This window comes from Megalopta genalis, unplaced genomic scaffold, assembly GCF_051020955.1.
Source record: "Megalopta genalis isolate 19385.01 unplaced genomic scaffold, iyMegGena1_principal scaffold0165, whole genome shotgun sequence".
Taxonomy (NCBI): Eukaryota; Metazoa; Arthropoda; class Insecta; order Hymenoptera; family Halictidae; genus Megalopta; species Megalopta genalis.
The window spans coordinates 158,867-303,045 of record NW_027476234.1 but is presented as its reverse complement, the minus strand read 5'-3'; the positions used below and the strand labels follow the sequence as shown (position 1 = coordinate 303,045).

Below are 144,179 nucleotides of genomic sequence, written 5' to 3'. Positions count from 1 at the left end.
AATCCCTACTTCTTTCGTTTTAGATGGTTTATAACTTGCAACACAATCTTCTATAAGTTTTCTATGTTCAGGAACCGCAATGTGTGATAAATTTACATTGTCAACTATAGCCTCGACATTGACATTAAATATTTCCGGCAAATCTATTTTTTTAATAAAAATTTCTCCTCCTTTCGTATTTAGTTCTACGGAATCTAAAAATTCTGTACCGATTATTAAACTATGGGACGACAAGGTATTGGGTAGAACGTGTATATTTATTCGATATGTTATCTGATCTATTGCAATAGTTGTTGAAAATTCACCTAATGTGTGGTTGCTCTCTGCTCCGACACCACAATATTGCAAAATCTTATTATTCAATCTAGGAGCACCAATTTTAACATAATAATCCGCTCGCACCAAATTCAGTTCGCTTCCAGAATCTATTAACGCTGTCAACTTACAATTTCCAACTTGCACCTCTTTAACTCGCTTCTTTCTCGACGCTTCAGACACACTTGTGTCCTCTTTCTTTCGTCGGGCAGTTTGCAGCCGTATGGTATCGGTTTCCACACAAAAAACATCGCCGTAATTCTTGCCGTGCCACTTGCTGTGATTCACCTTGTGACGATGTTCCATGGACGGTCGTCTTCTTCTTCTCCTCAGGTCGCCTGTTTTTCGTTCTTGATTTTTCCTTCATGTCTTCGTAAATTTCGAATGTTTCTTTCAACTCACGTATATTTCTAGCACCGTACAATATCGTTTTGTTTGTTTCGAAATCCTGAACTCCGTCAATAATATACTTAATAACTGTTGAGACTTCCATGTCTGCTTGCTTCGCAATCTCCAACATTTGATAAATGTATTCTTGATACGACTCGTTCGATCTTTTAATATTACGTGACAACTCTTTATGTATCTCGTACGTATCTGCAGTTTTACCAAATTCGGACTCCAATGCTCGCTTCATCTCGACCCATTTGCGACAACATTTTTCACAGTCGACGAACAATCTCGCCGATGCACGCAATAACCGCTTCGCATAAACAACATTTTGTACTTCACTCCATTCACATAGCTCTAGCAAACTCTTCGCTAAATATACGCATGGACTCCTCAACATCCCTGAATGTTAACGCCTGCATCCGTCGCACGCATCGTCTCACATCGCTTCCTTCTTCTTCGTCTTCACTGCCATCAATATCATCTTCCTCTTCGGCATGTTCGATTTGCAACATTATGGCTGCTTTAAGCCGATCTTGTAGTTGCTTTTTATTTCCCGACGTCCTCAGCTTGCTACTCTTCAATTCTTCCTTTAAACCGGTTAACTTCATTGTTAGAATTTCCTCTAATTTGTCAGCAGATAGGCTTGCTTGTGATACTTCGACAACGGTATCGTTTCCTTCAGACATCTTAAAAGGCTTTTCAATGCACAACACAACAACTAAAGTTCAACTCTCAACTCCTACAGTCACAATATCATTGTTATCATTCAACGCTACCTTTTCCTCAAATCCCGGCTGAGCCCTCAAAATTATGTAGAAATTGTCTAATATTTAAACAATATAGAATCTGTATCGATTAGGAAAGGACTAAACGTGGTGAAGACAGAAAATATCGCGTACCGTACCTTCAACTAGGATTACAACTACTTCACTTAATTTTACAACTTGCAACACTCCTCACTCGACGACTCTCGTACACTCTCTGTCCACTCCAAACACGCTCCTCCGACACAATGCCTGCCTTTTCTAAAAACGTGCCAATCGCATCCGCCGGCTCTCCGTCGCCAAGGGATTTTTTTCATCTGACCCGGCCTTCACCAAAGTTTCTCTTCTATTGCCTACCATAAATACAAAGACTTAAAACTACGGTCTCCTATGCCTAACACTCCTCCTCGTCCTAAACGTACCCACTAAATTACGATACTACAATAGTATAGAATTGTATAAAATAGTACAGAATTCGTTAAAAATCATTAAAATATCTTACAGTATATATCATCATTTACCCGCCGGAGCGGGAGGCGGTCGAGTGCTTCGAGCTCCAGGCCCGGGGATTAGCGCTCGCCAGATGGCATGCGGAGCTTTGCTCCCATGCCTCCGAGCGCGTCCCCGGGGCTCTCCTGCCGCACTTCACCTCGTGGCGGGAGAGGCGGTTTGGCAGGCTCTCCTACCGTGCGGCGCAGGTATTCACCGGGCATGGCTGCTTCGGTGTCTACCTGTGTCGCATCGGTCGGGAAGCGACGACGGTGTGCCACCACTGTGGCGCGGAGGAGGACTCGGCGCAGGTGTGCCCCGCCTTTTCAGTGCTGCGCCGAGTCCTAAGTAGGGAAGTTGGTCGCGACCTCGCTCTCTCCAGGTTAGTTGGGGCCATGCTGGAGAGCCCGACAAAATGGGCGGCAGCCATAGCCTTCTGCGAACAGGTAATGTTGCAGAAGGAGGCTGCCGAGCGGGGTCGCCGCGAGCGGGGGGTGCGGCGTGTGCGCCCACGCCTAGAGCCCCCCCCCCCCGAGCAGCTGATAATAGGCGGGCGGCGGGTGTACCAGATCATGCTGGTTTAATTACCCGCCGCCCGCCAACCGAGGATGTCCTATCAGGAGTGGGGGCGACGACAACTTGTCGTCGCCCCCGACGGCCGCCGGTGCGGCCGTCGTGACGAGGCGGTGTGGGGTGCGGTCCCCCGCACCGCCGAATCAAGATGATTTATGGGGGGAGGATTAATCTCCCCCCGGGACGCGGCCGGCCACCGCCGTTCCATCCTGGTGGTCGGCCAGGCGAGGGGGAGCCGCGGTTGTGTTCTTTGAGAGTTCCCGTGGCTCCCCCGCTACTCGCCAGCGCCCTAGGCCGCCGTGGGGGTTTTAGCGGGTCGAACCCCGCACTACCCCCGCCCCGCCCTTCGGGCGGGACGGGGGTGTCTGACCAGCAGATTTCCCCCACGTTAAACAAAAAAAAAAAGTATTATAAACATGAATAAATACCAATTCAAGCTACGAGATCTTTTATTACTGAGGACAATAGTAACACTATTGCAGATATGGACAAATATCGATTGAAAATAGAAACTTCTGTGGCGGCTACCTCCAGACCCGCCAGCAGAGGGCTCTTCTTCCCGCTAGTAACCAAGCCGCCTCGATCCCTATATATACAGAGACTTCGTCCTACCCCCACGTCTAAGGCAAGGGCACGCTAGGATAGCCTTACTGATGAGTCCTCTAGCGGGCCCCGGACGAAACGTCTCCCCTCTCCTTTTCTCGACCAAACACACACAACGACCGTCGCCAAACTTCTTTATTAAATAATTTAATCATATCGCTAAAATGTCGCAAGTTAATAAATATTATAAATAATATCACATTATTATACATATTTTTAGCACACGTACTGCCGAATCAGCTACGACATTGTTACAAATATAAATAAGTAAAAATGAAAACTAGACAATTCATTATTAAACAATTAAATCAAGTGTCTACAACGTTGCAAATTAATTTGCTATTCAGCTGACGAGCTAAATGAACCAATTCGTAGGAAACGCGTCAGAAGATCGTTCCCGGATCAACGATTCCAAGAAAATTAAGTTTCAAACGAAAATGTCCGATGGATGCCGCGGTCGAGCGCGGAAATTCAAAAGCTGCCGGCGATGAGATTCGAATTCAAACCACTGGCAGAGAGCAGTTTACATATTTAATGGCGTGTGATTAAAGAAACCGCGCACAGTGAAAATAAATGCGTAAAGCTTCCGGAAACTCGACGGTTCCCGTGGGATGGCGGCTGATTAGGCGAACAGCGTTGCTCGGCACTGCGTCGGAACTCTCGTACAACGTAATGGCGGTTAATATCTCTATCGATTGGAATTGAAAACGGCGAAATTTCTGATATCCGAGATCGCCGACGAGCATTTGTATAAATTCGTTATTAAAATGAAAATACTCCGGGCCGCCGTTTCGGTTTTACGTTCTCGCTCCGCCATGACCGGGAAGGTTCAAAGGATGATATTTCAGCTGCGCGAGAAATGAACTCGCGAGCTGCGGTCTCCGTTGCATTTTTTCGACAAACTGCAAAATTTTTTTTTGAAATTTTTGACGGCAAAAGTTATGTATATACACAAAAAATTGTGTAACAATATGATTATATACAAATTATGTTTCATTGTTAAAATATTTTATATTTTTTAAAAAGTCCGGAATGGGGATTGCGACAGGTTGCATGAATAAAAAGAAAGAAAAACATTTTTTTTTATTGTGTAAAAAATAAAAGACCGAGTAAGTAATACATAGTTACTATAAGCTCTACATTACATATTTATGTATGGTATTTAATTATAATATAAAATCCGAACCAAAAATGTCATGCTTCAAATATGATAATTTTGTCATGTTCAACTTATTATTATACGATTATAATATTGTTGCAAAGTACACAATTTCTCTCGCGTCGCGGCATTTTATTTACAATAAAGGATATTAACTATAACACAATTCGATACAATAACAATTCAGATCTTTTAGAAGTAGGATGTTGAGTTGTCCTTTCAGAATCCTTGTCGTAGACAGCGAGCGGTGCCATGGCGAACAACGCTGTCATTGTTTTTGCTCTTCTATAGAAGCACGTTCGTTAATAGAACGATCTTCCATTTAATGGGCAAAAATGTCGGATTACGGAAGCAGGTGAAGTCGTATTTTTAAGTTAAAAAGCAAACCGGTCGCCGAAGCGCGCACAAAGTTTTTGTAATCTCGTTGTTCTTCCAGCGAGAGCGAGGGGGGGGGGAGACTTAACGCCGTGTTTTCTTTCGATCTTGATCCTGATTTATCTGAACTTTGACGCTCCCATTTGTCCTTCTTTACGCCGCCAACACGCGGTTGCGGCTTCTTAAGCCGGTGGTCGCGTTTCCGGCGTTGTCGTCCACGGTTACCATGTCGTGCGATCGATCTTCATTCAGCTGCAGTTGGTCAGGGGCTTCGGTAATTAATTCGCTGAATCCGGTCGCTACTTGCTTCCATTTCAGCAGGTCAGCTGGCTGCAATGGTAGACGATCGATCAATCCCCGGGAAAATCTATGTAATTTAGACCACGATTTGTTCTCCTTCGATTCGAGGAATCAGTCTTGCGAGCCCGTTAAATCGTGAGCGTTTCTACAACCCGACAAAGTATAATCCTCCCGGTCTCGAATATTAATTAACAAGAGCCCGGACTGATCGAATTCGGCAGCGATAAATGAAAATAGAATCTGCCCGACCTACATCCGTTCATTAACTTGCCCCGGAGAGCAACGCTCTGGGCCAGATGACATCAGCGAAAGAAATAGATCTGTTTCGTACAGTTTTGGTATGAAATCCCGAGATTTCCATTCGGATTTCACCGTTGGGCAATTTTTGTCTTTGGCTCTTTAACGACAAGAGAAAATTCAGTAGGAAATTCGTTAGGAATTTTGCTAGAAAAAATAACTTGGTTGTATTTTACGTACAAATATCTAACAATTTTAATATGTTTTAGAATCTTCGGTATTAAGTACACCAGAAAATTGACTAGGAATATCACTAGAAAAAATTATTTGTTATGTTCAGATTTATGTATTTTATGTATAATTTTCCATCGATGTTTCCGTATTTTTTAAATTTTCGATATAAAGTTCTGTAGAAAAATCATGAGAAACTAACTAGGAGATATACTAAGAAATTTACTACATATGATTACTAGGTCTATTAAGATTTATGTATTTTATGTATAAATTTCCATCAATGCTTAATCAGTTGAAAATCTTTGACGGATGATTTTTCTAGAAACTTCACTGGGAAAGTCACTAGAAAACTCGCTAGTAAATTCGCTAAGAAAAATTACATTTTTATACAGATTTTTATATGTAATTTTTATATTTAAATGTCCATTAATGTCGATATATTTTAAAATCGTAATAATACTGACGCGATAAATGTTTTTATTTAATAGTAATATCTTGAATATTAGTAATTGTATGCAAGAGAACATTTGTGTATGTTTTATGCAAATTTCAGCTGAATGCTCACACATGTTATTAGACCAACTGGACTAACTCACTAACTGGACAATTCACTAAAAGGTACCGATCGAAAAGATATAGCGATGTTTTTGGAACCTCGTGTAGCACCTAGTCTGGAGTGATTAATGGATTCAGGTTGGTTACCTCGCTAGCGGACGACGAAAATAAGAAATTCCATTAACACTTAACCTGAATCGACCAAGCAGGGCTCCTGGGTTAAAAGAACAGATTCTTATAAAAAAGAGGATCCAGTAAAAGGGTTTCTTACTGGCTTAATTTAAAATGGCCTCTAGAAAGTCATACTGATAATAATAGAAGAATCTTCTGCAGTACCAAGACTGGAGTGATTAATGATGTTATACATAACCTAAACTCATTCACTAGAAATTTAGAAATAACAAAGACATTATTTATAGAAGAAGGCTATATACAAACTAAGATTTGTACATCTCACTAGAAGGAAAAGGTCACTAGAATGTGAGTAGAATAATCCTAATTCTAACCTAAACTCATTCAATAAAAATTTAGAAATAACGAAGAAATTATTTATAGAAGAGAGTTATATACTAAAGAACTAGATACAAATTAAGGTTTGTATATCTTACTAGAAGATAAAGGCCATTAGAAACTTAGCAGAAAGTCATATCATAGTAAATATTTGGAACCCTACAGGCATGCCAAAATTAAACTATTGAAGCCCTAGGAGAAGCAGTGTAAAATTAAAGAATAACACAATCTGAAAATTTAGCTCAACCCCATCTGGGGGTAAGATAATTTCGAAGCAACGTGTAACCTCCGTGGCCGTATTTCTGGGATTCTACGTCATCTGCTAGTTAAGTGAGTCAAAACTCAAATATTAAAGCCGTAGGGGGCTATTATAATGTGCTAGAATTAGGAAATAGCCCGAACAGAGTCGGTGGTACCGCGATCCAAATATTAAATCCTTAGTGGGACTATTGTATCGCAGAATTAGAGGATTCCGCAAGTGCAGAATTTACATGAAAAGGAAGATGATATAAAGCAATCTTTAACCTTTATGGTTATATTTCTGGGATACTACCTCGTTCGCTGGTCAGGTACCATACCCCAAATGTTAAGCCCTTGGGGAGACCATTATATCATAGAAGTAGAGTATTCCACAAGTGCAGAATTTATACTAAAAGGAAGATAATTTGAAGCAACCTTTAACCTTTACGGTTATATTTCTGGGATTCTAGATCGTTTGTGCTAGAGAGGGCTATTAAACCTGAAATATTAAATTCCCAGGGACGATATTATATCATAGAATTATTTATAGCTCAAATCGGGAGAAAATTATTTAAAGCAATCTAATCTGGATTCATAAATATAGGGAACAAAACTCTAATGTGGTAATGCAGTATCAATGGTACCAATATACGCACTGCCAAATTCTAGGATGTTAAAACCTAGAGTAATAAAATTTAGGATGACAAAGTCTATGCCCCTTAAAGCTAGTGTACCGACGCATTGAAACTAAGATCTAGGGGTGTTAAAGCTTAAGCTAGTATTCTAGAGTATTCTTTGGAAGTATATGTTTTCCTGGGGATTCACAAAAGAGAGACCCAAAATGTGGGATGTCACCTCATCTAAGGCCCCTAAATCTGGGATGCTACCATCTAGGGTCCCTAAAACTGGAATGTCACTATCCAGGATCCCTAAAAATGAGATGTTACCGTCTAGGATGCTTAAAAACTGGGATGATATCGTCTAGGGTCTTTAAAACTGAGCTACCACCATCTACGGCCCCTAGATCTATGTTACTATGATGCAATGTTCAACAATCTATGTTACTATAATCTAGTGTTCCAAAATCTATGTTGCTATGATCTACTGTTCCATAATCTATGTTACTATGATCTAGTGCTCCAAAATCTATGTTGCTATAATCTAGTGTTCTGTAATCCATGTTACTATGATCTAGTATTCCAAAATCTATGTTACTATGATCCAGTGTTCCAAAATATATGTAACTATAGTCTAGTGTTCTGTAATCCATGTTACTATGATCAAGTATTCCAAAATCTATGTTAGTATGATTCAGTGTTCCAAAATCTATGTTACTATAATCAAGTGTTCCAAAAATGTTGCTATGATCTAGTGTTCCGTAATCTATGTTATTATGATCTAGTGTTCCAAAATCTATGTTGCTATGATCTAGTGTTCCGAAATCTATGTTACCATGATCTAGTGCTCCTAAATCTATGTTATTATGATCTAGTATTCTGTAATCCATGTTACTATGATCCAGTGTTCCAAAATCTATGTTACCATGATTTAGGCTCCCTAAATCAACGTTACTGTGGTCTAGTGTCCCAGAATCTATCACACCGTGATCTGCAACATCAAAACCTGCGATTGTGAAGTCTGAGGTACCAAAATCCATCATTCTTAAACAACGTGGCGCGAAAACGATCTATTCGCGCACAGGATTAGTCCAGGATTGAAGAGTGAGACAGTCGGGGGGAATTTCGGGTTGTGTCAAAGGCAGATAGTCGGATAGGGGAACGTTTAAGCTTTGCGGTCATAGAACAGGAATGGGTGAGGTTAAGTCCCGGGGCTTACCGTTAAAGTGAAAAAGACAGAGCAGCGCTATCGGAAGCAGCGAACCGCGTAGTTCCGATCTCTCGGTCGGGGGTGTCTTGGTAAATCAAGAAGCTTGCCCAGCAGCTCTCCGTGACGGCCGCCGACGTCCTGCCGTATTAAGCCCAGGGCGTCCCTCACAATCACATCGGCGGTCACCCCCGGATTGTCAGCTGGTCGATGCGAAATTACCATTTAATCACCGCTCTTACGATTCTTGGCCCCCCGCCGGTAGTTATAGTCGTGCGGGGACGGATGGCGTCGGATTTATGGTAACCATTGGCCTGCGCTGCGTGCGCTACTTTCCTAGTTGATCGTGCTAAACGCTATTGAGGTTAGGTTAGTGGAACTTATCCGTTGTCGATGGTGATGATGTTCCGAGCTAATAAGGGGAACTTTGACTTTGGAACGACTCGATATACAATTGCGACCGTTAGTGCAACATGGCGGATGGTTGGGTTATGGTGCCAATGTCTAGTTATTTTTTGGTGATTTAACTAGTAGCGTTAGTTTTTGATTGTTCTGTTTAGAACGTTTTTGTAAATGCCTGTAGAAAATTGTATTTATGCAATTGTTTCGATGTAACATTGTTCTTTGAAATTGTTATTGCTATAGAATTGTTTGAAAAGCTGTTAAAGAACGCTTTGGAGGTTAGGTGTGTGACACTTGTCCGTTCTTGATGATTTTGTAAGTCAATAAGGGAAATTTGACTTTGGAACTATTCGATATTCAGTTTTCTGACGACTGCTGACTCAATTGGGACCGTTTGTGCAACATGGCGGACAGTTAGGTTATGGTGCCAATGTCTAGTTATTTTTTGGAGATTTAATTAGTAGTGTTTCAATATGGAATTATTTTTTAACTTTGTTGTTGCTGTAGGATTATTTAAACAATGGTTAAAGTGGAGAACTTTCTACATGAAAATAAGAAATGCTGAAATATTATTGCTTAAAGCGATTTTTCAAATAAAATTGTTTTGTAGGCAGAAATGAAATGTAAAATCTGAAAAACTTGGTTTTTGTTCGATTTAAAGGGTGCAATTTTTTCTGAGCAGATATAATGTAGGAGAATTTGCAAAAAAACAATCGAAAGGAAGGTACACCATGCGTCGAATTGGAAATTATTGGGTCTCAGCGTTCATTGATTCGAGTTTATAAATGACAAAAACGAGGAAATGCTACTTTATTTATGGAAGTCGATATTTATATTGCAGATAGGGACAGGCAGCGTAAAACGATTAATTAGCTGCGACGGAAATTGATGACTTACGTTAACAAATAACGGTACAAATGTGCGAAAGTTTCTGTGAACGACTGCTGTTCGTTTACTTTCCTCGACCAGTGCTATCAACAAATTAAAAAACCAAATTCCCAATCCTGTCCAGTTCGAGGACTGGATGCTTTCGTGATGAATATGGAGTGCCAGAAATAAGTAAATTGACAAATTAGTAAATTAAGAAGTTGAATAAACAAAATCAGGAATGATGAAATAAATAAATTAGGAAGTCAAAGATATGTGAAATAAGGGAGATAGGACATGACAGAATAAACGAAATAAGAGATGGCAAAATAAATAAATAAATGAAGAGAAACAAGAAATTGGTGGAAACCAGAATGAACAATTGAAGAAACACATAAATTAACAAATTACAAGCATTGAATAAACAAAGTCTGGAATGAGGATACAAAACAATTCAGAAATTGATGAAATGATGAATTAAATAAATTAAGAAATAATGGCAAAAAAAATTAAATGATTCACAAACTGACGAAAACAAAAATTAACCTATTAAGAAATGAAAAACTGGAGAAACGACGTGATAAATGAAGCAACGAAGAAACAAACAAATTAAGGAATACGGAAATTAACTGAAATTACTATAATACTTTCTGAAGCAACATTGAGAATGGCGTTTGAAAAATGTCGCAAAATCGATCTCGGGTGCGTGAATTTGATTCAAAAGTACCAATGCAGCGTCGGACCCTATTTTAATTACTCTTCGTTAGCATGGAGCTTGCAAGGATTTTTTCCAAAAGCGGTGCGCATCAAAGAACACGTCGAAGTACGAAAATGAAATTTTACAAACTGTCTGACACAGCGTGACCCCTTTTAATTATCGGGCACCGTTTCGAATCAACGATTGAGCAACATGGCGGAATTATTGCTTAACTCAGCGTTCGTCGTTTACTTGTTCATTTCATCAGCGTGCGCGTGCAATCGAAAAGAATGCGTTGTTATCCTCGCGAACGACCGAATTAAAAACACGTTAACACTTTTCCGGCAACCTCGCGTTGTTCCGCGTTCCCGTCAACTTTGATTCGCCATTCAGTTAAATGCGCAGACTTGCAGCAATGAATTTCTTTAGTCGTTGCGAATTCATTCGATTCAAATCTTGTTAAACAAAATATAAAAACGAAGATTTGTATATGTCTTTATATATTTATATTATATATTTTATATTTTATACTTTTTTATATTATAAATTTTATATTTTATACTTTTTTATATTATATATTTTATATTTTATACTTTTTTATATTATATATTTTATATTTTATACGTTTTTATATTATACATTTCATATTTTATACTTTTTTATATTATACGCTTTGATAATAAACGCAGGCCATTTTCTATCGAATCGAATTTCTATCAAAAGGTGAAAAATTCATTTCGACAAAGTGAAATGTTGCAGAAGAAAATTAGGGGAGGGGTGCATATATTATTTAAATTATGCATATTGACTGTGTGTGTATTGACTGTATTTTATTATACTTTATAATAATATTATCGATAAGAATTCTCGAAACATTTTTCTCAAAAATATATGTACATATACGATTTAACAAATGCAATAAAATTAATATTTTTCCTTAAACATGTATTTGCAACCAGTGCAAGTGAAATAATGTGTACGCGTGTACATACAGGGTGCTCCATATAAAAGAAACCTTAAACTTATCTCCTTCATTCTATTTTTTTACCATAATAGTATGACCATTAAAGCATCTTTAGTTATATTGTTTTTCATTAGCATGAAGCGTATATTGGATAAAATTTAATGTTCCAGAAATATTTCTTACATGGCAGCTAGGAAGGTTAATAGAATGGTCTGTTTTAGGTGCGACAATAATAATATTATTCTTGTGAATAATGAACTACATTCTTCTGAGAAATATATGTGAAATTATTAAGAATAATATTGTTAGTATTAGCAATATTGGAATATATAAATAAAGAAATAGAAACAAATACTAAAAATTGCTAATTAGAAAATGAAATTGAAAGTAACAAATAGGACAAAAAATACCGTAATTAGCATAATATTATGAAAAATAACTTATACGTGCCATTAAAATTAATAATATTAGAAAATGAAAATACCAAATGGAAACTAGACATAAATATTGCCTATTAAAAAATAAAAATGAACGTAGCAAGTGATAAACAAAAATATAAATTGCTACCTAGAAAATAGAAATGAAAAATATCAAATGATAATTAAAACAAAAGATTGTTAATTTGAAAGTAAAAATAAAAGTATGAAGCAGTAAATAAAATAAGAACAAAATAAAAAGTGACTAATTAGAAAATAAAAATGAAAGTAATAACTAGAAGCTGAAATGAAAAATTGCTGAACAGAGTATAAAAATCGAAACTAATAGTAAATACCAAATTGAAAAATTACCAAATGAAAAAATAAAAATTGAAATAACAAATACAACATAATATACAAAACTGTCTACCAGAAAATAGAAATGAAAGTTCTGAGTAAAAACTGAAATTAAAAATTGCCAAATAGATTATAGAAATTAAAACTCCGAGTGGAAGCTTACATAAAAAATTGCCAAACAGATAGCAGAAATTGAAATGCCAAATATTATAGAAAATGAAAGTAAAAATTGTCAATTAGAAAATATAAAAATGAAAGTACTGATTTGGAAACTGAAATTAAAAATTGTCAAATAGAATACAGACATTAAAACATCTAGTGGAATCTAACATGAAAAATTGCCAAATAGATACTACAAATTAAAATACCAAATAAGAAATAAAAGTAAAAATTGCCAATTAAAAAATAAAAATGGAAGTACTGGTGCGTGTGTGTGTAGAAACGGAAATTAAATATTGCCAAATAAAATATAAAAATGGAAACTGATAAATTACAGTAACACGAACTGAAATGAAAAAATGCCGAATGGAAAATAGAAATAAAAACTTTCGTTAGTATTTGCACAAAGTAGAGAACTGATTCTGAGAATTGTCAACTAAAAAATATAAATGAGAGCACCAAAGGTGAACAGAGAATATGACTCAAGATATGAAACGAAATAACAATTGCCAATTAGGGAGGAAAATTGAAAGTAGAGAAGGTAGGAAATAAAAATGGCGGACTTAGCATAAAATAATAATCTGTCTGTTCTGACCCACAACTTTTTTGCTATTTCATTAACATTGGATAGCGAAATCTAAACTTCTATTTTAAAAAATTGGAGTTTGAATAGTTTTCTAATTGTGGTTTAAGATGGAGACCTAACTTCCGGTTACTTTAGAATTTACCAAATCTAGCTTAAACCCTAGAAAACGCCATTTATATTTTCTAGTCGGATCTTCCTTCGGATACTTAATTTTGAAAATAAATTACAAAAGGACTGTGGAAAATGCCTCCCTCTCTTTAAGAATTATTTAAACATGTTTAAATGTTCGTAATATTGTAAAACAGTGTATCGTCGTAATCAGGAGAATCTGTAGAATTATTCTACGCAAATATCATGCGTGTGGCATTCACGGTTAAAGAAAAATGAAAAATTTTCAATTAAGAAGCTAAAAGAAGTTGTAGTCGACAGTTTGACGTTTCGTTTTAAAATGAATTTTTATAATCTAAAACAAATTTTAGATTATAATGATTTCTAAATTTGTGGTAAAATCGTAAAAATCGTTACGTACGCTCCTTGAGGAAGATTATGGTCTCCCTGACCGACTGCAGCGATTTCTTCGATATTATATCGTCGTCTGCGTCCTGTCTGCCAAGAAACATATCAGAAACTGAATTTCACAAAATTACAAAATTTTTTGATTTTTGATAGCCAAACATTACAATGACCTTTGAAAAAATATGTGTAAATATGCACAAAATAGCGATGATCTTCCATACTTGGAAGAAAATGATCTCGAAAGAAAAGAAGAACATCAATCGTAATATTCTTAGCTCTGAACTAAAGAAAGTTGGCACATATTTTTGATATCAGCAAAAATACGAAAATATTTTATTATACAGGGTAAAATAAAATAAACTAACTAAAATAACGAAATATTTAATTTCTCACTGATTTTAACCAAATAAATCGTACAACAATAAACCTAAATACATTTGACGATTTCTTTGAGTTTTATTAATTAGTCTATTTGGACATAAATACAAGTGATATTTGTTAGAATTTTATAAAATAACAAGAAATCCAGTAAAATCGAATGTAGTACTTCAGAACAGTCAATAATTTCATTCAACCGATCACAATAAATTTCATCGGGGAGCACATAATTATAAAATTCCAATGAAACTAATACAATAAATTTCATTAAAGTCCGCGTGTCCGCGATCAAATGAGGAACCCGGCGGAAGCTGAGAACCGGGTAGATCCGTGGCCATAAATAACGCAAAATAATATTCAGCCGGGTTAATTAAAAATAATATTTCATTGTGGACGCGGTGCGCGGCGCGGATCTCCATTATCCTCCGCCATTTTTAAAAACGCGATAGGACCGACCGACTCGTTTCCATTCCGAATTCCGTCAGGTAGTTTATTAAAAAGAAAAAATGAAACGCATAAAACAACGGAAAGAAATCAAAGCGTTCGGGCTAAGAAAAAACAATCAAGAGCGTGTTCGTGTCACGTTCGCTTTAACTGATTCATGCTAGCGATAATTAAACGCAAGCTCGGCCGCGTCGGCCGACTTGTTAGTCCCGAGATAATTATTGTTCGGCAGGCAATTATAATTCTTACTTTACTGTGTTGCCGGGCGTGTGATCGCCGATCTTAATGATCCTAATTGCACCGATAACCTTTCGCAGCGTGTTGATTTTGTAATTAAATCCGCGCAGATCGACGAGCTAGTCGCGAGCCATTTTTATCCGCTGATAAAACCGGAATACATTTATGAAATGTTACAGAATTATTTCTTCATTTATGAGGTTCTTGAGAATTAATTTATGAGAATTCGTGGATCGTATCGAGCAAAAATTTTAATAAAATAAATGATAGTACGTAATATGTAGTAAGAAGATTATGTTAGCAAACAAACTAATTTATTCAATAGATTTTAAACAATTTTAGATCAGTCTTCCATTTTAAACAATTTTAAATTAGCCTTTGATCACAAACAATATTAAATCAGTTTTCCATTTTAAGGAATTTTAAATTAGCCTTTGATCATAAACAATTTTAAGTCAGTCTGCGATTTTAGACAATTTTAAATCAGTCTTCAATTTTAAACGATTTTACACATTTTGTAGTCAAAATTTAAACATCCATTTTTTTTTATTTTGTACATCAATTAAGAATAAAATATTAATGGTGCTTTATTTAGAATTTGTAGTCTTTTTTGTGAAAATCATATTGTTCTAGTTAAGGGATAAAGGTGTGAAAGTGAACAATTCACGGAGTAAAAAAGTCCATTTCTGATCTAGGGACTTCGGTGATGTTCTATTTGATATATAGGAATTTTTATGATATTCTATTAAACATATAGGAACTTTGATGATGCATTGTTTGTGATCGAGTGATTTCTATTATTTTCTGTATGAGGACTAGAGACTTTGATTCTTCTTCATTTGTAATTTAGGGGCTTCCATGATATGATTACAATGTTCTATTTGACATGTAGGGACTTTGATGATGCCTTGTTTTCGGTCTAGAAATTTTTGTTATTTTCTGTTTGAGGACTTTGATTTTGTTTTATGTCGTGCCGAGGATATTAAAAGTTCTTCGATTCAACAATAACAAATTTGTTGTTGAATGTTTATCCTGCACTTGTCGCCGGCCGATTTACCTTTGGGCGACTGTTTCAAGGATCCGTGGTTGGCGGTGTTGGTCGGTTTTACAAATCGAATGGTTGTGAATCGTCTCTATCGTCTCTATCGTCTCTGCGTCTCAGTGGTCTCTACCGTCTGGTGGTTTTCTACCGTCTCGTCATGCTGCGTCGGAGTATCGTCCCTTTATCGCCTCGCGGAATGTCTCGATAAGGCCCCGTTTGGGGGAAACGTCATTCCCATTCGCCGATTGACTTGAGGGAGGAGAATTTTCTCGTCCGATCCCCTCTTCGGCGGAGGACGCGAGCCCACCCTCAAGTCAATGGTGGGAAACCCCCAAAACGTGCCGAAAACGGCTGACAATTCCGGAGCGAGACGTTACCCCGAAACAGCATGACGACGTGGGCCCGAACGGCCCGATAAGGCTTTATGGCCCTTGGCCTGGCGACGGTCCCGAAGGCCTTATGGCCCTTGGCCTGGCGACGGTCCCGAAGGCTTTATGGCCCTTGGCCTGGCGACGGTCCCGAAGGCTTTATGGCCCTTGGCCTGGCGACGGTCCCGAAGGCTCAAGGGGGCGACCGCTTTCTCGAAACCGTACATGCTCCCCCCGTTGAACTATACACAAGTAGTTCAAAATCACATAGAAAGGAACATAACATAACATAGGCGTAAATTAAAACGAAAAATTCGAAAATCGATATACAATGATGCAAACGAAGAAAATACGAAACATTCTTAAAACGCGTAAAACTAATGACTATAAATGCGCATAATATGTTACTACTACGGGTCACATCGTGACATGAGTCGAGGTCTGTCATAAAACTGACCTACTAGGACGGCAAACATACAAATAACACTGATAACAAACGAAACGCTGTACAAACGAAAGATCAAAGATTAAAATTAAGATTTTTCGGGTTCGATCGGTAAAGGTGCGAGGTGTCGAATGTTGCGCTTGTACGCGCCGTTAGCTGTGCGCACAGTTACCGCGCGTATTACGTCGTCCTTGCCTGGGTGAATTTCGACGACCCTTCCAAGAGTCCATTGTAGCGGTGGCAAGTTGTCGTCCCTTAACACGACAATCGTCCCTTCCTTGATGTAATGCGAGCCCCTTGTCCATTTTGCTCGTACATTTAGGTGGTTAATATATTCCTTGTGCCACCGGCTCCAAAAGTCCTGTTTAATCTTTTGGATGTGTTGCCAGGTGGACAGCCGATTGGTAACTGTTTTGGTGAAATCGGCTTCTGGTACGCTCGTCATTATACCGCCAATTAAAAAATGACCGGGAGTCAGGGCGGATAGGTCATTAGGGTCAGAAGAAAGGGGTGTCAAGGGACGTGAATTTAGGACTGCCTCGATTTCGGTTGTAAAGGTCGCAAACTGCTCAAATGTAAATAACTCGTCGCCGACAACACGACGTAGGTGATGTTTGAATGATTTCACCACTGCCTCCCACAATCCCCCGAAATGAGGAGACAGTGGAGGCATGAAGTGCCACGTGATCTTTCTTTCTACGACATATTGACGGATTTCTTCTTGTTCGCTTAAAGATCGAAGTAAATCCACCATTTCATTATTCGCACCGACAAAATTCGTTCCGTTGTCCGAGTAAATGTTCCGACAAATGCCGCGCCGTGCAATAAAACGTTTCAATGCTGCCAAAAAGGCTTCCGAGCTCATGTCGCTGACGACTTCCAAATGCACGGCCTTTGTCGCGAAGCAGACGAAGACGGTAACATAAATTTTAACACGGTTACGGTTGCGGTATCGTCGCTCCTTTATATAAAAGGGACCGCAACAATCGACTCCGACATTCGTGAATGGTCGGGATTCTAAAACTCTAGCGGCAGGTAGGTTCCCCATGACATAATTAGTCATCGGAGGATTGCATCGAAAACATTTTACACATTGGCGGATGATTTTTCGTGTTATGTTTTTCCCATCGATGGGCCAATACAATTGACGAACGAGGTACAGAGTCGCTGTCAAACCCGAATGATGATTTTGCACGTGAGATTCGCGAATGATGAGATCGGTAACGTGACTACTTCTTGGGAGGAGAATCGGATGCATTTGTTCAAACGGTAAATTTGAATTTTGCAAACGACCTCCAACACGTAAAATGCCTCTTTCGTCGATAAATGGGGATAATGGCAGCAACTTGCTCTTTGAATTTAATTGTTTATCTGTCTTTAAATCGCGCAATTCTTGAGCGAACGATTGTTGCTGAGTAAATAAAATAATTTTTTCTTTCGCGCGTTGCAATTCCTTGACAGAAAGGTGTCCGGTAACTCGGGGTTTTGATATGAAGCGTAGACAATAAGCGATGACTCTGGTTAAACGACGGATACACGAATATTTATCGATAATTTCCCAAGGTTCTACGATTGTGGAGACTAGACACGTGAGTTTTCGTAGCTCCGGTAAAACTTCTGGAATTTCGAAATGCGAATTTGGCCAAAATGTTTCGTCTAACTTCAGCCACGAGGGCCCATAACGCCAGAGACTGCTTGCCATGAAATTTTTAACGCTGCACCCACGTGAAAGCAAATCGGCAGGATTATCGATCGATCGAATATGTCGCCATGCCTTAATATCAGTGCTTTCCTGAATATCTGTAACCCGGTTTGCGACGAAAGTCTTTAATGTATTCGGAGACCGTTGTAGCCAATGAAGAACAATTGTAGAGTCCGTCCACAATACGGTAGAGTGGATCTCCTTTCTGATTATTTGTTTAACATTGGTAAACAGTTCGGCAAGTAATTTAGCTCCGCATAACTCTAATCGCGCTAAACTAATGGTTTTTAGCGGAGCTACGCGGGATTTGGCACAAATCAAATGAACTGCAATGTTTCCAGACATGGATATAGTGCGTAAATAAATGTTGGCTCCGTATGCGCGCTCACTGGCGTCGCAAAAACCATGGATTTCGATTCGTTTGACCTCGTGTTGTGAAATGTGCCGTGCAAAAGCGAAATCCTTCAATAACCTTAATTGCGCTTGGTAATTAGACCATTCGGTTTGGATGTCGGCAGGTAAGGATTCGTCCCAATCTAGCCGCAGTTGCCACAGACGTTGCATGAGTATTTTCGCGCTTACTGTTACGGGTCCAAGGAGCCCTAACGGATCAAATATTTTTGCAATAGTTGAAAGGATTGTTCGTTTGGTATGCGTTTGTCTGTTATCGATAGATACGGTATATCTAATTGAATCGTCGCGTGGACTCCAGATCACGCCGAGGGTCTTAACGGATTCATCGCCGAAATATTTCGGATGAATTTGATCTTCCGATAGCCCTGATAACAAATTTGGGTCGTTTGATACCCATTGTCGAATATTGAGTCCCCCCTTTTTTAGCAAATTAATAATACCGTTACGTAATTTAAGGGCTTCGCGGAATGTTGCAGCACCGGTCAAAAGATCATCAACGTAAATGTCCCTTTTAACGACCTCGGATGCCGCGGGATAATTGTCCGATTCGTCGTTTGCCAATTGGTGTAAAGACCGGATTGCCAAATATGGGGCTGAAGCTACACCGAAAGTGACCGTCTTAAGCTCGTAGGTCGAAATTTCGTTTTTGTCGTTCCGCCAAAGAATCCGTTGATACGGACGATCTTCGGGACGAATGAGAAATTGACGATACATCTTTTCAATATCGCCGGTTAGCACGTATGCATGACTTCGAAATCTTAACAACAAAGAGAAGAGGTCATCCTGAATCGTCGGACCAACTTCGAGCGCATCATTCAAGGAGATGCCGGTGTCCGATTTAGCCGACGCATCGAACACAACTCGACATTTCGTCGTCGAGCTGGTGGGTTTGATGACGGCGTGATGCGGTAGATAAAAACCGAAAGAATTGTCGGGTGATTCTATTTGTGTCATGTGACCTAACGTGATGTATTCGTTTCTAATCGCGGTGTATTCTGTCTTTAGATCGGGACTTCGAGAGAGTCTGCGTTCTAAAGACATAAATCGGTTTAATGCTTGTGTTCGGGATTCGCCGATGTCTCGCTTCTTCTGATTGAACGGAAGCGCGACAACGTATCTCCCGGAATGTTCGCGTGCAACGGTACGGATAAAATGAGACTCTACTTCATTTTCACTTGCCGACAAGTGGTGTTGTTGTGGTCCCACTTCGATTTCCCAAAACTTCCTAAGATCGAAGTCAACCGTGCTAAGGAAAGTTTGTGGGTTTCCGAAAGAAACAGTGGGGGCGCTCCCCCCGATGACCCATCCGAACTGGGTTTTTTGTAAAATCAAATCTGGTTTTCCCTTCGATTGAATCTGCAGTTGACCAATACTGAAACTAGCTAATGTTGGTCCTGTTCCAATCAACATATCTACAAGGGAAGGCTTGTGAAAATGTGGATCCGCGAGAACAATATTCGGAGGAACTTGTAGTTTATTGCGATTTATTTGGCGGTCTGGCGTGTGTCCTGCGATACGCGGTATGACAAAAAAATCGAGAGTCCGGGAAAATTGATTTAATCGGGAGACAACCTTGACCTTTACAATCCGATTCGCAACTGTTTGAAGCTCATTCAACGCATCGATATTCACCATTTGTATGTGAGTGGGCAATCTTAATTTTGCTGCAAACTCTTCAGTTATTAAATTCGCGTTCGAACATGTGTCTAATAGCGCGCGACATTCGATAGGTTTTTGTTGGTGGTCTAATGCGCGTACGACTGCAGTCGTTAACAGTCCGTGGGTAGCCCCGTCTGTCATTAGCGTCTGATGAATTTCGAATTTGGTCGGAATATCGATGTGGTTGGATTGACGTCATTCTTGGTCATTTAATTGTGGATCCGATCGAGCGTTGATCTTCTCCAAAGGTGCGTGCGCATGTTTATGCAATCGCGAATTGTGTTTTAAGTTGCAAAATTGGCATTTCCGTAATTTGCATTTTTCCGCTGAATGATTGGGCAACAGGCAGTTTAGGCATAATTTCGCATGTTTCACGGCTTCGATACGCTTTTCTACATTCATGTCTAGAAAATGAGGACATTGATACGTGCGATGCCCTTCATTTTTACAAAAAGAGCAGGGCCATACTCGCGCCTGAGTTGCAAGAGCGATCCGGCGTTGAAATTTCGGTGACGAAGGAGGTGAATTTCGCGATCGCGTTTGTCGAATATACTGATTTTCACGTTTGTTTGCAGGGCGAGACGACATATTTATAGACGGTTTGTTCATACATGCGATCGATGCATAATCCTGCGATTGGTGGGAGGCATTATGCAAATGTTTAAATATATCGTTCACTTTCGGAACTTCTGTGTCGATTAACGTATGCTCCCACGCCTTTCGCGTTTCGTCTCCCATACGAGAAATGACAATGCTGGTTAAGATATCATTCGCTATATCTTCCCATGTTCTGCCTAAGGCTTCCAACGATCGAATATGAAGTTGCATATGCCGAACTAATTCTCGAATCGCGTCAGAAGAGTCATTTTTCATAAATGGGGTTTCCCGTAATAACGTCGCATGACGCAGAACTAATACGCGTTGGTTGTTGTATATTTCCGTTAAATGATTCCATACCACGTCGTAATTTTCTTCGCTTATTGTAAATGCTTCTATCGATTCCTTGGCCTCCCCGGTTAACGACAAAGTGAGATACGTTAATTTTTGAATCTTACTCAGACCCTTGTCTGAATCGATCATCGATAAAAATGCGTCGCGGAAAGTTACCCATTTCTCTATTCTTCCGTCGAATTTTGGTAGGTTGATATTTGGTAGATTCACCGAAATTTTATTCGCGGTTATTTTAGGTTCGTATAAATTAACATTTTCATCATTACCGTTAGGTTTGATTGACAGCGACTCTTGGAGCTCGAGAGCTGCCGCAAGAGCTTCGTCGTACGCGTTACTTATTTCTTCGCGCTCTAATTCTACGACATCATAGTCTTCGGTTAAAATACCCAATTCGTCTTGGTTGTCGTTAAATTTTTGAAAAAGAGATCGGATTCGAGTTATTCGTTCTTGTAATTTAATACTTTCTCTTTTCGATTCTGTAAATGACTCGACAAATTTACTTAATGAAGTAATTTGAGCCTTAAAGTAACTTCGATTCTGTTTAATTACACGACTTTGTCTTTCAACGGCCTTGTCGGTCTTCTCGATATGTGCCATTTTTATTCCGAAATTCGAGACAGGGGAACGAACGGATTAATAGGAAATTTAATTGGCGTGAAAATTACAACGAGCCTACCTTCGCCGATGCCGTCGTCCACGGAGTTGTCCCTGGTCACGATAATGCAGGAACGTCTCTGGAGCTTCGGAGGTTGACTGCTGTTCGCCTTCGTTGAATTTCCAAGGAATGTCTCGTGTATGTGGTTGAACCGACACTAGACTTGCACTCCAATTACGCCACTGGATCCGGCTCGAAGGACCATGTTTTATGTCGTGCCGAGGATATTAAAAGTTCTTCGATTCAACAATAACAAATTTGTTGTTGAATGTTTATCCTGCACTTGTCGCCGGCCGATTTACCTTTGGGCGACTGTTTCAAGGATCCGTGGTTGGCAGTGTTGGTCGGTTTTACAAATCGAATGGTTGTGAATCGTCTCTATCGTCTCTATCGTCTCTGCGTCTCAGTGGTCTCTACCGTCTGGTGGTTTTCTACCGTCTCGTCATGCTGCGTCGGAGTATCGTCCCTTTATCGCCTCGCGGAATGTCTCGATAAGGCCCCGTTTGGGGGAAACGTCATTCCCATTCGCCGATTGACTTGAGGGAGGAGAATTTTCTCGTCCGATCCCCTCTTCGGCGGAGGACGCGAGCCCACCCTCAAGTCAATGGTGGGAAACCCCCAAAACGTGCCGAAAACGGCTGACAATTCCGGAGCGAGACGTTACCCCGAAACAGCATGACGACGTGGGCCCGAACGGCCCGATAAGGCTTTATGGCCCTTGGCCTGGCGACGGTCCCGAAGGCCTTATGGCCCTTGGCCTGGCGACGGTCCCGAAGGCTTTATGGCCCTTGGCCTGGCGACGGTCCCGAAGGCTTTATGGCCCTTGGCCTGGCGACGGTCCCGAAGGCTCAAGGGGGCGACCGCTTTCTCGAAACCGTACAGATTTTGCTCCATTTGTGATCTAGGGACTTTAAAGATATTCCGTTGGATGATACATAGATTTTTACGCTAATTTTCTTTAGATTTAGAGACTTTGATGATATTTCGTTTGCATACTAGAGACTTTTTTATATACCGTTTAAAAAGCATAATTATAGCTGTAATCTAGGGACTTTCATGATGTTCCCTTTGAATATGGGAAATCTTGTCTGCGATCTAGGAATTTACATTATTTTCTGTATGAGAGATCTAGACACTTTGATGATGTTCAATTTAAGGTATAGGGATTATTATAATATCTATATTTGAGATGCAATGATTTCGATGATTCTTGCTTGCAATCTAGGGATTTTCGTTATATCCCGTTTCAGGTTTACTGTTTTTCATTACACATCGATCGAGATCTAGGCACCTCGTTCCGTTTTGAAATCTAGGAACTTTTTGATTTCGTTTCAGGGTCTCGTTGCCATTCTCAAGGGTTGCACGTCACGATGATGCAGAATCTACACTATGGTACAGCGGCAAAGGACGGTCCCAGCAACCGAAATACCGCACCAACCCCTTATCAGTCAATTCCTATAATCCATATTACGGAGCCGCTCGAGGCAGAGGTGGCGCAGAAATCGGCAGGGCCTGAGGCGCCGGCGGACGCGAGGTATCCCGCGCTCTCCAGTCCTGGGACATCTATCCTGACCTGGCTCCTGCTCCAGCCTCCCCTTTTAGCAATATAAAAATGTCGAAACCACCTGTAGCGCCGTTTCAACCCCTTGACCCAGACTCCAAAAGACTATTTCAACTCCTTGGCCCAGGCTCCTATGCACCATTTCAACCCTTTGGCCCTGGCTCCAACGCACCGTTTCAACTACTTGGCCCAGATTCCAGTGCACCATTTCAACCCCTTGGCCCAGGCTACAATGCACCATTTCAACCCCTTGGCCCTGGCTCCAATGCAACGTTTCAACTCCTTGATCCAGATTCCAGTGCACCATTTCAACCCCTTGGCCCAGGCTCCAAAGGACTATTTCAACTCCTTAGCCCAGGCTCCAAAGGAATATTTCAACTCCTTAGCCCTGCTCCAATGCACCATTTCAACTCCTAGGCCCAGGCTCCAAAGGACTATTTCAATCCCTTGGCCCTGGCTCCAACGCACCGTTTCAACTCCTTGGCCCAGATTCCAGTGCATCATTTCAACCTCTTGTCCCAGGCTCCAAAGGACTATTTCAATCCCTTAGCCTAGGCTCCAAAGGACTATTTCAACTCCTTGGCTCAGGCTTCAAAGGACCATTTCAACCCCTTGGCTCAGGCTCCAATGGACCGTTTCAATTCTTTGGCCCAGGCTCCAATGGACAATTTCAACCCCTTGGTCCAGGTTCCAATGGACCGTTTCAACCCCTTCGCCCAGGCTCCAATGGAATGTTTCAACCCCTTGACCCAGGCCTCAATGGACCGTTTCAACCCCTTGACCCAGGCAACAATGGACCATTTCAACCCCTTCGCTCAGGCTCCAGTGGACCATTTCAACCCCTTGACCTAGGCTCCAAGGCTCAATTGAGGAAGCTCGACCTCTTCGATCCGGCAGAGCCTAATTTCACATCGGTGAATCGTGGATTCCTCAACTATGATCTATCTGATCCATCGAAATCAATTTTCGAGGACTTTAATACGGGAACATCGATGGTCCTCCGAGCTGACAAATACGACGACGACTCCAGTGAGGAGGATCCTGTTCCTCTTTACCACTCGGACTATCCCAGAAAACAGTTTGATTCGAGGACAGACGTTTTCGATCTTAGGAGACCAGCAGTACAGTTGAATAGAACCGAGTTGATCGATCCAAGGAATCCAGGATTACCGATAGACCAAGCGAACCCCAGAAAAGTCAACATCTTGGGGCTGTGTTGAGCCAGGGACTTGTCGAGTTGCTGGAAGATCAGTCTAGGGACCTCAGAGTCGGTAAACCTCAGAAAGATCAAACTCGGGACAGCAGAATGGCGCAGAGACTTAGCGTATTGCCAGGGAACCAGTCCAGGGAGTCGAGGATGGCGCAAAACCATAATCAACTTCAGGACCCTAGAATGACTCACGAGCTTGTACATGTCCAAGGGAATCAACTTAGGGACTCTAAGATGGCTGGTAGGTTCCGGCAGCATCAAGATGCTCAGCCCAAGGACTTCAAGATGGCTAACAGGTTCGGCCAAGGCGATCAGTTTAGGAACATGAGGTTGGCTGACAAATTGATGACGAGGCTAAGGAGAAGAAGGATACCGTGGATGAAAAAAATGTTCCAATGAACGCGAACGACGGGATATTCCTAAGTCATATCGATTATGATCTGCCGGAGGAAATGACCACACAAACTCTGGAGATCGATATCATGCCTGTTACTCGACAGTCCGAAGACTACAATAGAAAGAGTCTAGTGAATTATTTTCACAGAGTTGGTGGTTTTTGCTTTTAATGGGAATAATGGGGATTACTTTTAGTAATTGTTACTTTAAAATAGTGGATATTATTTTTAGTGGATTGGCAATTGTGTTTTATAGTGGATATTATTTTTATTATGTAAGTTAGTTACTTTACTAGTTACTTTCAATGTTGGGAATTATTTTTAAAGGATTGGCAACTGTTACTTTCAACATTAGGAATTATTGTGACTAGATTAGAAATTGTCTCTTTCAATATTGGGAATTATTTTGACTAGATTGGAAATTGTCGCTTTCAATATTGGGAATTATTTTTAATAGATTGGCAATTTATACTTTCAATACTGGGAATTATTTTTAATAGATTGGCAACTGTTATTTTCAATAGTGAAGATTACATTTAATAGATTGGCAATTACTGTTTTCAATAGTGGGGATTATTTTGACTAGATTGGCAATTATCACTTTCAATATTGGGAATTATTTTTAATACTTTGGCAATTGTCACTTTCAATAATGGGGATTATATTTAACAGATTGGCAATTTCAATTCTTAGTAGTCGGGATTAGATTCATTAGTTTGGCAATTGTCACTTTCAATAATGAGAATTATTTTTCACCGGTGAAATAATGATGGCTGCTTTTTGTAATATGAAATTTGGAGGCTAAAAACGTATCGATGACAATTCTTGTGCATTTAGCTTCGAATTTAAGAGAATTATAGTTCTTAATTAATTTGTTATAAATTGTTAATCAGTTGATTGTTAAATTGTTAAATTGTTAATGATTAAATTGTTAATCAGCATGACCAGTTTTTATTGTATTGTACAAAGACCTTAATAATAGAAACGATTATTTCTAGCAGAAATCCCTAAAAAATCATTTTATTAATGGGGAATCGAACGACGTGCAATCGACAAAAGGTCACTCATTAGGCTTTCAATTTCGTAGAGCCATAGCCTTCTTTAGTGCTGTTTATTCACGTTTTCCCGATAAGATCGAACAGTGAACTGTTAGATCTACGGAGGTCGTAAGTCTCCGATTCAATCGTGTATGACACCGAGTCTGCGCGATTCCCTATGACTCTTTCGAGTGATACGGATAGTAGATTGATAAAGAATGGTTTTAACACTGACTGATATCAATAACACTATGTTTTAACATAACATAACAATTTTTAACGCTAGGGTGACTAACTGTACTTGGCTTAGAATGAATTGAGTTGATGGTGAGACTATCGATGTAATCTTGACCGAAGTCTTTACGCGTTGATGTCTGGTTATTATCTGTCCGTTCGTTGTCTGTTTTGTTTTTTAAGAAGAATCGTTAGCGGTGTGAAGTTTTTAATGAGACACTCGGATTCAATGTTTTTTCAAGTTATCCGGATCTAGAATGATCGGTTAAAAAATTGTGAACAAGGGAAAAAGTGACCACCCCGAACTAATAGTCACTTGCAGGTATGAATCGTACGTGCGAGTGAATCTCGCAAAGAATCCGCCTGTCTCGAAGGTTGATCGTCGTAGGTAATAAGACTGGGGAAAAAGATATTGCCTTGGGTAATCGGAGTTGTGGAGAAGGTAACGGGAATACGTGACGGTGAGAGAATTTTGGCGACCAGATGTAGGCAGCGTTGAAGGAAATATTACAGGCAGGAAATAACGGCTTTTCGGTATAATTAGATACTATTATTACGGTCGCTTATTTGTTTGTGGAAAGACGCTTGCAGTACAGATAGAGTCGTTTGGTAATTTTCGGAATCTATTGTATGGTAGGGACGGTGTTGGGTCGAGCGGTCGAGCCACGTATGCTTTATTACTATAGGTAGCTTCTATATACTTTTAACGCGGAACAAAAAGTCTTAGTGGACATGAGGCGAAAAAAGATAGAATTACAATTGGCTTATGTGCAAATGCGTTAGGCACACATAAGATTATGCCTACTGTAATTTATAAATATAAAAACCTAAGAGCTTTGAAACATGTACTTTCATTACCTTACAGGCAGGAAATAACGGCTTTTCGGATAATTAGATACTATCGTTACGGTCGCTTATTTGTGTGTGGAAAGACGCTTGCAGTACAGATGGTGTCGTTTGGTAATTTTCGGAATCTTTTGTATGCTTATGCCCCGACGGTATTGGGTCAAGCGGTCGAGCCGCGTATGCTTTATTAATATAGATAGCTTCTATAATACTTTTAACGCGGAACAATTGCAGTTTCTAAGTTTATGATTTTTTCGAGCCGTCTTCTTTCCGGCAATAAAGTCATTTCTGCATTTTCGAGTAAAGCACGCCTCATCGGCAGCATTTTTTATAACAGGGTCGTTAGCACGCACCGCTTCGGTCGCCCGTCCAGTGTTTCTTGCTACCTGCGGCACTGCGTGCTACGTCACTTTTACATCCCCTTTCATCGCGTCACTGGTCAATCAATTTCTAGTCTTCTGTCCACGAAACGGTATAAAAGCTCGAAACCGATTCTTCTCTTTGTCATTGGTCATGAATTATGAGTCATTGTGTCATTAGTCATCGGCCATTGGTGTCTTGTGTCTTGTTCGCTCAGTAAGTGTCAGTTAAAATAAAACAGCTGTTCATCTTTAATTAGACGAACAGCGATACTAATTAATTCCGTCGCTCAGCGTAATTGGCCTTACAACCCGAGAGATTTTGTAATCGCGGAGTTTTAGTATTGGGTATACTCGACGTGCACCCTACAAACAATGATAACTATTTTTACTAACATCATATTTAAAGGTTAATAATGTATAGCTGGTAATCCTGATATATTAAAATTTGAATTTAAAAGAATTACAACAGAATAATGAATTCTTATCTACTTTAAATAGAATAGTAATTACTGTTTCCATGTATTTTTATCGTCAGTTATGAATACTGTAATAGTCGTTAAATTTGATTAAATATTATTGTTATTATGCAAATAGAATACAGATTCATTTACAATAACTGTTATCGTATACGAATTAATTTTATATGCTTTTAGAGATTACTGATTATTGAAACATTAGACAAGTCCAATTAATAATATTACAATTAGAGCGATTGAAAGTGACACAAAATTTAATGTAAATAAAATCAAAATAATTTTTCTAATAATGCGGGACTTGAAAAAATAGTTGTGCCCTGTTATGATTTATGCAACAAACTGTTACAAAATTGACACAATTGAGAACAAAATAATTTATTCCAATAATGTAGAAGTTGCAATGTTTAAAAATATCTACAAAATTAAAGAAACTACAAAAAACTTATTGAAACAGGAAATGACTCTTGCAACAATGTTGACGTTAAAACAAGGACTGTGTTCCACTATAATTTATGCAACAAACTAGTCTACGTCAAAATGAAAAACCAGAAACATTAAAAAACACCGTAAAAGTTTAAATTTGGTACAAGTTAAAACAAAATAATTCTTGCAACTATTAATCAACGAAGTGAAAAACAACGAAAAAGGTTGACACGATTAAGAACAATGCGATTTGTTTTTCAAATATCATAAATATTAAAAATCCACTCAAAATAAAAAAACTCGCATTTTGTAAAGACAAAATAATTGTTCCAGCAATGTCGAAGTTAAAATATGAGCTCTGTCTCGCTACGGTTTATGCAATAAATTAATCTACTTCGAAGTAAAGAACGGCAAGAAAACTAGACATGATTAGGAACAATGCGATTTAATTTAAAAAAATCGTGAATATTAAAAATCCGCTTAATAATAGGAAAACTCACACAAATAAAGACAAGACAACAATATCGATGTTAAAAAATGAGCTGTGTCTCGCTACGGTTTACGCAACAAATTAAACTACTCTGAAATTAAAAACAACGAAAAAATTGACATGATTGAGAACAATGCGATTTGTTCTGTAAAAATCATAAATATTAAAAATCTGTTGAAAAATAAAAAAGACTCACACGAGTAAATGCGAGATCGTTTTCCCAACAATATGAACGGCGAAAATGTAGCTGTTCCTTTTGGATAGACAACTGGATAAGTCCCCTTAATAGAAACGATCTGACACGTGCTACGTCGCAGCTGTTCTCTCCGTTCCGACGGCGTAGTTCCAATCAAAACCCGGCGGAGATAAGAAAAGTTCATGGTTTCCGATGAAAGGAAGAACCCGAGATTGAGACTTAGTTTTACAGACACACAGAGGGTGGAGAAAGTATCCGTACGTTGCGGATGAAAGAAATAATCCCTGCGCGGAATCGCAGAACAGCTTAAGGTGAACGGAAACGACCGACGAAACCAACTTCTGCCCGGTCAGCTGTGGCTCGATCTACGGTGTATTGAAATCTCTCAACAGTTTGTTGATCAAACGAACACCGTCCTCGCTTCTCCAGATCCAAGAATCAATTTTTTTCCGCGTCCGAACGCTGAACGTCGACGTTGAAAAATGTTTAATTGGTGTTTTTGATCAATTTCTTGTTCTAATAATTGTAACGTCGACGCGGCAAAACCGACAACCATAATGGCGTACGACATTGTTTAAAAGTCTATTTTATTTGGATAATTATTTTGTACAGTAGAACTTCGGTTATGCGAATTAATTATAACAACGTGGACGTTTGCATAATGGAACAATTACTTAGTATTAGTTATACAAGCAGTATAATTAGTATTACTTATACAGCAGATTTTGGGGTACCCTGTAGTGTTCAGCAGCATCGTTATTGTATTTTTCAGATATAGTAATCAGTGTTTATTGATTTGTGTAATAAATAAGATTATATTCAGTATTAATAATAATAACAATAATAATAATAATTTTATTTCAATCCATACTTTCGCATTGAAGTTTCGAGTGTTTTTACAGTTACTTAAATTTTTTTATTACACTGTTTTGTATTCAATAATACAGATATAGTATATAATTATACTACATCTGTACTATTGAACACAATAGTATGTCGTATAAAGCTTGATTTAGACTGTGACACCAGTTCGTATAATAAAGGCTGCCAATAACAGTTAATTTTTTAAATTTAATGTCGTTAAAAAAATTGTAGCATATTTAATTTCCTAATCAATGTTTCGTTAAATATTTTATCTGGACGAATGTCTTAAAATATTTCCTAAAACAGGCCTGTTATATAATATTGCATAAATACCTGCTCACGATCTAATTTCCAATTGCAATGACTCGAACAGTATTCCATTGATACCATTCTTTTAATGTTAACCGTTTAATTTCATTAATCTCTCATTTCTGTTCCCACGTGACTGAATAAAACACTTAATAATACATTACATAATTACAATATTCATGGAAATTCTCGTCCTCGTACATCATATTACAAAAATTAAAATTGGAGAATTTCCTTTATCATCGAAAAGATTTTTCATTATAAAAATAAAATAAAAACGCTGTTAATCCTTTGTTAATTTATATGTTTTCTTGAATTTAGGAACCAGCACTAATAATAAATGAGTAACTAAATGAATAATAAGTAAATCTGTCGAATTTTATAATTAGACATATCTAATTAGATATGTTTTATAATTGTAATGTTATTATAATACGATTAGACTAAATAATTATATTATAATGTTATAATAGAATTGTTTACGAATGATATTCTATAAATACGACGATTATCAAATATATAATTTTGTATATAAAATTTTTTATGATTTTTGTGAAATGCGTTTATAATTTTGGTAAGATGTTTTTATAATCTTTATTAAATGTTTTGTTAGGGATATCTTCGTATCCCTTAGTGCTTCATCCTGGCCGCCCCGAGGTCGTCGCCGACGCGTCACCGGCGGCGTCCACCGCGTACCACTCTGCTTGTTTCTTATGGTCACAGTCTGTGGGACCCATGTGCACGCTAGCCACGTTTTGTACTAATGTTTATTAAACCACGTTGTGTTAAGTAATTAACCTGTGTCTCTCACTTCCATACCTCTTATCATGTTTCTATCATTTTTAGAAAATGTTTCCTCGATTAATAAAATGTAGTTATAATTCTTACAAAATGTAGTTGTAATTCTTACAAAATGTAGTTATAATTCTTAGAAAATGTTTCTATAATTCTTATAAAATGTTTAAATAACTTTTATAAAATGAATGATGAGAAGTTTGATACAAAATTTGCAAGCTTTCCGTGAGATTAGGGTTATCCAGAAGTTCTGGAAAAATATTAATCCTTCGCTCCTGCGTTGTCATATTTTCGTTTCGTTATCGGATATAAATGATTCAGCTAGAGCCGATAATCGAATGCTTTTTTCGAATACAAAAGTGAGTTTGGTTTTTATTTCCTGTGGATTGAGATTCTCTTCGCTCTGCGTGAATACATTGGCATGCATATCATACTAACTGTTGTTGCTGCAGACTGCATTGATTTTAATCGCGCAAATTTTCTCATATATTACCATCGAAATCTAACATGAGTATTTCAACGAGATTTAATGTGCAGTAATATTAGATTAAAAATTACAAAATTTAAATTTGTTACATTCAATTCATTTATTTTGTGTATAATAATCTAGTTTTATTTTGAGTTTATTCAATATTTATAGTTTATATACATAATTATTTATAGTTCATTTAGAACTCTTTTTACATGTACACAATTATTTATATCTTTTATACGATTTATTCTATATACACATACGTAGTTATTTATATTTTATTCAGGGTATATTTTATACGATATATTTTATACAATTATTCATATTTTATCTCTAATTTACTCTATATGTACATAATTATTAATGTCTTCTCGAAAATATACATATCTACATGTAATTTTAGTGACGCCTTATTTCAAATTCATTTTGTATAAACATAATTGTTTATGCTTTATTTATTTGTTCTATATACGCATCATTACATATGCTTTAATTAAATGCTGTCTTAATTGTTATACTTTAAAATTGATTTTATGCGTAACTATTCAAATTTGACTTAAATTTTTCGACAAGATATATTAACGCAACAAACATTCCAAAAATAAAATTGACATTCGCGTAAACGATTCTTGAAAGTATTTCTATTTTAATAAATCAAATACTTGCTCGCCTCGAAATGCAATCAGCCATTTTGCATACAAACATTTGAGCGGAACACTGAATTGACATCCGCAAACTTAGAACTTCGAGTAACAAAACAACGGCTCCATTTCTTGATAAAAATCAAATTTCCCTTTCCAGCTTTATCCATTTCTTTTACCGTACTGTTTTAGAATTTTTCATATATTCCACGCCGGGGAACCGCTACACTCCAGCAGATTAACAATCTTTTTGTTTCTCCTCTCGTTCGGAGAACAAAGCAGGTTGATTTTATGGCCGCCATGCAATCTTTCGAGAGCGCGTTGCAAGAAGCAGTATAATTTCCGACAGAACCATTCCTCTGGCGTGGAAAGAATTTTACAGACTATTCCGGCTTCAGCTAATCTGTCCACAAAGTTTTAAGTCCATGATCTTATTACTCTCGTTTCGAAAAATGACCGAAGATCAATTTCTGTTTTGGTTGTTCCGATTTTTAGAAAAACACTTCTATATAAAAGAATATTCGTACGTTCGTATAATTTTTCCTAAATAAACAGCGAGAATGGGATACTTTTAGATCATTTAAAAGTTATTCATTAATAATATTATTAATATTAATATTATTCATATATTAACAATTTTATTATTAATACTAAAACATTTCAAAATTTCATATATTTGATTAATCATTTAATTGATTAATCAATTAAATTAAACTTGCAAAGCAAAGTAATATGACATCGATTACTATTTCAACATTCTTATCTATTGCAAATCTTAATAGAATTAAGAAACTTTTATGAATGAGCATAGAAATTAGATTTTAAATAATTTTGTCACTCGCATACAGGTGACGTAGTCAAAGTGTTAATGATGCAATTAATATAATTTAATAGTTTCACTTAAGTTGGATACGTTAGAATTAACAGTTAATTTTTGTATAAATAATTTCGAAAATGAATATCTTATCGGTGTTTGGGTCAAAATAATTGGTACAAGTAGCTTTTTCAAGTGTCGGTAATTGGGACATCTGCATTATTTTTATTCTTCATTAATTTCACATCAAATTTATGCTTTCTACAAGTATTTATATATATATATATATGCAACAGATGAACAAAAAATCATGCTTAATGTGTCGGTAATTGGGACCCTTACCCTACAGTGCACGTTACAGTGCATTCTTCTAGAGCACATTGAGCGTTACAAAATAATATACATCCTCGTCCAAAAGTATTGGAACTATATTTATTTAGCATAAATTATAATATTAAAAATAAACAAACATGGAAAATAAAGAAGAAATAAAGAAGAAGTAAATTTAAGAATAAGTTAAAATAATTCAGGCAATTTCCTATCGAATTTTCTGCAAGCCTTCTGATACTTTTGTAGGGGGGTGTACGAAGCACCCGGACACCGAGCGACTGCGATCTCTTTAAAAATCGAACGAGAATCAACGTTCTTGGAGAAAAAGCGCTCGTTTACGATTTGGTCCAGCAATTAATAATTAGTTTATTGGGTTGTTGGCGGTGAAACGTGCTCGACGTGCGGAACGCTTTAATTGAAATTGGAGCAGAAGCGGCTCCGTGGTCAATATTCCATGAATATTTTGCACTTGCGAAAGAACTCCATGAATGCCACCTCCTCTGCCGGCATTATTAAATCGCCGGCGTCTACCGTAATGTATTGTGCGTTACGTATTGTCGGTGTATGAAAACAAGCGCGAACGGCGCCGCGCCGCGCCGGGATAAAGGGAACGCAACCATAATATGCTGACGATAATGAAAGTGTGTTGCCGGCAAGAACGGTCAAAAGTGCCCTAAATTCGGCTCGCCGCGATGTCGAAATACGATGAAGCTACAAATAACTTGTGCCAGCAGAAACCACCGCCTGCCGAAATATGGCTTTGCAATCGTTATTTGCAACGTTGTTTGTTAAATACGGGCCTTGAAACGCGACGCGGGCGACCTTTACCGCGATTCCGTGCCAATTCCCGTGATTCCGTATTTAATTGTTGAGAAAATATTATTAGCAACGTTATAAGCAATTATTATTATTTTTATTATTTAAATTGGTTTCTTTCATGAATTCGGACGTATTTTGAACGAAGACTTTGTGGAAATTGTGGAAGCTTTCATTGGACGGATGTTTTTTTAAACATTGTTTATACCGGCCTTTATTGGCAAATTTTTGACAATGGATTCGTTGATAAATTTTGTCAGTATCTGATTTATTATACTTGTTTCTTATTTTTGGAATTGTAACTCAATTGTGATTATAAATGTTAATTGAAAATTCGATATTATTTCACTTTATATATAAGTACGATTGTAATATTCAATCTTACTAACTTGGGCACACTTACAATGAAAATCATATAAAAGACTATGACTTTTCTTTTTGGCTTCTTTAATATTATAACTTTTAACAGCAACTTTCATTGTAAGTTAATTGTGATTTAATATCATTGATATTTCAATCAATTAATTTCAATCAGAACTTTGATTTCAATTATCGATATTTATTAAAAATTTGCGGTAACCTCAATGTTATTATTACTGTAATTTTCAAGTTACTTTGGGCACGATTTCAATAAAAATTGTGTAGGAACTGTATTTGAATGATCTTAATTCTTTTCCTTCATTTGATGTTGCAACTTTTAATAGCACATTTAATTGTATCTCTTATAATTTACTACCATTATCTTCAGAACAAAAATTGTAATTTAATTATGATTTACATTAAATACAAGTATCCAATACATTCGAATATACTGTAATTCGAATATACCGTGTCGAATATACTGAATATACTGTAATTATCAGACTGCAGACTTTTATGCATTTATGGCAAAAATGTGTCACACTGTTTTCGACTTATCAAAACTATTCCAAGAAACAATTTATTTTTACACAATGTAGATATTTCTTACAACCGTGTTGGAAAATTGATATTTTGCATAAAGATCCGCAGTTTAGTAATTACAATTATATGAAAACTCGATAAAAATTATAATAACTCCTTGACAAGATAATTTAAGAGGCTTGTCTTAAATAGAACACCGTGTATAACTAGCGTTGACATTTCCAAAATATCACCGTAAACATTAACATGTTCAACTTTCTGAACAAACCCTCCTCAGGCCGTCGTAAAGAAGCAAGCTAACAATAAGTAAATAAAACCGCAGCGTTCATTCGACAGAAAAGTGTACTTTGCAAGTGCAGGGACGTACTCCTTGGAAAAAAGATCACACTCTCCGACGTTTGAGCTTGACACACAATGTAAAATTACCTTGTTCAACTTTCTCCTATTTACTACAGAAACAGCGGCTCTCTCGAAATACCATCGTTCCGACTATTGTACATACAATTTCATTCTCAGCCTCAGTCTAAGTCTCAGTCTAAGTCTCAGTCTCATTCTTAGCCCCATTCTCAGACTCACTCCCATTCACAGTCTTACACTCAGTCTTAATCTGAGTCCCATTCTCGGTTTCAGACCCATTCTCAGACCCATTCTCAGACCTATTCTCAATCCCATTCTCAGCCTCATTTTCAGCCCCATTCTCAGTCCCATTTTCAGTCTCATTCTCAGATTCATTCTTATTCTTATTCTCGCCCTCATCCTCATTTCCCGAAGCCAGTCCCCGCCCGTGCTGCTCTACGTCGGAATTCAGCACGCTCAGCACTATTGCGTTCCGGAAAAAAGTGCGTGAGCGGTGTCGTCACACCGAAAAATCGGTTTAAAAGCCAGCCAAATCGTCCAAGCATTCAGTTCGCTACGATTGTTCAACCGATTCTACATCGATGAATTCGTTAACAGCATGTCTGTGCGGTTTGTTGGTAGCTGCGATGGCAGTGCAAGCAATGCCAGCTGGCAAACTGGAGACCAAGATGGCCGAATCCTCGGCGATCAGTCCCAAGGATTTCCATTTGGAGGATGCGGGTGCTGAGAAGGACAGGCTGAAGAAGCAGGCGTCCTTCTGCGTGGAGATCCGTCCAGGTGCTCAAAATGGACAGCAGGTGTCTCAGGATGGGTCGCAGATGAAAATGCAGGGCCTGAGCGTGGTGCAACAATCGCAGGTGGCGCCAAAGATGCAGAGTTACAGCTTCCAGCAGGCCCCGCAGCCTGTGCAGTCTCTGGGAGTCTTCCAGGCTCCTCAGGTAGCAATTGCGTCGTGCTTTCTAATTTACCATGCTTCTCTCGACGCATAAATTCACTATGATCTGCATGTATCTTGATTTTGTGTTATTTCTTGAGAATCGTGAGAGATTTAAAGTTTTCGACAAAAGTTGTTCGTTTTTCGTAAGAGCTCTCATTTAGTAAATAATTCATCGATTGTTAATTTCGATCGATGAAAATGTACACGTAATTCTCCATTTTGTGTCATAAGTCTTTGTAATTATTTGTATAATTTAAAGGGAGAACTTATGCGTTCGAAGTTTTTTTTATCGCTTATGGTTACAGTAACACTTAATTTCTCGGTGATTCGAAGAATTTATTCGAAAAATTGATTCAAAGGATGTCTTCGAAACGTTATTCGAGAATTTATTCGAATCATTATTTGAATGTAACATAATTCGAATAAAACTTTACTCGAATCATTATTTGAAAGAAACTTTATTCGCGAATCATTATTTGAATAAAACTTTATTCAAATCATTATTTGAATTCGTTATTTGAATAAAGTTATATTTGAATAATTTATTCGAAAGATTAGTCGAATAAAATTTTATCCGTAAAATTTATTTTCAAACTGTACGAAAAAATATTCATAAAATTTATTCGAATTGTTCAAATGAAATTCTACTTGTATAATGTCCAACTCTGCTATTCCGCCATATCGTTGATTTCATCGCCACTGTGAATTCTGTTGGCGTAGTACCGATCTCCAAACTTCAACGCTAATTGATAGTTCTTAAAAATTCGTACCGACGGAGCTTGTGTGTGTTATGAAATAGTTTTCCATCCTCAGGCATACGTGGTGCCCCAGCAGTCGTTCGTGGTCCCCCAGCAGGTGGTGCCCCAACAGGTGGTTCCCCAGCAGATGATGCACCAGCAGGTGGTCCCTTCGGTGCAGACTCTGCAGATCATCCAGCCATCTCAACCTTGCCCTCAGGAGTCGAAGGTGCAGATCGTAGAAAGGAGAGTCGAGGTCCCAGCACCGACTCCAGTCCCCGAAGTGGTCACTGTAAAGCCCCAGCCCCAGCCCGAGAGGATCGTGGAACCGCAGACTCAGGTGATCGAGACCATTAAGCTGGTCCCAGTGCCCCCAGTTTGCAAGGATAAACTGGTTGTCGTGCCCTCCAAGCCCATGGTGGTCGTTCCTGAGCCAACTATCGTCAAGGTGCCTCATTGCACTCATCAAAGCGAAGGGATGACCTGCAACTGCAATCAACAGGCGATAAGGGCTGCCGCCGTAGGACCTGTTGATCACATGCATCACATGCACATGAGGGCTCATACTCATCCCATGCACCTTGGCAAGATGATGACTGACTTTCGTTTCCTCAAGGACCCAAAAGCTTAGAGGTAGGTGAGGAAATGTGTTAAATGAGCATTATTTAGGGACTTCGGAGTGTTAACCAACGCGGGGGTGCTATTGAAATATGAATTCAGGCAATTTTATGAATCTAGGGAATTTCGGTTTCATGAATCGGTGGCTATCTTTCGGGGATTCACAGTAAAACAGGTTAGGGAAGTTTTTGTTTATTTGTTAACCTGGTTTTACGAGATTCACAATGTTGAATTCTGGGGGAAATTCTGTTTTATAATTGCATCAATGCAGAACAGAATTATTTGGAACTTAATTCAAATGGACGGGTTGACTTTTTTAGATCCAAGTTCAGGAAATGTGTGGTTATGTTTGTCAGTTTCCGGCACTCTGCATCGAGATTCCTTCAAGTTAGATGCTTGAGTAAATTGATAGTTCGTAGGGTTGAGAAGGAAAAATTTTCAATTCTGAGTCTAGCAGTTTGGGGAATTCTTGTTTTATGAATTGGTGGCTATCCACAGGGATTCGCAAAGTGGCAAACTAGAGAATTATTGGATTATAAATTCATAACAGTGCAGGTTACTTACGATATTAAATTCTAGGGGATTTTTTACTATGTAGAGCAGAATTGTTTGGACCCATATTCAAATGAAAAGTTGATTTCCTTTTTAGCTTCAGGTGTAAAAAATGTGAGGTTATGTTTAACAGTTTCAGACATTATAATATTGGGATTCCTTCGTGACAGAAGCTTAAGTAAATTAATGGTTTTTCAGCTTGAGATTTTTCAGTTTTTCAGTCCAGGAAATTTTGTGTTTCATAAATTGCTGGCTTGTCTCTGGATATTCAGTGTGTGGCAAGCTATAGATTTGATTTATAAATAGAATGTTTGGGGACAGAGTGGTGGTCTAGTGAAAATGTTATTTTTATAAGTCCATCTATACAGTAAATATCTATTTTAATCTTTATTCAAACGAAAAGTTGATTTTTTAGCTCTGAATCTAGTAAATGTGAGGTTACGTTTGGATACTTTTGCAGCACGACGTATTTCTTACACTACAAAATTAAAATTTCTTCTCTTCTTCTATAAGATGTTTAATTAAACGCATGATTCATGGGGCTCGGGCAAAATCAAAAAATATTAAACGACCTTTCACGAATCCGTGGCAGTTTAAGGCTAGGGAATTATTGGTTTATGTGCTGGCAACAGCGCCTAGGGGATTCAAAATGTGGACTTTTAGCAATTCATGTGAAACAAAATAATTCAAAACTTTATTTCATTAATCCTGAGTGATTTTTATTGAAGTTTCTGGGATTATTAAATAATAATTATTAAGGATATTAAATAGACGGGGACATTAAAAGAGGGAATTAAATTAACATTGCAAAAATTCGTTATCCGATGCGAGAATAATAATTCCAACAATGTGTAGATTTATTTCAGCGAGCCTGGTGAAACTGCGAAATTTAATTTCGGCACATTCTCTGTATCGCAGATGAGCAATACACGTTGGATTTTCTGATGACTCTACAGCGAACGCGATGACGATCGATCTGTAGGACTCTAAAAGTAGATTCCGATGTAATGCTTCTGTACGCTCTGCGAGATCAAATAAAATGAAAAATTTGATGATACAATCACGTTGTTCAGCCGGCTAATTAGCCAACAACTCCCTGTAATAAATTTCCTACGAGCTAATTTAATTCCCCATCGGAAGTTTCCTCACCAATATTTAAATCTTCGGTCCCTCTATTTAGTTTAAATTACGCTTTTCGGTTCGGCGGCTTTTCACGTGAAATAATTACACGCCGTTTAATTTATCTCATTACGTTCATACTTGCTACAATTACGTCATTGATTAAACAACGAACAGCCGTACTTTTAATAATGACTCGAACATTTGATACGATTTTAACACACTTCCCGGCCATTAATTCTTTTCAGTTTCTATTCTCATCGTTGTTTAAATAATTTATTAAATGGAAGGTATCGCTATTACGAAATATTTAAACAATTTCGCAAAATTAAGCTAAAAAAGGTAGTAGGCTCCTATATATTTTGTGACTTTTATATAAATTAATTTCGAGCGATGGATAAGCATATAATTTTATAAATTTGGCATACTTTGGGCAGACTTGGCATACTTTTACACTGTCCGACACGATTTTTGGGTTCCTATAGCCACTATGAAATTCTTGTAGAGCTTCACTCCCTGAACAAGAATCCGTAAACCGAATTACTCCATCACCCTCAGTTTTTTAAATAAACGAACTTTTGTAAAAACCCAAAATTTTCGACAAAAATGAGGTATTGCAAGAGAAAAGTAAAAACGTTAGAAAGTTCTAATTGGTGTTGAAAGATAGAGGAGTTACCAACTCCAAATACTCTGGTGTGATTTTTTGTGTGAAATATAACACAGTTTGGTGATTATTATCCACAGAAATATGTAAAAAAAAACAGAACATTGAAGTACTAAACAAAGTTCAAATATTATTTACGAAAAGTGGATGCCCCATTGGATCTCTCCATCGGTGTCGATTACGCGTAGTTTCGGCCCTGTCAGACAGAGAGAAGCGAGCAGCTAAGCTCATGGCGGCAAAACGTCGTGTACATGTTGCCGTCGAACATTTTCTCGATCTACTCGAAATGTATATCGTTCCGACGCTTTTACCGGGCCGTTTCTTCTTCAGAAATGTCTACAGAATCCGATCCTGGGTAGAGTTTTCGTGCCGAACAAAAAACTTTTCGTAAAAATACAAAAATATTGCGCAGAAACTGCTCACGTCGACACTTTTTTAAATTTTCACATTAATTTATTGTTATTTAGGACCAAAAACAATTAATAAATTGCATGCCATTATATTCGGGAAACTCTCCTCTATCTTTTAACACTAATTAGAACTTTCTAACGTTTTTACTTTTCATGCAATACCTCATTTTCGTCGAAAATTTTGGGTTCTTACAAAAGTTCGTTTATTTAAAAAACTGAGGGTGATGGAGCAATTCGGTTTTCGGATTCTTGTTCAGGGAGTGTCACAATCTTGTCGGACAGTGTAATTAGTGATATATAAATTGTGACAATTAATATCGTTTTTTAAAATCGTTTTACACTCTAAATTACATACACATAGCTTTACTATTAATATTATGGCATCGACATAAAAATATACGTCATTAAACGTGCAGCAACGCTTTTACGCTTTGAAAGATCTTCGAGAAACAGGTCTGTCAATTAAAAATATTGGAAAAAATTATGGCATTGGCATTAGAACAATTCAACGCATTCACATGATGCTACAAAAATGAATGCGCTTGGAAACGAAAATAAACGCGAACTTCAGCGAAGAAAAATAGTAAAGCTACATTATTACGATATACTAAATAAAAAATTATTATCATGGTTCGTACAAAGAGGGATACTAGGAGACCGTATAACCGATGCTCTTATATTAGACAAGGTGGCGGAATTAAGAGAAAATTTTCCGTCATATTCGGGATTTAAAGCGAGTCATGGGTGGTTAACAAGATTAAGAGACAACATGGCATACGCTTATCAAACATAGACAGGGAGAAAGCTAGTGTTGATCAGGATGCATCAAATGCTTTTATAATCGATTTTGAAAAGATGGTAGAGGAAGAAAATATAAGTTTGGAAAATGTTTACAATATGGACGAAGGTGGACTTGTATGGAAAGCACTTCCAACAAGAATACTGGCTAGAGAAGAACGTTCCCGGCGAGGTCGAACAGTGAACTGTTAGATCTACGGAGGTCGTAAGTCTCCGATTAAATCGTGTATGACACCGAGTCTGCGCGATTTCCTATGACTCTTTCGAGTGATACGGATGGTAAGTTGATAAAGAATGGTTTTAACATTGGCTGATATCAATAACACTATATTTTAACATAACATAACAATTTTTAACGCTAGGGTGACTAACTGTACTTGGCTTAGAATGAATTGAGTTGATGGTGAGACCATCGACGGAGTCTTAACCAAATTTTTTACGCGTTGATGTCTGGTTAGTATTTATCCGTTCGTTGTCTGTTTTGTTTTTTAAGAAGATTCGTTAGGGGCGTGAAGTTTTCAATGAGACACTCGGATTCAATGTTTTTTCAAGTTTTCCGGATCTAGAAAGAGAGGCAGTCGTTTTGATATATTTATATTATATATTTATATATTTATCACCTAATACAGTATCTGATCTGGAACCAATGGATCAAGGGATCATAGGAAAAACAAAAAGGTGACCGCCCCGAAGTAACAGTCACTTGCAGGTATGAATCGTACCTGCGAGTGAATCTCACGAAGAATCCGCGCGTCTCGAAGGTTGACCGTGGCGCAGGTAATAAGACTGGGGAAAAAGTGGGTAATTGGGTAATTGGTGTTGTGCAGAAGGTAAGGGGAATACGTGACGGTGAGAGAATTTTGGCGACCAGATGTAGGCAGCGTTGAAGGAAATATTACAGGCAGGAAATAACGGCTTTTCGGTATAATTAGATACTATTATTACGGTCGCTTATTTGTTTGTGGAAAGACGCTTGCAGTACAGATGGAGTCGTTTGATAATTTTCGGAATCTATTGTATGGTAGGGACGGTGTTGGGTCGAGCGTTCGAGCCGCGTATGCTTTATTACTATCGATAGCTTCTATATACTTTTAACGCGGAACAACAAGTCTTAATGGACATGAGGCGAAAAAAGATAGAATTACAATTGGCTTATGTGCAAATGCGTTAGGCACACATAAGATTATGCCTATTGTAATTTATAAATATAAAAACCTAAGAGCTTTGAAACATGTACTTTCATTACCTTACAGGCAGGAAATAACGGCTTTTCGGATAATTAGATACTATTGTTAATTTTACTATTGGTAATTTTCGGAATCTATTGTATGCTTATGTCCCGACGGTGTTGGGTCGATCGGTCGAGTCGCGTATGCTTTATTAATATAGATAGCTTCTGTAATACTTTTAACGCGGAACAATTGTAGTTTCTAAGTTGATGATTTTTTCGAGCCGTCTTCTTTCCGGCAATAAAGTCATTTCTGCATTTTCGAGTAATGCACGCCTCATCGGCAGCATTTTTTATAATAGGGTCATTAGCACGCACCGCTTCGGTCGCCCGTCCAGGCTTTCTTGCTACCTGCGGCACTGCGTGCTACGTCACTTTTACATCCCCTTTCATCGCGTCACTGATCAATCAATTTCTATTCTTCGTTTCTTGTGTCATTGTGTCATTCAACAAAAAGTCTTAGTGGACATGGGGCGAAGAAAGATAGAATTACAATTGGCGTATGTGCAAATGCGTTAGGCACACATAGCATTATGCCTATTGTAATTTATAAATATAAAAAGCTAAGAGCTTTGAAACATGTACTTTCATTACCTGTAATTTTTAAATCGCAGTCAAATGCACGGATGGGTAGAACGTTATTTTCAGATTGATTTGAAAACCATTTCAAACCATCAGTAAAACAATATCAGGAGGAAAAACAAATATCGGAGAAAGTAAAATGATGTTAAATGATTGCGAAGCCTACAAAATTTCGCTACAAGAAGAGGAAGATTTTAAAATTATATATTTACCATCTAATACAGCATTTGTCCTGGAACCAATGGATCAAGGGATCATAGGAAAAATAAAAAGAATTTTCCGGCACAAGCTTTTGCGACTTGTTTTAACATATGATCAAGGAATAAATGAATTTTATGACGATTACACATTAAAAACCTGTATTGACATTTTATCGGATTCGTGGTTCAAAGTTACAACAAAGAACATAAAAAATGCATGGAATAAACTGCTACATAATAATAATCCTGCTGGCCCTTCAATTCAATCACACATGGGAGAGTTTGAACCTGATTGGCCAGAGATAATGAGTGCAATTACAGGAGAGCAATGCACCCTGATACATGCCACACAATTTTTATTAGACTGTGAGGAGGAAGAAAGAAGGAACGAAAACGAAAAAACAGAACTGCAAAATGAACCAAACAACCACAATAAATTACATGCGGCCCTTAAGTTATTGACATCTTACAGTAAAAGAGAACCACCTTACATACAACACCTTATGGAGGCATTAAAATTATATCTTTTGAGCAAGGATAAATTAAATAAGTAAGTACATACGTATTCATATACAATGGTAAAAATTTGCAGCCAATTTGAATATGAATTATTTACAAATTAATGTTTTTTTTTTACATTATTTGTTATTAGAAAATAGAGGAAAAACACCACCTTGTTATAACGACGTATTTTATTTATTACGTAATTTACTAAAATAAAATGAATTACAGATTAAGTATCAAGTAAATAAATGTTGTTCAGTCTCATTGCAAGGCTGGAAATCTGTTTCGGTTTCCTTCCGTATTCAGGAAGAAGATCCGAAAGAACGAAATTATTTTATTGTGAAAAGGTGAAAGTTTTAGTATTTTAGGTGTACCCGGTGACTACGCGACGCATCCCGATTGCCATAGCCAGGGTGGTACCAGCGATCGCGAACTCTCTGAGGTCCACCCTTCGTACCTGCGAAAACTGTGACAGCAGCGCACCAATTTGCATCTGATCGATTGTACCAAACCATCGGAAAATAGCATTTAAAGCGACAAATTTGAATTTTTTGGGAGAATCAAATAAACATCATTGCCTAAACTTTTCACCATCGCACACCACGTGCATCTTGGCAGCGCATTACGCGCAACGTCTATCGTCTTTGATTCTATTGGCAACAGAAATATCTGTCCAAACTATATCACGTTTGGTCTCATTTGAATCAGAAATCCATCAGCAATATGTTAAAAAAAAATCAGTATTAAAATGTTAAAATTAAAAAAAATCTATGTCATTGTATTATGAGCTGTCTTCCGGGAATTCGAGTCAAAGGAGCCGGGGCGCGTGCCGCAGCACACGTGTTCACCGACTCGCATAGCGAGAAAATCGATAAATTACAGGGTCGCGCAATATCTCGGTGTCAGAAGTGGCATACTTAAGTCGCGCCAGGAAGAGAGACACTACTATACATGTATATACGGTCAAAGGACGTAACGCCCACGCGACACAATCTCTCAATAAGAGCGCGGTCCCTAGATCGAGATGTTCGATCTCAATCCATAAAACCGCGGTGTCACCAGTCTGGCTCATAACGCGTCACGGCTGTCTGGCCTCGGAAAGCGAGGGAGAGGCTCTTCGGAATCGAGCAGATAGCACCGTAGGACCGCTGTCAGCCGGCAAAGACCGAGCACCCGGCGATCTATCATCCGCGATCCTCTCCCGGGAACGATTGTTAAAGAGTTTCGAATGACGGCCGGCCATTTGCGATCGATGGCCCATCCACGCGCGAGCGCGATATCGGTTTTTCCACCTAGAATTAGTATCTGGCTACGTTCAACCCCCCGTTTGACTCGGCAGCCGTTCCTCCCCCCCTCTCCATAAGAGACGAGAAGAATCCCGGGGGTTATAGGAAGAGGATTCTCGAGGTTCTAATCTCCTGATGGTCGGTCAGCTTAGCTTTTTACGGGGGCCGTATGAAAAATCTATCAGGGTTAAAGCGTCGCTGAATCATTGATCGCTTATGCACACCGGCGCGGCTTTATCGGATGGATTCTCCTGTGAGGAACCGTTTCCGAGCGGCGCGCCGATTTGAAAAATTCAGCCGCGTACCGGGCACTAATAGAGGACTTTTTGCAAGTTGACGAGCCATCCGAACCGGGTGCGCCCGTTAATTATTTTATGACGCGACGTCCACGGGATTCGCGGCGATGCTGGGGGAGGACTTAGGCTGTCTTCCCACTTGGAACCGTTTTATAGCCAATTTCAATCGACCGATTTCAATGAAATTTTCAGCGTGTACAGGGTGTTCCACGTAACCTTTGCCACGATTTTTTCCAGCATCTCCGGCGGTCTAACAAATAAACGTTTCGAACAAATGTTACTCGGTTTTTAGCCGGCTACGGATTGCGATATAAAAAGCTTCGGAAAGAAATATTTTACGTAAAGAAATCAAGGTCACTTTCATTTTTTTTTAAGTTGCACAAGACGAATTCGATGACCTGTTATACCACGACCTTCGGATGACCTTGACGTAACACAGTTTTCAATGACAACATATCACTTCGTTGATCGCATTTTTTGTGCGTCAAGGTTGTCCGTAGGACATGATGTAACATATCGTTGGATTCGTCTTGGCACAAGCTACAATGATATGAAGTAAAAGATATAAGATGCAATTTAAGAAAATGAAGGTGACCTTAATTTTTTGGAATAAAACACTTATTTCTGAAACTTTTTATACCGCATTATTCCGACTATTTTTTATTCAAATTAACATTAGATTTACGGAACCCGTTAAAATGGCGTGTCACCAATTTTTTAATTTACGATTACGGCAAATGTTACAATAACACTTGTTGAGAATCAGAATAAACGTCTTATTGTTACTTTTATAAACTCATTTAAAACAGCTGTTTTTTGTCTAAAAATCTAGTATTAAATAAATATTCCAAAATGTATAATCTTATCTACAAACATCAATTCATCGAACAGTAGTATAAATATTCAACAATAACATTTTTAATCGTCGTAAAATCGATGATAATATTATACCCTCTGAAAAGCGTTCCGTAATAGGTACAGTAAATTCTCCTTAATTGATGCTCAGCTTAGAAACAAAAATGGACAATTTGGGAAGAAGAGATACAATTATTCGAGCTTTGCGGCTCGTTTTTATAGTTAACGATCGTCACCAGCTATAAAAGCGAGCCGCAAGGACACGAAAGCATTCTTTTTGGAAGAAAATTGCTGCTATATTTTTAGACATAATCATTTCAAATTTATATTTATTTATATGTAAAATAAAATTTGTATTCTAAAGATTTCTATGAAATTTTCAATGAAATAATCATCAATTATTAATGAATTGAAAATGAAATAAAAATTGAGACCATCTTCAACGAAAAATTTTAATTCTGACCAACGATGCCCTAAAATATTGGTAGCGGTACGGTAAATTTTGTTGGCGCCTCGGAGTCGCCATTCGAGTGCAAAGGGTTAGTTTTTATAATCAATCGTACGTCAGCGGTGTCTGGCATTCTTCGAGCGTCATTTAAAAATGTTTATTGCTCCATGATATAGTAAAAAAATATACGGTTACGATCGCGAGAGTCTACAGAATCGTTCTACGAAAAATTCGTGCCTCTAGCGTCACAAGTTACACCGGGAAAAATTCTCAAACGCGATAATTTGTCTGCTGAAAAAGAAACTCATCTCCCAGCAATTCGAGTTTCAAACTGAAATCTTCGAAGAACCGACAACGAGATCGAGAAAAGATCGTCTCGCGACGTGTAAATGAAATCGGAATCTACGAGATAAAATTCATCGTCGGTTATCATCACGGCCGGAAGCGTGACCGTGGCCTAATAAGTGTCCTCGAGCGGGTGGTTTCGCTCACCTCTTGGAGCTCTGCGCGCCCATCGCGGCGATCACGGCCGATTGGCGGGAAATTCGAACGGGGTTCCAGCGCGTCCGCGGTGCGGCAACAGCAATCAACCGAATAATTTAAGGGTCCATCGAGATAACGGTAGGTTACGACGCGGGTCGCGTCTGTATTTCCGGCATCGATGCGAACCTATTCGCTTAACGACGAGATTTCCCACGATGCGCAGCACGCACGCGTGCACAAATCGAGAGGACCGTTCGATACAGTCTTTTGTCCCACTGTCGCTGTTAAAATAACGTGATTCCGCGAAAGACACCGGGACAGGAGCGTAATAGATACACTGATACCGAACCGGCCGCGGCCGGCCGATCGTCACCGATTTTACGATTTCCCGCTAGCTCCCATGGACCCCCGTGGACCCCCATGAAACCAATATGGCCGCCGGGAAATAATGGGACAGTAGGGCAGCTCTCTCGCGATACCCTGTGCGCATTTTATGCGAAATCAACTTTAAATTCATCGCGCCCCGCCAGCCGAGAATCATTCTCCCCGACGTGAAACAATTCGCTCGATTCCATTCGAAACGAGATTAGTTTTTTGGTTGATGCGCGCACCGGGACGAACATGAATTCTTCTGGAAATTTGGCGGTACGTCATGCGGCCAGAATATGCCGTGAAATATGATCGCCACGTATCTTTCTTTTAGAAAATTTTAACGTTTTCGTAGAATTTTTAGTCCGTTCTTCGATTTCCCAGGTTTTATTCGTCGATTGTTGTTTATGTATTTAATGTTGTTTTTATGTTGTATGGTTTTTAGTACGGTTTTTTGATGCAGCAATGGCTCGACGAGCATCACGGGTGATCAATTTTATAATTGTATGAAGTGATTGTTTAAACAATTTTTTATCTGGAGCGAGCGTATTTTTACGTTTGCAAGAAAATATTAATATTTCTTGTCCACGACAACATTGAGCTTAATACTAATTTTTAAGCAATTTTTAAGAATTTTTTGGAAAAAAACACGAGACTCTGACCTTTTTTTATAGAAAAATTTTTCGAGTTGGAGTAACTTACTAAAAATTGTTCCGGGTATTCAATTTTATAATCATTAATATCTGATGTTTGTTTAAACTGTTTAATTCTAGGAAAATACGTAGCAAAATATATTTAATGATAATAACAACCTTGAGGAAAACACTAATTTTTTAAAGATTTTCGAAACAACATGAGAAGTTGACGATTTTTTAAATTAGCAACTAAAGCATTCGAATAATTTTCTTTAATTAAATGATTTAATTTTCAATAATAATAATAATTATATAACTATAAACAATTTTCGTTAATTTAATTCAATAATTTTGTTAAATACAATTTAATTTTGTCCAATAAGTGTTAATAAATTATTTAAAAAATGGCATTTTAGAAATCGTTTTCGGTAAAATTATTATATTATTATATTTCATTTTATTATAAATTCCATTTTATTATTATAATTAACTTAACGTCCGACTTTGTTTCACGGGCCTGTCAAAGGGGAAATTTAGAAAATTTTTAAGATTTTGTGAAATATGTTCGTAGTCGCTAGAAGCTACAACGTAGTCACATTTAAACAAAATCCGAAACAGTACTCCGAACGGTGTCCGTTTTCGCGTGAGTAGACCCGAATTTATGGTTGCGTCTGATCGTTACATCGAAAATATCTGCGGATGCCAAGGATTAACCGTAGCAGGTAATAAATCAGAAAAGCGTTTTGTCTCGTAGGAAGCAGAAAGAAATGAGGGACTCGACGAAAACTCGCCACCGACTCTACTTTTGGCAAACGACTGCGGGCGATATATAATACTGTAAAATACTAAAATGTATAAGGGAGAATAACGTTTTCACGAAAATACTGCTTCCCACGGATAGATCGATATTGTCTACAATTCATCATCGGGAGGACAAGCGCAATACAAATTGAATCATTCGGAAATCTTAATCGTTTCTCAATGGTTAATTTTGAAAATAGTGTTTTTTTTATTTTGAAAAATTTAATTTATTATTTATATAACATTAATAATTATAATTATACATTTATTATTTAGATAATGATAAGTTATGTACATGTTAAAAATTTCACTGAAATCGGTTGACCTTCGTACGAGCTGTAAATAATTAATGATCGCAAAAATCGCAGTTTTGTTCCGACCTTTTACACTTTTGATCAATAAGTATGAGAAATTTGCAATTTTTACAATCTTTTAACGCTTGTAACTTACCATTGCGTTAAACGATTTCAATGAAATTTTCAGCATGCGTATAACTTACCGAGATCTACAAGACGCATTTTTTACATTTTCGTTAGATTTCATAATATAAACATCCTTTTTTATTATTAAATAATTAACTTTCATATTTCAAAAGAAGTATTCGAAATTTATAGATTTTGTCATTATTAATAAATATAATTAACTAATGATATATATTGAAATTATTAATAAATATTTTATTAAACAATCATTAATTAAATATCTCGAAGTTCGAAAAATCGGCAAAATTAGCCCAAAAGTGATCAAAAATAGCTTCCTCAGATAAGAAAGTTAAACAACGAGAGTTTTTTACTTCGTTTTGTCATTCCAAGTATGTAATAGCAAAATTGTAACATTATCTATTATACAGGTCCCTCTATGATCTAAAAAAAAATTCAAATCGTCTACTCTAATTTTAAAAAAGTTAAAATAGCACCTTGAAAAGTGTTCGAATATCAGTGGGAGTCACTGTATACATATAGCTGATGGCCGGCCTCGGCGACCAAGGGTTGTATTCGCGAGGCATTTTCATGCCCGGCATCTTTTTCGCCGGCATTGTTCGTCCTTGACGAATACGAGGTTCTCTGTTCTTCAGCAAGGGCGAAATGAACAGTCCTCTGAAGCATTGGCGGATTAATGCGTACTGGTGCCCGAGGCGCGATACAAAATTGAGATCCCCAATACGCTATGACACGCTATGACAAATAGAGCGATTATTAAAAAAAGTTTTATTTGAAAATAAAAACTTTATTTATGGCATTGAGAAATTAATTTCAATAACAGCTTTTCGGGACTTTTGCTAGTGCACAGTCGAATGCATGTGTAGATTTCAGCTAGCGACTTGCGTTCATTTGTCGCATATGCATTGCATTTATATCATTTTACCACATGAAATAATATCACGTCGTTCGTTTCAACAGACAGCTGTTATATTATGTACAAAAAAAACAAAATACTACTAATTTATCAATATGTAATTTAATCAAAATAATACATGTTTGCTGGCTTTAAATGGACTTACATCATTTTCATAATTAGTCAATTGTAATAATCATTTAATTTCAGTTATGAAATTTTAAATATCATTTGAAATATATTTTCTATTAATCCATATAATTTTGTTTATTAATAATAACAATAAATAAAATAGGAGTCTCGTTTCTTATTTTGAACGTCAAACATATTTATACATTGTTAAACTTAAAATAAGATATTGTTTTATTTATTTACCGTAAATAACCAGACCCTGTTTAGTCCCGGTAGGTTCTGCTTTCCCTTGCAAATCATAATTTTCATCAAGGCTCGGTGCGAGCCTGTTTACAATGGTTCCTTCATTGACTCATTTGCACTGGCTCGGCCTAATCCGCCGCTTCTCTTTTTTTTTTTAATTTAACCGAACGAGCCAATCCTTGCAAAATCCGTATGACACGACCGGTCATCGCAGGTACATGTGCTTACCTGATAGCCGGCAGCGGTGGCTAATGGTTTTCCACGGGAGACGTTTTCATACCTGGCGCATCTTTTCCGGTAGTATCCTTTTGTCATTGTTCGTCCTTGCTGATTAGGACGTTCTGTCCTTTAGCAAGGACAGTATAAATAGCCTGCCGATGTCAACGGAAACACTTATTCTGCGATCAGTGCAGCAACAACCAGCAATCAGCAAACAGCAGTGATCAGTGCGAAGACTTCGGCGAATTTTCTCAGTTAATTTTCCCAGTAAAGTATAGTGACAATTTCTTAGTGAACTAAAATGGCATGGTACGTACATTTTTGCTATATTTTTCCGCGAACATTCTTCGGTCACTTGTTTTGACTAATGTTTTCCGTGTGTCGGGTATAAGAAAGAACAATTTATTTTTACGAATTTAAATATTTATAAATAAAATATATTTTTCATCGAGACACGAATCAACCTCTAGTTTGGCCGGATACGGAGAATTCTCCCTAATTGATGCTCGGATAGTGCACGAAGATGGACAAGTCGGGAAGAGGAGATACGATTATTCAAATTTTTGTAAATTGAAATCTTGAAAATTATAACATTTAAATACTAGATAATTTAAAAAATGTACATTTAGAAATCGAAGAACTTAAAAATCGTGAATTTGTAAATCAAAGAATTTAGAGATTGAAATCTTAAAAATTAGATCATATAGAAATCAGCTAACTTCGAAATTGTAAATTTATAAATCAGAGAATTTAAAAACCGTCAATTTGAAAATCGGACGATTCAGACATTGGAATCTTAAAAATCAGAAAGTACAGAAACCAGATAATTTCGAAATTATGAATTTAGAAGTATGCGCATTGAAACATCGTGCCATTCGAAACGGTTGGATCGAGAAATTGCAAGTTTCTCGGAACGGAAAAATGTGTTTAATCCTGGCGTATAAATATTTCCAATTTATTCGCTTATAAAAACGAGTCGTCTACAAAGTTGTCGATTCACCGATAACTATAAAAACGAGCCGCGAGGCTCGAGTAATCGTGTCTCCTGTTCCCAGATTGTCCATTTCTGTGCGTAATCCGAGCGTCAGTTAGGGAGACATTACTGTATCTCCAAACGTTTCTGCAAACTTGATTCGATTAAAGCTTCCGTCGTTTAATATACCGTTTAATATTACTATACCACACGCCATCAGAAGCTGCAAGATACGTGCATACTAATTAATAGTTTCTTTTCGTTCAGTTCCAGAGCTACAACTGAATCCTGCATTCAGTGGGGCTCCATAAATGGTGGAGAAATCGAGTTCGAGTCTCTGACGGAGAATACTTTGGAGGGAGCATTAGAAGTAATAAGGAAAAGCTTTTTCCCCAACGAGAGCATCTGCAAAGGCATAAATCTGTTATCGGATCCTTGTAGCGTCAAAGCGCTCGAGGAGGTGTGTTTGGCAGTTACTAGAGACGGTGTCAGCCTTGTCGCAATCGAAGTCAAGACTCAGAAAGTTGTTGGTGTCGTTCTCAATAAAATTAAGAAAATAAAAAGAGATGAAATTGACCCGCGGTGGTTGTGGGGGCAACCACCGTACGATCGACTTCCCCCGATCATCAGGCATCCTCCTGAAATGACTTGGCTTGAGAGCTTCAGAGAAGATTGTGAACATCACACGGCCAATGCCTACCTAGATTTGATGATTGCTATAAACGACCAGATAAATTTATTCGAATATTATGATGTTGATTGTATTATGGAGTGTATGTTCCTGGCTACGCTGCCGGAGATGCAGCAGCAAAATATTGGCGAGAGCTTAGTGTGCTTGTCCGTGGATGTTGCCAATGCGCTGGGTAGTGGAGAAGATGTGAAAGTACCATTAGCCGATACTGGAGGTGATAGTATAATCCGTCATTACCTGGGCGTACCGAAGTTAGTGACTGCCGTCATGACTTGCAATTACGCGCAGATCATCGCGAGGAGGTGCCGCTTTAAGGTCTTTAAAAGGATCAATTACAGGAACTTTGGCTGGGATAACGTACCGTTCCGCGAGAGAATCGGGGATGAGCATCGTGACTTCACTGTAGTAGTCAAGAAAATAAAGAACTTGTACGATTCTTAAAGAAGATATCGCGATATCAAGAAAATTATATTTTATTTAGTATTTACGTGTGTTTAGCACGATTACGATAATATAATTTTGACCGAAGTTGTCAATTATTATCCTCGAAATTATCTTTGGAATTATTAATTTTGAACTTATCATCTTCGAAATTGTTATCTTCGACATTGTGATCATCTTCGACATTATTATCTTCGAAATTATTATCTTCGAAGTGATCCTAGAAATAATTATCTTTGAAATTGTTATCCTAGAAATTATTATCTTTGAAATTGTTATTCTATAAAGTGTTATCTCCGAAATTGTTATCTTTGGAAATATAGATCTCGAAATTATTATCCTTGAAATTATTATCCTTGAAATTATTATCCTTGAAATTATTATCCTTCAAATTATTATCTTTAGAATTATCATCGAAATGATTAAAATAACACCAATTGACCAAAATATATTCGCTATGCATTGCTATTGGAATCTCGTCGATTTATCAATCGACTTATCAATGAAAAGTGTAGAAATAAAACAATGAAATTTATACTTTTCTGCCTGGTTACTCGTCGTTTAAGCCACTTCATGAAGGAACGGAGATCAGGCACTCGCGCATTTGCATCAACATTTGCATTGTTGCGGCGCAACGCCGACGTAAAATAAATAAAGCAAATCGCCGAGAATTCCGGAATTCATAAAGTTCGCACGGAATCGCAGTTATTCTTTTCTGATTATTATTCATGGTCGTGATGAATAAGTCGCGTCCGTTCCTTCGGAACCAACATCTTTTTCTGTGAAATATCAGCGGAACGATGCCGCCGTAGAAACAAATTGGAAATATTTATACGCCGGGATTAAACACATTCTTCCTTTCCGAGAAACTTGCAGTTTCTCGATCCAGCCGTTTTGAAAGGTACGATGTTTCAATGCGCATACTTCTAAATTCACAATTTCGAAATTATCTGGTTTCTGTAGTTTCCGATTTTTAAGATTTCAATTTCTGAATTGTCCGATTTATAAATTCACGATTTTTAAGTCTTCTGATATCTAAATTAACAACTTTGAAATCATTTGGTTTCTAAATTTCCTGATTTTTAAGATTTCAATTTATAAATTCTTCGATTTTTATGTTATTTGATTTTTAAGATTGCAATTTATAAATTCTTTGATTTTTAAATTCACGATTTTTATGTCATTTGATTTTTAAATTTAGAATTTTGAAGTCATCTGATTCCTAAATGTTTTAATTTTTGAGATTCCGATTTCTAAATTCTTCGATTTTCGAATTTGTAATTTTTAATTTTTCAGATTATGGTACCTAAATGTTTCGATTTTTGAAATGCGATATCTTGATTGTTATTTCGGAACAGTTTGTATTCCAATCGGCGATCTATGGATTATTGTAGAGTGGTTTAAACGACGCCGTTATTAACACTGTCCGGAGGTTTGTCGTTTTCACGTTCGAACTAGCCAGCGGTTAATCGAACCTTGGTAATGTCCCGCGTACACGCGGAATTAGAAACGTATAATTCCAATCCAATTCGCCTGCCACGTTGAATTTCATTTACACCGGCGCGACGGCGGTTTTGGTGCGTCCGATTTGATTAGCAGTAACAATTCGGTTGACTGCAGTTTGTTTAGACGATTTAGATTCAATGGATTCAATCCGCGAAGCCGCTCCAAAGGGAAACCGAACGGTTCGCACGATTAGCACTTTTCTTTTCGTTATTAGCTATTGTTATTATCTTGTGTTATTATCCACAGCTTGGTTGTGTTAAATACAAATTGTCTACGTCGATCGCGACATACAAATACAATACTCTATAATATGACCGAATTTGGCTTCCGATGATTCCACCATTTTGCATTTGAATAATGATGTTTCGTCATAAATTTATAAAATTCTATTGCCATTATTAACAATTGATCTTACTTTTCGTAGATTATTATTAAAAGAACAGGATTTGGAACGACTTTATCGCCTAATAAATGCTCTGTGACGAAAGCTAACCCAAAATCGACAATTACTGTTTAGCAACGTACGCTTTCAAAATATGCAAATATCATAATTATACAAAGTTCTCGCTATTAATAATTGTGGCTTGTTAACAATTGTTGTTGTGATAAAATTGTTCGTAATTCATTGTAAATATATTGTCAACAATTGTTGCTGTAATAAAATTGTTCATAATTCATTGTAAATATAATGTTAATAATTTGTATCATTTGTCGTAGACAAATGTATACAAATTCTTGAGCAATTAATAAATTCTCAGTCTGCTTCATTGATAACAAATTTTGCAGTATGTTTTCAATTTCTTTAAAAATAAATATTGACGCAACGATAAAGAAATGTTCAGAATTTTATGAATATAATACGATGATAAATAAAAAGGGAAGTTTGTAAATACGGATATGTAGTTACAATAGAGGAATAATCAAAGTGGTGCACACATCCGATTGACTGCTGCGTTCTCACTGTAATTTCCGATCCGCGTCGCGATCTAGTGGATTAACAGAAGCTTGCGGTCTCGTGTTAAAACGGATATTAACAGACTGCAACTAAAATAATCAATTAAACCCCTTTAACAGAATTGCATGCAGACGTGAATCCTATTAGCGGCTTTGCTCAGCCTCTAATACATTCGTTATGTAACAGAGTTGCAATCATTGTAGAGAGGATAGCGAATTACATGTTTTTGAAAATCCATTGCTTGAATTTTGAATAATTTCCGTACACAGAAAATGGCATCAAATGGTATAAAATAGCATAAAATTGCCTAAAATTGCATAAAATGGGATAAAGTAGCATAAAATGGTGTAAAATGGCAGAAAATGGCAAGGAAAGCTAGTAGATCACTGTTTTTGGTCCCAATGGAAAGAGGAGACTTCATTCTATCAGATCATAGTCATTTCAATCGCTATGAAAAGTTTAAATTATGAGAGAAATGTGAATTTGAAAATAACCAAAAAATTACCATCTCTACTTAGAATGGGGGGTCTTAAAGATACAAAGGCACTAATACTGAATAATCCAAACGGCGCGAAAGCTAAGATTTCACCCTTTGAAATGTATCTAAGAACACCATTTTATAGTTTTTTTTGTTAACAAAGTTACGATATTTTGAATTTCAGGATTTCATTCGGAAGAGAATCCAAGGTGCTATACGATGGCAAACAAAAATCATAGATCAATATTTTCGGGCTCATTCGAAAGGGGAGACTTCGTTCGTTAAAATAATTGTGAACTAAACAATTTTTTGAACCACTCAGACGTATGCGAATATGAGAAATCGACAAGACGGAAACATTTGTATTTACAGTGCAGGGTATTAACGAAATAAAATTTATTAAACAGAAGAATTAAGATGCTACGAAACTGGAAACTTGGACTTTTAAAATGAGTCGAAGAACACCACCCTAAAAAATGTTCGCCTAGAATTCCACGACCTCAGAAATCACACTAACCTTGGACACTTTTTTTCAAAACTGCCATGAATTGGCAACAAAATATCGCAGATCAATGTTCTTGGACTCGTTGGAAAGGGAATACTTCGTTTCACAGAATCACGGTGATTTCGTACGCCGGAGAAACGTTTCGAACATATTAGAAGCACGCGAATTTGAAAAACGACCAACAATGTTCCATTTTCGCTTATCGCTCGAGTTCCATCGAACCATTTTTCGTTTCGTGCGATTTATGGTGTAGTGCCGGCAGTGCACAGAGCCAAAAATATTCGCGCCGAATCGGAAATGTGATTATCATGTTCGCGCGACCCCCAGCCGCCGAAATTCAATTGGTCCAGCAAGTTTCGGTTGATCCAGCAAATTAGAACTTGGTGAAATATCGTTGGCGCACTTGTAACAATGACACGGAGTCACTAGAGCTTCAGATGATCGCGATTAGGGCAAATTTCGCGGGAGTTAGACGATTACGCTAGTTCTGGCTCGTCGTCGACGGATAATAAGACGGATAATAAGAGCACGCTTCGCGACGGATAATTTACGATTTTTCGATGATTTTTAGCGGTGGTTGACGAGAATCGCCGGTACGAATGTCGGACAATTTTATTTCATACTTTTAATTGCTCCTGAACAAAATTTTCATCTCCTTTTTATTTTCTGCACAGTGAAACTGCCCCTTTAACAACGACATCCTGATGTTATTCCATTTTCTTGTATATTCAGCAAATTTATCAAATATTAAAATAATGTGTATAATAAAATTTGTACTTTTTATCCCCTTTTCCTATTTTTTTTTAGAGCGGAATAGCCCGTTTTTAATTGCGATATGTATATTTTACTCTATTTCTTTATGTGTTTTCAAAATTGTTTTGACATTAAAAAAATGTTTATAACAAAAATTAAATTTTTCACGCCATTCTTACCTTTTTCAGGGTGAAACTACCCCCTTAATAACGATGTCTAGACATTACCATATCTCCATGTTTATTTCTGAAATTTAACCGTATATTAACAAAATATTTGCAGTGAAAATTAAATGTTTTTATTTTTCGTAGTACGAAACTACCTCCTGAATAAATAAGGTATCTTATAGGTGTTTCCCTCTCTGCATAAATATTTCTACAATTTTATTGGATATTAAGAAATTACTTCCAGCGAAAATTAGATTTTGCACCCCTTTTTATTTTCTTTGAGATAGAACTTCCATATTTTTAAAATTGCACCAGATATTAAAAAAATTTAAGATAAAAATTTAAAGATATTAAAAAATTAAATTTCTTTCCTTCGTTTATATTTTTAAGGGTGAAACTATCCCCTCCTTGCTCGAATGATATATATTCGATATGTACTAAATGTTCAAAAATATGTTACAATAAAAATTGAATATGTTGTCATTTAAAACAATGCAGTCATATAATGTAACAAATATAAATTTTCTGTCTCGTGTAGAGTATGCTAATCAACATGACAATGAAAGAAATCGTATTGTAAGGGGTTAATTACGTCGGAGAATCTGTAAAATTTTTTCTCCGAGAAATTTATAAATAGCCCGAGGCTATAGGAAAATTAAAAACTTTATAATGAAGGGATCGAAATAGTTAAATTTTGTGGAAGGGTAATTATTCCTCAGTCGAAGTTTGGTTGTTGACAGGAACAGTGATTCTTCGAACGAAATTTCAATTCTTCACGAACTTTTGAATATCCTGTATGTTTTCTAATGTGCAACAACCATTAGAATCACAGTGTTTACATAGATACATATATCGATTTTCCAGTGAAATTCGTGATATTTAAAATAAGAATTGAAATATCATAAGCATTTTTAGAGTTGTTAATTATATTGTTCAATATTGTTGATAATCATATTTTATCGATTTATAATAGTAAATAATATAAATTATAGCAGTAGTAAATTCTAGCCAGACTACATAACATATGTTAATTTTATAGCAATTACAATTTGAATGCCACCAGTTAATGTTAGATTAATACGAATTTTGATTTCAGCAATGCTAATGCGAAAATTTACAGCAATTTGAATTTCGGTGATATTAAATAATATGTTACTAAGGAATTTTCAAAAAATGCAAAATGTCGAAGAAATTTCAGAATTGTTGTGTACTGTTGATAATCAAATTTCATCAATTTATATTGTCAATTGATTCTACAAAAAATTAAAATATACACGCGAATATTTACGCTAATTTCACGCACAAAATTCTCGACATATGTAAATAACAATTTCAATCGCCTCTCACTTCTCATGCAGCATCCGATCATTGAATACATTGATTTTCACTGCTCACGCATCATTCGATTCCGCAGTTATACCAATTATACAATTTTAATAAAAATAACCCCGAAAATATTAAATAACTAATTAAAAATTATTTCAATTACTTTTTTCATTCTTGATACATTAAATACATAACTTTCTTATTATTAAATAAATGAATTTCCTTATATATCAAGTATGGAATTGTTATGTGTACAGTAAATTTTCCCTAATTGATGCTCAGCTTAGAAACAAAAATGGACAATTTGGGAAGAGGAGATACAATTATTCGAGCTTTGCGGCTCGTTTTTATAGTTAACGATCGTCAACAACTACAAAAACGAGCCGCAAGGCCACGAAAGCATTCTTTTTGATAGGAAATTGCTGCTATATTTTTAGACATAATCATTTCAAATTTATATTTATTTATATGTAAAATAAAATTGGTATTCCAAAGATTTCTATGGAATTTCCATTGAAATAATCATCAATTATTAATAAATTGAAAATGAAATAAAATTTGAGACCATCTTCAACGAAAAATTTTAATTCTGACCAACGATGCCCTAAAATATTGGTAGCAAAATATATTTCCTAATATTAGCCATAATTTTTATTTATTTGCATTTAAAAAAAAGCAGCTTCAGTAACGTAAAAATTACTTGAAATTATAGTGCGGTAAATTTTGTTGGCACCTCAGAGTCGCCATTAGAGTGCAAAGGGTTAGCTTTTAAAATCAATCGGACGGCGGTCCCCATTAAAAAGGTACGTCAGCGGTGTCTGGCATTTTTCGAGCGTCATTTAAAAATGTTTATTGCTCCATGATATAGTAAAAAAATATACGGTTACGATCGCGAGAGTCTACAGAATCGTTCTACGAAAAATTCGTGCGAAAAATTCGTCACAAGTTACACCGGGAAAAATTCTCAAACGCGATAATTTGTCTGCTGAGAAAGAAACTCATCTCCCACCAATTCGAGTTTCAAACTGAAATCTTCGAAGAACCGACAACGAGATCGAGAAAAGATCGTCTCGCGACGTGTAAATGAGATCGGAATCTACGAGATAAAATTCATCGTCGGTTATCATCACGGCCGGAAGCGTGACCGCGGCCTAATAAGTGTCCTCGAGCGGGTGGTTTCGCTCACCTCTTGGAGCTCTGCGCGCCCATCGCGGCGATCACGGCCGATTGGCGGGAAATTCGAACGGGGTTCCAGCGCGTCCGCGGTGCGGCAACAGCAATCAACCGAATAATTTAAGGGTCCATCGAGATAACGGTAGGTTACGACGCGGATCGCGACTATATTTCCGTCATCGACGCGAACCTATCCGCTTAACGACCAGATTTCCCACGATGCGCAGCACGCACGCGTGCACAAATCGAGAGGACCGTTCGATACAGTCTTTTGTTCCACTGTCGCTATTAAAATAACGTGATTCCGCGAACGGCACCGAGACAGGAGCGTAATAGAAACACCGATACCGAACCGGCCGCGGCCGGCCGATCGTCACCGATTTTTCGATTTCCCCCTAGCTCCCGTGGACCCCCGTGGACCCCCATGAAACCAATATGGCTGCCGCGAAATAATGGGACTGTAGCCGAGATACGGGCGGCTCTCGCGATACCCTGTACGCGTTTTATGCGAAATCAACTTTAAATTCGTCGCGCCCTGCCAGCCGAGAATCATTCTCCCCGACGTGAAACAATTCGCTCGATTCCATTCGAAACGAGATTAGTTTTTTGGTTGATGCGCGCACCGGGACGAACATGAATTCTTCTGGAAATTTGGCGGTACGTCATGCGGCCAGAATATGCCGTGAAATATGATCGCCACGTATCTTTCTTTTGGTAAATTCTAACGTTTTCGTAGAATTTTTAGTCCGTTCTTTTCTATTTACCAGGTTTTATTCGTCGATTGTTATTTATGTATTTAACGTTGTTTTTATGTTGTATGGATTTTAGTACGGTTATTTGATGCAGCAATGGCTCGAATGATTCTCAAAGCTAATTTAATAAATAATAATCGTGTTAAAGGACGTGAGGGATATGTTTGTCAGAGAAATATGAAGAATATTATCAATAAGATACTCACCCATTTAGTTGTAAAATCCACTTTATGCACGGAAATGTGTGGGGGATAGTGCATTGACCACATTTACGTACTTTGTTAATCTTCACTGTACACCACATGTTTAAAAATTTCATACGTTACAGACAAGGTGTCATGCACACTAGAAAATTAAAACGGCCGTCACGGTTAAATTACTTACTATTTCGGGTCCGAAAAATTAGTAAATATTCTTCAGACGTTCTAAAGTAAAGGTGAACAGCGTTTTTCTTAAAAATATCACTGTAAAAAAAAATCCGGAAAGTTCTCGCTTCGTGATTTGTTCAATACTTCGAACGCGGCTCGAGTCCGTCCCGACCATCTGTCAAAGCCTCTTTCTGCGGGCTCTCGAACTTCGCGCCGTCACCTCCCATTGGTCAGTGATTTCCGTTAATAAATCGTAAACAAAGACGCAGATTGCATTTTCGCAAAGGAAAAAGTTACTTCAAATGACCTCAGCTACCCCTCATTTTCGGCTGTTAGAATAATTTGTGGAACACCCTGTATATTTAAATCATTTATATATATTTTATTGAACATTTATTAGTTAAATATCTCGAAGTTCGAAAAATCGGCAAAATTAGCCCAAAAGTGATCAAAAGTAGCTCCCTCAGATAAGAAAGTTAAACAACGAAAGTTTTTTACTTCGTTTTGTCATTCCAAGTATGTAATAGCAAAATTGTAACATTATCTATTATACAGGTCCCTCTATGATCTAAAAAAAAATTCAAATCGTCTACTCTAATTTTAAAAAAGTTAAAATAGCACCTTGAAAAGTGTTCGAATATCAGTGGGAGTCACTGTATACATATAGCTGATGGCCGGTCTCGGCGACCAAGGGTTGTATTCGCGAGGCATTTTCACGCCCGGCATCTTTTTCGCCGGCATTGTTCGTCCTTGACGAATACGAGTTCTCTGTTCTTCAGCAAGGGCGAAATAAAGAGCCCTCCCAAGCATTGGCGGATTAATGCGTACTGGTGCCCGAGGCGCGATACAAAATTGAAATCCCTAATACGCTATGACACGCTATGACAAATAGAGCGATTATTAAAAAAAGTTTTATTTGAAAATAAAAACTTTATTTATGGCATTGAGAAATTAATTTCAATAACAGCTTTTCTGGACTTTTGCTAGTGCACAGTCGAATGCATGTGTAGATTTCAGCTAGCGACTTGCGTTCATTTGTCGCATATGCATTGCATTTATATCATTTTACTACATGAAATAATATCACGTTGTTCGTTTCAACAGACAGCTGTTATATTATGTATAAAAAAATAAAATACTACTAATTTATCAATATGTAATTTAATCAAAGTAATACATGTTTGCTGGCTTTAAATGGACTTACATCATTTTCATAATTAATCAATTGTAATAATCATTTAATTTCAATTATGAAATTTTAAATATCATTCGAAATATATTTTCTATTAATCCATATAATTTTGTTTATTAATAATTACAATAAATAAAATAGGAGTCTCGTTTCTTATTTTGAACGTTAAATATATTTATATATTGTTAAACTTAAAATAAGATATTGTTATTATTTATTTACTCTCTTTATGTGGCGGTGTTTTGAAATAGTCATGATGCACAGGCGTTACATAATGTAATAACTGTTTCATATCCTTATATTTTTCGTATGTAACAGATCTCTCGGCATCGCTATACAAAGATGACATTTGAAAACATTAATTCCACTTGGATATCTCCCGCATCACTATACCTGCAGGAAAATTCTTCATACCATCGAATGCCCCCTTTCATGCTAAACAACTTTTGTAGGAACATGTTTTCGATAACTTCACCCTGTAAATATATCCAATAACAAAGGTACTGTAAATAACCAGGCCCTAATTAGTCCCCGTAGGTTCTGCTTTCCCTTGCAAATCATAATTTTCATCAAGGCTCGGTGCGAGCCTGTTTACGATGGTTCCTTCAATTGACTCATTTCCACTAGCTCGGCCTAATCCGCCGCTGTTCTTTTTCTTTTAATTTAACCGAACGAACCGATCCTTGTAAAATCCGTATGACACGACCGGTCATCGCAGGTACACGTGCTTACCTGATAGCCGGCCGCGGTGGCTAATGATTTTCCACGGGAGACGTTTTCATACCTGGCGCATTTTTTTTCGGGTAGTATCCTTTTGTCATTGTTCGTCTTTGCTGATTAGGACGTTCTGTCCTTTAGCAAGGACAGTATAAATACCCTGCCGATGTCAACGGAAACACTCATTCTGTGATCAGTGCAGCAGTGATCAGTGCGAAGACCTCGGCGAATTTTCTCAGTTAATTTTCCCAGTGAAGTATAGTGAGAATTTCTTAGTGAACTAAAATGGAATGGTACGTACATTTTTGCTATATTCTTCCGCGAACATTCTTCAGTCACTTGTTTTGACTAATGTTTTCCGTGTGTCGGGTATAAGAAAGACAATTTATTTTTACGAATTTAAATATTTATAAATAAAATATATTTTTCATCGAGATATGAGTCAACCTCTATTTTGGCCGGATACGGAGAATTCTCCCTAATTGACGCTCGGATAGTGCACGAAGATGGACTAGTTGGGAAGTGGAGATACGATTATTCAAATTTGTAAATTGAAATCTTGAAAATTAGAAAATTTAAATACTAGATAATTTAAAAAATGTACATTTATATATATAGAAATCGGAGAACTTAAAAATCGTGAATTTGTAAATCAAAGAATTTAGAAATTAAAATGATAAGATTTAGAAAATTTGGGAAGCAGATGATTTAAAAATTTGTAAATTTAAGAGTCGGAAATCTTAAAAAGCGTAAATGCAGAAATCAAACAATTCAGAAATTGAAACGGTAAGAACTAGAACATTTAGAAACCAGTTGATAACAATTAAAATTTCAGAAAACTGAAAAATCGTGAATTTATAAATCAAAGAATTTAGAAATTGAAATCTTAAAAATTTGATCATATAGAAATCAGCTGACTTCGAAATTGTAAATTTATAAATCAGAGAATTTAAAAACCGTCAATTTGATTTGAATTGGAATTGGAATCTTAAAAATCAGAAACTACAGAAACCAGATAATTTCGAAATTATGAATTTAGAAGTATGCGCATTGAAACATCGTACCATTCGAAACGGATGGATCGAGAAATTGCAAGTTTTTCGGAACGGAAAAATGTGTTTAATCCTGGCGTATAGATATTTCCAATCTATTCGCTTATAAAAACGAGTCGTCTACAAAGTTGTCGATTCACCGATAACTATAAAAACGAGCCGCGAGGCTCGAGTAATCGTGTCTCCTCTTCCCAGATTGTCCATTTCTGTGCGTAATCCGAGCTTCAGTTAGGAAGACATTACTGTATCACCAAACGTTTCTGGAAACTTGATTCGATTAAAGCTTCCGTCGTTTAATATACCGTTTAATATTACGTGCATACTAATTAATTGTTTCTTTTCGTTCAGTTCCAGAACTAATACTGAATCCTGCATTGAGTGGGGCTCCATAGAAGGTGGAGAAATCGAGTTCGAGTCTCTGACGGAGGATACTTTGGAGGGAGCATTACAAGTAATAAGGAAAAGCTTTTTCCCCAACGAGAGCATCTGCAAAGCCGTAAATCTGATATCGGCGCCTTGTAGCGTCAGAGCGCTCGAGGAGCTCTGTGTGGAAATTGCTAAAGACGGTGTCAGCATTGTTGCAGTCGACGTCAAGACTGGGGAAGTTGTTGGTGTTGTTCTCAATAAAATTAAGATATTGAGAGATCATCCGATGCCGAGAGATCCTGTAACTAACCCGCGACGTCCGTGTGGGCGCCCACCGTTTCGTCGACATCGCCCGGTCCTCTGGCGACCTTGCCAAAAGAGTTGGCTTGAAAGATTCAAGGATAATTGCGTACATCACCGGGCCAGGGGCTACGTAGATTTTCTGATTGCTATACACAGCAAGATAAATTTATTCAAATATTATAATATTGATTGTATTATGGAGTTGATGTTCCTGGCTACGCTGCCGGAGATGCAGCAGCGAAAAATTGGCGAGGGCTTAGTGTCCGTGTCCGTGGAGGTTGCCAATGCGCTGAATAATGGACAGCAAGTGAAAGTACCGATATCTGACACTGGAATTAATAGCGTGATCCATAATTTTCTGAGCATACCGAAGTTAGTGACTGCAATCATGACTTCCAATTACGCGCAGATCATCGCGAGGAGGTGCCGCTTAAAGGTCTTGGAAAGGATTAATTACAGGGGCTTTCGTTATAGTGACGTATCGTTCCGCAAGAGAATAGGGAAGGAGCATCGTGACTTCACTGTTGTAGCCAAGAAAATAAAGAACTAATCGACGGTTCAGAAGATATCGCAATGTCAAGAAAATTATATTTTATTTAGTATTTGCTTGTATTTAACAGGATTTCTATAATTTCGACCGAAATTGTCAATTATTATCTTCGAAATTATCATCTTTGAAATTATTAATTCTGAAATTATCATTTTCGAAATTGTTATCTTCAAAATTGTTATCTTCGACATTGATATCTTCGAAATCATTATCTTCGAAATTACTATCTTCGAAATTATTACCTTCGAAATTATCCCAGAAATTATTCTAGAAATTATTATTTTTGAAATTGTTATCCTAGAAATTACTATCTTTGTAATTGTTATTCTAGAAAGTGTTGTCTCCGAAATTGTTGTCTTTGGAAATATAATTCTCGAAATTATTATCTTTGAAATTATTATCCTTGAAATTATTGTCATTAAAATTATCATCGAAATGATTGAAATAACACCAATTGGCTAAAATATATTCGCTATGCAATCTCGTCGATGTAACACTTATCAATGAAAAGTGTAGAAACAAAACAATGAAATTTATACTTTTCTGCCAGGTTTCTCGTCGTTTCAGCCACTTCATGAAGGAACGGAGATCAGGCACTCGCGATCGGGCACTAATACTAAATAATCCAAACGGCGCGAAAGCGAAGATTTCACCCTTTGAAATGTATCTAAGAACACCATTCTACAGTTTTTTTTGTTAACAAAGTTACGGTATTTTGAATTTCAGAATTTCATTCGGAAGAGAATCCAAGGTGCTATACGATGGCAAACAAAAATCATAGATCAATACTTTCGGGCTCATTCGAAAGGGGAGACTTCGTTCGTTAAAATAATTGTGATTGCGTTTGCCAAACAATTTTTTGAACCACTCAGATCTATGCGAATATGAGAAATCGACAGGACGGAACCATTTTTATTTACAGTGCAGGGTATTAACGAAATAAAATTTATAAAACAGGAGAATTAAGATGCTACGAAACTGGGAAATTGGACTTCTAAAATGAGTAGAAAAACACCACCCTACGATATTTTTTAACGAAGTTATGGTATTCTGAATTTCGAAAAATGTTCGCCTAGAATTCCACGACCTCAGAAATCACATTAATCTTGTATACTTTTTTTCAAAACTGCTATAAATTTGCAACAAAGTATCGCAGATCAACGTTCTTGGATTCGTTGGAAAGGGAATACTTCGTTCCACAGAATCACGGTGATTTCATACGCCGGAGAAACGTTTCGAACTTATCAGAAGCACGCGAATTTGAAAAATGACCAACAAAGTTTCATTTTCGCTTATCGCTCGAGTTCCATCGAACCATTTTTCGTTTCGTGCGATTTATGGTATAGTGCCGGCCGTGCGTAGAGCCAAAAATATTCGCGCTGAGTCGGAAATGTGATTATCATGTTCGCGCGACCTTTACGAAGGCGGCTGGCCACCCCCGGCCGCCGAAATTCAATTGGTCCAGCAAGTTTCGGTTGATCCAGCGAATCAGAATTTGGTGAAATATCGTTGGCGCACTTGTAACAATGACACGGAGTCACTACAGCTTCAGATGATCGCGATTAGGGCAAATTTCGCAGGAGTTAAACGATTACGCTGATTCTGGCTCGTGAGCACGCGTCGCGACGGATAATTTACGATTTTTCGATGATTTTTATGTCGAAATTATGAATGTCGGACAATTTTATTTCATAATTTTAATTGCTCCTGAACAAAAAATTTTCATCCCCTTTTTATTTTCTGCACGGTGAAACTGCCCCTTTAACAACGACATCCTGGTGTTATCCCATTTTCTTGTATATTTTGCAAATTTATCAGGTATTAAAATAATGCGTATAATAAAATTTGAACTTTTTATCCCCTTTACCTATTTTCTTTTAGAGCGGAACAGCCCCTTTTTAATTGCGATATGTAGATGTTACCCTATTTTTGTATATGTTATCAAAATTCTCATGACATTAAAAAGCTGTTTATAACATAAATTAAATTTTTCATGCCTTCCTTACTTTCTTCAGGGTGAAACTACCGCCTTAATAACGATGTCTAGATATTACCTATCTCCATGTTTATTTCTAAAATTTTATCGTATATTAATAAAATATTTGCAGTGAAAATTAAATGTTTCATCCCTTTTTATTTTTCGTAGTACGAAACTACCCCCTGAATGAATGTGGTATCTTGTAGATGTTTCCCTCTCTGCATAATTATTTCTACAATTTTATTGGATATTAAGAAATTACTTCCAGCGAAAATTAGATTTTGCACCCCTTTTTATTTTCTTTGAGATAGAACTTCCATATTTTTAAAATTGCACCTGATATTAAAAAAATTTAAGATAAAAATTTAAAGATATTAAAAAATTGAATTTCTTTCCTTCGTTTATATTTTTAAGGGTAAAACTATCCCCTCCTTGCTCGAATGATATATATTCGATATGTACTAAATGTTCAAAAATATGTTACAATAAAAATTGAATATGTTGTCATTTAAAACAATGCAGTCATATAATGTAACAAATATAAATTTTCTGTCTCGTGTAGAATTTATTAACGACAGAGTATGCTAATCAACATGACAATGAAAGAAATCGTATTTCAAGGGGTTAATTACGTCGGAGAATCTGTAAAATTTTTTCTCCGAGGAATTTATAAATAGCCCGAGGCTATAGGAAAATTAAAAACTTTATAATGAAGGGATCGAAATAGTTAAATTTTGTGGAAGGGTAATTATTCCTCAGTCGAAGTTTGGTTGTTGACAGGAACAGTGATTCTTCGAACGAAATTTCAATTCTTCACGAACTTTTGAATATCCTGTATGTTTTCTAATGTGCAACAACCATTAGAATCACAGTGTTTACATAGATACATATATCGATTTTCCAGTGAAATTCGTGATATTTAAAATAAGAATTGAAATATCATAAGCATTTTTAGAGTTGTTAATTATATTGTTCAATATTGTTGATAATCATATTTTATCGATTTATAATAGTAAATAATATAAATTATAGCAGTAGTAAATTCTAGCCAGACTACATAACATATGTTAATTTTATAGCAATTACAATTTGAATGCCACCAGTTAATGTTAGATTAATACGAATTTTGATTTCAGCAATGCTAATGCGAAAATTTACAGCAATTTGAATTTCGGTGATATTAAATAATATGTTACTAAGGAATTTTCAAAAAATGCAAAATGTCGAAGAAATTTCAGAATTGTTGTGTACTGTTGATAATCAAATTTCATCAATTTATATTGTCAATTGATTCTACAAAAAATTAAAATATACACGCGAATATTTACGCTAATTTCACGCACAAAATTCTCGACATATGTAAATAACAATTTCAATCGCCTCTCACTTCTCATGCAGCATCCGATCATTGAATACATTGATTTTCACTGCTCACGCATCATTCGATTCCGCAGTTATACCAATTATACAATTTTAATAAAAATAACCCCGAAAATATTAAATAACTAATTAAAAATTATTTCAATTACTTTTTTCATTCTTGATACATTAAATACATAACTTTCTTATTATTAAATAAATGAATTTCCTTATATATCAAGTATGGAATTGTTATGTGTACAGTAAATTTTCCCTAATTGATGCTCAGCTTAGAAACAAAAATGGACAATTTGGGAAGAGGAGATACAATTATTCGAGCTTTGCGGCTCGTTTTTATAGTTAACGATCGTCAACAACTACAAAAACGAGCCGCAAGGCCACGAAAGCATTCTTTTTGATAGGAAATTGCTGCTATATTTTTAGACATAATCATTTCAAATTTATATTTATTTATATGTAAAATAAAATTGGTATTCCAAAGATTTCTATGGAATTTCCATTGAAATAATCATCAATTATTAATAAATTGAAAATGAAATAAAATTTGAGACCATCTTCAACGAAAAATTTTAATTCTGACCAACGATGCCCTAAAATATTGGTAGCAAAATATATTTCCTAATATTAGCCATAATTTTTATTTATTTGCATTTAAAAAAAAGCAGCTTCAGTAACGTAAAAATTACTTGAAATTATAGTGCGGTAAATTTTGTTGGCACCTCAGAGTCGCCATTAGAGTGCAAAGGGTTAGCTTTTAAAATCAATCGGACGGCGGTCCCCATTAAAAAGGTACGTCAGCGGTGTCTGGCATTTTTCGAGCGTCATTTAAAAATGTTTATTGCTCCATGATATAGTAAAAAAATATACGGTTACGATCGCGAGAGTCTACAGAATCGTTCTACGAAAAATTCGTGCGAAAAATTCGTCACAAGTTACACCGGGAAAAATTCTCAAACGCGATAATTTGTCTGCTGAGAAAGAAACTCATCTCCCACCAATTCGAGTTTCAAACTGAAATCTTCGAAGAACCGACAACGAGATCGAGAAAAGATCGTCTCGCGACGTGTAAATGAGATCGGAATCTACGAGATAAAATTCATCGTCGGTTATCATCACGGCCGGAAGCGTGACCGCGGCCTAATAAGTGTCCTCGAGCGGGTGGTTTCGCTCACCTCTTGGAGCTCTGCGCGCCCATCGCGGCGATCACGGCCGATTGGCGGGAAATTCGAACGGGGTTCCAGCGCGTCCGCGGTGCGGCAACAGCAATCAACCGAATAATTTAAGGGTCCATCGAGATAACGGTAGGTTACGACGCGGATCGCGACTATATTTCCGTCATCGACGCGAACCTATCCGCTTAACGACCAGATTTCCCACGATGCGCAGCACGCACGCGTGCACAAATCGAGAGGACCGTTCGATACAGTCTTTTGTTCCACTGTCGCTATTAAAATAACGTGATTCCGCGAACGGCACCGAGACAGGAGCGTAATAGAAACACCGATACCGAACCGGCCGCGGCCGGCCGATCGTCACCGATTTTTCGATTTCCCCCTAGCTCCCGTGGACCCCCGTGGACCCCCATGAAACCAATATGGCTGCCGCGAAATAATGGGACTGTAGCCGAGATACGGGCGGCTCTCGCGATACCCTGTACGCGTTTTATGCGAAATCAACTTTAAATTCGTCGCGCCCTGCCAGCCGAGAATCATTCTCCCCGACGTGAAACAATTCGCTCGATTCCATTCGAAACGAGATTAGTTTTTTGGTTGATGCGCGCACCGGGACGAACATGAATTCTTCTGGAAATTTGGCGGTACGTCATGCGGCCAGAATATGCCGTGAAATATGATCGCCACGTATCTTTCTTTTGGTAAATTCTAACGTTTTCGTAGAATTTTTAGTCCGTTCTTTTCTATTTACCAGGTTTTATTCGTCGATTGTTATTTATGTATTTAACGTTGTTTTTATGTTGTATGGATTTTAGTACGGTTATTTGATGCAGCAATGGCTCGAATGATTCTCAAAGCTAATTTAATAAATAATAATCGTGTTAAAGGACGTGAGGGATATGTTTGTCAGAGAAATATGAAGAATATTATCAATAAGATACTCACCCATTTAGTTGTAAAATCCACTTTATGCACGGAAATGTGTGGGGGATAGTGCATTGACCACATTTACGTACTTTGTTAATCTTCACTGTACACCACATGTTTAAAAATTTCATACGTTACAGACAAGGTGTCATGCACACTAGAAAATTAAAACGGCCGTCACGGTTAAATTACTTACTATTTCGGGTCCGAAAAATTAGTAAATATTCTTCAGACGTTCTAAAGTAAAGGTGAACAGCGTTTTTCTTAAAAATATCACTGTAAAAAAAAATCCGGAAAGTTCTCGCTTCGTGATTTGTTCAATACTTCGAACGCGGCTCGAGTCCGTCCCGACCATCTGTCAAAGCCTCTTTCTGCGGGCTCTCGAACTTCGCGCCGTCACCTCCCATTGGTCAGTGATTTCCGTTAATAAATCGTAAACAAAGACGCAGATTGCATTTTCGCAAAGGAAAAAGTTACTTCAAATGACCTCAGCTACCCCTCATTTTCGGCTGTTAGAATAATTTGTGGAACACCCTGTATATTTAAATCATTTATATATATTTTATTGAACATTTATTAGTTAAATATCTCGAAGTTCGAAAAATCGGCAAAATTAGCCCAAAAGTGATCAAAAGTAGCTCCCTCAGATAAGAAAGTTAAACAACGAAAGTTTTTTACTTCGTTTTGTCATTCCAAGTATGTAATAGCAAAATTGTAACATTATCTATTATACAGGTCCCTCTATGATCTAAAAAAAAATTCAAATCGTCTACTCTAATTTTAAAAAAGTTAAAATAGCACCTTGAAAAGTGTTCGAATATCAGTGGGAGTCACTGTATACATATAGCTGATGGCCGGTCTCGGCGACCAAGGGTTGTATTCGCGAGGCATTTTCACGCCCGGCATCTTTTTCGCCGGCATTGTTCGTCCTTGACGAATACGAGTTCTCTGTTCTTCAGCAAGGGCGAAATAAAGAGCCCTCCCAAGCATTGGCGGATTAATGCGTACTGGTGCCCGAGGCGCGATACAAAATTGAAATCCCTAATACGCTATGACACGCTATGACAAATAGAGCGATTATTAAAAAAAGTTTTATTTGAAAATAAAAACTTTATTTATGGCATTGAGAAATTAATTTCAATAACAGCTTTTCTGGACTTTTGCTAGTGCACAGTCGAATGCATGTGTAGATTTCAGCTAGCGACTTGCGTTCATTTGTCGCATATGCATTGCATTTATATCATTTTACTACATGAAATAATATCACGTTGTTCGTTTCAACAGACAGCTGTTATATTATGTATAAAAAAATAAAATACTACTAATTTATCAATATGTAATTTAATCAAAGTAATACATGTTTGCTGGCTTTAAATGGACTTACATCATTTTCATAATTAATCAATTGTAATAATCATTTAATTTCAATTATGAAATTTTAAATATCATTCGAAATATATTTTCTATTAATCCATATAATTTTGTTTATTAATAATTACAATAAATAAAATAGGAGTCTCGTTTCTTATTTTGAACGTTAAATATATTTATATATTGTTAAACTTAAAATAAGATATTGTTATTATTTATTTACTCTCTTTATGTGGCGGTGTTTTGAAATAGTCATGATGCACAGGCGTTACATAATGTAATAACTGTTTCATATCCTTATATTTTTCGTATGTAACAGATCTCTCGGCATCGCTATACAAAGATGACATTTGAAAACATTAATTCCACTTGGATATCTCCCGCATCACTATACCTGCAGGAAAATTCTTCATACCATCGAATGCCCCCTTTCATGCTAAACAACTTTTGTAGGAACATGTTTTCGATAACTTCACCCTGTAAATATATCCAATAACAAAGGTACTGTAAATAACCAGGCCCTAATTAGTCCCCGTAGGTTCTGCTTTCCCTTGCAAATCATAATTTTCATCAAGGCTCGGTGCGAGCCTGTTTACGATGGTTCCTTCAATTGACTCATTTCCACTAGCTCGGCCTAATCCGCCGCTGTTCTTTTTCTTTTAATTTAACCGAACGAACCGATCCTTGTAAAATCCGTATGACACGACCGGTCATCGCAGGTACACGTGCTTACCTGATAGCCGGCCGCGGTGGCTAATGATTTTCCACGGGAGACGTTTTCATACCTGGCGCATTTTTTTTCGGGTAGTATCCTTTTGTCATTGTTCGTCTTTGCTGATTAGGACGTTCTGTCCTTTAGCAAGGACAGTATAAATACCCTGCCGATGTCAACGGAAACACTCATTCTGTGATCAGTGCAGCAGTGATCAGTGCGAAGACCTCGGCGAATTTTCTCAGTTAATTTTCCCAGTGAAGTATAGTGAGAATTTCTTAGTGAACTAAAATGGAATGGTACGTACATTTTTGCTATATTCTTCCGCGAACATTCTTCAGTCACTTGTTTTGACTAATGTTTTCCGTGTGTCGGGTATAAGAAAGACAATTTATTTTTACGAATTTAAATATTTATAAATAAAATATATTTTTCATCGAGATATGAGTCAACCTCTATTTTGGCCGGATACGGAGAATTCTCCCTAATTGACGCTCGGATAGTGCACGAAGATGGACTAGTTGGGAAGTGGAGATACGATTATTCAAATTTGTAAATTGAAATCTTGAAAATTAGAAAATTTAAATACTAGATAATTTAAAAAATGTACATTTATATATATAGAAATCGGAGAACTTAAAAATCGTGAATTTGTAAATCAAAGAATTTAGAAATTAAAATGATAAGATTTAGAAAATTTGGGAAGCAGATGATTTAAAAATTTGTAAATTTAAGAGTCGGAAATCTTAAAAAGCGTAAATGCAGAAATCAAACAATTCAGAAATTGAAACGGTAAGAACTAGAACATTTAGAAACCAGTTGATAACAATTAAAATTTCAGAAAACTGAAAAATCGTGAATTTATAAATCAAAGAATTTAGAAATTGAAATCTTAAAAATTTGATCATATAGAAATCAGCTGACTTCGAAATTGTAAATTTATAAATCAGAGAATTTAAAAACCGTCAATTTGATTTGAATTGGAATTGGAATCTTAAAAATCAGAAACTACAGAAACCAGATAATTTCGAAATTATGAATTTAGAAGTATGCGCATTGAAACATCGTACCATTCGAAACGGATGGATCGAGAAATTGCAAGTTTTTCGGAACGGAAAAATGTGTTTAATCCTGGCGTATAGATATTTCCAATCTATTCGCTTATAAAAACGAGTCGTCTACAAAGTTGTCGATTCACCGATAACTATAAAAACGAGCCGCGAGGCTCGAGTAATCGTGTCTCCTCTTCCCAGATTGTCCATTTCTGTGCGTAATCCGAGCTTCAGTTAGGAAGACATTACTGTATCACCAAACGTTTCTGGAAACTTGATTCGATTAAAGCTTCCGTCGTTTAATATACCGTTTAATATTACGTGCATACTAATTAATTGTTTCTTTTCGTTCAGTTCCAGAACTAATACTGAATCCTGCATTGAGTGGGGCTCCATAGAAGGTGGAGAAATCGAGTTCGAGTCTCTGACGGAGGATACTTTGGAGGGAGCATTACAAGTAATAAGGAAAAGCTTTTTCCCCAACGAGAGCATCTGCAAAGCCGTAAATCTGATATCGGCGCCTTGTAGCGTCAGAGCGCTCGAGGAGCTCTGTGTGGAAATTGCTAAAGACGGTGTCAGCATTGTTGCAGTCGACGTCAAGACTGGGGAAGTTGTTGGTGTTGTTCTCAATAAAATTAAGATATTGAGAGATCATCCGATGCCGAGAGATCCTGTAACTAACCCGCGACGTCCGTGTGGGCGCCCACCGTTTCGTCGACATCGCCCGGTCCTCTGGCGACCTTGCCAAAAGAGTTGGCTTGAAAGATTCAAGGATAATTGCGTACATCACCGGGCCAGGGGCTACGTAGATTTTCTGATTGCTATACACAGCAAGATAAATTTATTCAAATATTATAATATTGATTGTATTATGGAGTTGATGTTCCTGGCTACGCTGCCGGAGATGCAGCAGCGAAAAATTGGCGAGGGCTTAGTGTCCGTGTCCGTGGAGGTTGCCAATGCGCTGAATAATGGACAGCAAGTGAAAGTACCGATATCTGACACTGGAATTAATAGCGTGATCCATAATTTTCTGAGCATACCGAAGTTAGTGACTGCAATCATGACTTCCAATTACGCGCAGATCATCGCGAGGAGGTGCCGCTTAAAGGTCTTGGAAAGGATTAATTACAGGGGCTTTCGTTATAGTGACGTATCGTTCCGCAAGAGAATAGGGAAGGAGCATCGTGACTTCACTGTTGTAGCCAAGAAAATAAAGAACTAATCGACGGTTCAGAAGATATCGCAATGTCAAGAAAATTATATTTTATTTAGTATTTGCTTGTATTTAACAGGATTTCTATAATTTCGACCGAAATTGTCAATTATTATCTTCGAAATTATCATCTTTGAAATTATTAATTCTGAAATTATCATTTTCGAAATTGTTATCTTCAAAATTGTTATCTTCGACATTGATATCTTCGAAATCATTATCTTCGAAATTACTATCTTCGAAATTATTACCTTCGAAATTATCCCAGAAATTATTCTAGAAATTATTATTTTTGAAATTGTTATCCTAGAAATTACTATCTTTGTAATTGTTATTCTAGAAAGTGTTGTCTCCGAAATTGTTGTCTTTGGAAATATAATTCTCGAAATTATTATCTTTGAAATTATTATCCTTGAAATTATTGTCATTAAAATTATCATCGAAATGATTGAAATAACACCAATTGGCTAAAATATATTCGCTATGCAATCTCGTCGATGTAACACTTATCAATGAAAAGTGTAGAAACAAAACAATGAAATTTATACTTTTCTGCCAGGTTTCTCGTCGTTTCAGCCACTTCATGAAGGAACGGAGATCAGGCACTCGCGATCGGGCACTAATACTAAATAATCCAAACGGCGCGAAAGCGAAGATTTCACCCTTTGAAATGTATCTAAGAACACCATTCTACAGTTTTTTTTGTTAACAAAGTTACGGTATTTTGAATTTCAGAATTTCATTCGGAAGAGAATCCAAGGTGCTATACGATGGCAAACAAAAATCATAGATCAATACTTTCGGGCTCATTCGAAAGGGGAGACTTCGTTCGTTAAAATAATTGTGATTGCGTTTGCCAAACAATTTTTTGAACCACTCAGATCTATGCGAATATGAGAAATCGACAGGACGGAACCATTTTTATTTACAGTGCAGGGTATTAACGAAATAAAATTTATAAAACAGGAGAATTAAGATGCTACGAAACTGGGAAATTGGACTTCTAAAATGAGTAGAAAAACACCACCCTACGATATTTTTTAACGAAGTTATGGTATTCTGAATTTCGAAAAATGTTCGCCTAGAATTCCACGACCTCAGAAATCACATTAATCTTGTATACTTTTTTTCAAAACTGCTATAAATTTGCAACAAAGTATCGCAGATCAACGTTCTTGGATTCGTTGGAAAGGGAATACTTCGTTCCACAGAATCACGGTGATTTCATACGCCGGAGAAACGTTTCGAACTTATCAGAAGCACGCGAATTTGAAAAATGACCAACAAAGTTTCATTTTCGCTTATCGCTCGAGTTCCATCGAACCATTTTTCGTTTCGTGCGATTTATGGTATAGTGCCGGCCGTGCGTAGAGCCAAAAATATTCGCGCTGAGTCGGAAATGTGATTATCATGTTCGCGCGACCTTTACGAAGGCGGCTGGCCACCCCCGGCCGCCGAAATTCAATTGGTCCAGCAAGTTTCGGTTGATCCAGCGAATCAGAATTTGGTGAAATATCGTTGGCGCACTTGTAACAATGACACGGAGTCACTACAGCTTCAGATGATCGCGATTAGGGCAAATTTCGCAGGAGTTAAACGATTACGCTGATTCTGGCTCGTGAGCACGCGTCGCGACGGATAATTTACGATTTTTCGATGATTTTTATGTCGAAATTATGAATGTCGGACAATTTTATTTCATAATTTTAATTGCTCCTGAACAAAAAATTTTCATCCCCTTTTTATTTTCTGCACGGTGAAACTGCCCCTTTAACAACGACATCCTGATGTTACCCCTTTTTCTTGTATATTTTGCAAATTTATCAGGTATTAAAATAATGCGTATAATAAAATTTGAACTTTTTATCCCCTTTACCTATTTTCTTTTAGAGCGGAACAGCCCCTTTTTAATTGCGATATGTAGATGTTACCCTATTTTTGTATATGTTATCAAAATTCTCATGACATTAAAAAGCTGTTTATAACATAAATTAAATTTTTCATGCCTTCCTTACTTTCTTCAGGGTGAAACTACCGCCTTAATAACGATGTCTAGATATTACCTATCTCCATGTTTATTTCTAAAATTTTACCGTATATTAATAAAATATTTGCAGTGAAAATTAAATGTTTCATCCCTTTTTATTTTTCGTAGTACGAAACTACCCCCTGAATGAATGTGGTATCTTGTAGATGTTTCCCTCTCTGCATAATTATTTCTACAATTTTATTGGATATTAAGAAATTACTTCCAGCGAAAATTAGATTTCGCACCCCTTTTTATTTTCTTTGAGATAGAACTTCCATATTTTTAAAATTGCACCAGATATTAAAAAAATTTAAGATAAAAATTTAAAGATATTAAAAAATTGAATTTCTTTCCTTCGTTTATATTTTTAAGGGTAAAACTATCCCCTCCTTGCTCGAATGATATATATTCGATATGTACTAAATATTCAAAAATATGTTACAATAAAAATTGAATATGTTGACATTTAAAACAATGCAGTCATATAATGTAACAAATATAAATTTTCTGTCTCGTGTAGAATTTATTAACGACAGAGTATGCTAATCAACATGACAATGAAAGAAATCGTATTTCAAGGGGTTAATTACGTCGGAGAATCTGTAAAATTTTTTCTCCGAGGAATTTATAAATAGCCCGAGGCTATACGAATATTAAAAACTTTATAATGAAGGGATCGGAATAGTTGAATTTTGTGGAAGGGTAATTATTCCTCAGACGAAGTTTGGTTGTTGACAGGAACAGCGATTCTTCGAACGAAATTTAAAATAAAAATTGAAATATCATAAGAATTTTATATTGTTCAACATTGTTGATAATCATATTTTATCAATTTATAATGGTAAATAATATAAATTATAACAATAGTAAGTTCTAGCCAGACCACATAGCTTATGTTAATTTTATAGCAATTACAATTTGAACGACACCAGTTAATGTTAGATTAATACGAATTTTAATTTCAGCAATGCTAATGCGAAAATTTACAGCAATTTGAATTTCGATGATATTAAATGATATGTTATTAAGGAATTTCAATAAAAGCAAAATGTCGAAGAATTTTCAGAGTTGTTGTATACTGTTGATAATCAAATTTCATCAATTTATATTGTCAATTGATTGTACAAAAAATTAAAATATACACGCGAATATTTACGCTAATTTCACGCACTATATTCTCGACATATGTAAATAACAATCTCAATCGCCTCTCACTTCTCAATCATCAGCCGATCATTGAATACATTGATTTTCACTTCTCTCGCATCATTCGATTCCGCAGTTATATCAATTATACAATTTTAATAAAAATAATCCCGAAAATATTATATAACTAATTAAAAATTGTTTCAATTATTGTTTTCATTCGTGATACACTAAATACGTAGCTTTCTCGTTATTAAATAAATGAATTTCCTTGTATATCAATTATGGAATTTATATACATCCATATTTCGGTTTCGTGAAATACTAAATAGAATTGATTCTCATATTATACAATAATTGAATTTTCGAACGTGATAATTATGGCATGGAACTCTTCGGAATTATAGCTGTGTTTGATTATTGAAGCACATTAGCGAGCCGAGAGATGACCAAGCAATATTAATTATGATTTCGAAAGTTTTCTTTTCGAAAGAAAATTACTGCTATATTTTTAGACACAATTTTTTTAACTTTATATTTATGTATATATGTACAAGAAAACTTTAATTCTGAAGATTTCTACTTAATTACCAATGAAATAATTATCAATTATGAATGATTTGAAAATTAAATAAACATTGAGACAATCTTTAACAAAAATGTACGTGTACATATCCATTTATTACTAATGATTTTATTCTCCACGATCTTCATGAAACTTCTTTGAAAATAGGTTTTAATAATTATTTCATATAAGTTCGTAACTAAAATAAATATTATAATTAAAATAAATATATTTATTTATGGAAAATGTTTTCTGTTCTTGATTTTCACGTAACTTCAACCAATGTAATATTTAATTATCATTACACATAAATTCAATTTAAATGAATGTTGAAATAATCGTAAGAATAATACGCGGTTGTATTTGTTTATAGAAGGTGATTTTCTCTCGTTAATTTTCATCGAACTGCAGAGGAAATAATAATAATAATAATAATTATTATGAACAAATTTCATTAAAATGGTTCCCAATTATTAAAAGGAGAATACGTTCGATAATGAATTTCTCCTGACGAATTGCACAGAGATTATTACAACAACAAATGTATATTTTATATAGACATGTAAAATCAGTGGCCTAATCGAAGCTTATCAAACATTCACGAAACCAGTACGAAATAATCCTTGCGCTGATAGCTGGCTCATTATCAATCCATCAAATCCATAATCCCCTATGCAACAAATACGACGTGAACTCGAAAGTCGATCATTCTCTTTCTCGTCGATCAATACCGTTGAGAGTTTCGCAAAATTTTCCGCGAAAATCTCGCATCAAACATAATTCCGCTATTCGAGTTTAGTTAAATGTGAATTCGAGCCGAATGATTTCGCACGATCCATCAAATGATAAATGTCGTCGACTGTAGAAATACTATACATTAAAAAATCACAGCAGAAGCTCAATGATTGTAAGAATCGTTGTAATACATGGCAGAATTCCGATACATGCAAAATACAATTAAGAAGAAAATGATAGAAATATTAGAAACTTGACGAAATACAATAATCAAATATAAAGATAGTAAAATGTAGAAACTATATAAATTCAGTAATCAAATGTAGATATATTCAAATATGGATACTATTTATTATATATTACTATATATATTATATTTATTATATTATTATATTATAATATAGATTATTAATATACAACAAATATAAAATTTACTGAATTTTTGAATTCATGTAGCTTCTACATTTTAGTATTTTTATATTTGGCTATATGTATAAACAATATAAATAGAGCATACGTAATAAATAAAGAAATATTAAAAATATAAAAACTGCACGAATGTAATAATCAAATATAGAAATACTAAAGCCATAGAAACCACTAAAATGCAACTGGCGAATATAGAAACACTAAAATATAGAAACTACGTAAATGGAATAGTCAAATACACAAGAACTAAAAATTTAAAAATTATGAAAGATGCAAAATAGGGGAAAACTATAAAAAAAGACCGGTGTAAGTTGTGATTACGAAAAATATAGAGTCTACAGAAAATGCAATAGTCAAATATACAAGTACTAGAAATTTAAAAATTGTAAGATATGTAAACTGGGGGAAAACTATAAAAAATACCCGCTGTAAATCGTGGTAGTACTAATATAAATGACAAATAAAATTAATAACTAATTACCAATGATCAAATATAGAAATACCAAAAATTTTAGAAAGTGTAGAAGATATAAAATAGGCGGGGAATATAACAAACAATATTATAAATGATAAAATTATCGTTATCATCATTTTACACTTTTAAACATTACACGAAGCAAAATTGTGTAACTTAACAAAAAAAAAATTATTGTGTGTGTATTATACTATTTTCTATATTTAATATACATATAATTGGGTTGATGGTTTTAATCAATCATCTTCTCCTAATAGCATGTAATTACAGTCGCATTACAATATTCATCATACTCCAATCACAATCACAAATGGCGAGTTCTAATTACATTACAGCCAATATCGTATAATATTATATGTACATAGTCACCTTGTCACCGTCCACTCACCACAAACCACATCCAGTCTCTCACGAAATCAATATTAGCTTATAAGAAATTTATATTTCGACAACAGGAAACAATAATACCTCTCATCATATTAGTTTATGTCAATTTAACAGCAATTTGAATTTTAACGACACTAATTAATGTTAGGATAATATGAATTTTAAGTTCGAGAATATAATATTTTAATATATATAATAACATATATAATAATAATTTAATAATATTTTTTGTACAGAACTTCAACTCTCATGCTATTAAATAATATTTTTTGTTCAGGTATTAAAGCTCCAATAATATTGAACGGAATTATAATAACATCGATACGAATTTTATATTAAATTTATGGGATATATGATGCTCAATGTTATATTTTCATATGATATTGTTTAAAATTGTCTCATATTGTTCTTTTTAACAATGTTTGTTATATGACGTACAATGATTATTTATTGATATCACATTTATGAGGAATTTAGATATCAATAATTACTATCGCATAAATAACGATAACTAGATTGTTGCATCATTAAAATATTTGAATAATACAACGAGGAACTCAAATTTCCATGATTTTAAATAATGTTTAATTTATTAGGAATTCCAGGATCAATAACATTATACACAATGTAATCGTACTAAACCATTCTTATTAGGTTAATGCATAATTTAATACGGTAATAATGTATTAAATGCTGCAGCAATAAAAAAATATAAAAAATGTAAATTTGATAATATTATTAATTATATATATTTTATATATAAATATATATATATATAATTAATAAAATATTATTAAATTAACATTTTTTATATTTTATAATATATAATTATAATTATGTATATATATATATATATATATATATATATATATATATATATATATATATATATATATTATACTGTATATTATACTAAATTATTATATCGTGTATTATATAGTATAATTAAATACATTTATACTGTATATCATACTAAAAACTGTACATTATATATAATATAATGTAATACATTAAATACTATTTCTAGTATTTTACATAATTGCCAAAAGCTGAGTAATTAAATTATGTTACGTTCGCTATCAGCATAGTTATATTTATTGTATTTATTGCATTAAATACATTGTATCATCTTACGCGACATGATGAAAATGCCGCCAAAGTGAAGGCATCAATTCTCTAAATATCATGCTATGTGCTATAATTTTAAATAATTATATTCAGAACATTAATATGACGTTCTTTATGCTGCGGGCGAACGTGTTAAGCAATGATCCAAACGCCACGGGTTGAAATGACCTCGACGGTCCATAAACCAAAAATAATATTCTTCGTAATTGATCGCATTTTTTAATTCGAATCTTAACCGTTAGAAGCGATACGCAATTTCAATCCGTTCCTTTTAACGCTGCCAAAAACCTGTTCCCAGTCACGTCCCACCAAAATTGATATTCCCCGCCGTCGCCACAAATTTCCAATAAACTCGCCGCACCAACAGCGCCGCCGAAACCGAAGAAGGAAAACTCGATCGACACTCGCGTGTTTCCCGGTAACGAATCGTCGCTTTCGCCACTCCAACCACGAGTGCAAACACTACGTGGCTGCATCACCGACACCTTTAGGTGCTGGATCGGGGTGGGGTGGGGGGTCGTCGTTGGTGTTCGCTAAAGGTTGCCTCTGTGTTGTAAATAAACGGCGCGACCCGATCGTACTGAAGATAGAAGCCAATCATCCAGCAGGATTTCTGGTTTCCTTTAGTTCCGTCCCCCTCCACCGCTTTCTTCCGTACCTTATGGAGCATAGCAGTACTATCCCCCCCCCCAAAAAAAATTTGCCGGAAAGCGATATTCGGAGTACGTATAGACTAACGGTCGTAAGACGTTGCCCGCGACCATCGAAACCGTCTTCCGACGGTTAATCCGATACATGGAGTTGCGAAATTTCAGCGACACGGTTGTTTTTATGTTTCTGGTCTCCTGACTTCTGCGAACGGCGGATTACGATCGCCGGATATCCATCTCGGTGGACGTAGAATAAAGCAGACCCGATTTTCTGAAGCTTCGCAGATTATGGTATTCGGAAATAAAAGAATTTCGTAGCTTGCTTTCAAGAGCCTTTTAGAGTGTAACGTACGGAGAATCTTCCCACGAATTTTTTATATTCCCTCCTGAAGGCATACGCCAGGCTGGCGCCAGCCAGCCGGGGATTCATTTGTATATCGCGAGTCGAGTACCTCCGAGAGAGTACGACGACGAACATTTCTGGAGTCGGACCACATAGGATCATCCCCACTACCATTTTTCCACAGAAAAACTGACTATATAAAGGGCCCAAACGCGACCGGGAATTGGGCTAGTTTCGAGTCATTCGTCGACGCGGAAACATTAGTAACATCGAGTTTCAATTCTTCTTCCGCGAAAACTTACTTACAGTTGTAAAACCCAACGCGTAATAATTTAGTTTTTACCAGTTTTCTTTGGTTTCAAGTTTAATCATTTCCACCTCCTGTTTCAAACCAGTAGTTGGTATAACCCACCAAGATATATCTTAACCGCTCGAGGTATATCTTTATTTCTTTTCTAACCCTAATATCAATTTCTCCAAACACCTTATCCTAATTTTAAAGGTAGCTACCCGTGTCGAAATAAACATCGGCTGGTCTACGCACCTCATCCAAAAATTCCAATTACATGCAACCTCCGGCCACCCAAACTGCCTGGCCCTCGGCTCGTAACAAGAGCATGATAAGACGAGTAGTATTGTGGTCATTTAATCCTGAGATAGTAGCGTCTGAAAGCAGAGGAACTTAAATATTTTTGATAAATTATTTTCGTTTAATTTTAAATAGAATCGTACGTGTTTTGATGAAGGGCGAAGAAACGAATCCAACAAGTATAATGATTGAATACTTTCGATTGTTTAACCTCGATATGTTTGCGTTTGAAAGTTGATTACTTAATGTTTCGGACACGATATTGTTACAAGAATTATATCTCTTTTTTAATGTTTATGATAATATTGTTACGGCGACTTGTCCAAATCAAGTGGCTGTAATGTGAAACAGCCCTGTTGTGAACACCTCCTTAAAGAATAATAGAAGAGAGGGGTTGCCACGGAGGTGTGTTATCAACGGACAATCGAAGAGTCGGGATCGGACCGTCGAGCGGTCCAAAGATCTCAAACATAATTGAATTGAGTTGTATTATAATTTATGTACTTTATTGTAAATAAAATGCCGCGACGCGAAAGAAATGCAGTAATTCGCAACAATATTATTGAATCAATTGTTTTCTCATATAATAAAGCACTCCTTAAAGTAAGTAGAAACATAAATTTTGTTTATTTATTGCACATGTCCTTTTGTATAATAAGCGATAAACAAGATAGTGACGAAATTTAACGTCACAAAAATAATCGGACAGTCCGTAGGTATAGGTGAACTAGTTTTTATCGATGGTATTATGGATAAAATGAAATATTTGGACATTTTTTAAAGAAAATTTAATTACAAGTGTTATAAATATGGGTGTACGTACAGTTTTAAGTTTTATTAGGACAGTGATCCTAAACACAAGGTCAGAATTGTACAGGAATATTTGTTAAACAATTGTCCAAAAGTACTGCATCCTTCTCCTCAATCGCCTGATTTAAATCCAATTAAAAATTTATGGGATCAACTGGACCACAAAATTCGTACAATACTTACAAAGACAACAACAAAGATAAAACAACGTTTGTTAGACGAATGGAAACGAATTTCGTCGGATTATTTAAATAAAGTCATCTGTAACATGCCCAAGCGATTACATGAAGTAATAAAACAAAAGGGTCAACCGACAAAATATTAATATTATGATAACGTGATTAAAAAGATTTTCATTTTATATAAAATTAATGTAATTCATTCACTGTCCGAATATTTTTGTGACGTTAAATTTCCTCACAATCTTGTTCATCGCTTATTATACAAAAGAACATGTGCAATAAATAAACAAAATTTATGTTTCTACTTACTTTGTATGAGAAAACAATTGATTCAATAATACTATCATAAACAATAAAAAGGAGCAATTGTTCTTGTATCAATATCGTGTCCGAATATTAATGCGAGTCACTGTATATATTCATTATACTCGTTGCATTTGTCTTTCGATGCTCTACAAGAATATCGGTAACAATATACAGAGTGTTGTATAAAAGTGTGCTGGAAACAGGAGTAGTCCTCAGGAGTAGTATCTTTTTTTCAGATACAAATATCAAGCGGATTACGAAAAAAAACCGAAAAAATGGACGTCGGATCTGTTGTACATACGAAAACCACACAATGGAGCGATAGAAAAAGACATATCCCTAGTTAACAATACATATGTAACAATAATTTAAACAATATTTATAATTGATTATGTTTTTCTTATTACATTGTCTATAATCATATTGTTCATAACTGATAATATTCTTTATTACTACTTTAGACAATATATTTGTACTACGTGACCTATAATATTATTTAAAAAAAATTGGTTAAGTAAACATTTTTATCACAATTAAATACAAAAATTACTTAACACGAAGATCGTCGTATGAAATTTTATATTCCAATCATATAATTGTAGTCAAAAATCGTAGGCAAATATTGTAGCTAAAATAGAAAAATATTGACATCCACAAAAAATAAGTACTTGGTCAATGAAAATATATAAAGTAAAATGTACAACTAAAATGTTTAGAATAAAATGTTCAAACAAACTGTTCGATAAACATGCTTAAAATAAAATGTTCAACTAAAATGTGTAAAATAAAGTATTCACAACCAATATGTTTAAAATGAAGTGTTCAAAATAAAATGTTCAACTAAAATTAACATCTACGAAAAATAAGTTCGAAACAATGCTTGTGTACGTCGATAGCGTCTGGTGTCGCATTTCGTATCGACAGCGCATTCAAATTCAGGAAACCTCGAAAACATGAAAACAACGATTTTCATAAAAGTCGCACGAAGTTGTGGATTGTGGCCAACTCTTTGAGCGAAAAGTGCGACGTGTGGCGTCGGGTGTCATCTGTCGAAGGAACGTGCAAACGTCGGAATACAAAAATTCTCCCCTCCACACTCTCGCCGATCCCATCGCACACTCTAACCGCCATTTCTGGCGCGGCTCCTATCGGGTCCCTTATTTCGTCGACGAAAAAATGGGGAGGTGGGTGAACTGGAAGAATGCAGTCTCAAGCCTCCGCGACCTAACCCAGTGAAATGAATTGGAGGATCGTGCCCCGACCGTGAAAATCGACGCCAGAAAAATATTTTCCTGGCCTTCGTGCTCCGGGCAACGAACGATGCCGATCTTTTGCGTAAGCCGCTTTCAGATATCTCGCAGAGTCGCTGAGATCGCTCGGTCCCCGAAAAATTCCGTTGGAAAAGTCGTTCGCCCATCGATAGCAAAGATTTCTCGCAGACGGAAGTGGTCACGATTTTTTTTCTTGCGGATTTTAGGGTCGAAGGTTTAGGTTAGGTGGACGGGTTTTTATGGAGCTTGGTGGATGGCGTATGAAATGGAGGGTTCGGGGTGTAGTGAAAAAAAAAGATTGCAAATTGAATTGATATTTTATATTGCTAGTAATAATAAAATTTTTTATTTCATTAAAAAATCATTCAAATAATTCGACAAATTATTTATTTATTATTGCAAATGATAAAAAAAATATTTATTATGCAAATAAAATGTTATTTTTCATTTGGGTTTTAGAGAGGGACGAAAAGATTTAGAATACTATTTGCGCTGATATACATATGTATACTTAGTGAATAAATTTAGGATAATGTAAATTAAAGGGTTGGAACTTGAGTTCCAATATATCAATTACTAAAGAATTGAATTTGTATTACAAAGTTTCAATTATTTAAATCTCAAAATTTTAATTTTTTTAATTTTAATTTAAATATTAAGTTACACTTCTGCTTATGTCTACATGCTCCTATGTATTCAATAAATAGATTTTGGCTAGATTTTCTTTCTAATGTAAATTAAGGGTTGTTGACCAAGGTGATAATTACTGAAGGGGTGAATTCGGAGTGCATAGTTAATATTTAAAATAATTTCGAAATATTGATGAGTATTGATTTATTTTTGTCAATAGATTTAAGCTAGAACTCCATTTCCTTATAAATTTAAAGGTCCAGGGTTAATGACTGACGTGTATTAGTTACTGCTGAAGTAAATTTGGGGTGTAAGGTGAGTATTTTAAATTACTGTAAAATATTCACGAATGCTGATTTCAGTCAATAAAGGTCCGGCTTCCCTTTTCGATGTGAATGGAATGGTCGAGGGTTAATGACCGATTGATCGTGGGCAAAGTGAACATTTACAATCATTCCGGAATATTTCTGCATGCCGACGTATTTTTATAAAATCGACTTAGACCAGGTTTGCTAATACATTTCTATTAAATACGTTAAATAAATTTAAGTTAGCTTTCCTTTATTTTCTGAATCAGGGCGCCGAAGCTTGATGATAAAGATATCAACTATTGAAAGGGTGATTTTGAGGTGCAAAATTGACAGTTAAGATTATTCTAAGACACTCCCTGCGCTCTGATAATATTTTCTTGTCTACACGTATTCTGTAAGCAAGGGTTCGAGGTTCCCCTCTTGTACACAAGTTACCCAAAGGGGTGAGTTTGGGGTGCAAAGTTGGCAGTTTGTATTATTTTGGAAAGTTTGTTGATACTAATATTATTTATGTCATGTAAATTTCGGCTGGGTTCTCCTCTTTTTAATGTAAATCAGCTGGTTGCGGGGCGGTGTTGTACATCTAATTTACAGTAGGGACGAATTTTGGGGTGGAAAATTCACATAATTTTCGGAAGCTCGCAGATACTTACATATCTTTATTATGTAAGTTCATGTTGTACTTCCCTTTTAATATAAATCGGGGGATTGAGGGTTGAAGCTTCAAATGTTGATTGCCGAAAGGGTGAATTAGGGGTAGAAAGACTACGGTCTAAACTATTCCAAGATATTTCTTCGTTCTTAGAAAAATTAATTGACTAAATGTGTCGTAAATTAGCTTCCCAATATGCGTGCAAGGGTTGAGTGCGGTATGTTTAAGGCATCAGTTACTAGAAGGGTGAATTTAGGGTGCGAGGGTTTACGTAGTTTCCGAGGAGGTCGTAGACTCTATTTTTATGCGGGTACGTTTATGTGGTAGCCAGTAATTTTCATGACGTTGTAATGACCAGAACTATAATTCTAGGCAATCATAGGTCTGTTGAAGCTGGTGATACTTCTGATTCTAACCGCATTCCTGTTCTCTCTCGCTGCCGTAACACGGTTGATGGAGCTGACTGTCATCGTAATGTATCCGGTGCCCATTTTCGTGCTCAGACTATTTTCGAGAGTAGTCGTGAGTACATGTATAAAGGCAAATCTTACTTTCTGAAACATTCGCTCTTCCCATAAATCATCTTAATATTATGCTAATTTCTTAACATAACATTGGCTATTAACTTTTTAGTTACTCTAACAAGTAATTTACGTGGTCAGCATTAGTAAAATTAAGAAATTATTAATCACTGTCTCGAAACCATTTTTATGCAAAATAATCGAATATTCTTGGTAGTTGATTGTGATAATTTTTCAGCATTTTGCTAGTGGTTTTTCGGTTGATTTAGTAACTTCTGCGGTCGTCGTTAAAAAATTTAATATAAATTATATTATTCATAATCACTAAACCATTTTTATGCAAACTTCTGGTCAAAATATTTTAAAAGTTGATGGACAATTTTGTCGTGCCTCGCTAGTGACTTTTCAGTTTACCTAGTAACTTCTGTGATCGACGTTAATAAAGTAAATAATAAAATGAATTGCACACTACGAACGTGGTCCAAAAGTATCAATAACGTCGGGGTAATTATACATACTCGATCAGCAACAAGCGGTCCGAAAGCGTTCGTTGCTCGCTTTTTATTTAAACATTCGCGCTGGTGTCGACCCCGTGTATTTTCTCGCGGCATAAGCGCCCAGGAAAATGGAAAACTGTCATCGTGACTGAGGGAAGTCTGGTGAAATATTAGGTTATTACGCGATTTGGTAATCCCATATCGTCCCAGAATCCGTCGCGCGAGTAATTCGGTGAAATTAGATCAGCCATTATGCCGATCCGCAAAATTCCATCTTAAGAGAGATATTTCGGGCATTCGAAGGGATCATTAAACTCTCTAATTGTAAGTCGGCTTCATCAAAAACATCACTGACTTCTAATTTTTCTGAAATTTTAATTTCTATAATATTTTCAGACGCGTTTATAAATTCATTTCAAAAGGACATTCTATTTAAGCGTTTCAAATAAAATGTTTCACTAAAATGTTTAACTAAAATGATCATCTAAAATAATCACACACACACACACACAACTAAAATGTTTACAATTAAATGTTTGAAATGAATCATTCGTCTAAAATGTTTGAAATGTCTTTCTACCCCTAATTCACCCTTTCGGCAATCAACATTTGAAGCTTCAACCCTCAATCCCCCGATTTATATTAAAAGGGAAGTACAACATGAACTTACATAATAAAGATATGTAAGTATCTGCGAGCTTCCGAAAATTATGTGAATTTTCCACCCCAAAATTCGTCCCTACTGTAAATTAGATGTACAACACCGCCCCGCAACCAGCTGATTTACATTAAAAAGAGGAGAACCCAGCCGAAATTTACATGACATAAATAATATTAGTATCAACAAACTTTCCAAAATAATACAAACTGCCAACTTTGCACCCCAAACTCACCCCTTTGGGTAACTTGTGTACAAGAGGGGAACCTCGAACCCTTGCTTACAGAATACGTGTAGACAAGAAAATATTATCAGAGCGCAGGGAGTGTCTTAGAATAATCTTAACTGTCAATTTTGCACCTCAAAATCACCCTTTCAATAGTTGATATCTTTATCATCAAGCTTCGGCGCCCTGATTCAGAAAATAAAGGAAAGCTAACTTAAATTTATTTAACGTATTTAATAGAAATGTATTAGCAAACCTGGTCTAAGTCGATTTTATAAAAATACGTCGGCATGCAGAAATATTCCGGAATGATTGTAAATGTTCACTTTGCCCACGATCAATCGGTCATTAACCCTCGACCATTCCATTCACATCGAAAAGGGAAGCCGGACCTTTATTGACTGAAATCAGCATTCGTGAATATTTCACAGTAATTTAAAATACTCACCTTACACCCCAAATTTACTTCAGCAGTAACTAATACACGTCAGTCATTAACCCTGGACCTTTAAATTTATAAGGAAATGGAGTTCTAGCTTAAATCTATTGACAAAAATAAATCAATACTCATCAATATTTCGAAATTATTTTAAATATTAACTATGCACTCCGAATTCACCCCTTCAGTAATTATCACCTTGGTCAACAACCCTTAATTTACATTAGAAAGAAAATCTAGCCAAAATCTATTTATTGAATACATAGGAGCATGTAGACATAAGCAGAAGTGTAACTTAATATTTAAATTAAAATTAAAAAAATTAAAATTTTGAGATTTAAATAATTGAAACTTTGTAATACAAATTCAATTCTTTAGTAATTGATATATTGGAACTCAAGTTCCAACCCTTTAATTTACATTATCCTAAATTTATTCACTAAGTATACATATGTATATCAGCGCAAATAGTATTCTAAATCTTTTCGTCCCTCTCTAAAACCCAAATGAAAAATAACATTTTATTTGCATAATAAATATTTTTTTTATCATTTGCAATAATAAATAAATAATTTGTCGAATTATTTGAATGATTTTTTAATGAAATAAAAAATTTTATTATTACTAGCAATATAAAATATCAATTCAATTTGCAATCTTTTTTTTTCACTACACCCCGAACCCTCCATTTCATACGCCATCCACCAAGCTCCATAAAAACCCGTCCACCTAACCTAAACCTTCGACCCTAAAATCCGCAAGAAAAAAAATCGTGACCACTTCCGTCTGCGAGAAATCTTTGCTATCGATGGGCGAACGACTTTTCCAACGGAATTTTTCGGGGACCGAGCGATCTCAGCGACTCTGCGAGATATCTGGAAGCGGCTTACGCAAAAGATCGGCATCGTTCGTTGCCCGGAGCACGAAGGCCAGGAAAATATTTTTCTGGCGTCGATTTTCACGGTCGGGGCACGATCCTCCAATTCATTTCACTGGGTTAGGTCGCGGAGGCTTGAGACTGCATTCTTCCAGTTCACCCACCTCCCCATTTTTTCGTCGACGAAATAAGGGACCCGATAGGAGCCGCGCCAGAAATGGCGGTTAGAGTGTGCGATGGGATCGGCGAGAGTGTGGAGGGGAGAATTTTTGTATTCCGACGTTTGCACGTTCCTTCGACAGATGACACCCGACGCCACACGTCGCACTTTTCGCTCAAAGAGTTGGCCACAATCCACAACTTCGTGCGACTTTTATGAAAATCGGTGTTTTCATGTTTTCGAGGTTTCCTGAATTTGAATGCGCTGTCGATACGAAATGCGACACCAGACGCTATCGACGTACACAAGCATTGTTTCGAACTTATTTTTCGTAGATGTTAATTTTAGTTGAACATTTTATTTTGAACACTTCATTTTAAACATATTGGTTGTGAATACTTTATTTTACACATTTTAGTTGAACATTTTATTTTAAGCATGTTTATCGAACAGTTTGTTTGAACATTTTATTCTAAACATTTTAGTTGTACATTTTACTTTATATATTTTCATTGACCAAGTACTTATTTTTTGTGGATGTCAATATTTTTCTATTTTAGCTACAATATTTGCCTACGATTTTTTACTACAATTATATGATTGGAATATAAAATTTCATACGACGATCTTCGTGTTAAGTAATTTTTGTATTTAATTGTGATAAAAATGTTTACTTAACCAATTTTTTTTAAATAATATTATAGGTCACGTAGTACAAATATATTGTCTAAAGTAGTAATAAAGAATATTATCAGTTATGAACAATATGATTATAGACAATGTAATAAGAAAAACATAATCAATTATAAATATTGTTTAAATTATTGTTACATATGTATTGTTAACTAGGGATATGTCTTTTTCTATCGCTCCATTGTGTGGTTTTCGTATGTACAACAGATCCGACGTCCATTTTTTCGGTTTTTTTTCGTAATCCGCTTGATATTTGTATCTGAAAAAAAGATACTACTCCTGAGGACTACTCCTGTTTCCAGCACACTTTTATACAACACTCTGTATATTGTTACCGATATTCTTGTAGAGCATCGAAAGACAAATGCAACGAGTATAATGAATATATACAGTGACTCGCATTAATATTCGGACACGATATTGATACAAGAACAATTGCTCCTTTTTATTGTTTATGATAGTATTATTGAATCAATTGTTTTCTCATACAAAGTAAGTAGAAACATAAATTTTGTTTATTTATTGCACATGTTCTTTTGTATAATAAGCGATGAACAAGATTGTGAGGAAATTTAACGTCACAAAAATATTCGGACAGTGAATGAATTACATTAATTTTATATAAAATGAAAATCTTTTTAATCACGTTATCATAATATTAATATTTTGTCGGTTGACCCTTTTGTTTTATTACTTCATGTAATCGCTTGGGCATGTTACAGATGACTTTATTTAAATAATCCGACGAAATTCGTTTCCATTCGTCTAACAAACGTTGTTTTATCTTTGTTGTTGTCTTTGTAAGTATTGTACGAATTTTGTGGTCCAGTTGATCCCATAAATTTTTAATTGGATTTAAATCAGGCGATTGAGGAGAAGGATGCAGTACTTTTGGACAATTGTTTAACAAATATTCCTGTACAATTCTGACCTTGTGTTTAGGATCACTGTCCTAATAAAACTTAAAACTGTACGTACACCCATATTTATAACACTTGTAATTAAATTTTCTTTAAAAAATGTCCAAATATTTCATTTTATCCATAATACCATCGATAAAAACTAGTTCACCTATACCTACGGACTGTCCGATTATTTTTGTGACGTTAAATTTCGTCACTATCTTGTTTATCGCTTATTATACAAAAGGACATGTGCAATAAATAAACAAAATTTATGTTTCTACTTACTTTAAGGAGTGCTTTATTATATGAGAAAACAATTGATTCAATAATATTGTTGCGAATTACTGCATTTCTTTCGCGTCGCGGCATTTTATTTACAATAAAGTACATAAACTATAATACAACTCAATTCAATTATGTTTGAGATCTTTGGACCGCTCGACGGTCCGATCCCGACTCTTCGATTGTCCGTTGATAACACACCTCCGTGGCAACCCCTCTCTTCTATTATTCTTTAAGGAGGTGTTCACAACAGGGCTGTTTCACATTACAGCCACTTGATTTGGACAAGTCGCCGTAACAATATTATCATAAACATTAAAAAAGAGATATAATTCTTGTAACAATATCGTGTCCGAAACATTAAGTAATCAACTTTCAAACGCAAACATATCGAGGTTAAACAATCGAAAGTATTCAATCATTATACTTGTTGGATTCGTTTCTTCGCCCTTCATCAAAACACGTACGATTCTATTTAAAATTAAACGAAAATAATTTATCAAAAATATTTAAGTTCCTCTGCTTTCAGACGCTACTATCTCAGGATTAAATGACCACAATACTACTCGTCTTATCATGCTCTTGTTACGAGCCGAGGGCCAGGCAGTTTGGGTGGCCGGAGGTTGCATGTAATTGGAATTTTTGGATGAGGTGCGTAGACCAGCCGATGTTTATTTCGACACGGGTAGCTACCTTTAAAATTAGGATAAGGTGTTTGGAGAAATTGATATTAGGGTTAGAAAAGAAATAAAGATATACCTCGAGCGGTTAAGATATATCTTGGTGGGTTATACCAACTACTGGTTTGAAACAGGAGGTGGAAATGATTAAACTTGAAACCAAAGAAAACTGGTAAAAACTAAATTATTACGCGTTGGGTTTTACAACTGTAAGTAAGTTTTCGCGGAAGAAGAATTGAAACTCGATGTTACTAATGTTTCCGCGTCGACGAATGACTCGAAACTAGCCCAATTCCCGGTCGCGTTTGGGCCCTTTATATAGTCAGTTTTTCTGTGGAAAAATGGTAGTGGGGATGATCCTATGTGGTCCGACTCCAGAAATGTTCGTCGTCGTACTCTCTCGGAGGTACTCGACTCGCGATATACAAATGAATCCCCGGCTGGCTGGCGCCAGCCTGGCGTATGCCTTCAGGAGGGAATATAAAAAATTCGTGGGAAGATTCTCCGTACGTTACACTCTAAAAGGCTCTTGAAAGCAAGCTACGAAATTCTTTTATTTCCGAATACCATAATCTGCGAAGCTTCAGAAAATCGGGTCTGCTTTATTCTACGTCCACCGAGATGGATATCCGGCGATCGTAATCCGCCGTTCGCAGAAGTCAGGAGACCAGAAACATAAAAACAACCGTGTCGCTGAAATTTCGCAACTCCATGTATCGGATTAACCGTCGGAAGACGGTTTCGATGGTCGCGGGCAACGTCTTACGACCGTTAGTCTATACGTACTCCGAATATCGCTTTCCGGCAAATTTTTTTGGGGGGGGGGGGATAGTACTGCTATGCTCCATAAGGTACGGAAGAAAGCGGTGGAGGGGGACGGAACTAAAGGAAACCAGAAATCCTGCTGGATGATTGGCTTCTATCTTCAGTACGATCGGGTCGCGCCGTTTATTTACAACACAGAGGCAACCTTTAGCGAACACCAACGACGACCCCCCACCCCACCCCGATCCAGCACCTAAAGGTGTCGGTGATGCAGCCACGTAGTGTTTGCACTCGTGGTTGGAGTGGCGAAAGCGACGATTCGTTACCGGGAAACACGCGAGTGTCGATCGAGTTTTCCTTCTTCGGTTTCGGCGGCGCTGTTGGTGCGGCGAGTTTATTGGAAATTTGTGGCGACGGCGGGGAATATCAATTTTGGTGGGACGTGACTGGGAACAGGTTTTTGGCAGCGTTAAAAGGAACGCATTGAAATTGCGTATCGCTTCTAACGGTTAAGATTCGAATTAAAAAATGCGATCAATTACGAAGAATATTATTTTTGGTTTATGGACCGTCGAGGTCATTTCAACCCGTGGCGTTTGGATCATTGCTTAACACGTTCGCCCGCAGCATAAAGAACGTCATATTAATGTTCTGAATATAATTATTTAAAATTATAGCACATAGCATGATATTTAGAGAATTGATGCCTTCACTTTGGCGGCATTTTCATCATGTCGCGTAAGATGATACAATGTATTTAATGCAATAAATACAATAAATATAACTATGCTGATAGCGAACGTAACATAATTTAATTACTCAGCTTTTGGCAATTATGTAAAATACTAGAAATAGTATTTAATGTATTACATTATATTATATATAATGTACAGTTTTTAGTATGATATACAGTATAAATGTATTTAATTATACTATATAATACACGATATAATAATTTAGTATAATATACAGTATAATATATATATATATATATACATAATTATAATTATATATTATAAAATATAAAAAATGTTAATTTAATAATATTTTATTAATTATATATATATATTTATATATAAAATATATATAATTAATAATATTATCAAATTTACATTTTTTATATTTTTTTATTGCTGCAGCATTTAATACATTATTACCGTATTAAATTATGCATTAACCTAATAAGAATGGTTTAGTACGATTACATTGTGTATAATGTTATTGATCCTGGAATTCCTAATAAATTAAACATTATTTAAAATCATGGAAATTTGAGTTCCTCGTTGTATTATTCAAATATTTTAATGATGCAACAATCTAGTTATCGTTATTTATGCGATAGTAATTATTGATATCTAAATTCCTCATAAATGTGATATCAATAAATAATCATTGTACGTCATATAACAAACATTGTTAAAAAGAACAATATGAGACAATTTTAAACAATATCATATGAAAATATAACATTGAGCATCATATATCCCATAAATTTAATATAAAATTCGTATCGATGTTATTATAATTCCGTTCAATATTATTGGAGCTTTAATACCTGAACAAAAAATATTATTTAATAGCATGAGAGTTGAAGTTCTGTACAAAAAATATTATTAAATTATTATTATATATGTTATTATATATATTAAAATATTATATTCTCGAACTTAAAATTCATATTATCCTAACATTAATTAGTGTCGTTAAAATTCAAATTGCTGTTAAATTGACATAAACTAATATGATGAGAGGTATTATTGTTTCCTGTTGTCGAAATATAAATTTCTTATAAGCTAATATTGATTTCGTGAGAGACTGGATGTGGTTTGTGGTGAGTGGACGGTGACAAGGTGACTATGTACATATAATATTATACGATATTGGCTGTAATGTAATTAGAACTCGCCATTTGTGATTGTGATTGGAGTATGATGAATATTGTAATGCGACTGTAATTACATGCTATTAGGAGAAGATGATTGATTAAAACCATCAACCCAATTATATGTATATTAAATATAGAAAATAGTATAATACACACACAATAATTTTTTTTTTGTTAAGTTACACAATTTTGCTTCGTGTAATGTTTAAAAGTGTAAAATGATGATAACGAAAATTTTATCATTTATAATATTGTTTGTTATATTCCCCGCCTATTTTATATCTTCTACACTTTCTAAAATTTTTGGTATTTCTATATTTGATCATTGGTAATTAGTTATTAATTTTATTTGTCATTTATATTAGTACTACCACGATTTACAGCGGGTATTTTTTATAGTTTTCCCCCAGTTTACATATCTTACAATTTTTAAATTTCTAGTACTTGTATATTTGACTATTGCATTTTCTGTAGACTCTATATTTTTCGTAATCACAACTTACACCGGTCTTTTTTTATAGTTTTCCCCTATTTTGCATCTTTCATAATTTTTAAATTTTTAGTTCTTGTGTATTTGACTATTCCATTTACGTAGTTTCTATATTTTAGTGTTTCTATATTCGCCAGTTGCATTTTAGTGGTTTCTATGGCTTTAGTATTTCTATATTTGATTATTACATTCGTGCAGTTTTTATATTTTTAATATTTCTTTATTTATTATGTATACTCTATTTATATTGTTTATACATATAGCCAAATATAAAAATACTAAAATGTAGAAGCTACATGAATTCAAAAATTCAGTAAATTTTATATTTGTTGTATATTAATAATCTATATTATAATATAATAATATAATAAATATAATATATATAGTAATATATAATAAATAGTATCCATATTTGAATATATCTACATTTGATTACTGAATTTATATAGTTTCTACATTTTACTATCTTTATATTTGATTATTGTATTTCGTCAAGTTTCTAATATTTCTATCATTTTCTTCTTAATTGTATTTTGCATGTATCGGAATTCTTCCATGTATTACAACGATTCTTACAATCATTGAGCTTCTGCTGTGATTTTTTAATGTATAGTATTTCTACAGTCGACGACATTTATCATTTGATGGATCGTGCGAAATCATTCGGCTCGAATTCACATTTAACTAAACTCGAATAGCGGAATTATGTTTGATGCGAGATTTTCGCGGAAAATTTTGCGAAACTCTCAACGGTATTGATCGACGAGAAAGAGAATGATCGACTTTCGAGTTCACGTCGTATTTGTTGCATAGGGGATTATGGATTTGATGGATTGATAATGAGCCAGCTATCAGCGCAAGGATTATTTCGTACTGGTTTCGTGAATGTTTGATAAGCTTCGATTAGGCCACTGATTTTACATGTCTATATAAAATATACATTTGTTGTTGTAATAATCTCTGTGCAATTCGTCAGGAGAAATTCATTATCGAACGTATTCTCCTTTTAATAATTGGGAACCATTTTAATGAAATTTGTTCATAATAATAATAATAATTATTATTATTTCCTCTGCAGTTCGATGAAAATTAACGAGAGAAAATCACCTTCTATAAACAAATACAACCGCGTATTATTCTTACGATTATTTCAACATTCATTTAAATTGAATTTATGTGTAATGATAATTAAATATTACATTGGTTGAAGTTACGTGAAAATCAAGAACAGAAAACATTTTCCATAAATAAATATATTTATTTTAATTATAATATTTATTTTAGTTACGAACTTATATGAAATAATTATTAAAACCTATTTTCAAAGAAGTTTCATGAAGATCGTGGAGAATAAAATCATTAGTAATAAATGGATATGTACACGTACATTTTTGTTAAAGATTGTCTCAATGTTTATTTAATTTTCAAATCATTCATAATTGATAATTATTTCATTGGTAATTAAGTAGAAATCTTCAGAATTAAAGTTTTCTTGTACATATATACATAAATATAAAGTTAAAAAAATTGTGTCTAAAAATATAGCAGTAATTTTCTTTCGAAAAGAAAACTTTCGAAATTATAATTAATATTGCTTGGTCATCTCTCGGCTCGCTAATGTGCTTCAATAATCAAACACAGCTATAATTCCCAAGAGTTCCATGCCATAATTATCACGTTCGAAAATTCAATTATTGTATAATATGAGAATCAATTCTATTTAGTATTTCACGAAACCGAAATATGGATGTATATAAATTCCATAATTGATATACAAGGAAATTCATTTATTTAATAACGAGAAAGCTACGTATTTAGTGTATCACGAATGAAAACAATAATTGAAACAATTTTTAATTAGTTATATAATATTTTCGGGATTATTTTTATTAAAATTGTATAATTGATATAACTGCGGAATCGAATGATGCGAGAGAAGTGAAAATCAATGTATTCAATGATCGGCTGATGATTGAGAAGTGAGAGGCGATTGAGATTGTTATTTACATATGTCGAGAATATAGTGCGTGAAATTAGCGTAAATATTCGCGTGTATATTTTAATTTTTTGTACAATCAATTGACAATATAAATTGATGAAATTTGATTATCAACAGTATACAACAACTCTGAAAATTCTTCGACATTTTGCTTTTATTGAAATTCCTTAATAACATATCATTTAATATCATCGAAATTCAAATTGCTGTAAATTTTCGCATTAGCATTGCTGAAATTAAAATTCGTATTAATCTAACATTAACTGGTGTCGTTCAAATTGTAATTGCTATAAAATTAACATAAGCTATGTGGTCTGGCTAGAACTTACTATTGTTATAATTTATATTATTTACCATTATAAATTGATAAAATATGATTATCAACAATGTTGAACAATATAAAATTCTTATGATATTTCAATTTTTATTTTAAATTTCGTTCGAAGAATCGCTGTTCCTGTCAACAACCAAACTTCGTCTGAGGAATAATTACCCTTCCACAAAATTCAACTATTCCGATCCCTTCATTATAAAGTTTTTAATATTCGTATAGCCTCGGGCTATTTATAAATTCCTCGGAGAAAAAATTTTACAGATTCTCCGACGTAATTAACCCCTTGAAATACGATTTCTTTCATTGTCATGTTGATTAGCATACTCTGTCGTTAATAAATTCTACACGAGACAGAAAATTTATATTTGTTACATTATATGACTGCATTGTTTTAAATGACAACATATTCAATTTTTATTGTAACATATTTTTGAATATTTAGTACATATCGAATATATATCATTCGAGCAAGGAGGGGATAGTTTTACCCTTAAAAATATAAACGAAGGAAAGAAATTCAATTTTTTAATATCTTTAAATTTTTATCTTAAATTTTTTTAATATCTGGTGCAATTTTAAAAATATGGAAGTTCTATCTCAAAGAAAATAAAAAGGGGTGCAAAATCTAATTTTCGCTGGAAGTAATTTCTTAATATCCAATAAAATTGTAGAAATAATTATGCAGAGAGGGAAACATCTACAAGATACCACATTCATTCAGGGGGTAGTTTCGTACTACGAAAAATAAAAAGGGATGAAACATTTAATTTTCACTGCAAATATTTTATTAATATACGGTAAAATTTTAGAAATAAACATGGAGATAGGTAATATCTAGACGTCGTTATTAAGGCGGTAGTTTCACCCTGAAGAAAGTAAGGAAGGCATGAAAAATTTAATTTATGTTATAAACAGCTTTTTAATGTCATGAGAATTTTGATAACATATACAAAAATAGGGTAACATCTACATATCGCAATTAAAAAGGGGCTGTTCCGCTCTAAAAAAAAATAGGTAAAGGGGATAAAAAGTTCAAATTTTATTATACGCATTATTTTAATACCTGATAAATTTGCAAAATATACAAGAAAATGGGATAACATCAGGATGTCGTTGTTAAAGGGGCAGTTTCACCGTGCAGAAAATAAAAAGGGGATGAAAATTTTTTGTTCAGGAGCAATTAAAATTATGAAATAAAATTGTCCGACATTCATAATTTCGACATAAAAATCATCGAAAAATCGTAAATTATCCGTCGCGACGCGTGCTCACGAGCCAGAATCAGCGTAATCGTTTAACTCCTGCGAAATTTGCCCTAATCGCGATCATCTGAAGCTGTAGTGACTCCGTGTCATTGTTACAAGTGCGCCAACGATATTTCACCAAATTCTGATTCGCTGGATCAACCGAAACTTGCTGGACCAATTGAATTTCGGCGGCCGGGGGTGGCCAGCCGCCTTCGTAAAGGTCGCGCGAACATGATAATCACATTTCCGACTCAGCGCGAATATTTTTGGCTCTACGCACGGCCGGCACTACACCATAAATCGCACGAAACGAAAAATGGTTCGATGGAACTCGAGCGATAAGCGAAAATGAAACTTTGTTGGTCATTTTTCAAATTCGCGTGCTTCTGATAAGTTCGAAACGTTTCTCCGGCGTATGAAATCACCGTGATTCTGTGGAACGAAGTATTCCCTTTCCAACGAATCCAAGAACGTTGATCTGCGATACTTTGTTGCAAATTTATAGCAGTTTTGAAAAAAAGTATACAAGATTAATGTGATTTCTGAGGTCGTGGAATTCTAGGCGAACATTTTTCGAAATTCAGAATACCATAACTTCGTTAAAAAATATCGTAGGGTGGTGTTTTTCTACTCATTTTAGAAGTCCAATTTCCCAGTTTCGTAGCATCTTAATTCTCCTGTTTTATAAATTTTATTTCGTTAATACCCTGCACTGTAAATAAAAATGGTTCCGTCCTGTCGATTTCTCATATTCGCATAGATCTGAGTGGTTCAAAAAATTGTTTGGCAAACGCAATCACAATTATTTTAACGAACGAAGTCTCCCCTTTCGAATGAGCCCGAAAGTATTGATCTATGATTTTTGTTTGCCATCGTATAGCACCTTGGATTCTCTTCCGAATGAAATTCTGAAATTCAAAATACCGTAACTTTGTTAACAAAAAAAACTGTAGAATGGTGTTCTTAGATACATTTCAAAGGGTGAAATCTTCGCTTTCGCGCCGTTTGGATTATTTAGTATTAGTGCCCGATCGCGAGTGCCTGATCTCCGTTCCTTCATGAAGTGGCTGAAACGACGAGAAACGTGGCAGAAAAGTATAAATTTCATTGTTTTGTTTCTACACTTTTCATTGATAAGTGTTACATCGACGAGATTGCATAGCGAATATATTTTGGCCAATTGGTGTTATTTCAATCATTTCGATGATAATTTTAATGACAATAATTTCAAGGATAATAATTTCAAAGATAATAATTTCGAGAATTATATTTCCAAAGACAACAATTTCGGAGACAACACTTTCTAGAATAACAATTACAAAGATAGTAATTTCTAGGATAACAATTTCAAAAATAATAATTTCTAGAATAATTTCTGGGATAATTTCGAAGGTAATAATTTCGAAGATAGTAATTTCGAAGATAATGATTTCGAAGATATCAATGTCGAAGATAACAATTTTGAAGATAACAATTTCGAAAATGATAATTTCAGAATTAATAATTTCAAAGATGATAATTTCGAAGATAATAATTGACAATTTCGGTCGAAATTATAGAAATCCTGTTAAATACAAGCAAATACTAAATAAAATATAATTTTCTTGACATTGCGATATCTTCTGAACCGTCGATTAGTTCTTTATTTTCTTGGCTACAACAGTGAAGTCACGATGCTCCTTCCCTATTCTCTTGCGGAACGATACGTCACTATAACGAAAGCCCCTGTAATTAATCCTTTCCAAGACCTTTAAGCGGCACCTCCTCGCGATGATCTGCGCGTAATTGGAAGTCATGATTGCAGTCACTAACTTCGGTATGCTCAGAAAATTATGGATCACGCTATTAATTCCAGTGTCAGATATCGGTACTTTCACTTGCTGTCCATTATTCAGCGCATTGGCAACCTCCACGGACACGGACACTAAGCCCTCGCCAATTTTTCGCTGCTGCATCTCCGGCAGCGTAGCCAGGAACATCAACTCCATAATACAATCAATATTATAATATTTGAATAAATTTATCTTGCTGTGTATAGCAATCAGAAAATCTACGTAGCCCCTGACCCGGTGATGTACGCAATTATCCTTGAATCTTTCAAGCCAACTCTTTTGGCAAGGTCGCCAGAGGACCGGGCGATGTCGACGAAACGGTGGGCGCCCACACGGACGTCGCGGGTTAGTTACAGGATCTCTCGGCATCGGATGATCTCTCAATATCTTAATTTTATTGAGAACAACACCAACAACTTCCCCAGTCTTGACGTCGACTGCAACAATGCTGACACCGTCTTTAGCAATTTCCACACAGAGCTCCTCGAGCGCTCTGACGCTACAAGGCGCCGATATCAGATTTACGGCTTTGCAGATGCTCTCGTTGGGGAAAAAGCTTTTCCTTATTACTTGTAATGCTCCCTCCAAAGTATCCTCCGTCAGAGACTCGAACTCGATTTCTCCACCTTCTATGGAGCCCCACTCAATGCAGGATTCAGTATTAGTTCTGGAACTGAACGAAAAGAAACAATTAATTAGTATGCACGTAATATTAAACGGTATATTAAACGACGGAAGCTTTAATCGAATCAAGTTTCCAGAAACGTTTGGAGATACAGTAATGTCTTCCTAACTGACGCTCGGATTACGCACAGAAATGGACAATCTGGGAAGAGGAGACACGATTACTCGAGCCTCGCGGCTCGTTTTTATAGTTATCGGTGAATCGACAACTTTGTAGACGACTCGTTTTTATAAGCGAATAGATTGGAAATATCTATACGCCAGGATTAAACACATTTTTCCGTTCCGAAAAACTTGCAATTTCTCGATCCATCCGTTTCGAATGGCACGATGTTTCAATGCGCATACTTCTAAATTCATAATTTCGAAATTATCTGGTTTCTGTAGTTTCTGATTTTTAAGATTCCAATTCCAATTCAAATCAAATTGACGGTTTTTAAATTCTCTGATTTATAAATTTACAATTTCGAAGTCAGCTGATTTCTATATGATCAAATTTTTAAGATTTCAATTTCTAAATTCTTTGATTTATAAATTCACGATTTTTCAGTTTTCTGAAATTTTAATTGTTATCAACTGGTTTCTAAATGTTCTAGTTCTTACCGTTTCGATTTCTGAATTGTTTGATTTCTGCATTTACGCTTTTTAAGATTTCCGACTCTTAAATTTACAAATTTTTAAATCATCTGCTTCCCAAATTTTCTAAATCTTATCATTTTAATTTCTAAATTCTTTGATTTACAAATTCACGATTTTTAAGTTCTCCGATTTCTATATATATATAAATGTACATTTTTTAAATTATCTAGTATTTAAATTTTCTAATTTTCAAGATTTCAATTTACAAATTTGAATAATCGTATCTCCTCTTCCCGACTTGTCCATCTTCGTGCACTATCCGAGCGTCAATTAGGGAGAATTCTCCGTATCCGGCCAAAATAGAGGTTGACTCATATCTCGATGAAAAATATATTTTATTTATAAATATTTAAATTCGTAAAAATAAATTGTCTTTCTTATAGCCGACACACGGAAAACATTAGTCAAAACAAGTGACTGAAGAATGTTCGCGGAAGAATATAGCAAAAATGTACGTACCATTCCATTTTAGTTCACTAAGAAATTCTCACTATACTTCACTGGGAAAATTAACTGAGAAAATTCGCCGAGGTCTTCGCACTGATCACTGCTGCACTGATCACAGAATGAGTGTTTCCGTTGACATCGGCAGGGTATTTATACTGTCCTTGCTAAAGGACAGAACGTCCTAATCAGCAAAGACGAACAATGACAAAAGGATACTACCCGAAAAAAAATGCGCCAGGTATGAAAACGTCTCCCGTGGAAAATCATTAGCCACCGCGGCCGGCTATCAGGTAAGCACGTGTACCTGCGATGACCGGTCGTGTCATACGGATTTTACAAGGATCGGTTCGTTCGGTTAAATTAAAAGAAAAAGAACAGCGGCGGGTTAGGCCGAGCTAGTGGAAATGAGTCAATTGAAGGAACCATCGTAAACAGGCTCGCACCGAGCCTTGATGAAAATTATGATTTGCAAGGGAAAGCAGAACCTACGGGGACTAATTAGGGCCTGGTTATTTACAGTACCTTTGTTATTCGATATATTTACAGGGTGAAGTTATCGAAAACATGTTCCTACAAAAGTTGTTTAGCATGAAAGGGGGCATTCGATGGTATGAAGAATTTTCCTGCAGGTATAGTGATGCGGGAGATATCCAAGTGGAATTAATGTTTTCAAATGTCATCTTTGTATAGCGATGCCGAGAGATCTGTTACATACGAAAAATATAAGGATATGAAACAGTTATTACATTATGTAACGCCTGTGCATCATGACTATTTCAAAACACCGCCACATAAAGAGAGTAAATAAATAATAACAATATCTTATTTTAAGTTTAACAATATATAAATATATTTAACGTTCAAAATAAGAAACGAGACTCCTATTTTATTTATTGTAATTATTAATAAACAAAATTATATGGATTAATAGAAAATATATTTCGAATGATATTTAAAATTTCATAATTGAAATTAAATGATTATTACAATTGATTAATTATGAAAATGATGTAAGTCCATTTAAAGCCAGCAAACATGTATTACTTTGATTAAATTACATATTGATAAATTAGTAGTATTTTATTTTTTTATACATAATATAACAGCTGTCTGTTGAAACGAACAACGTGATATTATTTCATGTAGTAAAATGATATAAATGCAATGCATATGCGACAAATGAACGCAAGTCGCTAGCTGAAATCTACACATGCATTCGACTGTGCACTAGCAAAAGTCCAGAAAAGCTGTTATTGAAATTAATTTCTCAATGCCATAAATAAAGTTTTTATTTTCAAATAAAACTTTTTTTAATAATCGCTCTATTTGTCATAGCCTGTCATAGCGTATTAGGGATTTCAATTTTGTATCGCGCCTCGGGCACCAGTACGCATTAATCCGCCAATGCTTGGGAGGGCTCTTTATTTCGCCCTTGCTGAAGAACAGAGAACTCGTATTCGTCAAGGACGAACAATGCCGGCGAAAAAGATGCCGGGCGTGAAAATGCCTCGCGAATACAACCCTTGGTCGCCGAGACCGGCCATCAGCTATATGTATACAGTGAGTCCCACTGACATTCGAACACTTCTCAAGGCGCAATTTTAACTTTTTTAAAATTAGAGTAGACGATTTGAATTTTTTTTTAGATCATAGAGGGACCTGTATAATAGACAATGTTTCAATTTTGCTATTACATGCTTGGAATGACAAAAGAAAGTAAAAGTCTCTCGTTGTTTAACTTTCTTATCTGAGGAAGCTATTTTTGATCACTTTTAGGCTAATTTTGCCGATTTTGCCGATTTTTCGAACTTCGAGATATTTAACTAATGAATGTTTAATAAAATATTTATAAATAATTTCAATATATATCATTAGTTAATTATATTTATTAATAATGATAAAATCTATAAATTTCGAATACTTCTTTTGAAATATGAAGGTTAATTATTTAAAAATAAAAAAGGATGTTTATATTATGAAATCTAACGAAAATGTAAAAAATGCGTCTTGTTGATCTCGGTAAGTTATACGCATGCTGAAAATTTCATTGAAATCGTTTAACGCAATGGTAAGTTACAAACGTTAAAAGATTGTAAAAATTGCAAATTTCTCACACTTCTTGATAAAAAGTGCGATTTTTGCGATCATTAATTATTTACAGCTCGTACGAAGGTCAACCGATTTCAGTGAAATTTTTAGCATGTACATAACTTATCGTTATCTAAATAATAAATGTATAATTATAATTATTAATATTATACAAATAATAAATTAAATTTTTTAAAATAAAAAAAACACCATTTTCAAAATAAACCAATGAGAAACGATTAAGATTTCCGAATGATTCAATTTGTATTGCGCTTGTCCTCCCGATGATGAATTGTAGACAATATCGATCTATCCGTGCGAAGCAGTATTTTCGTGAAAACGTTACTCTCCCTTATACATTTTAGTATTTTACAGTATTATATATCGTCCGCATCTGTTCACCAAAAGTCGAGTCGCAGGCGAGTTTTCGTCGAGTCCCTCATTTCAAGAAATATATTTCGCTACCAATAATTTAGGGCATCGTTGGTCAGAATTAAAATTTTTCGTTGAAGATTGTCTCAATTTTTGTTTCATTATCTATTAATTAATAATTGATGATTATTTCATTGGAAATTCCATAGAAATCTTTAGAATACAAATTTTATTTTACATATAAATAAATATAAATTTGAAATGATTATGTCTAAAAATATAGCAGCAATTTTCTTTCAAAAAGAATGCTTTCGTTGCCTCACGGCTCGTTTTTATAGTTGGTGGCAATCGTTAACTATAAAAACGAACCGCAAAGCTCGAATAATTGTATCTCCTCTTCCCAAATTGTCCATTTTTGTTTCTAAGGCTGAGCATCAATTAGGGAGAATTTACTGTACACATAACAATTCCATACTTGATATATAAGGAAATTCATTTATTTAATAATAAGAAAGCTATGTATTTAATGTATCAAGAATGAAAAAAATAATTGAAATAATTTTTAATTATTTATTTAATATTTTCGGGGTTATTTTTATTAAAATTGTATAATTGGTATAACTGCGGAATCGAATGATGCGTGAGCAGTGAAAATCAATGTATTCGATGATCGGATGATGAATGAGAAGTGAGAGGCGATTGAAATTGTTATTTACATATATAGAATTTTGAGCGTGAAATTAGCGTAAATATTCGCGTGTATATTTTAATCTTTTGTATAATCAATTGACAATATAAATTTATGAAATTTGATTATCATCAGTATACAACAATTCTGAAATTTCTTCGACATTTTGTTTTTATTGAAAATTCCTTAATAACATATTATTTAATATCATCGAAATTGAAATTGCTGTCAATTTTCGCATTAGCATTGCTGAAATTAACATTCGTATTAATTACTATAAAATTAACACATAAGCTATGTAGTCCGGCTAGAATTTACTATTGTTATAATTTATAGTATTTACTATTATAAATCGATAAAATATGATTATCAACAATATTGAACAATTATAATTAACAACACCGAAAGTTTTTCGACGGCTCGATTTTTATTTCGAACATCATGAATTTCACTGGTAAATCGATATATGTATAGCTGTGTAAACAGAATTCGTGCACAATCTGAGCGTCAATTAGGGTGGATTTACTGCACCGTACGGTAAATTGCACGGGAGACCGAGCGGCCGGGCACGGTCATTAGCCAAGAAAACGTAGATTGTTGCGTACATTGTTTTCTTGTTCATTTACAAGAATGCGTACAGTCCGCGGACCTTCCAGCGGATTGGGCAGAGGAAACGTTCACCCCTTAAGGTACCGTTACGTCCATTCACGATCGAAGAGAATACAAATAAGAATTTCTTGGTTAATCTCCCCCACCATTATTCACCCGTAATCAATAGACTAGAATGCCGTGCTGATGATGGGCAGAACATTGTCCGATGGGGGAGGGGGCAAGCAGAAATTAAAATCAGAAATTCTAGCATACCCAAATACGTGACATGAACGGTCGGTTCTTAGGACCGGTTGTAAAATTATAAGGACTTTCAAGGGGCCAGACCCAGGATCTCGACTTTGATACTTTTACGACCGGTCCTCGAGTTTATGGCACGCATTATATTATTATATATATATATTTAATGATAAAAGTTCTTTCTTTTTCACTTAAAAATCGATGTAAATATCGACATTAAGATGCGATCCTTTGCGATCATCGAGAACGAATCTTTAACCCAGGCACGGTTGTTCTAGTCGACGACTTTTCGAATTGTATTGTAAAAGTGTTTACATACCTCACTGATTAATATCTATACGATGGAACTTGAAAAATCGATGATTATATCGAGAAATAACGAATAGTATAAACAAATAGTTTTGTTGAATAGCATGTACAAAGCATCGAATCTGATCATCGATATCTTATAATATTCGTTTTAAAACATTGTTCGTATCACCCATATTTTTTAGATATTTCCACGTTTCCATATACATTCATAGTACATTGTATATTAAATTCTTCCCAATTTTCTTTCGGCTTCTAAAGAAAAATGGGCAATTTGGAAAAAGGAGATACGGTTATTCGAGCCTTGCAGCTCCTTTTTATAGATACCGATTGTCAGCAACTATAAAAACCAGTTGCAAGGCTCGATTAATCGTATCTTCTCTTCCCAAATTATCCATTTTTGTTTCTAAGCTGAGCATCAATTAGGGAGAATTTACTGTACACATAACAATTCCATACCTGATATATAAGGAAATTCATTTATTTAATAATAAGAAAGCTATGTATTGAGTGTGTTAAGAATGAAAAAAATAATTGAAATAATTTTTAATTATTTATTTAATATTTTCGGGATTATTTTTATTAAAATTGTATAATTAGTATAAATGCGGAAACGAATGATGCGTGATCAATGTATTCAATGATCGGATGATGAATGAGAAGTGAGAGGCGATTGAGATTGTTATTTACATATGTCGAGAATTTTGTGCGTAAAATTAGCGTAAATATTCGCTTGTATATTTCAAGTTTTTGTATAATCAATTGACAAAATAAATTGATGAAATTTGATTATCAACAGTATTGAACAACTCTGAAAATTCTTCGACATTTTGCTTTTATTGAAAATTCCTTAATAACATATAATTTAATATCATTTTTTTTAAACATATAAAAAAATAAGGTAACATCTACATATCGCAATTAAAAAAGGGCTGTTCCGCTCTAAAAGAAAATAGGAAAAGGGGATAAAGAGTTCACGTTTTATTATACACATTATTTTAATATCTGATAAATTTGATGAATATACAAGAAAATAGAATAACATCAGGATGTCGTTGTTAAAGGGGCAGTTTCACAGTGCAGAAAATAAAAAGGAGAATATTTTGTCCAGGAGCAATTAAAATTATGAAATAAAATTGTCCGACATTCGTACCGGCGATTCTTGTCAACCAGCGCTAAAAATCATCGAAAAATCGTAAATTATCCGTCGCGACGCGTGCTCTTATTATCCGTTTTATTATCCGTCGACGACAAGCCAGAACTAGCGTAATCGTCTAACTCCTGCGAAATTTGCCCTAATCGCTATCATCTGAAGCTCTAGTGACTCCGTGTCATTGTTACAAGTGCGCCAACGATATTTCACCAAGTTCTGATTTGCTGGATCAACCGAAACTTGCTGGACCAATTGAATTTCGGCGGCTGGGGGTCGCGCGAACATGATAATCACATTTCCGATTCGGCGCGTATATTTTTGGCTCTGTGCACTGCCGGCACTACACCATAAATCGCACGAAACGAAAAATGGTTCGATGGAACTCGAGCGATAAGCGAAAATGGAACATTGTTGGTCGTTTTTCAAATTCACGTGCTTCTAATATGTTCGAAACGTTTCTCCGGCGTACGAAATCACCGTGATTCTGTGGAACGAAGTATTCCCTTTCCAACGAGTCCAAGAACATTGATCTGCGATATTTTGTTGCCAATTCATGGCAGTTTTGAAAAAAAGTGTCCAAGGTTAGTGTGATTTCTGAGGTCGTGGAATTCTAGGCGAACATTTTTTAGGGTGGTGTTCTTCGACTCATTTTAAAAGTCCAAGTTTCCAGTTTCGTAGCATCTTAATTCTTCTGTTTAATAAATTTTATTTCGTTAATACCCTGCACTGTAAATACAAATGTTTCCGTCTTGACGATTTCTCATATTCGCATACGTCTGAGTGGTTCAAAAAATTGTTTAGTTCACAATTATTTTAACGAACGAAGTCTCCCCTTTCGAATGAGCCCGAAAATATTGATCTATGATTTTTGTTTGCCATCGTATAGCACCTTGGATTCTCTTCCGAATGAAATCCTGAAATTCAAAATATCGTAACTTTGTTAACAAAAAAAACTATAAAATGGTGTCCTTAGATACATTTCAAAGGGTGAAATCTTAGCTTTCGCGCCGTTTGGATTATTCAGTATTAGTGCCTTTGTATCTTTAAGACCCCCCATTCTAAGTAGAGATGGTAATTTTTTGGTTATTTTCAAATTCACATTTCTCTCATAATTTAAACTTTTCATAGCGATTGAAATGACTATGATCTGATAGAATGAAGTCTCCTCTTTCCATTGGGACCAAAAACAGTGATCTACTAGCTTTCCTTGCCATTTTCTGCCATTTTACACCATTTTATGCTACTTTATCCCATTTTATGCAATTTTAGGCAATTTTATGCTATTTTATACCATTTGATGCCATTTTCTGTGTACGGAAATTATTCAAAATTCAAGCAATGGATTTTCAAAAACATGTAATTCGCTATCCTCTCTACAATGATTGCAACTCTGTTACATAACGAATGTATTAGAGGCTGAGCAAAGCCGCTAATAGGATTCACGTCTGCATGCAATTCTGTTAAAGGGGTTTAATTGATTATTTTAGTTGCAGTCTGTTAATATCCGTTTTAACACGAGACCGCAAGCTTCTGTTAATCCATTAGATCGCGACGCGGATCGGAAATTACAGTGAGAACGCAGCAGTCAATCGGATGTGTGCACCACTTTGATTATTCCTCTATTGTAACTACATATCCGTATTTACAAACTTCCCTTTTTATTTATCATCGTATTATATTCATAAAATTCTGAACATTTCTTTATCGTTGCGTCAATATTTATTTTTAAAGAAATCGAAAACATACTGCAAAATTTGTTATCAATGAAGCAGACTGAGAATTTATTAATTGCTCAAGAATTTGTATACATTTGTCTACGACAAATGATACAAATTATTAACATTATATTTACAATGAATTATGAACAATTTTATTACAGCAACAATTGTTGACAATATATTTACAATGAATTACGAACAATTTTATCACAACAACAATTGTTAACAAGCCACAATTATTAATAGCGAGAACTTTGTATAATTATGATATTTGCATATTTTGAAAGCGTACGTTGCTAAACAGTAATTGTCGATTTTGGGTTAGCTTTCGTCACAGAGCATTTATTAGGCGATAAAGTCGTTCCAAATCCTGTTCTTTTAATAATAATCTACGAAAAGTAAGATCAATTGTTAATAATGGCAATAGAATTTTATAAATTTATGACGAAACATCATTATTCAAATGCAAAATGGTGGAATCATCGGAAGCCAAATTCGGTCATATTATAGAGTATTGTATTTGTATGTCGCGATCGACGTAGACAATTTGTATTTAACACAACCAAGCTGTGGATAATAACACAAGATAATAACAATAGCTAATAACGAAAAGAAAAGTGCTAATCGTGCGAACCGTTCGGTTTCCCTTTGGAGCGGCTTCGCGGATTGAATCCATTGAATCTAAATCGTCTAAACAAACTGCAGTCAACCGAATTGTTACTGCTAATCAAATCGGACGCACCAAAACCGCCGTCGCGCCGGTGTAAATGAAATTCAACGTGGCAGGCGAATTGGATTGGAATTATACGTTTCTAATTCCGCGTGTACGCGGGACATTACCAAGGTTCGATTAACCGCTGGCTAGTTCGAACGTGAAAACGACAAACCTCCAGACAGTGTTAATAACGGCGTCGTTTAAACCACTCTACAATAATCCATAGATCGCCGATTGGAATACAAACTGTTCCGAAATAACAATCAAGATATCGCATTTCAAAAATCGAAACATTTAGGTACCATAATCTGAAAAATTAAAAATTACAAATTCGAAAATCGAAGAATTTAGAAATCGGAATCTCAAAAATTAAAACATTTAGGAATCAGATGACTTCAAAATTCTAAATTTAAAAATCAAATGACATAAAAATCGTGAATTTAAAAATCAAAGAATTTATAAATTGCAATCTTAAAAATCAAATAACATAAAAATCGAAGAATTTATAAATTGAAATCTTAAAAATCAGGAAATTTAGAAACCAAATGATTTCAAAGTTGTTAATTTAGATATCAGAAGACTTAAAAATCGTGAATTTATAAATCGGACAATTCAGAAATTGAAATCTTAAAAATCGGAAACTACAGAAACCAGATAATTTCGAAATTGTGAATTTAGAAGTATGCGCATTGAAACATCGTACCTTTCAAAACGGCTGGATCGAGAAACTGCAAGTTTCTCGGAAAGGAAGAATGTGTTTAATCCCGGCGTATAAATATTTCCAATTTGTTTCTACGGCGGCATCGTTCCGCTGATATTTCACAGAAAAAGATGTTGGTTCCGAAGGAACGGACGCGACTTATTCATCACGACCATGAATAATAATCAGAAAAGAATAACTGCGATTCCGTGCGAACTTTATGAATTCCGGAATTCTCGGCGATTTGCTTTATTTATTTTACGTCGGCGTTGCGCCGCAACAATGCAAATGTTGATGCAAATGCGCGAGTGCCTGATCTCCGTTCCTTCATGAAGTGGCTTAAACGACGAGTAACCAGGCAGAAAAGTATAAATTTCATTGTTTTATTTCTACACTTTTCATTGATAAGTCGATTGATAAATCGACGAGATTCCAATAGCAATGCATAGCGAATATATTTTGGTCAATTGGTGTTATTTTAATCATTTCGATGATAATTCTAAAGATAATAATTTGAAGGATAATAATTTCAAGGATAATAATTTCAAGGATAATAATTTCAAGGATAATAATTTCGAGATCTATATTTCCAAAGATAACAATTTCGGAGATAACACTTTATAGAATAACAATTTCAAAGATAATAATTTCTAGGATAACAATTTCAAAGATAATTATTTCTAGGATCACTTCGAAGATAATAATTTCGAAGATAATAATGTCGAAGATGATCACAATGTCGAAGATAACAATTTCGAAGATGATAAGTTCAAAATTAATAATTCCAAAGATAATTTCGAGGATAATAATTGACAACTTCGGTCAAAATTATATTATCGTAATCGTGCTAAACACACGTAAATACTAAATAAAATATAATTTTCTTGATATCGCGATATCTTCTTTAAGAATCGTACAAGTTCTTTATTTTCTTGACTACTACAGTGAAGTCACGATGCTCATCCCCGATTCTCTCGCGGAACGGTACGTTATCCCAGCCAAAGTTCCTGTAATTGATCCTTTTAAAGACCTTAAAGCGGCACCTCCTCGCGATGATCTGCGCGTAATTGCAAGTCATGACGGCAGTCACTAACTTCGGTACGCCCAGGTAATGACGGATTATACTATCACCTCCAGTATCGGCTAATGGTACTTTCACATCTTCTCCACTACCCAGCGCATTGGCAACATCCACGGACAAGCACACTAAGCTCTCGCCAATATTTTGCTGCTGCATCTCCGGCAGCGTAGCCAGGAACATACACTCCATAATACAATCAACATCATAATATTCGAATAAATTTATCTGGTCGTTTATAGCAATCATCAAATCTAGGTAGGCATTGGCCGTGTGATGTTCACAATCTTCTCTGAAGCTCTCAAGCCAAGTCATTTCAGGAGGATGCCTAATGATCGGGGGAAGTCGATCGTACGGTGGTTGCCCCCACAACCACCGCGGGTCAATTTCATCTCTTTTTATTTTCTTAATTTTATTGAGAACGACACCAACAACTTTCTGAGTCTTGACTTCGATTGCGACAAGGCTGACACCGTCTCTAGTAACTGCCAAACACACCTTCTCGAGCGCTTTGACGCTACAAGGATCCGATAACAGATTTATGCCTTTGCAGATGCTCTCGTTGGGGAAAAAGCTTTTCCTTATTACTTCTAATGCTCCCTCCAAAGTATTCTCCGTCAGAGACTCGAACTCGATTTCTCCACCATTTATGGAGCCCCACTGAATGCAGGATTCAGTTGTAGTTCTGGAACTGAACGAAAAGAAACAATTAATTAGTATGCACGTATCTTGCAGCTTCTGATGGCGTGTGGTATAGTAATATTAAACGGTATATTAAACGACGGAAGCTTTAATCGAATCAAGTTTGCAGAAACGTTTGGAGATACAGTAGTGTCTCCCTAACTGACGCTCGGATTACGCACAGAAATGGACAATCTGGGAAGAGGAGACACGATTACTCGAGCCTCGCTGCTCGTTTTTATAGTTATCGGTGAATCGACAACTTTGTAGACGACTCGTTTTTATAAGCGAATAAATTGGAAATATTTATACGCCAGGATTAAACACACTTTTCCGTTCCGAGAAACTTGCAATTTCTCGATCCAACCGTTTCGAATGGCACGATGTTTCAATGCGCATACTTCTAAATTCATAATTTCGAAATTATCTGGTTTCTGTACTTTCTGATTTTTAAGATTCCAATTTCTGAATCGTCCGATTTTCAAATTGACGGTTTTTAAATTCTCTGATTTATAAATTTACAATTTCGAAGTTAGCTGATTTCTATATGATCTAATTTTTAAGATTTCAATCTCTAAATTCTTTGATTTACAAATTCGCGATTTTTAAGTTCTCCGATTTCTAAATGTACATTTTTTAAATTATCAAGTATTTAAATGTTCTAATTTTCAAGATTTCAATTTACAAAAATTTGAATAATCGTATCTCCTCTTCCCGACTTGTCCATCTTCGTGCACTATCCGAGCATCAATTAGGGAGAATTCTCCGTATCCGGCCAAACTAGAGGTTGATTCGTGTCTCGATGAAAAATATATTTTATTTATAAATATGTAAATTCGTAAAAATAAATTGTTCTTTCTTATACCCGACACACGGAAAACATTAGTCAAAACAAGTGACTGAAGAATGTTCGCGGAAAAATATAGCAAAAATGTACGTACCATGCCATTTTAGTTCACTAAGAAATTGTCACTATACTTCACTGGGAAAATTAACTGAGAAAATTCGCCGAAGTCTTCGCACTGATCACTGCTGTTTGCTGATTGCTGGTTGTTGCTGCACTGATCGCAGAATAAGTGTTTCCGTTGACATCGGCAGGCTATTTATACTGTCCTTGCTAAAGGACAGAACGTCCTAATCAGCAAGGACGAACAATGACAAAAGGATACTACCGGAAAAGATGCGCCAGGTATAAAAACGTCTGCCGTGGAAAACCATTAGCCACCGCTGCCGGCTATCAGGTAAGCACATGTACCTGCGATGACCGGTCGTGTCATACGGATTTTGCAAGGATTGGCTCGTTCAGTTAAATTAAAAAAAAAAAGAGAAGCGGCGGATTAGGCCGAGCCAGTGCAAATGAGTCAATTGAAGGAACCATTGTAAACAGGCTCGCACCGAGCCTTGATGAAAATTATGATTTGCAAGGGAAAGCAGAACCTACCGGGAGTAAACAGGGTCTGGTTATTTACGGTAAATAAATAATAACAATATGTTATTTAAAGTTTAACACTATATAAATATATTTGACGTTCAAAATAAGAAACGAGACTCCTATTTTATTTATTGTTATTATTAATAAACAAAATTATATGGATTAATAGAAAATATATTTCAAATGATATTTAAAATTTCATAACTGAAATTAAATGATTATTACAATTGACTAATTATGAAAGTGATGTAAGTCCATTTAAAGCCAGCAAACATGTATTATTTTGACTAAATTACATATTGATAAATTAGTAGTATTTTATTTTTTTTGTACATAATATAACAGCTGTCTGTTGAAACGAACGACGTGATATTATTTCATGTAGTAAAATGATATAAATGCAATGCATATGCGACAAATGAACGCAAGTTGCTAGCTGAAATCTACACATGCATTCGACTGTGCACTAGCAAAAGTCCCGAAAAGCTGTTATTGAAATTAATTTCTCAATGCCATAAATAAAGTTTTTATTTTCAAATAAAACTTTTTTTAATAATCGCTCTATTTGTCATAGCGTGTCATAGCGTATTGGGGATCTCAATTTTGTATCGCGCCTCGGGCACCAGTACGCATTAATCCGCCAATGCTTCGGAGGACTGTTCATTTCGTCCTTGCTGAAGAACAGAGAACCTCGTATTCGTCAAGGACGAACAATGCCGGCGAAAAAGATGCCGGGCATGAAAATGCCTCGCGAATACAACCCTTGGTCGCCGAGGCCGGCCATCAGCTATATGTATACAGTGACTCCCACTGACATTCGAACACTTCTCAAGGCGCAATTTTAACTTTTTTAAAATTAGAGTAGACGATTTGAATTTTTTTTACATCATAGAGGGACCTGTATAATAGATAATGTTACAATTTTGCTATTACATACTTGGAATGACAAAACGAAGTAAAAAACTCTCGTTGTTTAACTTTCTTATCTGAGGAAGCTACTTTTGATCACTTTTGGGCTAATTTTGCCGATTTTTCGAACTTCGAGATATTTAACTAATAAATGTTCAATAAAATATATATAAATGATTTAAATATACAGGGTGTTCCACAAATTATTCTAACAGCCGAAAATGAGGGGTAGCTGAGGTCATTTGAAGTAACTTTTTCCTTTGCGAAAATGCAATCTGCGTCTTTGTTTACGAGTTATTAACGGAAATCACTGACCAATGGGAGGTGACGGCGCGAAGTTCGAGAGCCCGCAGAAAGAGGCTTTGACAGATGGTCGGGACGGACTCGAGCCGCGTTCGAAGTATTGAACAAATCACGAAGCGAGAACTTTCCGGATTTTTTTTACAGTGATATTTTTAAGAAAAACGCTGTTCACCTTTACTTTAGAACGTCTGAAGAATATTTACTAATTTTTCGGACCCGAAATAGTAAGTAATTTAACCGTGACGGCCGTTTTAATTTTCTAGTGTGCATGACACCTTGTGTGTAACGTATGAAATTTTTAAACATGTGGTGTACAGTGAAGATTAACAAAGTACGTAAATGTGGTCAATGCACTATCCCCCACACATTTCCGTGCATAAAGTGGATTTTACAACTAAATGGGTGAGTATCTTATTGATAATATTCTTCATATTTCTCTAACAAACATATCCCTCACGTCCTTTAACACGATTATTATTTATTAAATTAGCTTTGAGAATCATTCGAGCCATTGCTGCATCAAATAACCGTACTAAAAACCATACAACATAAAAACAACGTTAAATACATAAATAACAATCGACGAATAAAACCTGGGAAATAGAAAAGAACGGACTAAAAATTCTACGAAAACGTTAAAATTTTCCAAAAGAAAGATACGTGGCGATCATATTTCACGGCATATTCTGGCCGCATGACGTACCGCCAAATTTCCAGAAGAATTCATGTTCGTCCCGATGCGCGCATCAACCAAAAAACTAATCTCGTTTCGAATGGAATCGAGCGAATTGTTTCACGTCGGGGAGAATGATTCTCGGCTGGCAGGGCGCGATGAATTTAAAGTTGATTTGTCTATTGTCTATACTGTCCCATTATTTCACGGCAGCCATATTGGTTTCATGGGGGTCCACGGGGGTCCACGGGAGCTAGCGGGAAATCGAAAAATCGGTGACGATCGGCCGGCCGCGGCCGGTTCGGTATCGGTGTTTCTATTACGCTCCTGTCCCGGTGCCGTTCGCGGAATCACGTTATTTTAATAGCGACAGTGGAACAAAAGACTGTATCGAACGGTCCTCTCGATTTGTACACGCGTGCGTGCTGCGCATCGTGGGAAATCTGGTCGTTAAGCGGATAGGTTCGCGTCGATGACGGAAATATAGTCGCGATCCGCGTCGTAACCTACCGTTATCTCGATGGACCCTTAAATTATTCGGTTGATTGCTGTTGCCGCACCGCGGACGCGCTGGAACCCCGTTCGAATTTCCCGCCAATCGGCCGTGATCGCCGCGATGGGCGCGCAGAGCTCCAAAAGGTGAGCTAAACCACCCGCTCGAGGACACTTATTAGGCCGCGGTCACGCTTCCGGCCGTGATGATAACCGACGATGAATTTTATCTCGTAAATTCCGATCTCATTTACACATCGCGAGACGATCTTTTCTCGATCTCTTTGTCGGTTCTTCGAAGATTTCAGTTTGAAACTCGAATTGCTGGGAGATGAGTTTCTTTTTCAGCAGACAAATTATCGCGTTTGAGAATTTTTCCCGGTGTAACTTGTGACGCTAGAGGCACGAATTTTTCGTAGAACGATTCTGTAGACTCTCGCGATCGTAACCGTATATTTTTTTACTATATCATGGAGCAATAAACATTTTTAAATGACGCTCGAAGAATGCCAGACACCGCTGACGTACGATTGATTTTAAAACCTAACCCTTTGCACTCGAATGGCGACTCCGAGGCGCCAACAAAATTTACCGTACCGCTACCAATATTTTAGGGCATCGTTGGTCACAATTAAAATTTTTCGTTGAAGATGGTCTCAATTTTTATTTCATTTTCAATTCATTAATAATTGATGATTATTTCATTGAAAATTCAATAGAAATCTTTAGAATACAAATTTCTTTTTACATATAAATAAATATAAATTTGAAATGATTATGTCTAAAAATATAGCAGCAATTTTCTTCCAAAAAGAATGCTTTCGTGGCCTTGAGGCTCGCTTTTATAGTTGGTGACGATCGTTAACTATAAAAACGAGCCGCAAAGCTCGAATAATTGTATCTCTTCTTCCCAAATTGTCTATTTTTGTTTCTAAGCTGAGCATCAATTAGGGAGAATTTACTGTACAAATTACGGAACGCTTTTCAGAGGGTATAATATTATCATCGATTTTACGACGATTAAAAATGTTATTGTTGAATATTTATACTACTGTTCGATGAATTGATGTTTGTAGATAAGATTATACATTTTGGAATATTTATTTAATACTAGATTTCTAGACAAAAAACAGCTGTTTTAAATGAGTTTATAAAAGTAACAATAAGACGTTTATTCTGATTCTCAACAAGTGTTGTTGTAACATTTGCCGTAATTGTAAATTAAAAAATTGGTGACACGCCATTTTAACGGGTTCCGTAAATCTAATGTTAATATGAATAAAAAATAGTCGGAATAATGCGGTATAAAAAGTTTCAGAAATAAGTGTTTTATTCCAAAAAATTAAGGTCATCTTCATTTTCTTAAATTGCATCTTATATTTTTTACTTCATATCATTGTAGCTTGTGCCTAGACGAATCCAACGATATGTTACACCATATCCTACGGACAACCTTGACGCACAAAAAATGCGATCAACGAAGTGATATGTTGTCATTGAAAACTGTGTTACGTCAAGGTCATCCGAAGGTCGTGGTATAACAGGTCATCGAATTCGTCTTGTGCAACTTAAAAAAAAATGAAAGTGACCTTGATTTCTTCACGTAAATTATTTCTTTCTGAAGCTTTTTATATCGCAATCCGTAGCCGGCTAAAAACCGAGTAACATTTGTTCGAAACGTTTATTTGTTAGACTGCCGGAGATGCTGGAAAAAATCGTGGCAACGGTTACGTGGAACACCCTGTACACGCTGAAAATTTCATTGAAATCGGTCGATTGAAATTGGTTATAAAACGGTTCCAAGTGGGAAGACAGCCTAAGTCCTCCCCCAGCATCGCCGCGAATCCCGTGGACGACGCGTCATAAAATAATTAACGGGCGCGCCCGGTTCGGATGGCTCGTCAACTTGCAAAAAGTCCTCTATTAGTGCCCGGTACGCGGCTGAATTTTTCAAAGCAGCGCGCCGCTCGGAAACGGTTCCTCACAGGAGAATCCATCCGATAAAGCCGCGCCGGTGTGCATAAGCGATCAATGATTCAGCGACGCTTTAACCCTGATAGATTTTTCATACGGCCCCCGTAAAAAGCTAAGCTGACCGATCATCAGGAGATTCGAACCTCGAGAATCCTCTTCCTATAACCCCCGGGATTCTTCTCGTCTCTTATGGAGAGGGGCGGGGAGGAACGGCTGCCGAGTCAAACGGGGGGTTGAACGTAGCCAGATACTAATTCTAGGTGGAAAAACCGATATCGCGCTCGCGCGTGGATGGGCCATCGATCGCAAATGGCCGGCCGCCATTCGAAACTCTTTAACAATCGTTCCCGGGAGAGGATCGCGGATGATAGATCGCCGGGTGCTCGGTCTTTGCCGGCTGACAGCGGTCCTACGGTGCTATCTGCTCGATTCCGAAGAGCCTCTCCGTCGCTTTCCGAGGCCAGACAGCCGTGACGCATTATGAGCCAGACTGGTGGCACCGCGGTTTTATGGATTGAGATCGAACGTCTCGATCTAGGGACCGCGCTCTTATTGAGAGATTGTGTCGCGTGGGCGTTACGTCCTTAGACCGTATATACATGTATAGTAGTGTCTCTCTTCCTGGCGCGACTTAAGTATGCCACTTCTGACACCGAGATATTGCGCGACCCTGTAATTTATCGATTTTCTCGCTATGCGAGTCGGTGAACACGTGTGCTGCGGCACGCGCCCCGGCTCCTTTGACTCGAATTCCCGGAAGACAACTCATAATACAATGACATAGATTTTTTTTAATTTTAACATTTTAATACTGATTTTTTTTTAACATATTGCTGATGGATTTCTGATTCAAATGAGACCAAACGTGATATAGTTTGGACAGATATTTGTGTTGCCAATAGAATCAAAGACGATAGACGTTGTGCGTAATGCGCTGCCAAGATGCACGTGGTGTGCGATGGTGAAAAGTTTAGGCAATGATGTTTATTTGATTCTCCCAAAAAATTCAAATTTGTAGCCTTAAATGCTATTTTCCGATGGTTTGGTACAATCGATCAGATGCAAATTAGTGCGCTGCTGTCACAGTTTTCGCAGGTACGAAGGGTGGTCAGAGAGTTCGCGATCGCTGGTACCACCCTGGCTATGGCAATCGGGATGCGTCGCATAGTCACCGGGTACACCTTAAATACTAAAACTTTCACCTTTTCACAATAAAATAATTTCGTTCTTTCGGATCTTCTTCCTGGATACGGAAAGAAACCGAAATAGATTTCCAGCCTTGCAATGAGACTGAACAACATTTATTTACTTGATACTTAATCTGTAATTCATTTTATTTTAGCAAATTACGTAATAAATAAAATACGTCGTTATAACAAGGTGGTGTTTTTCCTCTATTTTCTCATAACAAATAATGTAAAAAAAAACATTAATTTGTAAATAATTCATATTCAAATTGGCTGCAAATTTTTACCATTGTATATGAATACGTATGATGTTTACTGTAAGATGTCAATAACTTAAGGGCCGCATGTAATTTATTGTGGTTGTTTGGTTCATTTTGCAGTTCTGTATTTTCGTTTTCGTTCCTTCTTTCTTCCTCCTCACAGTCTAATAAAAATTGTGTGGCATGTATCAGGGTGCATTGCTCTCCTGTAATTGCACTCATTATCTCTGGCCAATCAGGTTCAAACTCTCCCATGTGTGATTGAATTGGAGGGCCAGCAGGATTACTATTATGTAGCAGTTTATTCCATGCATTTTTTATGTTCTTTGTTGTAACTTTGAACCACGAATCCGATAAAATGTCAATACAGGTTTTTAATGTGTAATCGTCAAAAAATTCATTTATTCCTTGATCATATGTTAAAACAATTTGCAAAAGCTTGTGCCGGAAAATTCTTTTTGTTTTTCCTATGATCCCTTGATCCATTGGTTCCAGAACAAATGCTGTATTAGGTGGTAAATATATAATTTTAAAATGTTCCTCTTCTTGTAGCGAAATTTTGTAGGCTTCGCAATCATTTAACATCATTTTACTTTCTCCGATATTTGTTTTCCTCCTGATATTGTTTTACTGATGGTTCGAAATGGTTTTCAAATCAATCTGAAAATAACGTTCTACTCATCCGTGCATTTGACTGCGATTTAAAAATTACAGGTAATGAAAGTACATGTTTCAAAGCTCTTAGGTTTTTATATTTATAAATTACAATAGGCATAATCCTATGTGTGCCTAACGCATTTGCACATAAGCCAATTGTAATTCTATCTTTCTTCGCCCCATGTCCACTAAGACTTTTTGTTCAATGACACAATGACACAAGAAACGAAGAATAGAAATTGATTGATCAGTGACGCGATGAAAGGGGATGTAAAAGTGACGTAGCACGCAGTGCCGCAGGTAGCAAGAAACCCTGGACGGGCGACCGAAGCGGTGCGTGCTAATGACCCTATTATAAAAAATGCTGCCGATGAGGCGTGCATTACTCGAAAATGCAGAAATGACTTTATTGCCGGAAAGAAGACGGCTCGAAAAAACCATCAACTTAGAAACTGCAATTGTTCCGCGTTAAAAGTATTATAGAAGCTATCTATTAATTAATAAAGCATACGTGGCTCGACCGCTCGATCCAACACCGTCCCTACCATACAATAGATTCCGAAAATTACCAAACGACTCTATCTGTACTGCAAGCGTCTTTCCACAAACAAATAAGCGACCGTAATAATAGTATCTAATTATACCGAAAAGCCGTTATTTCCTGCCTGTAAAATTTCCTTCAACGCTGCCTACATCTGGTCGCCAAAATTCTCTCACCGTCACGTATTCCCCTTACCTTCTGCACAACACCAATTACCCAATTACCCACTTTTTCCCCAGTCTTATTACCTGCGCCACGGTTAACGGTTTGACTACAAAATGTGTAAAATCGTTTAAAATTGAAGACTGATTTAAAATTGTCTAAAATCGCAGACTGACTTAAAATTGTTTATGATCAAAGGCTAATTTAAAATTCCTTAAAATGGAAAACTGATTTAATATTGTTTGTGATCAAAGGCTAATTTAAAATTGTTTAAAATGGAAGACTGATCTAAAATTGTTTAAAATCTATTGAATAAATTAGTTTGTTTGCTAACATAATCTTCTTACTACATATTACGTACTATCATTTATTTTATTAAAATTTTTTCTCGATACGATCCACGAATTCTCATAAATTAATTCTCAAGAACCTCATAAATGAAGAAATAATTCTGTAACATTTCATAAATGTATTCCGGTTTTATCAGCGGATAAAAATGGCTCGCGACTAGCTCGTCGATCTGCGCGGATTTAATTACAAAATCAACGCGCTGCGAAAGGTTATCGGTGCAATTAGGATCATTAAGATCGGCGATCACACGCCCGGCAACACAGTAAAGTAAGAATTATAATTGCCTGCCGAACAATAATTATCTCGGGACTAACAAGTCGGCCGACGCGGCCGAGCTTGCGTTTAATTATCGCTAGCATGAATCAGTTAAAGCGAACGTGACACGAACACGCTCTTGATTGTTTTTTCTTAGCCCGAACGCTTTGATTTCTTTCCGTTGTTTTATGCGTTTCATTTTTTCTTTTTAATAAACTACCTGACGGAATTCGGAATGGAAACGAGTCGGTCGGTCCTATCGTGTTTTTAAAAATGGCGGAGGATAATGGAGATCCGCGCCGTGCACCGCGTCCACAATGAAATATTATTTTTAATTAACCCGGCTGAATATTATTTTGCGTTATTTATGGCCACGGATCTACCCGGTTCTCAGCTTCCGCCGGGTTCCTCATTTGATCGCGGACACGCGGACTTTAATGAAATTTATTGTATTAGTTTCATTGGAATTTTATAATTATGTGCTCCCCGATGAAATTTATTGTGATCGGTTGAATGAAATTATTGACTGTTCTGAAGTACTACATTCGATTTTACTGGATTTCTTGTTATTTTATAAAATTCTAACAAATATCACTTGTATTTATGTCCAAATAGACTAATTAATAAAACTCAAAGAAATCGTCAAATGTATTTAGGTTTATTGTTGTACGATTTATTTGGTTAAAATCAGTGAGAAATTAAATATTTCGTTATTTTAGTTAGTTTATATTATTTTACCCTGTATAATAAAATATTTTCGTATTTTTGCTGATATCAAAAATATGTGCCAACTTTCTTTAGTTCAGAGCTAAGAATATTACGATTGATGTTCTTCTTTTCTTTCGAGATCATTTTCTTCCAAGTATTGAAGATCATCGCTATTTTGTGCATATTTACACATATTTTTTCAAAGGTCATTGTAATGTTTGGCTATCAAAAATCAAAAAATTTTGTAATTTTGTGAAATTCAGTTTCTGATATGTTTCTTGGCAGACAGGACGCAGACGACGATATAATATCGAAGAAATCGCTGCAGTCGGTCAGGGAGACCATAATCTTCCTCAAGGAGCGTACGTAACGATTTTTACGATTTTACCACAAATTTAGAAATCATTATAATCTAAAATTTGTTTTAGATTATAAAAATTCATTTTAAAACGAAACGTCAAACTGTCGACTACAACTTCCTTTAGCTTCTTAATTGAAAATTTTTCATTTTTCTTTAACCGTGAATGCCACACGCATGATATTTGCGTAGAATAATTCTACAGATTCTCCTGATTACGACGATACACTGTTTTACAATATTACGAACATTTAAACATGTTTAAATAATTCTTAAAGAGAGGGAGGCATTTTCCACAGTCCTTTTGTAATTTATTTTCAAAATTAAGTATCCGAAGGAAGATCCGACTAGAAAATATAAATGGCGTTTTCTAGGGTTTAAGCTAGATTTGGTAAATTCTAAAGTAACCGGAAGTTAGGTCTCCATCTTAAACCACAATTAGAAAACTATTCAAACTCCAATTTTTTAAAATACAAGTTTAGATTTCGCTATCCAATGTTAATGAAATAGCAAAAAAGTTGTGGGTCAGAACAGACAGATTATTATTTTATGCTAAGTCCGCCATTTTTATTTCCTACCTTCTCTACTTTCAATTTTCCTCCCTAATTGGCAATTGTTATTTCGTTTCATATCTTGAGTCATATTCTCTGTTCACCTTTGGTGCTCTCATTTATATTTTTTAGTTGACAATTCTCAGAATCAGTTCTCTACTTTGTGCAAATACTAACGAAAGTTTTTATTTCTATTTTCCATTCGGCATTTTTTCATTTCAGTTCGTGTTACTGTAATTTATCAGTTTCCATTTTTATATTTTATTTGGCAATATTTAATTTCCGTTTCTACACACACACGCACCAGTACTTCCATTTTTATTTTTTAATTGGCAATTTTTACTTTTATTTCTTATTTGATATTTTAATTTGTAGTATCTATTTGGCAATTTTTCATGTTAGATTCCACTAGATGTTTTAATGTCTGTATTCTATTTGACAATTTTTAATTTCAGTTTCCAAATCAGTACTTTCATTTTTATATTTTCTAATTGACAATTTTTACTTTCATTTTCTATAATATTTGGCATTTCAATTTCTGCTATCTGTTTGGCAATTTTTTATGTAAGCTTCCACTCGGAGTTTTAATTTCTATAATCTATTTGGCAATTTTTAATTTCAGTTTTTACTCAGAACTTTCATTTCTATTTTCTGGTAGACAGTTTTGTATATTATGTTGTATTTGTTATTCCAATTTTTATTTTTTCATTTGGTAATTTTTCAATTTGGTATTTACTATTAGTTTCGATTTTTATACTCTGTTCAGCAATTTTTCATTTCAGCTTCTAGTTATTACTTTCATTTTTATTTTCTAATTAGTCACTTTTTATTTTGTTCTTATTTTATTTACTGCTTCATACTTTTATTTTTACTTTCAAATTGACAATCTTTTGTTTTAATTATCATTTGATATTTTTCATTTCTATTTTCTAGGTAGCAATTTATATTTTTGTTTATCACTTGCTACGTTCATTTTTATTTTTTAATAGGCAATATTTATGTCTAGTTTCCATTTGGTATTTTCATTTTCTAATATTATTAATTTTAATGGCACGTATAAGTTATTTTTCATAATATTATGCTAATTACGGTATTTTTTGTCCTATTTGTTACTTTCAATTTCATTTTCTAATTAGCAATTTTTAGTATTTGTTTCTATTTCTTTATTTCTATATTCCAATATTGCTAATACTAACAATATTATTCTTAATAATTTCACATATATTTCTCAGAAGAATGTAGTTCATTATTCACAAGAATAATATTATTATTGTCGCACCTAAAACAGACCATTCTATTAACCTTCCTAGCTGCCATGTAAGAAATATTTCTGGAACATTAAATTTTATCCAATATACGCTTCATGCTAATGAAAAACAATATAACTAAAGATGCTTTAATGGTCATACTATTATGGTAAAAAAATAGAATGAAGGAGATAAGTTTAAGGTTTCTTTTATATGGAGCACCCTGTATGTACACGCGTACACATTATTTCACTTGCACTGGTTGCAAATACATGTTTAAGGAAAAATATTAATTTTATTGCATTTGTTAAATCGTATATGTACATATATTTTTGAGAAAAATGTTTCGAGAATTCTTATCGATAATATTATTATAAAGTATAATAAAATACAGTCAATACACACACAGTCAATATGCATAATTTAAATAATATATGCACCCCTCCCCTAATTTTCTTCTGCAACATTTCACTTTGTCGAAATGAATTTTTCACCTTTTGATAGAAATTCGATTCGATAGAAAATGGCCTGCGTTTATTATCAAAGCGTATAATATAAAAAAGTATAAAATATGAAATGTATAATATAAAAACGTATAAAATATAAAATATATAATATAAAAAAGTATAAAATATAAAATATATAATATAAAAAAGTATAAAATATAAAATATATAATATAAAAAAGTATAAAATATAAAATATATAATATAAATATATAAAGACATATACAAATCTTCGTTTTTATATTTTGTTTAACAAGATTTGAATCGAATGAATTCGCAACGACTAAAGAAATTCATTGCTGCAAGTCTGCGCATTTAACTGAATGGCGAATCAAAGTTGACGGGAACGCGGAACAACGCGAGGTTGCCGGAAAAGTGTTAACGTGTTTTTAATTCGGTCGTTCGCGAGGATAACAACGCATTCTTTTCGATTGCAGGCGCACGCTGATGAAATGAACAAGTAAACGACGAACGCTGAGTTAAGCAATAATTCCGCCATGTTGCTCAATCGTTGATTCGAAACGGTGCCCGATAATTAAAAGGGGTCACGCTGTGTCAGACAGTTTGTAAAATTTCATTTTCGTACTTCGACGTGTTCTTTGATGCGCACCGCTTTTGGAAAAAATCCTTGCAAGCTCCATGCTAACGAAGAGTAATTAAAATAGGGTCCGACGCTGCATTGGTACTTTTGAATCAAATTCACGCACCCGAGATCGATTTTGCGACATTTTTCAAACGCCATTCTCAATGTTGCTTCAGAAAGTATTATAGTAATTTCAGTTAATTTCCGTATTCCTTAATTTGTTTGTTTCTTCGTTGCTTCATTTATCACGTCGTTTCTCCAGTTTTTCATTTCTTAATAGGTTAATTTTTGTTTTCGTCAGTTTGTGAATCATTTAATTTTTTTTGCCATTATTTCTTAATTTATTTAATTCATCATTTCATCAATTTCTGAATTGTTTTGTATCCTCATTCCAGACTTTGTTTATTCAATGCTTGTAATTTGTTAATTTATGTGTTTCTTCAATTGTTCATTCTGGTTTCCACCAATTTCTTGTTTCTCTTCATTTATTTATTTATTTTGCCATCTCTTATTTCGTTTATTCTGTCATGTCCTATCTCCCTTATTTCACATATCTTTGACTTCCTAATTTATTTATTTCATCAATCCTGATTTTGTTTATTCAACTTCTTAATTTACTAATTTGTCAATTTACTTATTTCTGGCACTCCATATTCATCACGAAAGCATCCAGTCCTCGAACTGGACAGGATTGGGAATTTGGTTTTTTAATTTGTTGATAGCACTGGTCGAGGAAAGTAAACGAACAGCAGTCGTTCACAGAAACTTTCGCACATTTGTACCGTTATTTGTTAACGTAAGTCATCAATTTCCGTCGCAGCTAATTAATCGTTTTACGCTGCCTGTCGCTATCTGCAATATAAATATCGACTTCCATAAATAAAGTAGCATTTCCTCGTTTTTGTCATTTATAAACTCGAATCAATGAACGCTGAGACCCAATAATTTCCAATTCGACGCATGGTGTACCTTCCTTTCGATTGTTTTTTTGCAAATTCTCCTACATTATATCTGCTCAGAAAAAATTGCACCCTTTAAATCGAACAAAAACCAAGTTTTTCAGATTTTACATTTCATTTCTGCCTACAAAACAATTTTATTTGAAAAATCGCTTTAAGCAATAATATTTCAGCATTTCTTATTTTCATGTAGAAAGTTCTCCACTTTAACCATTGTTTAAATAATCCTACAGCAACAACAAAGTTAAAAAATAATTCCATATTGAAACACTACTAATTAAATCTCCAAAAAATAACTAGACATTGGCACCATAACCTAACTGTCCGCCATGTTGCACAAACGGTCCCAATTGAGTCAGCAGTCGTCAGAAAACTGAATATCGAATAGTTCCAAAGTCAAATTTCCCTTATTGACTTACAAAATCATCAAGAACGGACAAGTGTCACACACCTAACCTCCAAAGCGTTCTTTAACAGCTTTTCAAACAATTCTATAGCAATAACAATTTCAAAGAACAATGTTACATCGAAACAATTGCATAAATACAATTTTCTACAGGCATTTACAAAAACGTTCTAAACAGAACAATCAAAAACTAACGCTACTAGTTAAATCACCAAAAAATAACTAGACATTGGCACCATAACCCAACCATCCGCCATGTTGCACTAACGGTCGCAATTGTATATCGAGTCGTTCCAAAGTCAAAGTTCCCCTTATTAGCTCGGAACATCATCACCATCGACAACGGATAAGTTCCACTAACCTAACCTCAATAGCATTTAGCACGATCAACTAGGAAAGTAGCGCACGCAGCGCAGGCCAATGGTTACCATAAATCCGACGCCATCCGACCCCGCACGACTATAACTACCGGCGGGGGGCCAAGAATCGTAAGAGCGGTGATTAAATGGTAATTTCGCATCGACCAGCTGACAATCCGGGGGTGACCGCCGATGTGATTGTGAGGGACGCCCTGGGCTTAATACGGCAGGACGTCGGCGGCCGTCACGGAGAGCTGCTGGGCAAGCTTCTTGATTTACCAAGACATCCCCGACCGAGAGATCGGAACTACGCGGTTCGCTGCTTCCGATAGCGCTGCTCTGTCTTTTTCACTTTAACGGCAAGCCCCGGGACTTAACCTCACCCATTCCTGTTCTATGACCGCGAAGCTTAAACGTTCCCCTATCCGACTATCTGCCTTTGACACAACCCGAAATTCCCCCCGACTGTCTCACTCTTCAATCCTGGACTAATCCTGTGCGCGAATAGATCGTTTTCGCGCCACGTTGTTTAAGAATGATGGATTTTGGTACCTCAGACTTCACAATCGCAGGTTTTGATGTTGCAGATCACGGTGTGATAGATTCTGGGACACTAGACCACAGTAACGTTGATTTAGGGAGCCTAAATCATGGTAACATAGATTTTGGAACACTGGATCATAGTAACATGGATTACAGAATACTAGATCATAATAACATAGATTTAGGAGCACTAGATCATGGTAACATAGATTTCGGAACACTAGATCATAGCAACATAGATTTTGGAACACTAGATCATAATAACGTAGATTACGGAACACTAGATCATAGCAACATTTTTGGAACACTTGATTATAGTAACATAGATTTTGGAACACTGAATCATACTAACATAGATTTTGGAATACTTGATCATAGTAACATGGATTACAGAACACTAGACTATAGTTACATATATTTTGGAACACTGGATCATAGTAACATAGATTTTGGAATACTAGATCATAGTAACATGGATTACAGAACACTAGATTATAGCAACATAGATTTTGGAGCACTAGATCATAGTAACATAGATTATGGAACAGTAGATCATAGCAACATAGATTTTGGAACACTAGATTATAGTAACATAGATTGTTGAACATTGCATCATAGTAACATAGATTTAGGGGCCGTAGATGGTGGTAGCTCAGTTTTAAAGACCCTAGACGATATCATCCCAGTTTTTAAGCATCCTAGACGGTGACATCTCATTTTTAGGGATCCTGGATAGTGACATTCCAGTTATAGGGACCCTAGATGGTAGCATCCCAGATTTAGGGGCCTTAGATGAGGTGACATCCCACATTTTGGGTCTCTCTTTTGTGAATCCCCAGGAAAACATATACTTCCAAAGAATACTCTAGAATACTAGCTTAAGCTTTAACACCCCTAGATCTTAGTTTCAATGCGTCGGTAAACTAGCTTTAAGGGGCATAGACTTTGTCATCCTAAATTTTATTACTCTAGGTTTTAACATCCTAGAATTTGGCAGTGCGTATATTGGTACCATTGATACTGCATTACCACATTAGAGTTTTGTTCCCTATATTTATGAATCCAGATTAGATTGCTTTAAATCATTTTCTCCCGATTTGAGCTATAAATAATTCTATGATATAATATCGTCCCTGGGAATTTAATATTTCAGGTTTAATAGCCCCCTCTAGCACAAACGATCTAGAATCCCAGAAATATAACCGTAAAGGTTAAAGGTTGCTTTAAATTATCTTCCTTTTAGTATAAATTCTGCATTTGTGGAATACTCTACTTCTATGATATAATGGTCTCCCCAAGGGCTTAACATTTGGGGTATGGTACCTGACCAGCGAACGAGGTAGAATCCCAGAAATATAACCATAAAGGTTAAAGATTGCTTTATATCATCTTCCTTTTCATGTAAATTCTGCACTTGCGGAATCCTCTAATTCTGCGATACAATAGTCCCACTAAGGATTTAATATTTGGATCGCGGTACCACCGACTCTGTTCGGGCTATTTCCTAATTCTAGCACATTATAATAGCCCCCTACGGCTTTAATATTTGAGTTTTGACTCACTTAACTAGCAGATGACGTAGAATCCCAGAAATACGGCCACGGAGGTTACACGTTGCTTCGAAATTATCTTACCCCCAGATGGGGTTGAGCTAAATTTTCAGATTGTGTTATTCTTTAATTTTACACTGCTTCTCCTAGGGCTTCAATAGTTTAATTTTGGCATGCCTGTAGGGTTCCAAATATTTACTATGATATGACTTTCTGCTAAGTTTCTAATGGCCTTTATCTTCTAGTAAGATATACAAACCTTAATTTGTATCTAGTTCTTTAGTATATAACTCTCTTCTATAAATAATTTCTTCGTTATTTCTAAATTTTTATTGAATGAGTTTAGGTTAGAATTAGGATTATTCTACTCACATTCTAGTGACCTTTTCCTTCTAGTGAGATGTACAAATCTTAGTTTGTATATAGCCTTCTTCTATAAATAATGTCTTTGTTATTTCTAAATTTCTAGTGAATGAGTTTAGGTTATGTATAACATCATTAATCACTCCAGTCTTGGTACTGCAGAAGATTCTTCTATTATTATCAGTATGACTTTGTAGAGGCCATTTTAAATTAAGCCAGTAAGAAACCCTTTTACTGGATCCTCTTTTTTATAAGAATCTGTTCTTTTAACCCAGGAGCCCTGCTTGGTCGATTCAGGTTAAGTGTTAATGGAATTTCTTATTTTCGTCGTCCGCTAGCGAGGTAACCAACCTGAATCCATTAATCACTCCAGACTAGGTGCTACACGAGGTTCCAAAAACATCGCTATATCTTTTCGATCGGTACCTTTTAGTGAATTGTCCAGTTAGTGAATTAGTCCAGTTGGTCTAATAACATGTGTAAGCATTCAGCTGAAATTCGCATAAAACATACACAAATGTTCTCTTGCATACAATTACTAATATTCAAGATATTACTATTAAATAAAAACATTTATCGCGTCAGTATTATTACGATTTTAAAATTTATCGACATTAATGGACATTTAAATATAAAAATTACATATAAAAATCTGTATAAAAATGTAATTTTTCTTAGCGAATTTACTAGCGAGTTTTCTAGTGACTTTCCCAGTGAAGTTTCTAGAAAAATCATCCGTCAAAGATTTTCAACTGATTAAACATTGATGGAAATTTATACATAAAATACATAAATCTTAATAGACCTAGTAATCATATGTAGTAAATTTCTTAGTATATCTCCTAGTTAGTTTCTCATGATTTTTCTACAGAACTTTATATCGAAAATTTAAAAAATACGGAAACATCGATGGAAAATTATACATAAAATACATAAATCTGAACATAACAAATAATTTTTTCTAGTGATATTCCTAGTCAATTTTCTGGTGTACTTAATACCGAAGATTCTAAAACATATTAAAATTGTTAGATATTTGTACGTAAAATACAACCAAGTTATTTTTTCTAGCAAAATTCCTAACGAATTTCCTACTGAATTTTCTCTTGTCGTTAAAGAGCCAAAGACAAAAATTGCCCAACGGTGAAATCCGAATGGAAATCTCGGAATTTCATACCAAAACTGTTCAAAACAGATCTATTTCTTTCGCTGATGTCATCTGGCCCAGAGCGTTGCTCTCCGGGGCAAGTTAATGAACGGATGTAGGTCGGGCAGATTCTATTTTTATTTATCGTTGCCGAATTCGATCAGTCCGGGCTCTTGTTAATTAATATTCGAGACCGGGAGGATTATACTTTGTCGGGTTGTAGAAACGCTCACGATTTAACGGGCTCGCAAGACTGATTCCTCGAATCGAAGGAGAACAAATCGTGGTCTAAATTACATAGATTTTCCCGGGGATTGATCGATCGTCTACCATTGCAGCCAGCTGACCTGCTGAAATGGAAGCAAGTAGCGACCAGATTCAGCGAATTAATTACCGAAGCCCCTGACCAACTGCAGCTGAATGAAGATCGATCGCACGACATGGTAACCGTGGACGACAACGCCGGAAATGCGACCACCGGCTTAAGAAGCCGGAACCGCGTGTTGGCGGCGTAAAGAAGGACAAATGGGAGCGTCAAAGTTCAGATAAATCAGGATCAAGATCGAAAGAAAGCACGGCGTTAAGTCTCCCCCCTCCCTCGCTCTCGCTGGAAGAACAACGAGATTACAAAAACTTTGTGCGCGCTTCGGCGACCGGTTTGCTTTTTAACTTAAAAATACGACTTCACCTGCTTCCGTAATCCGACATTTTTGCCCATTAAATGGAAGATCGTTCTATTAACGAACGTGCTTATATAGAAGAGCAAAAACAATGACAGCGTTGTTCGCCATGGCACCGCTCGCTGTCTACGACAAGGATTCTGAAAGGACAACTCAACATCCTACTTCTAAAAGACCTGAATTGTTATTGTATCGAATTGTGTTATAGTTAATATCCTTTATTGTAAATAAAATGCCGCGACGCGAGAGAAATTGTGTACTTCGCAACAATATTATAATCGTATAATAATAAGTTGAACATGACAAAATTATCATATTTGAAGCATGACATTTTTGGTTCGGATTTTATATTATAATTAAATACCATACATAAATATGTAATGTAGAGCTTATAGTAACTATGTATTACTTACTCGGTCTTTTGTTTTTTACACAATAAAAAAAAATGTTTTTCTTTCTTTGTATTCATGCAACCTGTCGCAATCCCCTTTTCGGACTTTTTAAAAAATATAAAATATTTTAACAACGAAACATAATTTGTATATAATCATATTGTTACACAATTTTTTGTGTATATACATAACTTTTGCCGTCAAAAATTTCAAAAAAAAATTTTGCAGTTGGTCGAAAAAATGCAACGGAGACCGCAGCTCGCGAGTTCATTTCTCGCGCAGCTGAAATATCATCCTTTGAACCTTCCCGGTCATGGCGGAGCGAGAACGTAAAACCGAAACGGCGGCCCGGAGTATTTTCATTTTAATAACGAATTTATACAAATGCTCGTCGGCGATCTCGGATATCAGGAATTTCGCCGTTTTCAATTCCAATCGATAGAGATATTAACCGCCATTACGTTGTACGAGAGTTCCGACGCAGTGCCAAGCAACGCTGTTCGCATAATCAGCCGCCATCCCACGGGAACCGTCGAGTTTCCGGAAGCTTTACGCATTTATTTTCACTGTGCGCGGTTTCTTTAATCACACGCCATTAAATATGTAAACTGCTCTCTGCCAGTGGTTTGAATTCGATTCTCATCGCCGGCAGCTTTTGAATTTCCCGCGCTCGATCGCGGCATCCATCGGACATTTTCGTTTGAAACTTAATTTTCTTGGAATCGTTGATCCAGGAACGATCTTCTGACGCGTTTCCTACGAATTGGTTCATTTAGCTCGTCAGCTGAATAGCAAATTAATTTGCAACGTTGTAGACACTTGATTTAATTGTTTAATAAAGAATTGTCTAGTTTTCATTTTTACTTATTTATATTTGTAACAATGTCGTAGCTGATTCGGCAGTACGTGTGCTAAAAATATGTATAATAATGTGATATTATTTATAATATTTATTAACTTGCGACATTTTAGCGATATGATTAAATTATTTAATAAAGAAGTTTGGCGACGGTCGTTGTGTGTGTTTGGTCGAGAAAAGGAGAGGGGAGACGTTTCGTCCGGGGCCCGCTAGAGGACTCATCAGTAAGGCTATCCTAGCGTGCCCTTGCCTTAGACGTGGGGGTAGGACGAAGTCTCTGTATATATAGGGATCGAGGCGGCTTGGTTACTAGCGGGAAGAAGAGCCCTCTGCTGGCGGGTCTGGAGGTAGCCGCCACAGAAGTTTCTATTTTCAATCGATATTTGTCCATATCTGCAATAGTGTTAATATTGTCCTCAGTAATAAAAGATCTCGTAGCTTGAATTGGTATTTATTCATGTTTATAATTCTGTTAATATTGTTTCTAATATTGTTAATCTGCAACATTCTATATATCTAATTAAATTATCAAATAAATAATTTCTTAGTTTTGGTTATTACTTATTTATATCGATAATAATGTTAATATTGCATTTAAATGTTGTGATCAATTTTTCCATATTTACATACTTAGAATTTTGATTAAAATTATTATTAATTTAATAACATCAGTAGAAAAATTTATTTCTAAAATTCTTAAATTATCGAAAATCGATGAAATTTATATTTAAAGTAGCTTCACCTATTTGTTCAACATTAATTACCAGTATATCAATCGAATTCAGTCAAATTCCATTTTATTTAATTGCAGAAGAATCAGAAATAGTTTCTGGACGTATTAGAAGATTATTTGGATGAATTTTTCTAGGTGCATATTTAACAATTATTTCTGTCTTCGATAGTTATTATATTTTTTTAAAATCCTATTACTAAATAAGTTTGAAAACCGAGATTTCTAATACATTAAAAAAAAGATGTCGTCTGTTAAGTGCTGTTTCTAAAGGAATTCTTTCAATCAGGTATTATCGAAATAATTTTCTTCGTTTTTGAGACTCGAATTAGATCACAGAGAGCACGCGGCATTCCAGTGGATGGTAATTAATTAGGCTTTTATTCTGCAGCAAGTATACAGCATTTAAAAGCCTCGAGAAAATTTCGTTATTGCGGACACACGGACGGAGGAGGGTAGTAACAGAGGCGCCGGTGCGCTCGAAACGTGTTTGAAACTAATTTGCTACACTTCAGCTCATTAAAATAATTATTCGACGTAACGGTAATTATGCAACCGTTACAGCTTGATGCTTGCGCTTTTCCCGTGCTGTCGACGCTATCAATCTTCCAATGAAACAAACGTGTCCAATCTTTCTCCGGTTTCAATCAAGTATAAAATTTCATAAAACAAATTTTCATCAGGCAATTAAGTTTTTAAAGCATTCGAAACTTGTTTTCGAATATACCTGTAAATAAGATCCCAAATAGATGGGGAACATTTCTGTACATAATTTCTAAAATAAATGACGAAAATAGTTTTCTACAATTGTCGAAAAAAATGGAGAAAATAATTTTGCACAATTTACAAAATAAATGTAGAAAATAGTTTTGAATAATTGTCAAAATAAATGAAGAAAATGATGATATATACTTTTTTTTTTTTTATTTATCATGGGGGAAATCTGCTGGTCAGACACCCCCGTCCCGCCCGAAGGGCGGGGCGGGGGTAGTGCGGGGTTCGACCCGCTAAAACCCCCACGGCGGCCTAGGGCGCTGGCGATTAGCGGGGGAGCCACGGGAACTCTCAAGAACACGACCGCGGCTCCCCCTCGCCTGGCCGGCCACCAGGATGGAGCGGTGGCTGGCCGCATCCCGGGGGGAGATTAATCCTCCCCCCATGAATCATCTTGATTCGGCGGAGCGGGGGACCGCACTCCACACCGCCTCGTCATGACGGCCGCACCGGCGGCCGTCGGGGGCGACGACTTTTCGTCGCCCCCACTTCTAAAAGGACATCCTCGGTTGGCGGGCGGCGGGCAATTAAACCAGAGATCTGGTACACCCGCCGCCCGCCCATTCTCAGCTGCTCGGCGACCCCGCTCGGCAGCCTCCTTCTGCAACATTACCTGTTCGCAGAAGGCTATGGCAGCCGCCCATTTTGTCGGGCTCTCCAGCATGGCCCCAACTAAGCTGGAGAGAGCGAGGTCGCGACCAACTTCCCTTCTTAGGACTCGGCGCAGCACTGAAAAGGCGGGGCATACCTCCAGTGTATGCTGCGCCGAGTCCTCCTCCGCGCCACAGTGGTGGCACCCCTTCGTCGCTTCCCGACCGATGCGACACAGGTAAACACCGAAGCAGCCATGCCCGGTGAACACCTGCGTTGCACGGTAGGAGAGCCTGCCAAACCGCCTCTCCCGCAACGAGGTGAAGTGTGGCAGGAGAGCCCCAGGGACGCGCTCGCCGGCATGGGACCAAAGCTCCGCATGCCATCTGGCGAGCGCTAATCCCCGGGCCTGGAGCTCGAAGCACTCGACCGCCTCCCGCTCCGGCGGGTAAATGATGATATATACTGTAAGATATTTTAATGATTTTTAACGAATTCTGTACTATTTTATACAATTCTATACTATTGTAGTATCGTAATTTAGTGGGTACGTTTAGGACGAGGAGGAGTGTTAGGCTTAGGGGACCGTAGTTTTAAGTCTTTGTAACTATGGTAGGCAATAGAAGAGAAACTTTGGCGAAGGCCGGGTCAGATGAAAAAAATCCCTTGGCGACGGAGAGCCGGCGGATGCGATTGGCACGTTTTTAGAAAAGGCAGGCATTGTATCGGACGAGCGTGTTTGGAGTGGACAGAGAGTGTACGAGAGTCGTCGAGTGAGGAGTGTTGCAAGTTGTAAAATTAAGTGAAGTAGTTGTAATCCTAGTTGAAGGTACGGTACGCGATATTTTCTGTCTTCACCACGTTTTGTCCTTTCCTAATCGATACAGATTCTATATTGTTTAAATATTAGACAATTTCTACATAATTTTGAGGGCTCAGCCGGGATTTGAGGAAAAGGTAGCGTTGAATGATAACAATGATATTGTGACTGTAGGAGTTGAGAGTTGAACTTTAGTTGTTGTGTTGTGCATTGAAAAACCTTTCAAGATGTCTGAAGGAAACGATACCGTTGTCGAAGTATCACAAGCAAGCCTATCTGCTGACAAATTAGAGGAAATTCTAACAATGAAGTTAACCGGTTTAAAGGAAGAATTGAAGAGCCGCAAGCTGAGGACGTCGGGAAATAAAAAGCAACTACAAGATCGGCTTAAAGCAGCCATAATGTTGCAAATCGAACATGCCGAAGAAGAAGATGATATTGATGGCAGTGAAGATGAAGAAGAAGGAAGCGATGTGAGACGATGCGTGCGTCGGATGCAGGCGTTAACATTCAGGGATGTTGAGGAGTCCATGCGTACATTTAGCGGAGACGATAAAGCAAACATTCGTTGTTGGCTCGAAGAGTTTGAAGACATGGCGGAGCTATGTGAATGGAGTGAAGTACAAAAAGTTATTTATGCGAAGCGGTTATTGCGTGCATCGGCGAGATTGTCCGTCGACTGTGAAAAATGTTGTCGCAAATGGGTCGAGATGAAGCGAGCATTGGAGTCCGAATTTGGTAAAACTGCAGATACGTACAAGATACATAAAGAGTTGTCACGTAAAATTAAAAGATCGAACGAGTCGTATCAAGAATACATTTATCAAATGTTGGAGATTGCGAAGCAAGCAGACGTGGAAGTCTCAACAGTTATTAAGTATATTATTGACGGAGTTCAGGATTTCGAGACAAACAAAACGATATTGTACGGTGCTAGAAATACACGTGAGTTGAAAGAAACATTCAAAATTTACGAAGACATGAAGGAAAAATCAAGAACGAAAAACAGGCGACCTGAGGAGAAGAAGAAGACGACCGTCCATGGAACCTCGTCACAAGGTGAATCACAGCAAGTGGCACGGCAAGAATTACGGCGATATTTTTTGTGTGGAAACCGATACCATACGGCTGCAAACTGCCCGACGAAAGAAAGAGGACCCAAGTGTTTTAAGTGTCAAGGCTATGGGCATGTTGCGTCAAGCTGTAACGGTGCGAATGGGCCAGCAAGGGTTGTGAGTAGTGTGTCTGAAGCGTCGAGAAAGAAGCGAGTTAAAGAGGTGCAAGTCGAAAATTGTAAGTTGACAGCGTTAATAGATTCTGGAAGCGATCTGAATTTGATGCGAGCGGATTATTATGTTAAAATTGGTGCTCCTTGATTGAATAATAAGATTTTGCAATTTCGTGGTGTCGGAGCAGAGAACAACCACACATTAGGGGAATTTTCAACAACTATTGCAATAAATCAGATAACATATCCAATAAATATACACGTTCTACCCAATACTTGTCGTCCCATAGTTTAATAATCAGTACAGAATTTTTACATTCCGTAGAACTAAGTATGAAAGGAGAAGAAATTTCTATTAAATAAATAGATTTGCCGGAAATTTTTAATGTCAATGTCGAGGCTATAGTTGACGATGTAGATTTATCACACGTTGCGGTTCCTGAACACAGAAATGTTATAGAAGATTGTGTTGCAAATGATAAACCATCTAAAACGAAAGAAGTAGGGATTAAAATGAGCTTGATACTGCAAGACGAGATCCCAGTGTACGAGAGACCGCGATAAATCTGAAGTTGATAAACAAATAACGTCATGGTTGAAAGATGAAATAATTCGAGAGTCTTGTTCAGATTACGCAAGTCCAATTGTACTAGTAAAGAAGAAGGATGGCACAACTAGAATTTGTGTTGACTACACACAGCTTAATAAAAAAAAAATGGTAAATGATAGATATCCCCTACCTTTGATAGAGGATCAATTGGATTTATTAGAAGGCGCGAAAGTATTTAGTTCGTTGGATCTCAGAAATGGATTTTTTCATGTTCCCATTAATGAGAATAGCAGAAAATATACCGCCCCCGTAACTCCCACCGGTCATTATGAATTTTTAAAGGTTCCGTTTGGGTTATGTAATTCGTCAGCCGTCTTTCAAAAGTATATAAATGCAGCGTTCAAAGAGTTAATTGCAACCGGGGTCGTTTTGACATACATGTGTTTCGTTTAAATTTGAATCTAAATCACGTGTTTCGTATCAATTTGAAGTTAAATCGTTTGTTTGGTATGCATTTGAAGCTACATCATGTACTTCGCATGGATTTTAAGCTAAATCATGTGTTCCAAATGAATTTGAATTTAAATCGTTTGTTTCGCATGAATTTGAAGCCAAGTCTTCTGTGGCGGCTACCTCCAGACCCGCCAGTAGAGGGCTCCTCTTCCCGCTAGTAGCCGATCAGCCTCGATTCCTATATATACACAGAGACTTCGTCCTACCCCTACGTCTAAGGCAAGGGCCCGCTAGGATAGCCTTACTGATGAGTCCTCTAGCGGGCCCCGGACGAAACGTGTCCCCTCTCCTTTCCACGACAACGACACTTTGAACCGCCGCCAAACTTCTATTTCTCGTAGATTTGAAGCTAGATCGTTTGTTTCGCATGGATTTGTAGCTTAATCATTTGTGTCGCATAGATTTGAAACTAAATATTCTATTTCGCATGGATAAATCGTTTGTTTCGCATGGATTTGAACCTATATCGTTTGTATCGCGTATGCATTTGAAGCTAAATCGTTTATTTCTCATGAATTTGAAGATAAATCTTCTATTTCTCATGGGTTTGAAGCTAATCATGTGTTCCGCATGAATTTGAAACTAAATCGTTTGTGTCGCATGAATTTGAAGCCAAGTCATCTATTTCGCAAAGATTTGAAGGTAGATCGTTTGTTTCGCTTGGATTTGCAGCTAAATCGTCTATTTCGCATGGATTTGAATCTAAACCTTCCATTTGGCATGGATTTTGAGCTAAATCATGTGTTTTGCATGAATTTGAAGAGAAATCATGTGTTTCGCTTAAATGTGAATCTAAATCACGTGTTTCGTATCAATTTGAAGTTAAACCGTTTGTTTGGTATGCATTTGAAGCTACATCATGTATTTCGCATGGATTTTAAGCTATATCATGTGTTTCGCATGGATTTGAAGCTAAATCGTATGTTTCGCATGAATTTGAAACTATATCGTGTGTTTTGCGTGGAATTGAATCTTAATCTTTTGATTCGCATGGATTGGAAGCTAAATCTTCTATTTCGCATGGATTTGTAGCTAAATCGTATGTTCCGCATGAATTTGAAACTAAATCGTTTGTGTCGCATCAATTTGAAGAGAAATCTTTTATTTCGCATAGATTTGAAGCAAAATTTTCTATTTTGCATAGATTTGAAGCTAAATCGTGTATGTCGCCTGAGTTTGAAGCGAAGATATCTATGTCGCATAGATTTGACCCTAGATCGTTTGTTTCGCATGGATTTGAACCTATATCATTTATATTGTATGCATTTGAAGCTAAATCGTTTATTCGGATGAATTTGAAGATAAATCTTCTATTTCGCATGCATTTGAAGCTAATCGTTTGGTCCGTATGGATTTGTAGATAAATCGTTTATTTCGCATGGATTTGTAGCTTAATCGTTTCTTTCCATAGATTTGAAGATAAATCTTCAGGTTTCGCATGAATTTGAAGCTAAATCATGTGTTTTGCATGAATTTGAATCTAAATCACGTGTTTCGCATCAATTTGAAGTTAAATTCGTTTGTCTGGTATGCATTTGAAGCTACATCATATATTTCGCATTGATTTGTAGCTAAATCACGTGTTCTGCGTAAATTTGTAGATAAATATTCTAATTCGCATAGCTTTGAAACTAGATCGTTTGATCACGTGGGTTGTTTCTTAATCGTATGTTTCGCATTACGTTGTTGTACGTTGCATTACTTTGTTTTTACGTTGTTTTGTGTTGTTTTACCTTGATTTACGTTGTTTCCCGTTGTCTCACGTAGTTGTTTAAAAGAGTATTAGGTTGTTTTACGTTTCTATACATTGTTTTTACGTTATTTTATATTGTTTTACATTGCTTTACGTTGTGTTACGTTGATTTACTTTGTTTTGCATTGACGATTTAAAATGTTTGACGATGCTTTACGTAGTTTGCTTTGTTTCGCGTTGTGGTTTAAAACAGTATTACGTTGCTGTACATTGTTTTTACATTGTTTTATACTGTTTTACATTACTTTACGTGTTACGTTGTTTTACTTTGTTTCGCATAGATGATTTACGTTCTTTTACGTTGTTTTGCTTTGTTTTGACGTTGGTTCACGTTGTTTTACCTTGCTGTACGTTGTTTTACACTGTCTCACGTTGTTGTTCAAAACCGTATTACGTTGTTCTACGTTGTTGTACATTGTTTTTACGTTGTTTTATATTGTTTTACATTACTTTACGCTATGTTACGTTGTTTTACCTTGTCTTACATTGTTTTACGTTGCCTCACGCTGTTGCTTAAACCAATATTACGTTGTTCTACGTTGTTATACGTTGTTTTTACAATGTTTTATAGAGTTTCACATTGCTTGTCGTTGTGTTGAGTTGTTTTACTTTGTTTCGCATAGATGATTTACATTGTTTTACGTTGTTTTATCTTGCTTTCGTTTGTTTCGCACTGATGATTTACATTAATTCACGTTGTTTTACTTTGTTTTCCTGTTGTTTTATGTTGTTTTACCTTCTTTACGTTGTTTTACGTTGTCTCACGTTGATGTTTAAAACCGTATTACATTGAGCTACATTGTTATACATTATTTTTATGTTGTTTTATATCATTTTACATTGCTTTGCGTTGTGTTACGTTGTTTTGCTCGCCTCGCATTGATGATTTACGTTGATTTACGTTGTTTTACTTTGTTTTATCTTGTTTTAAGTTTTTTTACGTTGTCTCACGTTGTTTTTTAAAACCGTATTACGTTGTTCTACGTTGTTATACATTGTTGTTACGTTGTTTTATATTGTTTTACATTGCTCTACGTTGTTTTACTAACTTTTTCTTTGTTTTGCATTGATAATTTACGTTGTTTTACGTTGTTTTATTTTGTTTTTACGACGTTTTTATGTTATTTTAGCTTGTTTTACGTAATAATCGAGGTTGTTTAATCAACAACGTGAGAAAGCGTAAATAAACGTAAAGGAAGGTAAAATAATGTACTACAACGTAAAAACAAAGTAAAACAACGTAAATCATTATAGCGAAACAAAGAAAAACAAGCAAAACAACGTAGAAAACGATAATCATTAACGCGAAACAAAGAAAAACAAGGTAAAACGACGTGAAAAACATAAATCATATATGCGAAACAAAGTAAAACAACGTCACACAACGTAAAGCTATGTAAAACAAAATAAAACAACGTAAAGCAATGATAGAACAACGTAATACTGTTTTAAACAACATCTTGAGACAACGTAAAACAACGTAAAGCAAGATAAAACAACGTAAAACAACGTAAAACAACGTAAAACATAGAACAACGTAAAAGCAATGTATAACAACGTAAAACACAGCAATATGGTTTTAAAAACAACGCCAAACAAAGAAAACAACGTAAATCATCGTAAAACAACGTAAATCATGAATGCGAAACAAAGTAAAAGTACGAAACACAACATAAACCAATGTAAAACAGTATAAGTCGACGTAAAAACAATGTATAACAACGTAGAACAACGTAATACTATTTAAAAAACACCGTGAGACAACTTAAAACAACGTATAGCAAGGTGAAGCAACGTAAACCAATATAAAATCAAAGTAAAATAATGTAAATCGTCAATGCGAAACAAAAAAAACAACTTGACGCAACGTACAGCAACGTAAAACAATATAAAACAACCTAAAAACAAAGCATAAGAACGCAGAAGAACATAAAACTGTAATAAATAACAACGTGAGACAAGACGAAATAACGTAAAGCAAAGTAAAACACGTAAAATAACGTAAATGATGAATGCGAAACGAAGTGAAACAACGTAAAGGTGGAGGTTGGTAAGGTGGATGGAGGTAACAGGTGGAGGTAGAGATAGAGATAGAGGCACATACGTAGCGGTAGAGGTAGAGGTACATGCGTAGAGGTAGCGTTTGAGGTACATGCATAGAGGTAGAGGTACATGCGTCGGTTTAGAGTTAGAGGTACAGGTGTATAGGTAGAGGTATAGGCATAGAGGTAGTGGTAGAGGTAGAGGTACAGCCGTAGCGGTAGAGGTAGAGTAGAGATAGACGTAGAGGTAGAGGTAGAGCTAGAGGTAGAGGTAGAGGTAGAGGTACCGGGCGCAAGGGTAGAGGTAGATGTATAGGTAGTGGTACAGGCGTAGAAGTAGAGGTACAGGTACATGCATAGAGGTAGAGGTACATGCGTAGCGGTAGAGTTAGTTGTACATGCGTAGAGGTAGAGGTAGAGGTACTTGCGTAGAGGTAGTGGTACGTGCGTCGGGTTAGAGTTAGGGGTACATGCGTCGGGGTAGAGTAAGAGGTACATGTGTAGAGGTAGTGGTAGAGTTACATGCGTAGAGGTAGAAGTAGAGGTACATGCACAGAGCTCGAGGTAGAGGTAGAGGTAGTGGTAGACGCACATACGTAGAGGTAGAGGTAGAGGTACCAGGCGCAAGGGTAGAG

The 144,179-nt window shown here is 35.9% G+C and overlaps 5 protein-coding genes across 5 annotated transcripts; 3 read left to right on the top strand and 2 right to left on the bottom strand.

The window, feature by feature from the left end:
* Positions 1-16,537: 16,537 nt before the first annotated feature.
* Positions 16,538-21,772, bottom strand: LOC143262658 (uncharacterized). The gene is made up of 2 exons (XM_076528229.1): positions 20,788-21,772; positions 16,538-20,073 (listed from the first exon to the last, which is right to left on the bottom strand). The coding sequence occupies exons 1-2, from the start codon at positions 21,770-21,772 to the stop codon at positions 16,538-16,540; spliced, it is 4,521 nt and encodes a 1,506-aa protein (XP_076384344.1).
* Positions 21,773-37,168: 15,396 nt separating this feature from the next.
* LOC143262654 (uncharacterized) lies at positions 37,169-39,265 on the top strand. The gene is made up of 2 exons (XM_076528225.1): positions 37,169-37,668; positions 39,124-39,265. The coding sequence occupies exon 1, from the start codon at positions 37,184-37,186 to the stop codon at positions 37,664-37,666; it is 483 nt and encodes a 160-aa protein (XP_076384340.1). The 5' UTR covers positions 37,169-37,183; the 3' UTR covers positions 37,667-37,668; positions 39,124-39,265.
* A 23,741-nt stretch (positions 39,266-63,006) lies between these two features.
* Positions 63,007-67,981, top strand: LOC143262657 (uncharacterized). The gene is made up of 3 exons (XM_076528228.1): positions 63,007-63,102; positions 64,210-64,902; positions 67,963-67,981. Exons 1-3 carry the CDS (start codon positions 63,095-63,097, stop codon positions 67,979-67,981), a joined length of 720 nt encoding a protein of 239 aa, XP_076384343.1. The 5' UTR covers positions 63,007-63,094.
* Positions 67,982-72,823: 4,842 nt separating this feature from the next.
* Positions 72,824-87,776, top strand: LOC143262656 (uncharacterized). Its single transcript, XM_076528227.1, has 3 exons — positions 72,824-72,919; positions 74,027-74,719; positions 87,713-87,776. Exons 1-3 carry the CDS (start codon positions 72,912-72,914, stop codon positions 87,774-87,776), a joined length of 765 nt encoding a protein of 254 aa, XP_076384342.1. The 5' UTR covers positions 72,824-72,911.
* A 118-nt stretch (positions 87,777-87,894) lies between these two features.
* LOC143262655 (uncharacterized) lies at positions 87,895-103,894 on the bottom strand. The gene is made up of 3 exons (XM_076528226.1): positions 103,799-103,894; positions 102,263-102,689; positions 87,895-88,080 (listed from the first exon to the last, which is right to left on the bottom strand). The coding sequence occupies exons 1-3, from the start codon at positions 103,804-103,806 to the stop codon at positions 87,895-87,897; spliced, it is 621 nt and encodes a 206-aa protein (XP_076384341.1). The 5' UTR covers positions 103,807-103,894.
* Positions 103,895-144,179: the final 40,285 nt, after the last annotated feature.

Coding starts and splice junctions, on each gene's coding strand:
- LOC143262655 (XM_076528226.1), bottom strand. Junction 88,081..102,262: donor AAAGATTCAAGGATAATTGC/GTACATCACCGG, acceptor CGAATGTTTCAG/AAAGTAAGATTTGCCTTTAT.
- LOC143262658 (XM_076528229.1), bottom strand. CDS start 21,772: ATGGCACATATCGAGAAGACCGACAAGGCCGTTGAAAGACAAAGTCGT. Junction 20,074..20,787: donor GTCTCGCCCTGCAAACAAAC/GTGAAAATCAGT, acceptor CGCGTATCGCAG/GACACACGCCAGACCGCCAA.
- LOC143262654 (XM_076528225.1), top strand. CDS start 37,184: ATGATGCACCAGCAGGTGGTCCCTTCGGTGCAGACTCTGCAGATCATC.
- LOC143262656 (XM_076528227.1), top strand. Junction 74,720..87,712: donor AATTTTCTGAGCATACCGAA/GTTAGTGACTGC, acceptor GTCGTAAATTAG/CTTCCCAATATGCGTGCAAG.